Raw genomic sequence first — 144,179 nt, 5'->3', positions numbered from 1 at the left:
AAAATGTATGATTGTATGCCATATTTCATTCTTTGCCATGCTTTGGTAGAGTGGCATTTGATGCCTTAGGTTCGGTCCCTTGCATTGGACATGTTTACATGAGTGTTCATGCCTTTAATTATATCATGTTTGGCCACCGATTTGAGTGTGGCTGAGGCCCATTCATTTTAGTTTAAGTCCATCTTGCATTGTGTATGCCATGTCCATGTTGTCGCATGCTTGATCGTCGCATTGTGTATGCCTTGTTCATGTCTCCGTGCATGTCCATCTTCGTATGTGCATTGCGTATGCCATATAGTTCATGTGCATTAAGTATGCCATTCTTAGTTCATAGCATTATGTATGCTAGTTGCATGTTTGCATATCATCCCTTACATGCTAGCATGATTAGGTTGCATTGCGTTTAGGGTTACATGCTAGTCGTATTGTGTATGTCATGTATATTGCATTGTGTTTGGAATAGGGTTTAGTCCAAACACGGGAAACGAGGGACGTTTCGTACTCCAAGTGACGAAACGTGCCTTGATTCTCGGTCGCCGACACTCCGGATTATCCATGATGGAGTTTAGGCCTTGTTGTGTTTATATGTGCATTCATTTTACATCGAGTCGTGCAATCTGACTCCTCGGCCATCATGCATCGAGATGCGTGATTGGTGGCACGAGGATAGAGGACTACACTCGCTGGAGTTTGTGCAATGATGGGGAGAGTGGTCATGCACACATATGTTGAAAATACTTTGCCATGCCCCTTTCTCGCTCTCTGTTGCAGAAAACCGAAAACCAGCAGCAAAAACTGGTCAGCAGCCTTCTGGAGCTTTGTACAGTGTTCTGGGACCAGTTGTAAACAGAAGCAAATCGGGGCATCGCAATGGATTTCCCGACAAGGCGACTTGAGCATGCATGCATCCCTATCATTCGGAACAGAGCTGAGGCAGCCCATTTTGTTTAATTTGCATGCTAGTTTCCTTCCTTACTTAGTTAATTCGTTAATTAATTAATGTTGTGTAATAATTAGTTTAATTAGCTTAAATTAGCTAGTTTATTCTGTACTATTCATTCGGACCCTCCGAGGAGGGCAATGTTGTAATAAGTGTGCGTGTGCGTCGCATGTCTTTCAACCCCACGTCTTTCTCCCTTTTATTTACCAACTTATGATGGTTAGTTTAGGGCACGTTTCAATTAACATACTTATGCTCGCATGTTTGCATTCATTTATCTGTCTTGCATGCACCGGGCTCGGCGCATCATACTAACTGCATTGTATTTCAATTCTGAGTTGAATACGTGTATCAGTTGTTGCATTTCATATGCCATTTTAGAATAACTGAGCCTATCTTAGTTGCATTTTTGCATGTGTTGCATTAGGCATTTCAGCATAGTTAGGATTCATGCATGATTTCTAATTAGCTCCTTTCTTTGGCTTGGAGCACTCGGTAAGTATTTATGCTTTAGCATCCTTGCATGCGTGTGAGTGACTGCCATGATAACATGCTTACCATGAGGCTATTTGCTTATGTGATATAACTGCCTGAATGCCTGTAGGTGAAGGTTGGGTTATTTGAATTGGAACAATTCACCAATTGAGAGTTTTAAGCCCACTTGAGAGTGGCAAAATTATGTTTTCTTAAGCCCACTTGAGGGTGCCAAATCCACGTCTTAGCCTACTTGCGAGTAGCACCATCAAACCATCTTTCAAATAAACAAACATGAAATGTTTTGTTCCAACTCAAACGATCTAGTCTATACTTGTATATTGTGTGCATCACATAGTAATTCTAGGCTAATAACCGGAATAAGAGCACATAATATTTTCAAAACTCGATATCATGGTTAGTAGAGGCCGATCTTTGATCGGGCAAGCGGGGGTGCTCACGAAGTGACCTTCCCCAATCGTACCCAAGTTTCTAAGCCGAGGCAACTTTGGTGATGGCGGACACGTGGCCTTAAGCACGAGTCATTATTTCCTAAATTCCCTAAAATAAAATATTTAGGTGGCGACTCTATATCTAGCAAAACAGTCCATGTTTGGCACTTCTTTCTAAAAATCAATTTTTCAAAATGATTTGCTAGATTTGGACTCTTTGATGATTCATCGGTCTTGCATTGCACTCTGCGAGATTAGATACAGGACCGTGACATTGAGTCTAAACTGTAGTAAGCCCAATGAACAAAACGGGATTTCTCCCGGGGCGTTCGGGAACGTCTACAGTCGGGGACGGGAAGTTTGTAGCTTCGGGGATCGGGGACGGGGAGGGTGATCCCCGGCCCCACCCCGCCCCATTGCCATTCCTACCCAAGACACATGGAAGTGTCGAGGTAGGGATGCCAATGCCGCGACTTGCTTACGAACTAGTAGATAAAGTATTAGCAAGGTTACAGAGCTCGCCGTTCGTTCTGGCAATAGAGAACGCACCATTACCTTCGGGCTTCCATCTGCCCAAATTCACTATTTATGAAGGGAAGTCGGACCCCTACATACACTTAAGCCACTTTCGCCAGGTTATGGCAATATACCAGCGAAACGAGGCTCTAATGTGCATGTTGTTCCCATCCAGCCTTCGTAACCTAGGTCTAACCTAATTTGAAAGGCTGCCTGAAGGCAGCATCGCCTCATGGGCACAATTGGCAGAAGCGTTCATGACCAGATTCAAGACGAATACCAAAACACCAGTGGAGATCGATCAGCTACTCTCCATTGACATGGGCGAAAAGGAGACATTGAGGTCTTACAACAGTCGCTATTGGGAGACCTTCAACCAAATTGGGAATTGCCCTACAAATCTCGCCATTGTGCAATACAAACGAGGTTTACCAGTCGGCAACAAACTGAGGAACTCAATAACAATGATGCCACCCCTCACGATGGAGGCCCTAATGGAGAGGGTGCATCAACATATCCGAGTAGAGAAAGACAGTTTCCGTGCTAAAGTAAAATCTGGCACAACAACATTGCCAGATAAAAAGACTACAGCGAAAGTTAACACGGTAGAACAACTTAGTAGGAATAGGCGAGGCAGGCGAGCCAACAAAGAAAACCTAGAAAAAAGGAAGTTAAGAGTCCGCACTACCATCACTACCGTGTTCAATAAGCCTATCTATCGGATTCTCAGCGAGATACGTAATGAACCTTTCATTCGGTGGCCAGCCAAGCTGGGGGAAGCACAAAGGGGCTATGATGAAAGGTTCCGTTGCACCTTCCATGACGAAAAGGGGCAGCGAATTGAGAACTGCATGCCCCTGAGGCAACATCTAGAAGAGTTAGTGGCTGCTGGACACTTAGACCAGTATATTGAAGGAGGAACACCACCAGCCCCACAGGACCCCAACAAACCCAACAGAATGCCGGTCGACGGTCCACCCTAAGGCGTAATCAATGTTATACATGGGATCATCGAACCCGAGCGGGTGTATGAGCTCAGGGGAATGATTAAAAAGGCTGAGCACTTGAGAGAGGCGTTAAGTGCACAACCTACTGTCAAAAAGGAGAGAACAAAGGCCATGAACGTCATATCCTTTTCAGATAGAGACTTAGCAAGGCTACATTGCCCTCACAATGACGCATTGTTGGTCACGTTACATGTCAAGAATTTTGATATCAAGCGGATTTTGATTGACCAAGGAAGCTCATGCGAGATCATGTACTACGAAACCTTCAAACAACTGAAATTTGAGGACAAAGACTTGGCTCTTACGACATCTCCACTCGTCGGTTTCAACTCAATGCCAGAATGACCAGTGGTGTAATGACCCCGACCTCCGATTAATGCTAATTCATGATTAATTATGCTTAATAGTAATTTAGGAAGGATTTGGGATTTATTTACATGTGTATTGTATTATTTATGTGTTTCTATCTGTTGGTGATAAAATGACCTGTTCATGTCTTTGACTTTAAATTGCGAATTAAAAGCTTTATCGGCGTCCGAATCAGAAATCGACTTGATTTATGTGCTAGTTAGGATTTATAGAATTTTATGGTAGGTTTAATTAAAATTCAGTTCGGAGCAATTAAATTAGATTAAATAACGTTAAATTACATTAGCTTAATTATTTACGACATTGTCATTAGTGGGCCACTTAGGTACCATTGCTTGGAACTCATTCGCATACACTCCATAACATTTCCTCAGCCATTTTTGTGACCAAAAACATAGGAAGGAGTGAGAGAAGAGAAAACTTAGCTTCAACAAGAGATTTGGCTTAGAGACTTGAGGAATTGGTAGAAGATTTGCAAAATTGAGCTTCCTCACCTATAATCCAAGACTTAAGGTAGGAGACTCATCTTCTCACTTATGTATTTGAGTTGTTCTAGCATGGTCCATGGTGATAGTAGTGATAGAAGTCTAGTTGTGGCTTAAAATGTTGAATTTAGAGCTAAATCATGCATACATGTGCATATCTTGAAGTTTAAAGTCGTTTTCATGAAAATTCTTGCATGCATGTTTACATTTTGGTTGAAGTCTATGATTTCATCTTGTTTTTGAAAGAATTGACTCTTAGGAGCATGAATTGGAAGCCTTTAGGTTGATTAAATTCTTGCATGTTACATATTCTTCATGTTCTTGAAGTTTATTTGAAAATTGTGTTTAATTGAACTACCTTTGGGCTTTGATTTCTCAAATTGATCTTTGAAACATGTCATATTATGAGTTTACAAGTGTTTTCCAGAAAATTAGCCCAAAGGATCGAATTTGATGCATTGTAGTTGAGTTTTGAGCTTGAGGTTTGAATTTGGAAATTCCAGATTTTGGACTCACGCTCGAGCGGAAAACTCCACGCTCGAGCGTACATACTGGGTTTATGCAGTACGCTCGAGCGGGTAAAATGACGCTCGAGCGGGAATTTTGTGTATCCAATACTTTGCCTGTGTTTACAGTCCGCTCGAGCGAGGACTTGTGTCTCACGCTCGAGCGAGTATCGAGCGCCCATCGAGCGTGAATTTCATACATCCAGCACTTTTACTGTAGCTTGCAGTACGCTCGAGCGGAGTAATCCACGCTCGAGCGGATTCCTTTTGTCTACATGTCCGCTCTAACGTAAAAGGCCACGCTCTATTTCAGTAAAATTTTGAAAAGTGTTTTAAAGCGCATCTTTGCATCCTCATTCTATCCTAGGCATTCCTAGGCCATGTTTTAGACTCTATAATGAGGATAAGAGATTAGAAACACACTAAGAGCCAACGAAATAAGTTTTGTACAATTAGAACGTGTGTTTCAAGTGTGTATCTGTTATGTGTCGTGTAGGTCACGTACCATGTCCTGTCTGATCGATCTGCTCTGTCTATCTGTCTCCGAGCCCACTGTGAGTAATAACTCTGTAAAGTTATGTTTAACCTAAGTATCTTCTGACTGGTATGTTATAATCTGTTTTCTAAAATGCTATCTTACTAATGATGAATGAATGTCCAATTTTTTGAAAAGTAATTGTGGCACCCTTAGTTCACGTGGCCCTCGCCCGAGGGTAACAATACCATGGCCAATCTGCATGTGGCCCTTGCCCGGGGGTAACAATACCGCGGCCAATCTGCACGTGGCCCCTGCCTGGGAATAACAATACCATGGCTACTTGCACGCAAGTTATGGACCTTTGTGGTCGTTGGTACCAACTATGTATGTGGGTCTCCGGACCAATCTGTTCTGATAGCTAATGGGTGTACCACGTATGATCTTATGCAAAATCTGAATATGAAAGTGTATATGAATCTGTTTCTGTTTTGAAGTCTGATTATGCTCTGATTTAAATGCTGGATTCTAACTTGTGCTGGACAGCATTCATATAACCCCTTTACCCTGTTATTATTCACTGGGCTTTCGCTCACAATTTATATTATGTATGTAGGTGAGCCGGCACACGACCAGGGCCAGTGTTGACGCCCTTTTGTACTATTTTTGGTCAGCCAACCGTTGTGCCTCCCGAGGAGGTTCCGTCCGAAGTCTAACGCCAGGGCTGTTTTTATTTTCATGCTAGTCTTTGTGTAAGCACTGTATAGTCAGATCTTGGGAAGTTCACTTCTGTAAATATTTTGTAAATACCGTGTATCTATATAAGTAAGTTTTGAAATGTTCTGTCTCATGTACGTTATCACAGCTCATTGGACCTTGTCTATCTTGTATTATTGCTTCCGCAGCCCCTTATTATTTGTTAATCTGTTCAGAGGCCTTTGGTAATCCACGGATTACTGGCCGGTTACGGTGCTAAACCCATAGGGGCAAGTTTGGGTCGTGACAGAGTGGTATCAGAGCACGTGTTCTACCGCAAACACAGGTCCGTATGATCTTAGGATGTCCTAGTAAGAGTTAGGGGCATTCCATCCGCATGTGTGAGTGTGTGGTAATTCAACTGAATATGAAAACTGAATGTACATTTGAATCAAATAACTTGAAGGAAACAAATAAGATTATGCCTGTGTTTATTATCATTTGATGTCTGTATAGTAAGATGGACAATGCAAGGGGAAGTGGTGAAAATGAATCTTCGGAGGCCCGCATGGGCCGAATGGAACAGACAGCGTTGGCTGAAGCCTGGACACAACAACAGAGACAACAACCTTTGCCCCCTTCGCCTCCACCGGCATAAGCTGAGGTAGATAATGCTGACATCATCAATCTGACACAGAAATTTATGAAAATGAAACCACCAACGTTCTATGGTGGAATTGAACCTTTGAAAGCAGAGACATGGCTACGTGAAATGGAGAAATTATATGAAGTGTTCCCTTGTACTGAAACTCAGAAAGTCCTCCTAGCCACCTACACTTTGAAAGATGAAGCTCTCAGGTGGTGGTTACTGATACAAAATGGCAATGGGAATATGACATGGGCACAGTTTAATGTTATCTTCTACGACAAGTACTTTCGCCAATGTTTCAGGGATCAGAAAGTGTCGGAATTTCAAGAACTTAACACAGTGAAGAATGGTCGTAGCAGAATACGAAGCCAAATTCACCGAGTTGGCACGTTTTGCTCCATATATGGTGGATACTAATTACAAGAAAGCACGGAAGTTTGAGGGAGGGCTGGACCTAGAAATATTTGACCAAGTGGGTGTCCTAAAATTACCTACTTATGTGGAGGTACTTGATAGGGCATTGATGGCAGAAGCCACCATAGCAGCTAAGAAACAAACTACAACACCAACAACAAAATGGAGAGGAAAGAGGACTGGACCCAGTTTCAAGAAAGGCCGGTCATTTTCGAAAAGGCAATATACAGGATCCTCCGGCAACTCTAGCCAAAGTAACGAATCTACTCCAAACTTCCCCGACTGCGAAAAGAAGCACAGGGGTGCCTATTTTCGAGCATCAGGTGCGTGTTTTCGCTGTGGCAAGACTGGCCACATGGTGAGGGATTGCCCGATGAGATCCAATGAGGTTAACCGTCCTATGACAAGTTCCACCGGGTCTGTTTCTACAGCAAGACCAAATGCAAGGGCCGATGTTAGAGGGAATGCAAACAATGAAACATTAAGGCAAGGAAGACTGTTCGCCTTAGTGCCTGGTGACGTACCCAACACCTATACTGTGGTGTCAGGTACACTTTCTATATGTTATCAAAATGCATGTGTACTGATAGATTCTGTTTCTACACATTTCTTTGTATCGCATGCTTTCTCTCAAAAATTGACTAGACCACTAGAACAAATGACATATGTGTTATCTGTATCCACATCGTCTAGGGATTCTATGATGTGCACTCATGTTTATCCGGCATGTGATATTATGATTGGCGATATGATATTATATGTGGGCTTATTACCCTTGGACATTAGTCATTTTGATTGTATTTTGGGAATGGACTGGTTGACTAAATACTGTGCTACCATTGACTATGCAAATATAACTGTTGTATTTAGACCACCGGGTATGCCTGAAATTACTTTTATTGGGAATGGAGTAGTTCCTCCCCCATATTTGATTTCGGCTATGAAAGCTGTAAAACTCCTTAGGAAGGGATGTAAGGGTTACTTGTGTTGTATACTGACTGCACCATCTGACAGTACTGCTGTAGAAACAATCCCTGTTATTTGTGAATTTTTCGATGTGTTTCCCACTGACTTGCCTGGGGACTTAGTTGATAGGGAGATTGAATTCACTATTGAAGTGCTTCCAGGGACACAACCTATTTCTAAGACTCCCTATAGAATGTCTACCTCTGAACTGAAAGAATTGAAAACCCAACTTCAGGAACTGTTAGACAAGAAATTTATCCGTCCGAGTACTTCACCTTGGGGTGCTCCAATCTTGTTTGTCAAAAAGAATGATGGATCTTTGAGACTGTGTATAGACTACCGGGAACTGAATAAAGTGACTATCAAGAACAAATACCCTTTGCCCCGAATAGATGACCTGTTTGATCAACTTCAGGGTGCCCAAGTGTTTTCCAAAATTGACCTCAGGTCCGGGTATCATCAACTAAAGGTTAGAGCTGAGGACATAGAGAAAACTACATTCCGAACTAGATATGGACATTACGAATTTTTAGTGATGCCGTTTGGGATGACCAATGCACCTGCAGCCTTCATGGACCTAATGAATAGGGTGTTTAAATCATATCTGGATGATTTCATTGTTGTATTTATTGATGACATTTTGGTTTATTCTAAAGACAGGGAAGAACATGAGAACCATCTAAGAACCACCTTGTAGATTTTGAGAGAAAAGAAATTGTATGCTAAATTATCCAAGTGTGAATTCTGGCTTGACAGTGTGGCATTTTTGAGACATGTAATCAACAAGGATGGAGTTTCTGTTGACCCTCAGAAAATTGAAGCCGTTGTGGATTGGCCTAGACCAACAAATGTGACAGAAGTCTGAAGGTTTTTGGGACTTGCAGGTTACTACAGGAGGTTTGTGAAAAACTTTTCCAAGCTTGCCCTGTCATTGACTCAATTAACTCAGAAAAATGTGTCATTTGACTGGAATGAACAAAGGGAGGCAGTTTTCCAAGAGTTGAAAACCAGGTTAGTGACTGCACCAATCTTAACTTTGCCTAATGGTACAGATGGGTTTCAAGTGTACAGTGATGCTTCTTATAAAGGCTTGGGGTGTGTACTAATGCAAAACGGAATGGTGATTGCCTATGTTTCTAGACAACTTCGACCTCACGAAAAGAATTACCCAACACATGACCTTGAATTAGCGGTTGTGGTGTTTGCTCTGAAAATATGGCACCACTATTTGTATGGGGTAACTTGCGAGGTGTACACAGACCATAAGAGCTTGAAATACTTCTTCACCCAAAAGGAATTGAATATGAGACAGAGGCGATGGTTAGAACTAATCAAGGATTATGACTTGCAAATCTTGTATCATCCAGGAAAGGCTAATACCATAGCAGATGCCTTGAGCTGAAAATCCGGTGCAAGTTTGTCATGTTTGTTGTCCAACCGAAAAGAATTGCCAAATGACCTAGAACAAGATGGGTTGTTATCTGCTACTTCTGCTCAACCTGCTATTCTTAATGAGATCAAACAAAAACAATGTGAAGATGAATACTTGAAAAAGATCATAGAGGAATTTAATTCGAAGGCAAGGCCAGGATTTGTGTTTGAGAATGATGTGCTGAAATTTCAGAACCGTCTTTGTGTACTCGATTGGGATGATTTAAGGAAACGGGTTATGACCGAAACTCACAGTAGTAAGTTTGCTATGCATCCGGGGAACACGAAGATGTATCATAATTTGAAACAAAATTTTTGGTGGCCTGGAATAAAAAAGAGTATTGCAGACTTTGTGGCTAGATGTCTACATTGCCAACAGGTAAAAGCTAAACATCAACGACCCACTGGTTTGTTACAACCACTCCCAATACCGGAATGGAAATGGGAGCACATCACTATGGACTTCATTGTGGGATTGCCTCGTTCTTCTCGAGGTATGGACTCTATCTGGGTTATAGTTGACCGTTTAACTAAGTCTCCTCATTTTCTGCCTGTCAAAACTATTTATAACGCTGATAAATTAGCCAATATCTATATGACTGAAATTGTGAGATTGCATGGAGTGCCAGTATCTATTGTTTCTGACAAAGACTCAAAGTTTGTATCGAGATTTTGGCAGAGTTTGCAACAGGCTTTGGGGACTGAATTGAAACTGAGTAGTGCCTCTCACCCATAGACAGATGGCCAAACTGAACGAACGAACCAAACTTTGGAGGATATGCTCAGAATGTATGTGTCAGACTTCCAAGTGAATTGGAAGACCTACTTGCCATTAGCTAAATTTGTGTACAACAACAGTTACCATTCAAGCATTGGAATGGCACCTTACGAAGCTTTGTATGGAAGACAATGTCGATCTCCGCTGTGTTGGGCTGAAGTAGGTGATAGACCTTTGTTGGGACCGGAACTTGTGCAAGAAACAACTGAGAAAGTGAAACTGATCCAACAACGCCTAAAAACTGCACAGAGTCGGCAGAAAAGCTCTGCCGATGTCCGAAGAAGAGATAGGGAATATGAAGTTGGGGACCACGTGTTCATAAAGGTGACCCCGATGAAAGGTCAAACTCGGTTTGGTGTTAAGGGAAAATTGGCGCCAAGATATGTTGGCCCTTATAAAGTCCTCGAAAAGATTAATCCGGTATCGTATCGGGTAGCATTGCCTCCAGTAATGGAACATATGCATAGCGTCTTTCATGTATTGATGCTTCGAGAATATTTGAGAGATCCACTTCATGTCATTGAGCCAACACACGCACTCTTGAAAGATAATTACACCTACGAGGAAAGACCTATCCAGATTGTGAATCGCCGGATCAAAAGGTTGAGAAATAAAGAAATACCGTTAGTAAAAGTTGATTGGCAAAAGCACGGAGGAACCTATGCAACCTGGGAAACCGAGGAAGACATGATGAAGAGATATCCAGAATTGTTCCCATTGGACCCAATGTTGACTCAGAATGAAGGTAATTCGAGTTTAGAGGACAAACTCTTTTAAGGGGGGAAGACTGTAATGACCCCGACCTCTGATTAAGGCTAATTCATGATTAATTATGCTTAATAATAATTTAGGAAGGATTTGGGATTTATTTGCATGTGTATTGCATTATTTATGTGTTTCTATCTGTTGGTGATAAAATGACCTGTTCATGTTTTTTACTTTAAATTACGAATTGAAAGCCTTATCGGCATCCGAATTAGAAATCGACTAGATTTATGTGCTAATTAGGATTTATATAATTTTATGGTAGGTTTAATTAAAATTCGGTTCGAAACGATTAAATTAGATTAAATAACATTAAATTACGTTAGCTCAATTATTTACGACATTATCATTAGTGGGCCACTTAGGTACCATTGCTTGGAACTCATTTGCATACACTCTATAACATTTCCTCAGCCATTTTTGTGACCAAAAACGTAGGAAGGAGTGAGAGAAGAGAAAACTTAGCTTCAACAAGAGATTTGGCTTAGAGACTTGAGGAATTGGTAGAAGATTTGCAAAATTGAGCTTCCCCACCTATAATCCAAGACTTAAGGTAGGAGACTCATCCTCTCACTTATGTATTTGAGTTGTTCTAGCATGGTCCATGGTGATAGTAGTGATAGAAGTCTAGTTGTGGCTTAAAATGTTGAATTTAGAGCTAAATCATGCATGCATGTGCATATCTTGAAGTTTAAAGTTGTTTTCATGGAAATTCTTGCATGCATGTTTACATTTTGGTTGAAGTCCATGATTTCATCTTGTTTTTGAAAGAATTGACTCTTAGGAGCATGAATTGGAAGCCTTGAGGTTGATTAAATTCTTGCATGTTACATATTCTTCATGTTCTTGAAGTTTATTTGAAAATTGTGTTTAATTGAACTACCTTTGGGCTTTGATTTCTCAAATTGATCTTTGAAACATGTCATATTATGAGTTTACAAGTGTTTTTCAGAAAATTAGCCCAAAAGGATCGAATTTGATGCATTGTAGTTGAGTTTTGAGCTTGAGGTTCGAATCTGGAAATTCCAGATTTTGGACTCATGCTCGAGTGGAAAACTCAACGCTCGAGCGTACATACTGGGTTCATGCAGTACGCTCGAGCGGGTAAAATGACGCTCGAGCGGGAATTTTGTGTATCCAGTACTTTGCCTGTGTTTACAGTCTGCTCGAGCGAGATAATGCACGCTCGAGCGAGGACTTGTGTCTCACGCTCGAACGAGTATCGAGCGCCCATCGAGCATGAATTTCATGCATCCAGCACTTTTACTGTAGCTTGCAGTACGCTCGAGCGGAGTAATCCGCACTCGAGCGGATTCCTTTTGTCTGCATGTCCGCTCGAGCGTAAACGGCCACGCTCGAGCGAGACCCCTGTTTCAGCAAAATTTTGAAAAGTGTTTTAAAGCGCATCTTTGCATCCTCATTCCATCCTAGGCATTCCTAGGCCATGTTTTAGACTCTATAATGAGGATAAGAGATTAGAAACACACTAAGAGCCAATGAAATAAGTTTTGTACAATTAGAACATGTGTTTCAAGTGTGTATATGTTATGTGTCGTGTAGGTCACGTGCCACGTCCTATCTGATCGATCTGCTCTGTCTATCTGTCTTCGAGCCCACTGTGAGTAATAACTCTGTAAAGTTATGTTTAACCTAAGTATCTTCTGACTGGTATGTTATAATCTGTTTTCTGAAATGCTATCTTACTAATGATGAATGAATGTCCAATTTTCTGAAAAGTAATTGCGGCACCCTTAGTTCACGTGGCCCTCACCCAGGGGTAACAATACCGCGGCCAATCTACACGCGGCCCCTGCGTGGGGGTAACAATACCATGGCTACTTGCGCGTAAGTTATGGACCTTTGTGGTTGTTGGTACCAACTATGTATGTGGGTCTCTGGACCAATCTGTTCTGATAGCTAATGGGTGTACCACATATGATCTTATGCAAAATCTGAATATGAAAGTGTATATGAATCTGTTTCTATTTTGAAGTCTGATTATGCTCTAATTTAAATGCGGGATTCTAACTTGTGCTGGACAGCATTCATATAACCCCTTTACCCTGTTATTATTCACTAGGCTTTCGCTCACAGTTTATATTATGTATGTAGGTGAGCTAGCACACGACTAGGGACAGAGTTGACGCCCTTTTGTACTGTTTTTGGTCAGCCAACCGTTATGCCTCCCGAGGAGGTTCCTCCGAAGTCTAATGCCAGGGCTGTTTTTATTTTCATGCTAGTCTTTGTGTAAGCACTGTATAGTCAGATCTTGGGAAGTTCACTTCTGTAAATATTTTGTAAATACCGTGTATCTAGACTGGCATGTTTATATATATATATATATATATAAGTAAGCTTTGAAATGTTCTGTCCCATGTACGTTATCACAGCTCATTAGACCTTGTCTATTTTGTATTATTGCTTCCGCAGCCCCTTATTATTTGTTAATCTGTTCAGAGGCCTTTGATAATCCACGGATTACTGGCTGGTTACAGTGCTAATCCTATAGGGGCGGGTTTGGGTCGTGACAAGTGTGCAAGATAATCCTTCCAGTCAAGGCAGGAACTGTGACGAAGCAAATGGAATTCTGGGTATTGAAGGTCCCTTCCACTTACAACAAAATCCTAGGGAGAACATACTTGTACATTATGTGATCGGTAGCGTCAACCTACCATCAAGCATTGCGGTTTCCCAACGAAGCCGGAGTAATTAAAGAAGTCTTGGGAGACCAAATTATGTCGAAACAGTGCTTCGTCACAGTAAATGGCAGTTGGGCTGCAAAAGGATATATACAGATGGTGGAAGAGCCAGAAAGTAATGAACTATTTGTGGACGTGGGCAAAGTAGCAGAGCAGAAGGTAGTGAAGGACTTGGTTGAGGTAATGATAGATGAAAAGGACCCAGAAAAGTTCTTTTTGCTAGGTTCATCTTTGTCCAGCACTGAAAGAACTGAGATAATGGAATTCTTAATCTCAAACATCGAAGTGTTCGCCTGGACGCCATATAACATGCCTAGCATAGACCCTAAGTTCATCTGCCACCAACTTAATGTCCACCCAAACGCTAGACCAATCACACAGCGCACTCGCAGATCGGCACTCCACCACGCAGAGATAGGGTCAGAGGAAGTGGGAAACTTACTGGAGGCAGGAGCCATCAGAGAAGTGCACTATCCCAGGTGGATCTCCAATACTGTAGTAGTGCCAAAGAAGAACAAAACATGGCGTGTCTGCATGGATTACAAAACAGTCAACAAGGCATGCCCAAATGACAATTTTCCCTTACCACGGATAAACCAACTGGTGGACCTAACGGCAGGACATAGCCGACTTAGTTTTCTTGATGCGTATAGAGGTTACCATCAGATCGCTATGTTTGGGCCAGACCAGGAGGTCACATCTTTTACGACGCCTAGAGGATTGTACTGTTACAAGGTCATACCCTTTGGCCTAAAGAACATAGGGGCAACTTTTTAACGGATGATCACCAAAATGTTTGAACCATTGCTAGGCAGAACGATGGAAGCTTACATAGATGACATGGTGGTCAAAAGCAAGGATGAGAAGAATCACCTCAGGGACCTAGATGAAATGTTCCAAATCCTGAAGAAGAACAAGTTACGCCTGAACGCATCCAAGTGTGCATTCGATATAGGATCAGGCAAATTCCTAGGCTTCCTGGTAACCAACCGAGGTATAGAAGCTGACCCTTCTCAGATCAAAGCAATCTAGGAACTTGAGAGGCCCAACACAGTCAAAGAGGTACAACATCTCACTGGCCTAGCAGCCGCACTCAACCGGCTCATAAGTCGATCGTTAGACAGATATCGACCATTCTTCCAAGCTTCGAAAGCTAAATTTGAATGGGATGAAAAATGCGACCGTGCCCTAGAGAGCCTGAAAGAGTACATGACCTCTCCTCTATTATTAGTAACCCCAGTACCAAGAGAAGAGCTCTTCTTGTACTTGGTGGTTTCACAGCATGCAGCCAGCGCAGTGTTGGTCAGAGCGGAAAGAATCCAACACTTGTTTATCTTTTATGTTAGCAAAACCTTGCTGGACGCTGAAACAAGGTACCTACCATTGGAAAAGCTGGCCTTAGCTTTGATGATGGCCTCAAGGAAATTGGCGCATTATTTCCATGCCCACACCATAAACGTCTTAACAGTTTTCCCATTAAAGGCCTTGTTCACGAGGGCGGACTTTTCTGGACGAATCTTGAAATGGGCAGTAGAGCTGGGACAGCTCGATATCATGTTTCAACCTAGAACCGTAATAAAGCCCAAGCTTTGGCAAACTTTGTGGCTGAGTTCACACTAAGAAGTCATCACATCTGCCCAGTTGATTTGACCGATACAACAGAAATAGGGATGGAAAGTGCCGCAGGAACTGCGCAACCCCCAAAACAAGATGCCCAGCTACATTCTAAGCCATACAGGATTGAAGATAGGAAAAAAAGGGCAAACCACCCTACTCCTAGCGAGGACTCATCAACAAGTAAAAACTTAGGGCAGACAGATAGTGAAGAGTAAACCCTAACAGCAGGCATAGACTTGGAAGAAAACATCAGCAACACACATGACCCTAAGACATCATCCGACCCCTCTACTTGCTGGAAACTATTCGTCGGAGAGATGTGGAAGCTCTTCGTGGATGGAGCATCCAATAGGCACGGCGCAGGACTTGGCATAGTCCTCATCTCACCAGATGGCCTAGTAGTGGAACAGACAGTCAACCTTGGCTTCCCAGCATCTAACAATGAGGCGAAGTATGAAGCACTGTTAGCAGGCCTAAAATCAGTACTTTTCATGAAGGTCACCGAACTAATAGTTTACAGCGACTTGCAGCTAGTAGTAAACCAGATTTCAGGTGACTACGAGGCGAAAGACGAAAGGATGGCTAAGTACCAAGAGTTGGTCAGAAAGGAGATTATGAAGTTCAAAGTAGTTTGGATAGAGCAAATCGGCCGAGAAGAGAACAGTAGAGCAGACGAGCTAGCAGGTTTTGCTTCAATGGAAGCTACATTTATCCCACACCCATTACTCATCGACTTTCTACCCAGACCAAGCCTTAAAGAACCCAAAATAGCAGAAGTATGTTGTATCGAACTAGGCCTTTCATGGATGGGCCCCATTATAGTATTCTTAAAAGACAGTATCTTGCCTGAAGAAAAGAAAGAGGCCAACAAAATAAGAGTAAAGTCACAGCAATTTTGGCTCTCTCCATCATTGGCGTTATACAAAAAATCCTTCACAGGACCTTACTTGAAGTGTGTCTATCCTAACAAGGTCAAGGCATTTTTGTTCGAGATACATGAAGGCGTATGCGGAAGCCACCAAGGGGGAAGATCATTGGCCTACGGAGCAATTTCACAAGGATATTGGTGGCCATACATACAAGCAGATTCTGAAAAGTATGTCAAGAGGTGTGAAAAATGTCAGAAGTTCGCACACCAGATACACCAACCTGCCAAGGAACTTCTACCATTAACAAGCCCATGGCCCTTCGCAATGTGGGGCCTGGACATAGTAGGACCACTTCCAACAGCTCCCGGCAACAGAAATTTCTTTCTCACAACAATAGACTACTTCACAAAGTGAGTGGAGGCTGAAGCACTTGTATCAATAAAGAAGAAAGATGTAAAAAGGTTCTTCTGGCAGAATATCATAACCCGATTCGGCATACCCAAGGCTTTAATATCGAACGATGGCATTCAGTTCGATGGCAAAATCTTCAAGGGCTTTTGTGAGGAATACAAGATAGAATTCTATAACTCTACACCGGCATACCCTTAAGCAAATGGCCAGGCAGAAGCTTCAAACAAAGTCGTCTTAGATGGCTTAAAGAAAAGGTTGGAAAAAGCGAAGGGAAAATGGGCTGAGGAGCTTCCTCATGTTTTATGGGCTTACCGTACCACACCTCGGCGGTCTACTAGAGAAACACATTTTTCCTTGGCCTATGGCATGGAGGTTGTAATCCCACTGGAAGTAGGCCTCCCTACTATCAGAAGTGAAAATTTCGACCCAGACTTGAACAAAGAAGCCATAGCCTTGGAACTCGACCTTGCAGAAGAAAGAAGGGAAAGAGCTCTAGTTCACATTACCTCATACCAGCAGGAGTTATCTAGAAAGTATAACAAAACAGTGCATCCCAGGCAATTCAAGATTAGGGATTGGGTATTACGCAAAGTAATGGGCAACACTTTGGTACCCGGAGATGGCAAGCTAGGACCTAACTTTGAAGGACCATACAAAGTGGTTGGTTCAGCAGGAAAATGGGCATATCACTTGGAGGATGGAGACAGCAAGGCTATTCCCATGCCTTGGAACACTGTCAATCTCAAGTTATTTTATTTTTAGCTTTCTCTTAGAATATTTGTAATTTTTTTCCCTTTTTTCAAATAAAACAAGTAGCTTATCTTTTCAGCATAAATCTTTCTATTGTAAAAAGTTGTTCTCAATCATTACCAACAAGGCGCAATCAGAAAGTTTGGCCGGAATAACCAAACATTGAGCTCTCTTCAGCCGAGATCAGGATCTAGGCTAAAAAACGTTGGCCGGAATAACCAACATTGAGCTCTCTTCAACCGAGATCAGGATCTAGGCTAAAGAAAGTTGGCAGGAATAACCAGCATTTATCTCTCTTCAGCCGAGATTAGGATCTAGGTTGAAGAGGTTGGCAGGAAAAACTAACATTTAGCTCTCTTCAGCCGAGATCAGGATCTAAGCTGAAGAGGTTGGCCGAAATAACCAACATTTATCTCTCTTCAGCCGAGATAAGGATCTAGGCTGAAGAGGTTCGTAGGAAAAACCAACATTTATCTCTTTTCAGCCGAGATTAGGATATAGGCTGAAAAGGTTGGCAGGAATAACCAAAACTTAGCTCTCTTTGGTCGAGATCAGCATCTAGGCTGAAGAAGGTTGGCAGGAATAACCAACACTTAACTCTCTTCAGCCGAGATAAGGATCAACGCTAAAGTAAAGATTATTGGGCTCATTGGACCGAGATGGGTGTCATGGTCTGAAAAAGTTAAAACACAAAAAGCAAGCAAAGAGTTGAGCTCTCATACAATTAAAGTTGAAAAATAAAATACAAGTATGGAGTAAACCGAACAAAAAGATGGGCAAAATACTAGATTCCATTCAAAAATAAAAACTACATTACAAGAGGTGGGGCTTCAGCCCGGTTACAAATACTTCTAGAAAATGGTATCAAAAGAAGAAAATACAAGATCAAGCAAATAGATCGTCCAGATCTACATCCAGGTCAACTCGAGCTTCACCAACCAATAGCCCGGTCTCAGCAGGTAGGTCAGTCACATCTCCAACCATACTGGGCGCCGGTGGCTCCACCCGAGTTGATTGAGTAGTTTGGAGACCGTGATCATTGGTAGTAGTTGGGGCATTGTTGGGCTCTGGGGATGCCTCATCTTCCTCCCCTACTTGGAGAAATTTTTGTTGAATGGCGTTGACGTAGTCCGCCATGTAACTCGGAATGAAGTGGAGAGGAGGATTCTGGAACACCTTGGTTTCTTGGCCATAACTGAGCTTTGACAAAGCTATCTTCCATCCGCATTTGAAAAATATATCCTTTGCAGCTTCACATTACAGGATGTAGGTGGCCTCCCCTTCTTTGTAGCCGCAGTCCTCAGCATCGTTCGTGCTCTTTTTCAGCTCGGCAATCTCGGCATCTTTTTTCTTTTCAAGCTTGGCTAGTTCGCTCAAATAGCGGTCTTTTAGTGCGGCCTGAGCTTTCGGTTTGTCTGCCTCCACCGTGTTAACTAGCGCAGTAAGACGGGAAATGTTAGATTCAAGCTCGGTTGTTTTTTGCTTGGCCACGTTCAGCTCGGCCGTCTTGGCATTGGCATCTGCAACAGCCAGCCGCGCTGTCTTACGCAGCTCAAGCATGCACTTGTGAGCAATGTGGTTCTTCTACATGGCCTGCAAGAGGAAAGAAAGCAATTATGATCAAAACCAAGCAAACAGACGTGTGAAATGGAGAACAAATGAAGGGGGCACTTACCAGCACCATCGACTTGGTTGCCGAGCGTATAGCCTTTAGCTCGATTAGGTAATCATGATGCTCTATGTCGATTGGCAGACACACGCCTTTTGCAAGATTAAAAGCAAGCGTGTGGTCTTTGTCTGCAACCACTGAGTCAATGTTTGAAATAGCCCGATTCTTATATGTCAGTTTTGGAGCCCATTCTAAAGCGCTAGCTCGGCCAGTATGGACAGGGTCAGGGCTCGGTGGTGTTGTTTCAGAAAGCGCGCGGTCCTCTTCATCGATCAACTGCTGTTGCTCGATTGAGGAGGTACGGGCGCGCTTATTCGACCGAGATAACGAAGCCTGGGCTGTTGGGAGGGCTACCACGGCCTCCTATGTTTGGCCAGCTTGTGATATCACGGTTTGATCCCCGCTGGCTAGAGCTGTTGTTTCGGTTATCAAGGCACGAACAGCTCGGCGCTTGGCCATTTCTTACTCTTCGGTTAGAGGAATGAGATTGATTTGTGGCAAGTTTGGGTCTGGCTTTGGAGATGGTTCCAGAAGAAAGTCAGTTACCCTGACCTTCCTCCTTCCACAGAGAACGTCTAGGTTAGGATATTGGTATTGCAACTTTAGCTGGTTCAAGTCTGCATAAGGAGGACAACGGTTAGCGCGGTGTAAAAGTTATAAATAGCAAAGTCAAAAAATAGACAAATTAAGTCGAGGTATTCATATCAACTGTTCCTTTATTCCAGTTAATACCGTATCCCAGTATCTGGGCTTCCTAATTTTCAAAATTGTCCGAAACCCAGAAAAAGTCGTCGTCATTAACGTCTTTGTCCGGGGTATTTTTTATTGTTTTCTCTCAGCATCTTCTTATTCTTAAATAATACACCCAACCGTCTTCATTTTGGCCAAGTGAATATTGATGAAATAGCTCAGCTAAACCGAGGTTGAGGCCAAGTCAGCGGTTTAGCTCGGTGATGCCATTTATTATCCTATAGGAGTTTGTGGAGAGTTGAGTGGGGTAAAGCCTTGTCTGCCTGAGGAATTCACAAATGAGTGGCTAAACGGGAAATCGAAGACTGGCTTCTACAATGAATATTATGATAAATGGTACAAAACCCGGCTTTCCCCAAGGCGTGGTATCTAGTTCGACTAGTGAAAGGTGGACATCATCAAGAATGTTGTAGTCCTTGCGGAATTTGGCGATGGCCCCTGGGGAGTCTACTAAGAAACGGTATTTACCCATTTAACTTAAATTATGTATAAGTTAGCACGGTAGCTTATCTCGATGGTGAGATCACGTTGAAAATCTTGGTTGAGCGTGCAAAGGTGTGCCTGGCCAACCTAGTCAAAGTCTGCAAAGGAGAGATAAAAAGTGTTATGCCCAGATAACTAAACCGGGCTAAAGAAAGAAATATAAAAAAATATAAACTCTAGATCGACTAAGTGGGTTACAACCCTTAGCTCGGTCGTAGCGCGAGTTTTTAGCCCGGTTATTGAGCATTAAGGATCTAAGGTTGGTCAAAACATGGGTTTTTAGCTCGGTTATCGGGTAGAGTTTTCTAGTTCGGTCGGGGGTGCACTTATTACAAAACTGGCTCCAAGTCTTAGCTCGGTCCTTGAGTAAGGCTTCTAGTTCGGTCAAATACGCATCTATGGCAAACAAGTTCCTATCATGGTCATAGTATTATTTTGGATCAAAAGCATCATTTTACAGATTGTGAATTTAGTGAATGACCTATTACATGGTTTCTAGGACCAGGTGGTGTAGACCGCGCCCCGAGGACTCCCGAGCTCCGCGCGCGAGGGCGCGAAATTCGCTTGTTCTCTAGCTACTACAGTTCGGACTTAATGTCATGGTTCTGAATCTAATCTCGCAAAGTGCAATGTAAGACTGATAGATCACCAAAGAGTCCAAATCCGTCAAATCGTTTTGGAAAACTGATTTTTATAAAGAAGTGCCAAACATGATCTGCTTTGCCAGATACAGAGTCGCCACCTAAATATTTTATTTTGGGGGAATTTAGAAAATCCTGACTCGTGCCTAAGGCCACGTGTCCATCATCACCAAAGTTGCCTCGGCTTGGAAACTTAGGTACGAGAGGGCAAGGTCATGCAATGAGCACCCCCGCTCGCCCAATCAAAGATCGGCCTGTACTAAGTATGATATTTTATTTTTGAAAACACATGTGTTCTTATTCCGGTTATTTAACCTAGAATTACTATGTGATGCGCACAGCATACAAGTATAGACTAGATCGCCTAAGTTGGAACAAAACATTGCATGTTTGTTTATTTAAAAACGATTTGAAGTTTGCTACTCGCAAGTAGGCTAAATTGCGGATTTCAATGAATTGTTCCAATTCAAGCAATCCAACCTTCACCCACAGGCATTCAGGCAGTTATATCAAATAAGTAGTTAGCCTCATGGCAAGAATGCTTTCATGGCAGTCAATAACACACATGCAGTATGCTAAAGCGTAAACACTCACAGTGTACTCCGATCCAAAACAGAGAACTAGTTAGAAATCATGCATGATCCTAGTTCATGTTAAGATGGCTAATGCAACACATGCAAAATGCAGTTAAAATAGGCTCGGCTATTCTAAAATGGCATGTGATATGCAACTCGATAACATGCTGTTGAATACGTATTCAAGTAAGTATATTGAAAATACAATGCAGTTAGTATGATGCGCCGAGCCTGGTGCATGCAATACAGATGAATGGATGCACGCATGCAAGCATAAGGTATGCTAATCAAAATATGCCCTAAAACTAACCATCGTAAGCAGTTAAGTAAAAAGGATAAAGAAATGGGGATTGGAAGACATGCATCATACACACGCACGCTTATTACAACAATACACCCTCTCGCAGGAGGGTTCGAATAAGAAGCTAACTAGCTAATCTAAGCTAATTAAACTAATTATTACATCACCAAACTAATTAACTAATCCTAGTTAACTGATTAAGCTATTACAACACGAATAAGCAGCTAAACACATTAACTACTTAAATTACATAACCAAAGCAAAAACTAGCAAAGTAAAGCAGTAAAGCAAGGTCCTCAGAGAGAGAAGAGTGCATGCATGCCCGGTCGCCTCGTTCAGAAATCCATTGCGATGCCCCAATTTGCCTCTATTTTCATTTGTTCTCAGAAACTTGCACCAAGCTCCAAAAAGCTTAAACTCTACCTTGGGAACCTATGGGAGGGTGGCCGACCAGTTGTTGCTCTCTCCAGCCACCTGCCGATCACTTTTTGCTACTGCAAACCAGAAAAAGTGGTCGGCCAGCCAGTTTTTCTGGCTGGCCGACCAGTTGTTGCTGCATTTGTCCACTTTGCTGCAACAGAGAGCAAGAAAGGGCATGGCAATGTATTCGCAAGATATGTGTGCACAACCACCTTCCCTATCATTTCATGAGCTCAAGGGAGTGTAGTTCTCGACCCTTGGGCCACCAATCGTGCATTTCAATGCATGATGGCCGAAAGCCAAAGTTGCACAATTCAATATGAAAATGAATGCACACATAAACACATAAGGCCTAAAACTCTATCATGTATGATCAAGAGCATCGGCGACCGAGAATTGAGGCATGTTTCATCACTTTAAGTATGAAATGTCTCTCGTTTCCCGTGTTTAGACTAACACCTATTCCAAACACAATGCAACAACAAGCATGGCATACACAATGCGACTCAAGCATGCAAACATGCAATGCAATTAGAGCATACAAACATGCAATACGATGAAACAAGCATGTGAACAATATGCAAGGGACAAGCATGCAAACATGCAATGCAATATGAACAACCTAACAAGGCTAATGGCATGCACAATGCACAATGCACAATGCTATGTAATATAAGCATACACAATGCAAATGACAACTAGCATACACAATGCAAATGAACATGGCATACACAAATGCAATGAACAATATGGCATACTCAATGCAATGTGACCTAAGCATGCAAACAACATGACATACACAATGCTATGAACTACATGGCATATACAATGCGAAATCAATCATGCAAACAACATGGCATACTCAATGCGATGAATCTCATGGCATACACAATGCTCAATGGACTTAAACCAAAATAGATAGACCTCAGTCATGCCCAAATTAGTGGCCATAACACCAAAACAAAAGCACCAAAAGACAAGACATGCATGCACAATGCATTGGCCAACCAACTAGGCCTAAGAGTACAACTCTCAAGAGGGCTCAATGAGTGATAAACATGGAAGTGTGACAACACTAAATGCACTGAAATAAGGTATGAAATGATGCCAAATCATTCAAACGACACAAGCATAACATGCAAAGGTCCTTAAAGCATGAAAGCTAATAAAGAGGACTACAAATGAGGCATGCAATACATGAAAAATATGCATGAACCAACCATGGACAGAGCTTAATTAGGTCTAAACAAAGACCAAAACATGTTAAGATGAAGGCTCAAGTACCTAGGCAAGATGACATACATGCTAGGCCACAAACTAGGTAACAAAGCACAACACTTAAAGGCATTCAAAGCATGAAAGAAATGGGAACATGGCAATGCTATAAGCTCTGAAATGAATTATTAAATGACGCCAAATCATCTAAATAGCTCAAAGATGGCATGCATGAGTCAACAAAACACAAAACTAACAAGGCCAATTGCACTACAGCTATACAAAGCATGAAGGATATGGCAAAGGCAACCCAAAACAGTCCTAGAACATGTCAAAATGATACTAAAACATGTATGAAAGAAAGCCAAAACAAGCTAGCATGAAGGGCATAAGGCATTATGCATACAAGGCAAATAAGGTGGATTATACTACACCTATTAAGACCAAGTATGGGATGACTTAACCAAAAAAAATTAAAGTTATTTCATGGTAAGATAACCTCAAAAGCACATTGAAATGATGGCCCGCAAGCTAAGGCATGAAGGTATACACAATGATTCATGTTAAGGCATAAAGGGAAAAACCCTCTAACGCATTGAATGAGTGACAAATGCAAGTGTATGACCATGAAACATGGACTGAAATCACATATGGAATGATACCAAATCATTCAAATAGTCCAAGTAAAGCATGCTAATGGACTTGATGCACAAAGCTAACAAGCTAGATTGAACTATAGCTATACAAACCAAGTCATGCATGGCCAAAACAACCAAAATCAGAGCTAGAGCATGATAAAACATGGACAAAAGCTTCTTGAAGTTAAGCCAAAAGCATGCTAGAATGACATGTTAAAGCATGATGCATGTTAGGCTAATTCATGGAATTGCACTACAAGTGCATGAGGCATGCAAGAGGTGGCCAAACCAAACCCTAACAAAGGTATGTCATGGAAAAACATCACCAAAAATATGCTGAAATGGACACAAAACAAGGTAGAATGGCATGCTACTTCATGAAGCATACAAAGTTAGTTTATGAGATTTACACTGCAAGTATATTAGGTATGCATGGAGTGACAAAACCAAGTAAAAAAAGTGGCATGCCATGCTAAAATAAGCCCAAATACAAGCTAAGATATGGCCAACATAAGCTTAACAAACATGCTCACACATGAGGCATTCAAGACAAGTATTGAAGACACAAGAAGAGGGGATGGCCCTCTCCTTTTTGGGACCTCAAAACACCACTTCCACCACTAAAATTCCTCTGAGTTTCAGTGGTGAGAAGGTCAAAACAAGGCGGTCTCAAAGCTCACAAAGAAGACACAAAAACAAGGCCAAACAAAGCCTAAGAGGAGGTAAACAACTCCAAATACAAGAGTGATCTAAACAAAGATCTTAAGCACCAAAATTCAGAACTTTTTGCAGTAGGAAGTTAAGCTCAAAACAACATGCAAATAAGGCTAAAAGCTTAAGCAAAAATGGGAGTTTTAAGGATTAGAAACTCACCCTTGAAGACCACCTTTAAAGCTGCAACTCCAGCAAGTTTTTCAAGCTCAAACCAACGCAAGAACACCAAAACCAGCTCCTAAGAACCTCAGCAACAAAAGGATGGTGTTTGAGTGTGTGTTTGTGTGTTAAAGTAGGACAAAACTACACTTTAAGGCACAAAATAAGAACAAACAAAGAGATATAGATACAAGAGTATATGTACATCTCAAACCTCCAATTTCTGAACCTAGAGGAGGGAGGATGTGGTTCTCTCTTATAGAGAACCAAAAGCTAAAGCTTCTAGGAGAAGCTAAGGTTCAAGACCATCCCTCCATACACGTGTATGGAAGATGGTCCTGGTGCCCTCTAGCTGTAGCTGGAGGAAAATATCTCCAAAAAGGTAACAAAAAGCAGCTGACCACTTAAAGTGGTCGGCCAGCTACTTAAAGTGGTCAACCGACCACTTTAAGCGGTCTCCCAAGACAACAACTGGTCGGCCATGGTGGGAAAAGGTCTAGAGTATGAAAACAATGTAATGGTGTGGTGGCCAACCAAAAAAGATGGCCCAAAGACCAAGGAGACCAATTGTCAAACCAGAAAACTAGCTGGCCGGAGAAAAAGTGGTCTCCAAGGGGACATACTGGTCTCCCACCCTTCTACCACCTTCCAAACAAGGAAAACAAGGTTTGTATCAAAAACAAACCAAAACGGATGCAAGACGAAAGCTCGGGAGGCAAAGCGCACAGCCGGAAGCCTCGAAAACTAGTCTACAAGCACCAAAAATGGTCTGCGACCACAAAAGTGGTCTCCCGGACGACAGTGTCTCTCTAGGCAGAGGAAACAAGGTGTGGTTCAAAAATCACGTCAAACGGAGAACGTTAAGCGGTCCCGAAACAAGGGGCGCGGCCTAAGGCTCCGAAAATCGAAAACTAGTCTCCAAACGGGAAAAGTGACCTACGATCGCAAAAAGTGGTCTACAACCACAAAAAGGGGGTTTACAAGACCTCTCATTCTCTCAGGAAAGGAAAACAAGGCTTGGTCCACAAACCGAGCCGAAACACAAAGAGTTTAGAGGCCCGGAGGCAAGGCACTTGGCCAAAACTCCGAAACTTTGAAACGAGCATAACATGCACTATCACCGAGTGCTCAATCGATGATGTCTGAGTCTTAAGATTGGTTAAAAATGGGATGTCTACAAGTGGTTCTTTCCCATTGTTATGAAAATTATACAGGTATATGTTTTGAAAAACATATATATACTATGCTATGTATTACTATACTATACAAAATAAACGAAAAGAAAAAAGACTAGAGCCACCTACAGCTTTGAGATGAAGGAATGGAGATCAAAACCGTAGGAATGGCAGTGAAAACGCAAGCTTTACCGGAGTTACGGTCTTCAAAATGGAGGTTCAGAGGACAAGTGCAAAAAGATGAACAATGGTGTATTTGGTTCGAAAAATAGGGTTTTTTGTATAAAGCATGGATTTAGGCGGGACTGTTCAAAATTCTCGAAGTACGAAGACAGTTGTGACAGTTGTATTGGACCAACGAGGGCAAGCCACGTGTCCAAAAGGAATAGATAATGATTCGGATGTACTTGAGAGGCGGAACGACGTGCCGAGCTAATTGACAAGACATTTCTGAAACCGGGTGAATGGGTAGTCCGGTAGAGAATGAGCTCGGCCGCATTCCTTGTTTTAGTTCAGTCAGATTGGGCGTTTTAGCTCGGCCGGAGAAGAATAATCCCAAATCATGCGCTGCAGATGAAATTAAAGGGCAATTGAGAGGGAGATTTAATGTGAGCTAGGGCCGAGCTAGGCCCAGATATTGTAATAAACCGATCTGTGGGCCGTAGTGAAAAAGGCTTCCCAACTAGACCTTGCGTCTGTGAGCTCGGTCCGGAGTGGTGGCAATTAGCCCGGTCTATGTATTTTGAACTGAGGTATGGGCTTCGCGTAGCATGGTCCCATGTTATATGAGGGCTGGGCAGAGGTACTTTAAACCGAGCTACCTAAATAAGTGGGCTTAGTGGTTAGCCGAGGTATTGATAAGAGAGGATGCCAGGCTTGGTATAGCTTGGCCGAGTGCTATCCACGTTATTGCTTGAGTGTATGACCAAGATAATATAGCTCGGTTAGGCCGTGGCTGCCTAAACAAAGGAGGTAACCATCTTACTTGGTTGGCGGAAAACAGAGTGTTGCGAAAGACGTTCTTCATTTGGGCTTGAGACTCTTAGGAGGACTCTACTGAGGAGAGTAGAGTCCTACTAGGATTGTGTGAACCATCTCACTTGGTTGGTAGTGAGTAAGGTGTGTGGTTCCTAGGAGGATTCTTATAAGGAGAGTTAGAATCCTGCTAGGATTGTGCCAGGCAGAATCTATAAAAGCTCATGACAGACCTATGTACATGTATTACAATTTTAACTCTCAGAAACATAGAACTTTTTGTCTATTGTCTATTTGCTGACTTAGGCATCGGAGAGGTATCTGACACACACCCGCCGGCTAGCTCACGTTTGTGTTTTCAGGCAGTAAAACGACGACGTTTGGAGGAGCGCAAACTTGATCAACATGATTATACGAGAAGATTATTTCATGCTCGTACACTTAACAACCAATAACTCCTGTAATTAATCTAATGAATTCAATAGTTTTATTTGTATGAAAGTGACAGTATAATCGTACAGTTTGCACTTGTAAATACTATTTAATAAATAAATGACCGAAATCCTTACAATTTTGAAAATACATATTTGCCCAAAGCTTGCTAAGAGATTTTTTTTTTTTTTAAATACTCATTTTGGATTGTTTGAAAAATCTCACATTTCAAGTCATTTCAAATCAAAACTCCATTGTTTAAAATTACATATTTATTCAAAACTTACTAATGAATTTTTGTATTCCATTTAAAATGTTTAAAGAATTCACATTTTAAGTCATTTCAAATCAGAACTCTACAATTTGAAATTACACATTTAACCAAAGCTTATTAAGAAATTTTTGTACTCCTTCTGAAATGTTTGAAAAATACTACATTTTAAGTCATTCCAAATCAAAATCTCACAATTTGAAATTACACATCTATCAAAAGCTTACTAAGCGATTTTTGGAAAATTTTACATTTCAAGCTATTTTTATACTTCTTTTGGAATATTTGAGGAATTTCACATTTTAAGACATTTCAAATAAAAAAGATTCACGTATCAAAATCCACCCCGAATTTAATTCACATATATTGTGTATCTTACCTTTCCAGCACAAAATAAGTAAAAAATAAAAATAAAAATAAAAAACCATAATAGAAATAATGATATAATCGTAAATTCAATTTTCAAATAATATATTAAATTCACCTTTACAAAATTAATGGACTAATTGGTTTATAAGAAAACCTTTGGGACTACCATTCCTCAAGATACAATTTATGAATAAATTTTTCTAAAATCTATGGTCATATTTTATAAAGGATTACTTGTTAATAATGCATTAAATATGAGTAATTAACCTGGCTATCATGGAAGGAAACAAAGATTATAAATGCATTATATTAAATAATATGTTTTTACCTAATGTGACTAAAATACCATTTTATACATTTCTTTTTATTATTATTATTATTATTATTATTATTATTAATCCATTCATTTCCCACCCAAGTTTTTTTTTTTCCAAATTATTGAACCAAATAAATGTTTAATATCAGTTAATGATGTAATAGATATGCAAACATCATTTATAATTTTTAAATATTTTATTTTCATCTAAAATTAATCATTTTTTTCAAAAATGATTTAACCCAAAATCTATGATTGTGATAAAAAAGAACAAAAAAATCTAAGATTTTCAATCCTAAAATGAAAGTTATGAATTATAATAGTTATGTCATGAAAAATTTTGTAAAAATTTAACAAACATTTGTAATGAGAAATATTATGAATCATTTTGATGAGTAATGTAAATAAAATATTAATTTTTAGATGAAAATAAAATATTTAAAAATTATATATGATATTTGAATATCAAAAGAGCTCACTTTTTATTTATTTTTTATTTTTTTTACTTTTCCTATGTCAAAATTGTTGGTGTACTGTACGATTAAGGCACCGTTTGGGAAGGAAATGTTGGGCTATTTTAGCCAAGTGAGGACAAAACAGGCTAATTACCCAAGTGAGGACAAAAAGTTGTTTTGGTGCTGGGCAACAATCAAGGGCAACGTAAATTTACGAAATTACCCCACATGAATTATGGGCAATGCCTCAACACATGAAAAGTAAAAAAAAAAAGCTTTTTTCCAAAAAAATCCTTTTCCCAGAAAAAACAAAGAAAGTTGAAAAAAAAATAATTAAAAACATTTTCTTGTTTTTTGTTAAAATATTTTCTAAAAATAAATTCAAACTCTATTCATAAAAATATTTTTAAATATTTTAATTTTTTTGTTATGTATTTGGTTATGATTTGAGTGTAGAGTTGTGAAAGTAGTATGGAGTTTCGAGTTATGTGTTTGGTTATGAGTTTTAAAAATAATTTATTAATTGAGTTTTATTTTATGTGTTTGGTTACGATTTGAGTGTAGAGTTGTTTTCAAATTAAAAATATTAACATTTTAAATTATTTAAATTTTTTGAATATTTAAATTATTTAAATTTTTATGATTTAAATTTTTTGAATATTTATTTTAAATTTTTGCCAAGGTAAATTTTTTAGATTATTTATATTATTTAAATATTTAAAATAAAATTAAAATTAAAAATTAATTAAGTTTTGTTTTATGTGTTTGGTTACGATTTGAGTGTAGAGTTGTTTTCAAATTAAAAATATTAACATTTTAAATTATTAAAATTTTTTGAATATTTAAATATGTAAAATAAAATTGAATAAAATTAAAATTAAATTATTTACAATACACAGGACAATTATTTAAAACCTCACTTTTTATCATTGTACAGAAAATGAAAAACAAAAATAAAAATAAAAATAAAAAACACATGAAAAAACCATTTGCAAAAAAAAAAAAAAGACCTTAAAATACACAGGACAATTATTTAAAACTTCACTTTTTATCATTTTACAGAAAATTAAAAAAAATTAAAATCAACATAAAAAAACACATGAAAAAACCAAGACCAAAAAAAAAACAAAACAAAACCAAATTAATGTAATAAAAAAAACAAATATTAAAATGACCAAAAAAAACCATTTGGGTCAACAATTCCATAGCACAGCCGCCGAAATAAAAATAAAATTTAAAAAAAAAAAAAAGGGAAAGTGAGTGGTGACGTCACAGTTGGACAAAATTAGTTGCAGGGGCAGTTTAGTAATATTACATATGGACACCTCACCAAAAGTCAAAAAGTTAAAAAGTCAAAAAAATCAAAAAGTCCTTCCCAAACCAGACTTTTTAGCCCCAGACTAAAATAACTAAAAAAATTAAAAAATCAAAAAGTAAACCCACTTCCCAAACGGAGGCTAACTGATATTGATTATTTATTTGGTCTAGTAATTCAGAAAAGAATACTCGGCGGGAGGTGAATGGATTAATAATAATAATAAAAGAAAAAATAAAGAGAAATGTATAAAAGGGCATTTTAGTCATATTAAAAAAAATATTGTTTAATACGATACATTTAAAAAATATTGTTTAATACAGTTTACACTTCTATGATATGTGTGTTTGATTTTGTTGTGAATTACGAGAGAAATATTTTTGGATTAATTATATATTAAGATGTCCTCAATTATTATCAATAAATAGTATTATTTTACCCCTCTCATTTATAAACTCATCAACCATAGAACCTGTACAAATACCTTACTTTTAGGGGTGTTCCGAAAAAATAAAAATAATGATATATTTTTATAGTTAAAATTATTAAAATATATAGGTAATGAGAAGTAAGATAATATTTGTTAATAGTTTAGAGAAACATGAAACAAAAGTTGATGGGGGTTGCTTCTCTAATCGAATGGAATAAGAATAATATTACATATACCAATTGATATACTAACTAGTGTATAAATTAACAATATGATATAATTTAAGAAATTTTTAGAATTTGTAATGTGATTAATAAGTGGAGTTAATGGTAATGTCATAACTAATGTTAGTATACTAATTAGTATACTAATTGGTGCATATAGCACCACCGATAGAATAATACTATGAACCAATTAGTGTACTAACTAGTAAACTAATTGATGATGTGAAATAATTTAAGTAATTTTTGGAATTTATAATATAATTAATGAGTGGAGCCAATAATAATCTCATAACTAATGTTGGTACACTAATTAGTATATTAATTGATGAATGTAGCACCACCGAATTAAATAACTAGCACTAAAAATCGTATTCAGATTCGATGATTTGGTATTTTGATAATCCTTGCTTCATTAATTGCAATTTTTATATTTATTATCACCTTTATTGTTGCAATTCTGCTACGTAGCTCGAAAATGGCCCAAAATCCTAAAATGATGTCGTTTTGAGATTTTTTTTTCATGATTGGGAGAAGAAGAAGAAAGAGGAGAGGAGAGGAGAGGAGAGGAGAGGAGAGAGAAAAATCAAAACCTTAAGCACATTCAAATGTGAGCAGCTTAGCCTCCGTTTGGGAAGTGGATGGGTTTTTTGGCTTTTTTATTTTTTTGGCTATTTTAACTTGGGCTAAAAAGTTTGGTTTGGGAAGGGCTTTTTGACTTTTTTTAGCTTTTTTTGTGAGAGAAGAATGTAATAATTATGAGTTAGATGTGATATTTTATTTTTTATGGCTAAAATAGTCTATTTTATCTTTTGTGACTAAAATAACAAAAAAAAAATTCCGTTTAACTCTTGCCAAACGGAGTCTTAGTAGCATCTGGAATTTTAAAAGAAATTATAATGAGAAAGCAAATCATTCATGTCCAACCACAAACTTTGGAATCTATTACGTTTCAACTTTCTTCGCAAAAAACTACCACCTATACAACTTCTCTGTTTTTATTCTCCCCCACTACTAGTTATGACATTATTTTTGACCCACTCATTAATAACATTACATATATCAAAAATTTTTTAAATTATGTCACATATATTAGTTAGTACACTAATTGATACATATAATATTATTTTTATAAATATTTAAAACTTTTAAAATTATTCTAATTACTACACTAAGGCCTCGTTTGGAAACATGCTAATTAAGTAACTTTTTGACTATTTAGCTAAAATATGAACTAAAAAAAACTAGTATTAAAAAGTTAACAACTTATATCAAAAAGTCCAAAAATTTCTTTTTCTTTTTCTTTTTTACACATCTTTTCGTAAAAAGCTAAAAAGTCATCCCAACATATTAATTTTTCTGGGTTAATTACACTAATAGTCCCTATAGTTTGAGACTTGTGTCACTTTAGTCCCTGACTTTTCAACTGTGACACATTTAACCCTGAATTTTGAATCTTATTCTAAATAAGGACAATTGAAAATATCATTAGATTTTTTAAGGGTAAAATCGTCAATTTGATAAAACATAAACTAATTTGACAAAAATAAATGTCAAAAAAATATTTTTTATTTTTTTAAAATTATTTTTATCCACCAATGATAAAATTATGTAAAATTAATAAAAATTACATGATTAATTTTTTTAAATTAATTTTATATGATCATCATCCAAGCGCATAATAAAATTTAATTTGGTAAAAAAATAAATAAATGTCTAAAAGATTTATCAATTTTACATAATTTTATTTTTAGTAAGTAAAAATAATTTTTAAAAATTCAAAAATATTTATTTGACATTTATTTTTGTCAAATTAGTTTATATTTTATCAAATTGACAATTTTACCCTTGAAAAATCTAATGATATCTTCAATTGTCCTTATTTGAAACAAGATTCAAAATTCAGGATCAAATGTATCACAGTTGAAAAGTCAGGGACTAAAGTGACACAAGTCTCAAACTATAGGGATTATTTATGTAATTTGTCCTAATTTTTTTTACCTCATATTTTAATAAAAAAATCAAAAAATTACTAAAATAATTTGTTCCCAAACGAGACCTAACTTTTGAAACAAGTTTAAATTTAATTTGTTTACATAACAAATCAAATTTTCGGTAAAGTAAAAGATGAAGCAAATTCAAGGGTGTGAAACTTCAAATAAATTAGAAATTAATTTGGAAATGCTCAACTCCACTCGAGGCGAATAATCTTTATATTAACTCAAAAAATAAAAAGCACATCAAGCTATTATTGGTATACTTAAAAATCAATTTATTTAAATTTAAAAATAATAAAACCCATGCTATTTATTATATAAATCCATGTGGAAAACTAAACTATTAAAATCTAGGGGAAGAATTAATAAATCTCATTTTCATATTTTAGTAACCAATAACTCCTGTAATTAATCTAATGAACTCAATAGTTCTATTTGTATGAAAATAACAATATAACTGTACAGTTTACACTTGTAAATGCTATTTAATATATAAATGACAGAAATCCTTACAATTTTGAAAATACATATTTGCCTAAAGCTTACTAAGCTTCCGTTTGGCAATGGCTTTTTCAGGCTTTTTTGGCTATTTTAGCCACAAAAAATAAAATAAGCTATTTTAGTCATAACAAACAAAACATCACATCCAAGCCATAATCATTACATTCTTCTCTCACAAAAAAAGTCAAAAAAGCCAAAAAGCCCTTCCCAAACCAAACTTTTTAGCCCAGGCTAAAATAGCCAAAAAAGCCAAAAAGTCAAAAAGCCAACCCACTTCCCAAACGGAGGCTAAGGGATTTTTTTTTTTTTTAATACTCATTTTAGATTGTTTGACAAATCTCACATTTTAAGTTATTTCAAATCAAAAGTTCACATTTTAAAATTACACATTTATTCAAAACTTACTAAGGAATTTTTATATTTCATTTGAAATATTTGAAGAATTCACATTTCAAGTCATTTCAAATCAAAACTCTACAATTTGAAATTACACATTTAACCAAAACTTATTAAAGAAATCTTTGTACTCCTTCTGAAATGTTTGAAGAATCCTACATTTTAAGCCATTTAAATCAAAATCTCACAATTTGAAATTACACATTTATCCAAAGCTTACTAGGAGATTTTTGGAGAATTTCACATTGCAAGCCATTTTTATACTTCTTTTGAAAATTTGAAGAATTTCACATTTCAAGACATTTCAAATAAAAAAGATTCACATGTAAAAATACATCCCAAATTTAATTCACATATGTTGTGTATCTTATTTTTCTAGCACAAAAGAAGTATATTTAAAAAAAAATTAAAAAAAACAATAGAAATAAGAGTGTAACAGCAAATTTAATTTTCAAATAATATATTAAATTTATCTTTACAAAGTCAATGGACTAATTGGTCTATAAGAAAATCTTTTGAACCACCATTCCTACAGATATGATTTATGGATAAATTTTTCTAAAATCTATAGTCATATTATATAAAGGGTTACTTGTTAATAATGCATTAAATATGAGTAATTAATCTCGCTATCATAGAAGGAAACAAAGATTATAAATACATTATATTAAATAATATGTTTTTGAATAGTGCTATATACTAACAGATGATGTGACATAATTTTAGAGGTTTTTGATATTTATAATTTGTATAATAAGTGGGGTCAGTAATAATATTATAACACTAATTCTTATACTAGTTAGTACACTAATTGGTGCATATAGCACCACCGTATATTTTTTCCTAATGTGACTGAAATACCATTTTATACATTTCTTCTTCTTATTATTATTAATCCATTCATTTCCCACCCAAGTTTTTTTTTTCCAAATTACTTAACCAAATAAACGTTTAATATCAGTTAATGAAGTAATAGATATGCAAACATCATTTATAATTTTTAAATATTTTATTTTCATCTAAAATTATTTATTTTTAAAAAAAATGATTTAACCCAAAATCTATGATTGTGGTACAAAAGAAAAAAAAAAAATCTAGGATTTTCAATCCTAAAATGAAAGTTATGAATTATAATAGTTATGTTATGAAAAAATTTGTAAAAATTTAAGGAACATTTGTAATGAGAAATATTATGAATCATTTTGATGAGTAATGTAAATAAAATATTAATTTTTAGGTGAAAATAAAATATTTAAAAATTATAAATGATATTTGAATATCAAAAGAGCTCACTTTTTATTTATTTGTTTATTTATTTTTACTTTTCCTATGTCAAATAGTGATGAAGATTGTTGGTGTACTGTACGATTAACTGATATTGATTATTTGTTTGGTCTAGTAATTCAGAAAAGAAGACTCGGGTGGGAGGTGAATGGATTATAAATAGTAAAAAGTTAATTTTTTAGTTTTTTTTTTTTAACTTTTTTAGTCAAAAGAAATTACAAAAAAAAAAATCACAAAAAAAAGTTAGTTTTTTACCCAAAAAAAACTATAAAAATCCAAAAAAACTAAAAAGTCAATTTTTCAGAACACCCCAAAATAAAGCGAAATGTATAAAAAGGTATTTTAGTCATATTAAAAAAAATATTGTTTAATACAATACATTTATAATATTTGCTTCTCTCTATGATAGTGGGGTAATTACTTGTATTTAATGCATGCTTAACATAACTCTTATATAAAAAGTATATCCTCTCTTCTATCTATCTCCATACTTTTCTTGGAAATTTTAATCTAAACCCGCGTTGGTAATTTAAATCGTCTATCCCCATATTAAAAGTTATCTATGCAAAAAATCAATTTCATTAAAAAATTATAAATACAAAAATAAATTATATATATTTTTATAAATGAATGGTAAATATAATTAAATTTAAACTATTTATTTTACAAAATAAAATGTGATTTGTTCCCACGTTTACAGTTGTTCGATGAAACTAATTTTTTGCATAGATGACTTTCATTGTGAGACATATGAGATAGACGGTTCGGATTATCAATACGAATCCGAATTAAAACCCATAAAAAGAGTATGAAGAGATATGAAGAGATGAGCTATGGAGGGAAACTTATCCTTATATAAAAGGAAAAAATACTAATAAGTCTTATTTTTTATTTTTAAGATTATTATTTAATCCTATCAAGTTTCAATAACTAAATTCCATTTGTCATAAAATATTCTCAAAAAGTCCATTCTTCCATAATGGTATATCTTATTCCAATTTTACGATTTTCATTTAATATGAATAACAATTTTATAAATAATTTTAACTCAATTAAAATTTAAAATTTTAATTGTAAAAATTATTAATATTATATTAAAAAAATTATAAATAACAATTGGATCAAAACAATCATTTTTTGTTATTTCAAATTATGATTTTTTTTTTAACGTAAACAATCTAAAATGGCTAATTCTATTAAAATTCTAAAGAGTTATGAAAAATAATCTTATGATAAATTTATGTCAATGCATGAAATAGTTAATGGATCGTATACTTATGAAAATTCATTTAATTTCAATGATTAAAAATATTTTTATTATAAAATAAATTAGTTATGAAATTTTTGTTTCATATTTTAATGATAAAAATAAAATTAAAGTAAAATATAGAATTATGAATAATTGAATTTTTTTTAACAATTTATAAATTAAAAAATAAAATAAGACTTATTTGTTAATATTGAAATTTGATATAATTCAATAGTAATTTTCAAAAGGGAAAATTAGTGTAGAGTCCCCCTCCCACTTTTCGTAATAGAAGAGATCCAAAAAATTATTTTTTGATGTCTAAGGTCCCTCAACTTTCACACCCATATATCCCAGAGAAATTTCATTAAAATCAAACCTCAGCTTCCCACTTATCTCTCTCTCTCTCTCTCTCTAGAATACATACACTAATATATATATATATATATATATATATATATATAGCTTCAATGGTGGTGAGTTTTGAACTGGACTGGCCACACTCAGTTCCGCCGTGGATCGCCTTGTGCTCCGTCGTCCACAGGAATGGCTCGTCGATTCACATCATGGAGGCAATGCATGCGCCGGTGCCGTCGAGCAGGTCATCGGCCTCTGTTTGTTGGTGAAACCGAGCTTCATCACCTGTATCAAATTTTTAGGTGCTACATGACTTGCAAATGCATTTGTTTGTGTGCGTATATATCATTTTTATTTTTTATTTTTCTACTGCAATCCTATTCCAATTTATGTTCACTTTCTTTTTATTGAAGTATTACGGGGACACCAAACGAAAGAACATGGCCTGGAGTGAGTTCACTACCGTATTACCACCGCACTAAATTGTGCATGTGTAATCCTAAGGTAATATTAGATTTGCTTCAGTTAATTTATTTTGCAATTGAAAGTTATAAATTTGTAATCCCCCCCCTCTCACGAAAAAAAAAAAATGCAGAACCTGTTTGAAGTTGTTCCTGATCTTGAACCAGCTGGAATTTTTTCTGATTTCAATTTTCTCTGGTATAAGATTTTAATTTTTTCTGGTAAAGGATTTGAATTTTCTCTGGTTTGTGGAGTCTAGAGAAATTCTTTTGGGTTGAAAGAATTTCTCTGGAAATATTTTTCTGGGAATTTTCTCTGGGTTGTGGAGTCCAGAGAAATTCTCTGGGTGAGAGAATCTCTGAAAATGTTTGTCTGAGAATTTAATACAGAAATAGAATAAAAATATACTTCAAATCCAAATTCAACGAATAAATAAAATAATAAAAAAAATTATACTCAATTCTCTTAATTATCAAATCCACACTATGCCCAACTACCTCCTGAACTTCCTTTATATGTCATTCTGTTACTCACAGTTTATAGAGAAACAAACAGAAGAAGAATAAAGCTTGAGCAAGAAGTGTTGATCATGGCAGAAGGTGAAGACGAAGCTCCAGATATCAAGTCAACTGAAAATTCAAAGGTCAGAGAAATTTTCAAAATTTTTATAAAAAGTCCAGAGAAATTCTTCCCAAAATTTCTCTGGACCAATTTTCTCTGTGACGTGAATTTTCTCTGGACTAATTTTCTTTAGACCAATTTTCTCTGGATCAACTTGAAAGACCTTAGGTATTATGAAAATATTAGATGTCCTTTATGCTATAAAATCTTCATACAAGAGACCTTAAAAAAAAGGGGTATTTTTTTTAAGGTCCCTGATATTATGATTTTATAGTATAAAGGACATCAAATATTTTCATGATGTCTAAGGTCCCTCAACATCAATCCAGAGAAATTTCAGTCCCAGAGAAATTCTCTCTAGAGAAAATTGAACTTCTCTCCAGAGAAATTCTCTAGATTCAAACCAGAGAAAATTAAAATTTCTCTGAGTACTAAAAAAATTTTGAGAAAATTATGGTGAGAAAATTTGTGTATCTATTCCTCGAATTCCTACTTGCACCGGTCACATTGTCATCTTCAATTTCCTGACCTTGTCACTTTTTTATTACACTGTCTATCTCCAATCATCAATGGGCAAACTGTGTAGCAGAACGTATTTGTCTTGATGAATGATATGGATGCCTTCACTGTAACCTAGTCTGGCTTATCTGATCTTCCCAAGCCTTCGTCCTTGATCTGAGACACAGTTTTACAAATCTCATTCTTTGGTCCTCCAGGCATGTCTCTAAAGATGGATTGAGAAGTAATATTTTTGCCCCGTTCATCAAACCAAACTCTCAAGCTTTAGGCCTCTGGAGACCTTAGAGAAATTTGAATTTTCTCTGGGTTGAATCCAGAGAAATTTGATAAATTCAATCGTCGCGATCAAATCCCCAGAGGATTCAAATCCAGCGCCCAGCTTGTCGATGAAATTAGGATCGGCGATGACGAAGCAATCGGGGCACTCCCACTGGACACGAGTTTGCATTCTCTCCACAGAGCAAAGGCATGTTGGTACAGGTGAGATGCATCATGGTCTCTACACACACCATGTTCTGCATTCTGTTGGATATTTCGAGAGTGAGATCTGCAGTAGATCCACCAGCTCCCCATGTGATGTCGCAGAATGATGGGTTATGAATCACCATTCTCTCCATCCTCTTGAACAGATTGTCCACTTCATCTTCTGTCTTCGAAGGAAAGAACTCGAACGAGAACACTACTCTATCTCCTCCTTCTGCCTCTCTGATCTTCTCTATCACCTAAAATTTTTCGATCTACGTACCACTACCACTATCAGACTCAAAACAAATAGCTCCACCAAACCAGATCGATCTCGATCTCCTCGAGATTGATAATTAATTGCACAAATAATTGTTGTTTGCTGGTTGCCTTGGATCTGGAAGACAGTGGGTGAGAGGAGAAGAGAGAGAGAGAGAGAAGAGCAGAGACAAAGAGTCAAATTTCTCTGATATATGCTTAGGGACCTTAGACATCAAAAAAATAATTTTGTGGATCTCTTCCATTACGAAAAGTGGAAGAGGGACCCTAAACCAATTTTCACTAAAAAAAAAACCCCTTTTCAAAACAAAATAAAACTTATTGGTAATTTTTTTATTGTGATTTATGATTTTTTTAATACAATATCATAATTTTTACAATTAAAAATATAATTTTACTTGGATTAAAATATTGACATTGTTGTTCATATTAAATAAGAGGTAAAAATAGGATAAAATATCTCATTATGGAAGAATGAATGTTTTTGGAAATATTTTATGACAAATATGACTTAATTATCCATATTGAAATTTGATAGAATTCAATAATAAATTTAAAAACAAAATAGGACTTATTAATATTTTTCCTTCTATAAAACTCATCTCCATATATATAGAGAAAAATTATTTTAGTAACAAGTAAAAGAAAAGTTATACATATTTATAATAAAAAAAATTTACAAAATTAAAAAAAGGAAAGATTCACAAAATTTTCAATATTTTATTTTTTTCTATTTTGCCCTAAAATCATATTTTTTTTCAATCTATATATATATATATATATGCCTGTTCAACGGCCAACACATACAAGTAGGCTTTTTAGCTGAATATACAAAACATTTGAGAGAGAGAGAGAGAGAGAGAGATGGATAGGGTGTTTTCAGTGGACGACATGGCCGACCAGTTTTGGTCGCCGGCGCCTGTACGTTTACCGATGACGGCGGAGGAAGAAACGACGTCGTCGTCTTCGAAGGTACATCCGACTATGATGAATCGGAGCGAATCTGAGTGGGCCTTCCAGAGATTCCTTCAAGAGGCCCGGAATAACACCACCCACAGCGAATCCGAATCCTCCCCTTCTGCCTCCGCCGTAGCTTCTTCGTCGGCGATACCCGAAAACGACGTCGTCGAGATCAAGGACCAGCCTCAGCCTCAGCCTCAGCCTCAGCCTCAGCCTCGGGCTCAACATCGTCAATCGACGAATCAACAAACGGCGTCGTTTAATTCGGTTGCGCCTCCGAACGTTCCGGTGGATTCGGAGGAGTATCAAGCCTTCCTCAAGAGCCGTCTCAATCTGGCTTGCGCTGCTGTTGCTTTGACTCGGGTATGTTTTCTGTTTGGTTCCCGAGAAATTTAGGTCAAAACTATCCGAATTTGTTTCCAATTGTGATTTTTTTCTCTCTCTTTTTTTTTGGTTAGTGATGTCATGAATCTGAAATCCAGGGTTGTCTGATTTCCCTTTTCTTTGCCTTTACATATATTTTTTTTCTTGATTGGGTGGTAGATTCGTTTGTTTTCTGTTTGGTTCCAGAGAAAATTTAGGTCAAAACGAAAGAAAATTTTGGTTAATGATGTCATGGTGTCGCATCTGCGGCTCCGAATCTGAAATCCGAAGTTGTTTGATTTCCCTTTTTTCTTTGTCTTTTTTCTTTTATTTTTTATTATTATTAATTTTTTTTCCCCCTCAGCTGTCAAACAAAGCATTACACTTTTTCTTGATTAGATGGTTGATTTCCTTGCTTCCATATCCATCCATCTTTTGGCTTTTATTTTTCCTCTTTTTGTAATATTTTTTTCCAAACTGGTGGATTTTGCTAAAAATAAAAAATGCTATGTTTTTTTGGTTAATTGAACTGAATTTATTCATTCTTTCAATCATCTGGACTCTCTCTGTATGTATATACAAATATATTATATATACACTTGTCTGTATGTGTGCGTCTACGTATATGTGTCTGTATACATACTTGTGAGTATAGAAAATTGTTAGAAGTTTTTATTTGTTAGTATTCTGTGTATATGTTTTCCAATTTCAATGCAATTGCTTCAGTTCTTTTCCACCACCAATTGTTTAGATTGTTTTGGTTTCTAAAGTGATATTTGAACAAATTGAGGGTATTATTAAAGGTTAAAAAATGAGGGCTTTTGGGTACCATACCCAAAACCCATTCCCAACCATTATCCAGATTAGGAAAAATCCAATCATTGATTGATAACTATGAAGCACCGACACTTCAAAATAAGTGCCTCATACTTGTCAAACACATGGACACTTCAGGATACGTATGGTACACAGTATATGGTGTATCTCTTTATTTAATTAATTTATTTCAGAGGACGCACTGGGGACACACTAGGGACGTACTAAGATTTTTTTTATTTTTTTTTCATTTTATTTAGTAATTTTCATGTATGTTGAATGTTTATTATTTTTTTTAAATTCAAATACTTAGTAGATCATCCATAAAAAAAAGATATAAACTGTAAATATTAACTTAAAAGTATTTTTTTTAAATAAAAAAAATATAATTAGAATTAATTTTTGTTTATATTGATTGTTTGTGGATGTAATATTAATCTAGGTAGCAAACAAAAATATATGAAAACATATTTTATTACCGTGTCCTAGCCGTGTCTGTGTCTTTATTTTTTTGAAATTACCGTGTCTTGTGTCTATATCCGTGTCCGTGCTTCTTAGATTGATAACAAGTAAAATCAGATACAAAAAAATTAAGTGATTTTTTGTAGTACTCCTATTGAAACTAACCCTCAACTTATCACACAATAGGACAATCTACTGGAATCCAACCCTACTTACCACTAGAATTGGCTCTACTTACCATATGACCATAGTTACGTACTATTTTAGGTATGGACCATATGGGTACTAAAACCACTAGTTTTGTATCATAAAATTCCACTTAATTTTAATGCAGAATCACTCTCTTTGATCTGATGTAAACATATGATGTGCCATCTTACCATTCTACTCTACGGTCTTCTATTGTGGAGTTTTGGTATGTGCTATTGGGTAGCTGGGTTGAGTGTGCTGGGGCAAACATAAAGGCATTATTCAACTCAACTTAGGAATGACAGGTTTATATTCCAACATCCTCGTATGCAGTCCCTCTGAATGTACTGGATAACGTTGATATTTTAGCTGCCCAAAAAACTTCGAACCTTTGACAAGGTTGATGAGCAGAGTCACAAGAGTTGAAAAGAGAAGTGGAAAAATCTTAACTAAGAAGCTATCGGGGGCATGGAGATTCTTCGTTATAAGATATTTCCTGTGCATTTTTCATGTAACTAGGATTGTCCCCTCAAGCTTTGGTTAACAGTAACTAGGATTGTTCTCTTACCAAATGATGAGCTTTTGATTTCTTTACTAGTGTTGCAAGGCATCTTTTTTAAAGCCACAGTGGAATGAAGGGACTAAAACAATCTCAATTGGTAATATTTCCTTGTGAATGCTAAATCTTTAGATTAGGTTTAGGATAGTAAAGAAGAATCTCCTTGCCAGATCCTTTTTCACCAAAGGGTTGTTTCTCAAACTTGGCTCACTTTTTTTGGGGATAAGCATAAAATATCATTAATTGAGCACCAAAATGACAAGACAAGGGCTCAAGCTTTGCACAACGTATATGAGAGAAACCCCATAACCCTATGTAATAACAGCAATGTACAACTCTCCCAAAAAATCTACAAAAAATAAAAAAGAAATGAACAAGGATGCCTCCTTGAGTTAAAACCAGTAGGTAACAAGAAGCATCCCGTTCAAACTAGGAATCAGAAGCTCCACATTTCTCTCACACCATTAGCACCACGTCACACATAAAGTAGTGGCCTCCCAAGCCCTCCTCTCTCCCTTCCCTCAAGGCAACCCCTACTCCAAGAAGCAATAAGATCTCTCATATTGCGAGGGATCACCCTCTCAACCTCGAAGATGGGCATCACCAAGCACCATAACACCCTAGCCACCTTCTGGTAATGGTTTCCTTCAAGGCCATAGTTGATTTTTTCTCCTCCTCCTTTCTATTCCTTTTCTTCCTTCCTCTCCTCGTCCCCTGTGCCTTTTCTAACAAGTGAAAATATAACTTATGCGCCAGCTCCTAACCTTGAATTGTTTCCCTGATATTGAAGCTCTATGCTCAATTTCAGCCTCCAAACAAGGTCTGCTATCCTGGCTTGAATAAAGTGGACCGTGAATATTTGGAAATTCAAAGCTTTTAGGAAACATCCTTGTAGTGAATATTTGGCCCAAAAGAAACCTGTTTTCTATTCCCTATCCATATATGTTGTTTCATAATTTCTAAATGCCTGTAATTTGGTTACTTTCAATTACCTAAATTGTGTGTGGAAAATTTTATTGATGTGCTATGTTTAGAAAGTAGGTACTACTATAACTGCCATTTAGTGGGGATGAGCCATATGTGCATTAGCTCATTTGATTCACATTTCAATCAATTTAGATGCTGGTATATGAATGATAACCTTATATACCTGACATGCAAATTGGCTCACACTTTCTTTTGGATTCGGTAGTTATGTCTTATTTTGGGAGAAAGGAAAAAGAAAATCATAATTGTGGCTCTAGTCTTTAATTCAGCACATCTACCATTTTTTGAACTGCTTTAAATTTTCCCCTGTTCTACAAGATGGAAACTCTATTTAAACATCATAATTCATGTCAATAGGCATCTTTTGTAAAATCTCAAGAATCTCCTATTGTAGCGGACAATGGATCACAGGCGTCCAGTACCGGACAATTGGGAATGCAAGCTCTTGGTGAAGGTTAGTATCTCCTACTGTTTAAATGTTTTATTTATTATTGTTATTATTCTATGCTTTGAGCATATGCATAAATGTCGGGTGTGTTTGTAACTCCTAATCTTTTCCATGGTCAAACATTATTTAATAATTTTCATGTTCACTTTCTTAATATATTCCATCCATGTAGCAAGAATCAAAGGGATTTGGATTGCTTCTGGTAGAGCAAGAGTAATAATGTTCTTTTCAATATCATTTTAACATCAATTTACACCTAATAATTAGATTGTCTATGCATGCATAAACAAACATGTGAGTATGATTTGCATACAAGATATTTTGGTTAATAGAGGATTGGAAGCGTCTACTTCATGTGGTAAGGATTTCTTTGGTTTGATTTTTGTAGTCCCATTTATCAATTTACCGGACTAAAGCAAGTTATATGGAGTCTTATGTTGATGATCAACATAGTGTTAGACTCCACTTTCAGCTTTTATAGTTAGCTGAGCTAAAGCTGCTAGCAGTCTGAATTTGTTGTAAACAGTAGACTAGGAAGGCTAATCAAGATTTGCATTGTGGATAGGAAAGAAGGAATTGACAATGATTGGTGGCAATGAAGATAATGATTGTTAATTTGTTATGATGACATTTGAATTATAAGTCTATTTTCTTTTTGATCACCTTTTAGCCAAGTCTTTATTCATGTGTACATTCTCTTTGCTTCTCTTCCTGGAATACTCTTTATAGGTTGCAGTTATGTCATTGGATAGCATAGAAAGTATTGAATGTTGTCATCCAATTTTGATTTTGTCACTTTTGTAGGATCTGGGTATGGTCTACCAAAGGGACAAGATAAGGATGTTATTGGACCCCTTGGAATTCCTTCCTTGCCAGCCATGGAAAAGAAATCTGTGGTCCAGGTGAAGTCAACGACGAGTGGATCATCAAGAGAACAGTCAGATGATGATGAAGCTGAAGGAGAAACAGAAACGAATAACACAGACCCTACTGATGCAAAACGTGTCAGGAGGTAATTGTGTTGTTAGCTACTAATGGTTAAAATTTATCTGGAAATTTGATTGTTGCAGATGTGTGACTATCCTGTTTTATATCTTTGTGAGGATGTGCACATATCATTTGTAGTTGGTAGGTATAGATAAATTCCACTTATCCTATTTTATATCAAATAATTAAAGGTGATTTTCTCTGGCAATATATATATATATTTTTTTGCGCCGATGTAATTCATGCTATATACATAAAAGATCAGGAAAATTGCTTACAAATTTTTTGAATAGAAATTCCCTTTAATAATTGATGGAAAGACAACTTGCTACTTAAAAGTTGTCTGACCTGTCAATCTTATTTGTGAGAGATTTAGTCTGTTCAACAGCATAGACCACTGAAACATGAATTGTTAGCCTTAAAATGACTGTTTCAAATGAATAGTGTAAGTAACTTATTTATTGAATATGTTTTTCTTAATTTATGAAAAAGATATATATCTTTGTTCATGTTGTTAGCAGAAATTTCAGTGAGATGAACCTCCTCCGCAATGGATGCCCAAAAGAGTGGGGTAGGCCTCAATGCCTATTTGAGGTCCACAAGAAAATGACAGGCCTCCATGAATGATTACAGTTGTCTTCTATGAGAAGAGGAAGCATCCATCTATTTTTTCATTTTAGGTAACGAGGGATGGCCTCTTTTTGATTTCCTAGAAGGTTGAGAAATTGAAAGAGACTATCTTTGACCAAAAGGGATTGCTGCACAATTAGAGGATGAAGCATTGATCAGTCTTGTGGTCTCGACTTTGCTTGCTTAATTTTATACCAACATGTGTATGAAATGTAGTGGCTGTTAGATGTTCATTGCCATGCATTTAAAACGCTTACTGTAACTATGATTCTGTCCATCTTTTCCACGAACGGATCATTTTTTTCATGCCTTCTATACACATTGTTACCATATTCAATTTTCTTCAATTAATTTGTTGTGTGTTTTTCAGAATGCTTTCTAATAGAGAATCAGCTAGACGCTCTAGAAGAAGAAAACAAGCCCATTTGACTGAGCTAGAAACACAGGTTTTGTCCTTTATCTTGCCCCGTACCTTTGTTTTTCTAGCTTAATTCAATTTTCTAATGAAACATCGTGGTTCATCCTAGGTTTCTCAATTGCGGGTTGAAAACTCTTCCTTACTGAAGAGGCTTTCTGACATAAGCCAAAAGTACAATGAATCAGCTGTTGACAACAGAGTTTTAAAAGCTGATGTGGAGACATTAAGAGCTAAGGTATGTGTTTCATTGAAGGAGCATTCGAAATTAGTTACTCGACCCTTTTTGTTCTCAAAAACCATTCATCTCTACTAACCAGTATAAAATTCATATCTTAACCTACAAAATATTTTTCTTTTTTTGATTACTCGGTATCCGGCCCATAAGACCAACTAATCTGAGGGACCAATCTCACCATCTACTTGTGAGGGTCCAATTAAAGCCAGGGCAAAAGTACTGTATAGACTGGCCCCAAGAAATTGTTTGCAGCTAGCAGGTTTCGAACTTGAGACCTTAAGCACATCTCCATGTCCCAAGCCTTGACCACCAAGCCAACCCCTTGGGGCTACAAAATATTTTTCTTGGCATGCCTTTCTTGTGAGCTCAGTTTTTTACTTTTCTTTTCTTGTAGAACATTATCGGTTGCTACCTATTCTTGTAAGAAAATAGCTACTGTATGTGCAGTGGCGGAGTCAGGAATTTAATGTAGGGGGGGCACCAATTAATTATAATCTCAAAATTTGGTCTCGATCATTAGTATTATAGTCCATAATCCGAGGTCGTAGTCCTAGATTTGCAGGAAGGTCTACTAAGGATGATCTAAATAAGTACATTTTTTGACTTTTGTATGAAATGTGGGTTGGATTTGAGTTGGGTTTGAAGTGATGTGTTAGAAAGGTGGTGTGACTTAAATAAGATGATGTGACTTAAATAGAATAGCGACTTTTTAACTTTTTAACTTTTTTGAAACTTGCCAAACCAGCCCTAAGTTAATTTATATGCGACTTTGTTTTGTGGAAAAATAATTATAATCTTCTTCTTAAGGAAGAGATGATTCTAACTTTGATTTTCTTTTGAAATATTGCTCCATGACTGTTTTAAAAAATAAAAATCAAAATAAAAATTCATAATCAAAATCACAAACCCCCACAAATCAAAATCTCCAATTTTAATATAAATCAAAAAATTTAAAATTAGCACAAATCACAACAAAGAAAATTTCTAATATACTAATATTATAACAAATAAAAGTCCCTAATTTAAATAACAAATACTATAAATTAATATTTTTAATTGTAGAACAAATCAAATCCCTAATTTTAGCACAAACAACAACAAATCAAAATCCCTTACTTTTAATATAAATCACCACCAATTAAGATTCATAATTTTAACATATCAAAATCTCTTATTTTAACATAAATAATAACAAATTTAAATTTTCTACAAATAAAAACTTAACAAATAACTATAAATTGATACTCATAATTTTTATTTAAAAATAAAAAATTATAAATAAAGTTACATGTAAACAATGAAGAGAAGATAACAAGGTTATAGTGTGATCCCAAATCTGTATTGCGTGATCCTAATCTGGTGAATCGCTAGTTGATAAATTACAAAGTAACAAAGAGAGATAAAAAAAAAAAGTATATATATATATATATTGCTACTGTTTTTCCATGAATCAAAAAAAAAAATAATAATAATTGAATTGAATTGAAGATGTGTCAGTGTGTTTGGGTGCATGTGTTAGTGTGTTTGGAAATTTGGTGCATGTGTGCGTGTGTTCAAGTGGGCTGCTGTGTATTATGTGGCACTGCATGTAAGCTCAAACAAAACCAAAAAAAAAAAAAAAAAAATTTGAAAAGTCAGGGGGGGCACGTGACCCCCCCGGTCCCCACATCCCTCCGCCCGTGTATGTGTGTATGTCTACTGGAGGTGGGTGCATACACAATGCCTTCGCAATTGTACATTAAACTATTGGAAGGTTTGATGAATGAGAATATGGGATGAATTTGAAAACTATTTGGCAATTCTCTATCATTATAACCATTTAGTAGTGATTATATAATAGAATAGATGCATTTATGATTTAAATATCGTGTTAGGACAAAACAAGAAGTTGCAAACTGAGATTTCTGTTGTCTCATTCGAGTGAAGCTTTTATTTTCAGGTGAAGATGGCTGAAGAGACAGTTAAAAGAGTGACCGGATTGAACCCTCTGTTCCAAGCCATGTCTGATATGTCCACAATGTCCATGCCATCATTTGCCGATAGCCCTTCTGACACATCGGCAGATGCTGCAGTTCCCGTGCAAGACGTCCCAAACCAGCAACACTTTTATCAATCTGCTGCAAATAATAATCATATGTCAAGAATTGAAAACGATTTCGTAGACATTCCTTCAGCAGAAAACGAGCAGCAGAGTCCGGGGAATAAGATGGGTAGAACAGCTTCCATGCAGCGAGTGGCAAGCTTGGAGCATCTGCAGAAGCGGATTCGTGGAGATGCGAGCCCGTGTGGGACTCAGTGTAACGGAAAGCAGTAGCGATGACAACAGAAAAGCCCCAACTGCATTAGAGGTTATTAAAAGATTATTCTAGTTCAATACATCTTATCAGTTTCTGTTGCAAGGTTTTTCTATTCTTTTTGTTCTAAATACATTATGGGGAAGAACCCAATTTGATACCTTTGATTAATTATGTGCTGCTGAATGAAACAGCTCGACTTTCACATGAATGGACATAATGATTATTTTATCTCCTCTCCCTCTCTTGTAATATCTTTTTTTTTTGGTTTTGTTTTGTTTTAACAGAGATTTGCAATGAATGAATCTTGATTCTTCATAATTTCTTGTATTCTCATGAGACCTGATTATTGTTGCTGGCTTATTAAAGATCTAGTGGCTATGGCTATGCAGGTGTGAGGGAGAAGAGAGAAAAAAGGGGTTGGGGAGGGAGGGAGCAAGAAATGAAAGGGTGTTGGGCCTATTTGGTTAAAAAGAATAGGAAAGCTATTTTTTTTTTTTTTTAAATTTTTTGAATGGTATTTTGCTATTTCATTGCAAATTTTAATTGTATTTTTGTCATTTTATAACAAATAAAGTCAAATTAATGAAGGGGAGGTTGGTATATATTTCAAGGCAAAATAGGGTTTTGACAATGCGATACTTATAACTTAAGACAAGTTTCTTGTAATTATCTCTACTGATACCCCTCCTCCCAACTTCCTATTGCTCCCCCACCTCTCCACTCCCCATTCCCCTAACATCCCCCAAACCCTTTCCTTCACAACCTGCCTTTACCCGTAGCAACAAAACATCTTTCCTTTACAGCCTCATATCCTTTACCCGTTGCAACAAAACATATTGGGTGCAAGTGCAAAAAACGTAAGTTTCACTTGCACTTAATATAATTATCAGCAGCAAGGTGGAGGTGCCAAGAGGGTTTGGGGTTTGGCGAGGGGGGATGGGAAGGAGGTTGCAGGTGAACGAGGAAGATAAGGGTGAACTTTCATTTGGTTTGGTACTAGTGAAAAACATGTCCCAGTATAAGTGAATACTGTGAAAGTTTTTACAATTTTCAATTCCACCCAACATAAGCATGGTGAGGGATCACAAAGAGAGAAGGGCCATGAGTGTTGGGGTGGCTGCAGTTACTAGAGTTGATGAAGAAAGAATTACTGTATAGGGAAGGAAAAGAAGGGGCTTATAGTATTGGTGGAGTGACAAAGGGTGGTGGAGATGGTGGTGGCAATGGCAGGAAAAATGATAGGAAAGGGGCCAAGTGTGACAAGGTAGAGGGGGAGAGGGTTTTGGAATGGTGGTCAGATGGTGAAGTAGCATACAGAAGAAGATGGAAACAAGGAATTGGAGGGAAACAACGAAGGTTGGCCCCTTGAAATTCGGCTCTAATCTTGTTCTATAGTCCAAAAACATGAAATTCAACATTGTAAGGGCCATGAGAAGTGAAAAGAACTCACCAAATTACCATTTTCACACAAAACTTGCAAGGCTGACTGATGAATCACATGACCCAACTCACCATCACCACCACCACCACCACCACCACCACAATATTTGACAACACCAAACAAAAACAAAAACAAAAAATTTAAATATCAAAAGATAAACACACAATACTAGCACTTCATGATACTGTAGCTTAAAGCGCCCAGGGAAAAAGCTTTCCTGATGACCAAAACAACCGGTAATCCCAGTACATTCCACTAATAAACTATTTACCTACAAAATCCAAGTAATATTTTCCTTGACATATGATTGAAGTAATTTACATCAGAATCCAAAAATAAAAGGTACAAACTACAAAGTTGTAAACTAGAGTTTTTGGCATATTTTGTTAAGTGTCCAGAGGGGGTTGTACAACAACTCCAAGCAGCTAAATAAATTTTGTACAATCACATTGAGAACAATCAGTAGGGTGACCTGTACAAGAAAAACCCACCGTCCCTGACTCTAATTTAACAAACACAAAACACCCTTCCTGCTCCCCATCAAAAACATTATTCTACACCCTGTTTCCCAAAATCTAGGTCAGCCAACTATATATATTAGAAAATCAAAAAAAGGCCACCGGTACATTGTCAACTCCCTTGCAAACCACCAAGCTAGCAGCATTGTTTGCAGACGGTTTCTCAAATTTGGCAGTTCTTAAATTTGGTTTCCCTTATCATTTTCACCGCTGTAATTTTCTCCTGCAACAATATACCAATGCAACAGAGATGAAAATTGAGAAGATAATACAATATAGCCAAACACATCTTGTAGCTCAAACAGGAAACAAAATCAAGACCTAGACCAAAAAATATTCCACAATCCGAGAGACAAGGTCTCAAGCTGAGAGGCTAGACAGTGCTAAGTTTTGGCTTGACTTTCTTGATTTGAAGGAAAATTTTGAAATGTTTTTATGTCCAGCCAACTTCAATGAGTTGACTTTCTTGTTCCCTTCTTGACAACTAGTAAACATTTTCTGGTGAAAGGAGTGAGAGCCTGGGTGATTGGGCCTCTATACTCCCACACCTTAGGACGATGGTTCAAACCACACCTCTCACCTTCCCTCTTACCCCAGACTAGGTTAGATTAGGCATTTCCAATGTTCAACCCTATTTGGTTTCGTTTTCAAAATCTGTTCTGTTTTTTTTTTTTTTCCTTTCAAAAATCTAAAAATTAGTTTGGTGAATAAAATAAAATAAAAAACACGTCATTTTCATATGGTTAGCTTTTTGGTGCAAAAATAATTTTTTTTTAAATTTAAAAATATGTTGTGTTTATTTTTGTCATACAAGTTTCTATTCTGCAAACAAAACCAAACAGGGTGATCATTTTCTCCCAAATCCAGAAAATTCAAAAATATGATGTGAACCGACTTACTTATCACGTTGCTCCAGAACTTGTGGTAACCCCACTGCCATCCCTTAAGCCTACAAGGCACATATTCAATGTTCTCTGTGCACTGTCTGCAACCAATCTCAACCTCCCTTGACTAACATCGCCAGCCGAACCTCCATTCACTTCCACGGTTCTAGCCACCCTCTGTTTACATTTCTCCCAGTCATCGAGCTGCAACCAGCAGGCTCGGCCCCCGTGGCTTCCTTCCATTCCGAGAAATGAGACGTTAGGGTTTTCACAGAATGAATATCTCAATCTCACCGAAACACAGTAGGGCAACCAAGCAGCACCACCGGCAGCATTTATGGAAGGTATGTGACTAGAATCAAGAACCACAGTCAGTGCAAAATCGACACAGTTATGGGGTCGGTCATAATGAATATTGCTTTTTGACGCAGATGAATTATCAGAGTTTCCATCTGCATTCAATCCGGCATGATTTTCAAGACATAATTCAATACGAGGTTTTTGTGCAGGGGCGGTATCTCCACCTTGCGCCTGAGCTAATCCTTTTTTCCACGCTATAAGTTTCAAGAATTCTCTTAAAACTGAAATTGGTAAAGTAAGAAGAGTAATAAATGATGCAACCCGTGAAGCGTCATAGGGTTCTGATGCAACACGTCGGCTGAAATAGTCACATATCTCGCCTATTTCAGATTGTGTTAGCTCCTCTTGAGCAGTGGCTGCGTTTTGCTGCTGCTGTTGCTGCTGTGAATGATGAAAGCGTTTCACGCTAAGGACTTGGAGAAGAAGTTGAACCCTGTGCACACTTACAGCAAATACATAACCCCTGCAAACAGGATTCCATAATCAGAACCCAGGATACAAGTTACTCAAGATATTAAAGTGTAAAGCACCCTTAGAGAGTATAATGGTGCGGGCGTGATTTCAAGCATACATGAGTTCTTTCATGCATAACAATCTTTGACTTTAATCATTTATCAAATTGCAGAAAATCAAATCAAATAAACAGAAAAACACACATTCTTAGGAGAAAAATGAGCATTTGTGAGATTTCTCTCATAATCATAAAATAAAGCAAAACATAAAGATATTATGACAAATGCACTAACAAACATTATTGTTATTATTGGCTTATTGTCTCCACTTTCAATCCTTACAAATATCAGTATGTCAGGAAAAACTACTAATAAAACTCATTAGAACATACCACAATTTACTTATTTCTTTCTACTGAATAAATCGGATGAGCAATCATCGAGTTCTTACCCCCCTATTCTATACATGTTTCAAGGTTACGTAAAAATCAGACCAACTAGAATTGTTCCTTGGTTTTTTTTCCTCCCCCTTTTGGGTTGGTAAATTGAATTGAACATCATACCATTAGTTCCACAAAGCTGTTTAGAATAACAATTCCCAATAGCGGGGGAAAAAAAACTGATAAGAAAAGAATAACTAAAACTGTTCAAAGTACCCACCAAGAAGTTTAGAGAAATACATAATTATTCTACAAGCCTACCCACTAGCATGTCACCATACTCCCAATCCTTCCAATAGCATAAAGAGAAAAAAAAGCAGAGTGAATAACTGGATGATAAAATTTCTTGGAATCTAATGTTGTTGTGTTAAGCATTTGCATGCTGCTCCCAATCTGACGAGAGAGAGGAAGAATGATTTCTTGCACAAAATAGTATCTGTTCCTAATGAGTGATTTCTTGCATCCAAATGCGTGTGAGTAACCCCCGCATGTGCAGTAGTGCATTCATTCTCTCATGTGATCCCAGTGAACATCAATTTAGAAATATCACCCAAACCTAAGCATCACACATCATTCAAGCAATACCAAGAACAGAAAAGAATAAGAGAAATATAAGACATGATTAGATATATTTTGACAAAAGCATAAAACCAAAACTGTATGTTTCTTACCCTACAAAGAAGCGCAAGGCTGGCTGCTCCTGGTCTAAGTTTAACAGTGCACCTTCATTGTCCTTTAAAATTGACCCTAGGATGTCTTTCAAAAGATCAGGTAACTGTGCGAATAACCATAGCACTCCAAGGTACTTGAGAATACCTCTAAGAACTTTCTTAAGTGCAACAAGTGGAACCCATCCACCACCATAACCTCCATCATCCCCAAGTCCAATAATTGCTGTATTCAGTTCCCCTCTCACATGAGCAGGGACACCTGCACCAGGTGATCTACGTATAGGCAAGCCCGCACTTACAACTGGTAAATTTGGGGATGCTGAAAGAGCGTTACCCATACGGTTGAGACCAGTAACTTGATTTCCTGACCTGGCCATTCCACCAGGATTTGAGAGGTTGACTCTGTTTCCACCGGAAGTTGACAACTGTGAAACCGAACTTGGATTTGGACCGTTTGCATTTGCCATCCCAACTGTCTGTTGACCACCAGTAAAATTAGGCTCCAAACCGTTCAATTCCTGAGCCACGTGCTCCATAATGAAAGGACGAAACTGTGGGCATGGTAATGATCCTCCAACTGAGGGGCCACCTTTTGGGGGTGTTGCTGGTTGCAACCAAACCTGATCTCCAGCAAAGCAGCGCATGTCGACTGCAAAGAATTTACGATATATTATCCGAATCCAGTAGGGCCCACGAAGGACAACAGAGACATCTATGGGCAACAGTGAGCTAGGAACAATGCCGGGGCCACCTCGCCCAGCAGCAGCAAGCATCGCAGCCCCGTGAAGGCTGTGATTCCCAAGAGAGCCGGCATTGGTGGAGGTAACGGGATTCCCTCCAGGGCCAGATGTCACCTGACTAGCATTTGTGGTTGAACTAATTTGCAAGTGTCCCTGGGGTTGTAGGTACCCACTCTGTTTTGAAATAGAAGAGATGTGCGCTGTAACACCAGGGACCCCAGAAGCAGGACCAGCCCGTGCAGGGCGTGTTGCTGCTGCAAGGGCATGCAAGGGTCCAGCAGTGAGGCGAATGCAATCCAGAAGAGATGCAACTTCAGCACCATTTATAAAGTCTTCTAGAAACTGGAGAGAAGACAAGCATGAAGTACTAATATTTAATATAAGAGAACAAAATGAAAGTGCAAGAAATTTGCAAAAGCAGAACTAAATAGATTTTTAACGAGTTTGAACAAGTCCAAACTCGAATAGTATGAAGCTAAAAACTGGAAACTTCGAATATAAAAATAAAATAAAATGAACCGGGGATCAAAAAAAATAAATGTTCTTTAGGGTGAACCAATTTGATATCATAGCGCTGGCCAAAATTGATTTTCACTTTAAGTAGAAGTTCTAGACAAAAAACATACTGTTTTTGTAATGGATGACCGGATCCTCCAATATGGATCAATCAACCAATATGCAGCAATTAGCATTTATATGTTATTGGACACAAAAGGCTGAAAGTTAAACCATACAAAAGATTACCAAAAAGGTATTATACAAGACTTTGACCAATAAAAATAAAGAGGAAAAAAACATACCATTCAAAATTCAATATATAATTGTGTATATATAATGCTCATGTAACGTCAAGTATCTTACCTGTTTAATTGGTTAACAAATTTTTTGGTTTCTCAGCATTTATGATATACGCATTAATTGGTTAGTCAAACTATTTCCATGAGTGAGCCGTTAGACTGACTGTTTAACCAATTCACCCAATCAAGTGTTTTAGAAAATTTTACTCCACTTCGGGAAAAGTCAGCTCGTCGATGTATTATTATACAACAAATTCATTACCAAATCTTATCAAATCAAATGAAAAAAGGGATCCAACTTTACTACTACCTCTTCTGACTTGCCAATATATACTAACGCATATTAATTGATTGGACTCTGCTCAAATTAAATGTAATATGTTGTAAAATCTCTAAAACTTCAACTACATAAACTAACAGCCAGAATACCCTTATTGGATGTTTATGGACTTAATGTGGCACATGCTGCTTGTTTGCTCCCCACCTCATCACATCATTACTCCCACATGTTTCAGTCATGGTTGGTTAGATCCCACTTGCAAAGTGAACGGTTAGTGGGGGCAGCGAAAGATTTGCCACAAGTTGAATTATGTGCAATGCATTATTTTAGATTGATTTTTATTTTTATTTTTATTTTTTTTAGAAAGAACATGGACATCTAAGGTTGGATAGATAAAACATCCCAAAATCTAACAAAACAAAGGATGAAGAAGAAAGAAAGAAAGAAAGAAAAAGAGTTAGCTTTATACATTGTTGGAGGCACTAGGAAACTGTGTAACGTGGCATTCCAATTAAAATTTATGTCATGAATAATTGCCTACTTATGTATTTAGGAAAGTTGCATGAACATAAATGTTAACGGCGGTATCCTTGAATTTCTGGAAAACCACTAATGCTTATGTTATCATTCACACATGTTCCTTATGAAAGTTAGTAACCACACATAAAGTTCACAGGAGCGCTTCCTTTCCAATAACGATTGGCTTGATATCTTGAACACTCCCAGAAAAGGAAGTAATGCACGACCTAAGAAGCACAGACATGGACACGGACCTATGTTACCAGAAAATACTAATATCCTAGCGAATCATGTATTAGTACACACATTCCGAAACATGGTACACTTCCATTTCTAAACAATAAATTTAGTGATCCAAAACAATCCCAAATTTTATTTTAATTTTTCAATATATGTCCGTCCTTAAATGTTACCTTAGGAGGAAAAAGAATCAAATATAATGAACTAAAATATAAGGTGAGTTAAGTTTTAACAAGACAAAAATATCAAAAAATGGGTCATAATGCTCATAGAAAATATTACATTTTATAGGATGTCTAATAGTTTTTTAAAAAACATTACTCTAGAAGTACCTTAAATTCCTAAGTATAATATATACAGGTCTACTCCTATCGTACCACATTTTAGAGCATGTGGCATACCACGTTCCCAGTCCACGTACTAGAATGATCTACGTTCCAAGTAACATAGACACAACAAAGACTCACAAATTTCCAAAAATGTAGGACAATACATCAGGAATACGTGCAAAACATTTATTGTATATAATTATTATGTCTTATGTTTTAATATTCTATATTTATTCTATGTCAAAAATTTGTTCTCATCAAATTCATCAACCTTGTTATGCTATTCTGGTGAAAAAAAATATATAAAAAATAAATTTTAAAAATGGGTCCCAGCATGTCCAACCCTAGCATGCAACCTTTGGAGAGGTGTCTGTGCTTCATAGTGCATAACTATGCAGTGTGGACTGCAACCAAGAACAAAGACAGAAATTTTATTTAGACAAGACCAAAATAAGTTTAACAAGAACAATTAAATAAATATAGTAACAAAAATAAAAAAAAGTTAGCTTTCGATATAAATAATTTCTTCCATAAGAGATGTAAAAAGTCTCATAAGGAAATTCAATAAATTTGTATTAGTCATTTTTTAATACTTATTTCATATAGATTGTGAGCTACATATTTAGATCTTAGTGTATAATTGATTAGACTGTCATTTTAAGACAGTTTATTGGCCGAAATAGTTTATATGAATGAAAAGAATCTACCTCTATGATTTTTATATTTAAAAAAAAAATCCTTTCACATATTATATTTTTATTTTTTTTTGGGTGCCAAAGTACATACTGATGCTATTATATAATATCAATATGTGAATAGTCATCCCATATACACTGTAAAAATACTCATGAAATATAGGAAAACCAAAAGAATTTTGGAAAAATTTTGGGACCATGTCATATACATTATAGAAATACTCCAAAATAGAGGGTTAGATGAATTTTGGAGACCTTGGGTGGTGGTGGGGGGGTGGGCATGGCCCCCCTTGGCCCATAACTAGCTTCCTCATTGACAATGACTGCAACTGTCTTAACCTGTAGCTAACATGTAGCTACTGTGAAGCATATCACAAGTTTAACCCTACCTTATAACAAACTTGCAGTGCATATATACAATAATACTTCTGTAACATTTCAAAAAACAAAAAAGGAAAATAATTGAAGCAGCTCTGCCCATCTGGGATGGCCAAGCTCCAGGGAAGTATTTGGTTCTGGGGTTGGAGATTAAGTCAAATCCGAACAATGGAAACACAATAAAGATAGAAAATAAAACAGGCAAACCTTGGTATGAGGCCAAAGCTGGTCGGGAGAAACATGCATCGTGCATCCCTCTTTACCAGACTCCCACTCGACAACAAAGCGAGCAAGTACCCCCGAACCAAAACTAAACCACAAACTCATGAGCCCAACTGCCTCAATGCGAAAAGCCCTCCTCATCTGTTCCGAAAATTTGTCAGATGCCTCTAGAGCATTTTTTGCTCCAGCTGCCGCTTTACCATCGGAGTTTGCACTGCCTTCTTCTAGTTTCTCATCTGGTCTTACTCCAAGCAGTTTTCGCATTCCAAGTGCAAACATTCTAGCATTGGAGAGCCTTTGGATATCTGCCACTAACTTCTTGATGCTATCTGCCTCCACAGATTGATAACTCAAAACAACACCTTCCGGATCATAACGGATATGAGAATCTACATCAGACGTATTGGCAATACGAACACCAGAACCCCATGGAGTACTATTGCTTCCCTTCTGAAGTTCCCACAAGTCCCTGAAGTGCTGGTCATTTATTTTGACATCCCAATACATGCTTCCAGGTCGACCAAGTCGCAGACATATGTGTTGCCATGTATCGCCTCTCGCAAATGGGAGTCGGAACCATAAATTTGAGGATGCATTTCTTAGACCCACTTCTTCAACATATGGAATGTCAAGTGCATCCATCTGGCTAGATAGTCGAGCATGCTTGATACAAAGTGAGCAGTGCCTGACCACATGAAGAAGAGCTGAAAAATATATGCTAGAGGGTGCATTTCCTTTATTTGCTTCAGCAATTAGACTTGCATAACTGTAACCTTCAGTTTTGCCAATCATCTCCGATGAAATGAGTGCCTGTGGTGAAGTCTGATGATTGAATCCTGAATCCATGATTTTTCTTCTCTTACTAAATCCTGACTGGTGCTCTAAACATTGAAGTGATGGAATCAAATTCAACATATCTGAAACTGTACGCTTTCTTGATCTTTTATCATGTCTAGTAACAGCATCAAGATTTGAGCTAGGACCAACTGCAAAATCTGGTGCTTCAGCTGAAAGGAACGCATTTATCACAAATACACTTAACTGTAAAACTACTATTTAATTGAAATTTATAAGTCGCAGCTTATACAGATAAAATCAAAGTAACTTACATATGGTAGTTGTAGCCCAAGGGCTAGATCCAGAAACTTTAAAAGATCCAATTGCCGAGGTTCTAGGCCCGTTAGGTTTTACATTTGGTGCAGAAACTCGGGGGCCAGTCAGTCTTGGTGGGGAAGCCAAATCCACTGTGGCACAAGAATCAGCAGAATGTGGAGATCTAAGAGAAGCCAAATCCTGGTCAGATTTTGAAGCAGACAGTTTCTTCAAAGTTGTGCTCCTTCCTAAACCAGAAGATGGTGAACTCACAGAGCTAGACTGCATGATGCCCTTCAAATTGCTTGTTGAATAAATCGAGCCATTATTATAATGGGGAGATCCACCAGAAACTTTAGGAGCATTATTGATCTGTGCTATCTGTGTTCCTCCCTCCCACTTAGGTGAGGAGGTTCCAACTTTCATACTCTGAAAATTCATTGGAACAGAGCCATAATGCGCTGCAGCAGATGCATTAAATGATGAAGAGAGACTCTGACTAGAAAAAGAAGGTGCAGATGACCCTCTCTCAAGCTCAAACACTTCATCAACAATAGAAGAGAAACTTGATAGCAGATTTCCAGAACCAAGCATAGAACCATCGACGTTGAGCTCAGAGAGAAGACCATGTTCAGAAGTCTGATTAGCACCCATAGCATTGGGTGAAAGTGAAAGTAGTTTTCCACAATCAATAAGGCTCAAATTAAGTACATCTTCAATCATCTGAATCTGATCAATGTCTACATTTTTTACACGGGTGACATTATTTAAGTCACCAAAAGAATGAGTTTTTCCTGATGGATCGGGCTGAGTCTCAAGCAATTTAAAAAGGGGTTTAAAATCTTTATCAAGTTGCATTAGCAAAAAATATGAGCTGCCACAGTCTGGAAAGCTCATTAACAATGAACTTGGACCATTCAAAATGTTCTTGGGCACTTTCACTGCAGCAAAACCATGTTCATTAACCTGCAAGCATCAAACAATACTAAACGACTTGAGCATATATTGCAAAATATAACAAATGATCTATCATATCTACATAGTCAAATCCCAAAACTAGGTTTCTCTAAATCGAAAGACCTAGTCACAAAAGCTGCTCGGGGGAAATTGAGCTAAAGTGAGAAACTTTACTGTAGTCAATAACTTGGGCTAAATATAGAGAACCAGCATTAGCAATACAAGTCCTTTGTTATCAATGACAGAGATGTATATGAAGCCTCATCATACTTCCAATTATGGCTGAAAAAGTTTTCTAGACTGAAGATGTAACAAAAGAGAGTGAAACTTCTGTGAACATCTATGTTACAATTTAACTTACATGGACTAATCTAAAATTTGTGAAGTACCCTTCACGGTCAATTCTTGGTTCTGATATGCCTAGTTAAACATGCACCAAACATATGTATAAATAGTTGAATTTACTATTTAGTCATGCATAAGACTCTCATTTTATATATAGAATGTTCTATGTTATGAAATCTAGTAGTGTCGTGGTGTCCTTGGACATGATAATTACATGAATCCAACACTTTGATGCATACCCACACCCGACATCCATACCCAAACACACATAACATAGGTCACCTTCCAAAAATTGAAAAACATTCCAAATAAATAAATAAACAAATAGGGACAACGCCATCTCTGTAAACTTCGTCATAAAGAACCCCATGTGATTTTCACATTTTCCACGTAGTTGACACCTACAAATGTTGATTCTTCTCAACACACAAGATAGCAGTCACAAAGACATAGTGTTATATGATAATATCTACCCTATTTGGTGACATGTAGTAAGTGCAGTGGGACACAAACTAGACATTTTAAAACTCATTAAATGATTCACAAATACAACATCGATTAAGCCCCCGGCGGTGCTCCACGCACCAATTAGTGTACACATTAGTGTACCAATTAGTGTTATGATATTATTATTGATCACATTTACTATACAAATTACAAATACCCAAAACCATACAAATGATGCCACACCATCTGTTGGTACACCAGTGTGTACATTAATTGGTGCATATAGTATTATTCTTAAGTCCCACATGAGTAATGATTAAAAAATAACTTTCATGCAGTACTTATGGGCAGCATACTGTCAGATGTTCATAAACACATATTTAGGTGGCAATCCAAACTTCAATGCCTTAAAACTTCCCATCTGTGATTTAGGCACATTCTATCTCTGCTACGCATGGGGAGGGAACAGAGGGGTTTGAATGAGACAATAAAAAAAAATAAGAAGAAAGGATGAAAATGATTACCTCCAGGCCTATAAACCTGCCAATACATGCAAATAAGTGCAAAATACTTTTGCTTCTCAAGCTTATAAAAACTTCAGCAGCGGTCATACTACTCTGGTTTAGAGCTTCTTCATATTCTACCAATGCCGAAGGGGACAGAATATTCTTCGATGACTGGAGAAGAAAACGCCCATTCCTGCAAGTCAAAAAAATTGAAACTACGATTTCTAAAAAAGATCATAAAAATCAGTAGGCAAACACCAAAGACAATTCTCAACATCCTATTTAATAAGTGTTTGTAAAAGAAAATAATGAGTGTCAGAAGATGAGTTTAGAACAAATACAAACAGCAGAAGCACATTTAAAATGCAATGTTAGCAATAAATGCATTTTTCAGGAACACCAAAGCTATCACCAAGACAAAATCCAAGGAAGCCTGATTTATGAAACTGATGTCAAGCAGAATATTCCAAAAGGACCGGAATACAATCCACATACTCATACTGTATATGAATCATCCTTTCCATGTACTAACACAATTACATGGCCATAATTTTTGTATCTCCATTTTAGACACCACTTTAGTGATTTTTAAAAAATATATACTGGACCAAAATATCCTAGGTATGTCTAAGAATGAGCTGTAATGGATCTCAATATGGGGTGCCATCATTACTACGAGAATAATCCAAGGTACAAGTCCAATATTAAAAATATTTTTAAATTCAAATGATTAACTGATACATATTTACATGCCACAAGCATTGAGATGTTCATGGTCACTATCACATAAGTGCAAGTTAAAAACATGAAAATGACTTTAACTAGTTGGACCATTTCATAAATAAAAAGTGAGCTATAATGCCCGTAATCAAGCCAAATCAGGCTGCAATTTTCAGACAACATAAGCCTTGCTTACTAGTTGATAACAAAGTTGTCAAATCATGAATTGAAATTGTCCTTTTCCGAATCACAAATCATAAAAATTCAATCATAATTTCTAATTTACAAAGAAAAATACATCTATGCATTTAGATATAAAATATATTATATTATATGTATGAAACAGTTAGACTTAAATCAATGAAAATATTGTTTTGAATGATGATCATATGGCCGATTATGATATTATTTATGATAATGCGCATCATACATGTACATATATGAATTAAAAGGAAACAAGAATTCAAGATTCATCATAAAATAAGTTAATTCAAGATTCATCAACTAAAGCAACTCCTTCATTTATGTGGTTTATGAGGCAAAATATATTACTTGGCTTCATTTTGGACTTGCCTCTGTCTTTTAAGAGGATCTCTTTATTTTTTATTACTAGTTATTGGAAAGACAAAGTCGTATGTAGCTTGTGACGTCTTTTGTATTTTCTTTTAGCTTTTTGAGGACTTCCTGTCGCCCCGTACTTTTTTGTAACTTTTATTCTTTTTATTAACAAATTTTTTCTCGTCTCTATAACCAACCCAAAGCAAATTAAGTATTATGTCCCAATCAAGTAAGAATTGGCTACATGAGTCCCATTTTCCCATTCTGCCCTTTCAAGGACCATATGCCCAATTAAATTAAATAAATTCATACCTTCAGTGTCAATCAAAAAAATATATATATCAAAAAATGGCAAAAAGCCATCTCAACATTAATTAAATTGATTTAGTTCATTTTTGCACAGTTAAAGGTAGAAAACCTTATATTCATGCCAAGGGTGAAAAATGATGAGCCATAAGCACGAACACGTAGTACTTCCTGCCCTTCACATTGCCTGGCACTACATTTGCTATCCTTCTGAAGCTAAAAATTCAGCACCAAAAAAAGAAGATATTATTAGGCAAATGCATGAAATGGCATAAATAGGTTCCTAACACTCTAAAATACACTAAAATATAAATAAAATAAAATAAATTCACAAGGAGGCTATGATAAACTTTATGAACTAATTATCTTTAAGAAAATTTAAGAATATGTTACTCTATGCAACACGGATACTTCTAGAAGAGAGTCCTATCCATATCATCCTCGTATTAAATACTAGTACTCCTCATATACTCATGAATATGTATCTGATGCTTCCTAAGCATATCCATAATTTTCTTTAATTTAGAAAAATATCGAATACTTTTCAAATAGTCTAGGTCAAGTATCCAAACTATTGTAAAATTGAGACTAAAAGATGAGCTATTCAAAACAACTGTATAATAAAAAACGGTTTTGTGTGAAACTTCCAAAACAAAACCCCCCCAAAAAAAAAGAAACTATTCCTACCCATCTTTCCAAAAACTGGGGTGCCAACTTTCATAGCCTTCCTTTCAACTTGTATTTTTCAGGTTTCTTCATTCCCTTTTTGTCATCTTTTTAATCTTTAGATGATCCTAAGCTCTCTATCTGAACCTGGAGTAGCCCTCATCCATGCACTCAAGCATAGGATAAATAATCCTGTAACTATGCCGTATTTTAATCTTTATGGCATAAGTCCAAGATTTATTCTTCCCACACGAGTTCAGGTTGTAATAACAGACAATCACATACACAAACCAAAACCAAGAGAAATTTAGAAATCACATCACGTAATGTAGTTTTGAATTAGGATTTAGGTATTTCAAAGGTTTGAGATTCCAATTTAATAAAAGATGAGTTAGTTGCGCTGTGCATTAAACTAAAAAATAGAAACTAAATAAAAATAGATTTTTGTCCATTCAACCAACCTTTTTATAGTCAGCATCAGGTTCATCTGCGTGGCACTGAAGAATAACATCACCTGTAGCTCTATAGATCTGACCATTTTTCACCAGCTCTTTATAAATTTCAAGCAAACGAGTATATCTATTGCAACATATAGCTCTTAGCAGCAACTTCTCAACATCAATGCGACTCTGGTCAAGGAAAAATTCTGCCTCCTTACCAGTTAGAGGATCTATAACAAATGAACCATGAAGACATTTTATCTGCATATCTGGTCCTGGTTCAATTTTTATAAATGGGCATGACCCTGAGTCAGATGTACCAGAAGTCTTATCCAAATCTAACCAATATAAAATTTTTAATCCAGGAGTTCTTTGACCAGCCGAATCAGTTTCCCCTTCTTGACTCATTTGCATGGAAGCTGCACTCCCACCTTGTCCTGTGCTACCATCAGATACAAGCTCAAACCGGATAGCATCTTTCCATCTGCCTTGGCGAAGAGAATGCACTTGTCTTATGACAGTGTCCATAACAAGCGCAACACAAAGCTCGTGGAGAACAGAGTATAAAGTTATAAATGGATTTTCCGCAGCTGCCATTCTCCGCTCTAAATCATCTCCAAGAGCATGCCTTCGCGATTCTTCCAGCTTCACAAGCCCACTTCTCTCACCAACAAGCAGCTCCAAATGCAATATCCTCCACATTGATAGATGCCCACGATAACCAAGAGTAACTAAAACTTTAAATTCCCCATCCACACGAAGCATTGCAGTACCATCAGAAACTTTGACTTCAGAAAATTCTTTAGGAAGAGTAACTTCAAGCAACTTTGACCGTACAAGTGTGTCTAACTTCTTCAAAGCTGGCTTCTGCTGATCTTCTGTTAATGTGCTCTGAATACCTACATCTTCTACACATTTTGGTAAACGCTGGTAATTTCCTGTAAGGAGGACTTCGATAGCAGAGGGAACATCGTAGATAGGAGCGCGAGCTTGCTGTAGGCCTTCATGCATGAAAAAAAGGGAATCTGCCGTTTGGGTGAAACACATATCATGATTTGATACAGTTGATGCTAGTTGTTGACAATACTGTATTAAAGGAACCTGCAAATCAAACAGTAGGGATTTACAGGAGAATACATAATTATAAATTGCTTAATGCCCTCAATAAAAAATGTTCTATAGAAATTAGCACAGGATCAATGGGCAACTGTTACTTCAAATTCAAGAATCTCAAAGAAAACTCACAAATTCAGTCCAACTAGCAAGTAGAATGAGAACAGTTATTTGCAAATTTCAACTAAAATAAAATACGATCAGATCTTGGTGACCAAACAAATTTTGTGGTTACTATAAATCAAGTTGCAGAGATGCCTGCCGATGAAGTTAGTTCAACACAAACTAAAATTCACAAGACCATTTTTTTTTTTCCCCTTAATATGCCAATAATTTTTTTTTTTAAAGGTGGGTTAGGGGGAAGAAAATGGAGGGGAATATATGATAACATGTACTAAACATGAAGAAAAAAAAAAGAAGGGAAAATTACGCAACAGTGCTAATTCCATAAAATTATTACATAATCATGAAAAAATCTATAATTTTAATTATCAATATTTATATAATTTTTCAAAATGTCCCAATGAACTGAAATTTCCCCCCAAAAAAACCCAGGCAGATTCTAGCAGATAAAGTAATTCAGGCCCCTCTGCATATCCGTGTTCATAATTCTGTAGTTTTTTCCAACATTCAATATTGGAAGGTTCAATTTTCCTTTCTTTTCCACCAGTTCAATTTTCCCAGATAGCAAAAAACAGCGATGCTAGGAACACTAGACACAGATGTGAGAAAAATGTACAAGACGTGGAAGATGAGGTTCCACATGTAATGAACTCAAGTAAACGCCAGCAACCTAATTCTCAAGCAGGAACAATAAATAAATTTTAAAAATCCAGAATTAACCCAAATTCACGTTGATTCCTAAAATCAAAACTTGGCTCGCCATCGAATTCAAGAATCAGGAGATAGCTAGACACACAGATATAGATATGGGGAGATAGAACTCGAATTATACCTGCTGACACCACTTGGCAAGAACATTGAGTCGGAGCATCCGTTGCTGAGTCTTGACGAGGAACTTGAGGAGGTTAATCTTCTTCTCAGAATCGGACTGTTCGGAGGACCTCGATTTCTCGACCAATTCCTTGAGAGAGATGTAAGATTCATCGGCGGCACGACTCACCAAGGTGGAGAACTGGACCGTTTGTTGCCCTAGTTCAGCCATTGACGCCCCTCTTTGAATACTCGATCTACAATACCAGGTGCATGGAAACTAGGGTCCGGAGTGCAGAAACCCTAGAGAGAGAAAGTTGAGAGATTCAGAGAGAGAGAGAGAATGAATACAAAAAATATTTAACAAGGACAAGCTGTGTATGTAATTCAACTCGCTCCCGCTATATTTGGCTAGTTTGTTCTGAAATCGGTTCCGATACCCCCGGCCCGGGTAGAGAGGCGGCTAGTCTGAATACATTTATCACTCTCGGTTAAGGCCCCGTTTGGGGTGTTGGCAAAAAAAGTCAAAACACCTGATTACACCTTCGTTTGGCATGGCAGCCTTTTTGAGCTTTGTTTGGTTTGATTTTGGAAGAGTCATTTTTGAAAAAAAATTTCTAAAATTATGTTTGGTTTGTGATTTTTTTCAAAAAAAAATTAAAATTATTTTTTCTTTTTTACATATCAATCAATTATTTTTTCTTTTTTTATCTCTCATTCTCAATCACTTTGGGTTCGTTTGGTTTGTATTTCTGAAAAATTTTGGGAAATTTTTTCTACAAATAAGTTTTTAAAAGTAATCAAACCAAACAAATTTTTCCAAAAAAATTTCTCAAAACTTGTAAACCAAACAAGTTTTCCAAACAAATCTCTCTCTCACACACATCAAATCAATCACTTTTTTCAAAACTCTCTCTCAAAATAATTTTTCAAAACATCTTTTAAAAAAAACCAAACCAAACAACTTTTCGTACTTTTTATCTCTAAAACACATCTCTCAAACACAAACCAAACATACCTTTTATCTCTCACACACATCTATGCAATTACAACAAACTATCAAATCATTCCAAACTCCTAAACTCTAAAACTATTTTCAAAATATACAACTAAACAAACTCAAAAAATTTATAAGCTCTCTCCTCAAATTTTTTTTTTTTTTGAAAATCACTCTCTCACAAGCAAACCAAACATACCATTTGCCTTTTTGACTATTTTACTCGCAAAAAGATAAAGAGTTGGTTTGCGAAGTGGGTTGGCTTTTTTACCTATTTTAGACTGGGCTAAAAAACTTGGTTTGGGAAGGACTTTTTGATTTTTTTGACTTTTTTTTTTTGTGAGAGAAGAGTGTAATGATTATGGGTTGGATGTGATGTTTTATTTATTATGATTAAAATAGCCTATTTTGTCTTTTGTGACTATTTTAGCCACAAACCATCTTGCCAAACAAACCCAAAATGGACTTTTTAGCTCAATAAGACAAAATATCACATCAAACTTATAATCATTTCGTTTTTTCTATCACAAAAGTTAAAAAAATCAAAAAAATTATCTCAAACAAGACTTTTTAACTCCAAGATAAAATAGTTAAAAAACCAACTCACGTCTTAAATGAATCAATTTCTATTTTTTTAAATATCTTTCCATAAAAAAAAATAAAAATAATCACCTCTAATTTTGTTGTTTTGTTTTTTTTAGTAATGACCAATTTTATGTTTTGCTTATAATACTATTTTAATTACTATAATTCATAAGATTTAAGGTTGGTGTTGGCCCGCGCGCTCACTCAGCGCAGCTATATTTTTTTAGGGCTTGAGAATATTATGGGTAAATTACACTTTACACACTTACATTTTATATAAAATCTCACTTTAGTTCTTACACATCAAATTGTGACACTCAGCCCCCTGTACTTTTGGTCAAGTGTCACGTTGACCCTTCTGTTAATAGTGAGGCTAACAAAAGTTATCATTTAGGGAGCTAAGTATTACAATTTTGATGTATAGGGATTAAAGTAGGATTTTGTATAAAGTGCAGGGGTGCAAAGTATAATTTATCCTCACTTGTTTTTCATGTGACTAACTTCTATTAACAATGAGTATAGCGATCCCGGGTTTACCCTTGTTGTACAGTGATCCGGACATGTGTCCGTGGATGTTGGTTGTTGTTTATTATCGTGTTTGCATCCTTTGTACTTTGTATATTGAGTTATGGGATGTGTTGGGCAGGTTTGTTACAGGTTGGTTGTGTTTGGGAGCCTAGTGTTGCTGCCCAGATTTTTGGTCCTTCGCTCGAGCGAGGAGTTGTCGCTCAAGCGAGAGTAGTGTTGCGTCTGGTTCTGGACCTGAGAGATGTATTTCCTAGCTCGAGCGAGCTTTTCGTGGCTCGAGCAGTCTGGATTTTTCTTCGCTCGATCGAGAACTTTTTGGCTTGAGCGAGAGTTTTCTGTGTCTGGTCGCTCGAGCGACCAAGCCTTCGCTCGAGCGAGCGTGTTTTATATCAGCGGACAGCAGTGTCTTAAACATCACTTTTTCAGTCCCTTTCTTTGATTAAACCCTAAATCCGACACCCTCTCTCTCTAAACTTGCACTCTCTCTAAGATTTGATCTCCCTGGGGTGTGAATCTAGCCTATGGCCTTTGTTAAAAAGATAGAGGGCGTTGAGAGCTTCGATTTAATCTGAAAAAGTTTGGATTTGGAGCACGTTGATCTTCGAGTCTTCATCTCCTTTGTGGCTTAAACTTCGAGGTAGGGATATCCTACTCCTCTCTATGGGTTTTGTCTTTAAATTTTGGTATTTTGAGATGTTGGGCTTGGTTTGGTAATTTTGTGAAAGTTTGGGGCTTTTGTGTGATTTTTACAAAAGTTGGGGTTTTATTCATAATAAACCTAGATGCATGTTTGGCATAGAGAAATGGAATGATTGTTGAATCGTTGATGAAAATGGGACCTAAGGGTTGAAATGTTAATTATGGGAATTGACCCAATTACATGTTTAATTAATTGGGATAATTAATTGAGAAAAATGAAGAAATGAAATGTTGATTGAATATCCATTGTGCATTTATTTTCTGTTTAGAAATAACTGCTTGGGGCTATCGGTGGAGGATAGTCGTGATTGTTGTAGACAATGCATGATGATTAGGCAAACTGAAACTAATCAATGAAATGTGTCATGGAACTTGACGGTTGATAGAATACATTAATTGTATGTATTGGGTGATTGTATATAGAACCAATGTGTTTATATACGTTATGTGTAGAGGAGGAGATAGGGGATGTACTCCGCGGTTTAGGGGAAGATAGGGGATGTACCTCTAAACCGGTTAGTGTTGGGAGAAGATAGGGGATGAACTCCGTAGATACAGCTCATATGCTTGTCTAAAGAAGTGAAGATAGAGCTTATATGCTTATCTTTGTGATGTGTGGATATAGTCTTTATGCTTATCTGTGGATATTGTTGTTATACATATCTGTTATAGAATGTGGATATAGCTATTTGCTTATCTGAGAATGTGGATATTGTTGTTATACATATCTGTTGAGCATGTGGGTAGTGCTTATATGCCTATCTGTTGAAAAAGGGGAAATGAAAAGTAATTGGGATTTGTAAGTCGTTTGACATAAATATGTAATTTATGTGATTGTATCAGTGTTGGCCATCTATCAATTGCTAATATTTTAGTCATTGTTCATGGTTGGTTTAGTGTATTTCTACTAGGCTGTGGCTCACCCTATATGGGAATATCATTTTCAGGTGCAGGAAGCATGCCACCTCCAAGGACTTAGCTGGGTGGCTAGAGGCGGACATACTTTTGTCGTTTAACTTTTGATGTATTACATGTAACTTCAAGCCTAGGGCTTAATGTGTTAACGAGTTAGTGCTCTTTTGTTGTAACCAAGTATTAACTTGGAAAGCTGTAAGCCTGTAAGGCATTTTGTTTTGATGTTAACATGTAATACTTATGTAATGAAACTCTAATGAATAAAAGAATGTGGTTAGTTTATATGTAAATGCATGTCTTATCTGATGGGTTTATTGTTATTATTTTGAGGGCGTTACAATGAGGCTAACAGAAGGGTCAAAGTGACACTTGACCAAAAGTGCGGAGGGGTTTAGTGTCACAATTTGATATGTAAAGGCCAAAATTAGATTTGATGTAAAGTGCAAGAATGTAAAGTATAATTTACCTGAATATTATTTTAACTCATAGTGTTAGGTTGGGTTGATTTTTAGTCTAATTGATTAACAAGGTTGGATTAGGGCTCAGCCCGACCCACTATATACTTAATTTAATTAATTAATTAATTTATCTAATATATTAAAAATATACATACCTTTTTATTGTTGGCCACGCAATTTATAAGATATTCAAGTAGTCATTATTTTGCTGAAGATATTCACACAAAAAAATGTTTGAAGAAATTTGAAATTTATATTGTGATTTATATTTTTATTTTTTTTAGTTTTATGCATTACTAACAGTTTAGTTTTAAAAAATTTGAACTTTTGGAATTATGGGTGTGTTTGGTTTAAAAAAACTTGTAATTTTTAATTAATATGGTATTAATTGCTTTATAGCCGTTTGTCTATTTATAAAAAAAAAATAACAATGTTTAATTTTTTTTATAGCTTATGCTTATGACCCGATGAACAGACTTGAGAATTATAATTTATTTAGGGCCAGACTTGGATTAATTATATAGGCCCGATATTTGGGCCCAAGCAAGTTTGGATAAACACAAAGTCTCTTATTAGGTAGTATCAGGCCGGCCCGATAAATGACCACCATTTATGCCTCATGTAGTATTTAGTTATGATTTTTTTTTTTAATTATGACTCACAAAATATACAGTTATGCCATTTTATTCTTTACTTATAAGGTGCATCTGATACACAACTTTTTGAGGGGTGTGACCATAATCTTTCTCTAAAAAAATCCAATTTATTTGATTAAACCAATATATACTATATACTAACTAATATATTCGATATTATCAATTTAGTTGTTATAAAAATTTACAAAATTTTAAATAATTGTTCTACTTTTCTTTTGAGTTTTAAAAATTATTTTTTAAACTTTTTTTAGTGATTTTTTTTTGCTATATTAGTCAATTGCCAAACACACCTGAAGTGGGTCTAAAGAATAAAAAGAATAATATATTACAAAATTTACTATAAAAAAATAATTAGAAACTTAAAATTCTTTCTTTTTATTTTATTTTTCCTCTTTTATTTATCCCCACAAATTTAATATTCAACGTAATATTATTGGGAAAGATTCTATTTCCGCCGCAAATTTAACTATTTACATTAATTTTCTGATTAACTCACCTAAAAATTAAGTTTTTTAATTTTATCTCTTTACATACTCATAATTCCAAACATATAGACCATACATTATCTTTACATCCTCATAATTTCAAACATATACCATACCTTATCTTTACACCTATCTCTTTCCCTCTGTTTTTTCTCTCCCATTCTCTCCTTTTTCATATGTTCTACCACCTTATATGAGGATGACAATTGGGTCAAAATAATGAGTTGAGGGGTGGCAGCTCTCAAGGGTGGGAAAGGGAAGTGGTTTCATCATTAAATCCCCGTTTTTCTTATCTTCTTTGGTGCTATTTGATACAGCTTGTTATAAGTTAAAAATTAATAATTAGAAAATAGAAATCAAAGCACCCATTTCTCAACTTTTAAATAATTAATTTTTCTTAACTTCTTTAATTTTTTTCTATCTAAAAAGCTGTAAGGAGAAATTACACCAAATAATGTGATACAAATTCTCAAATTAAAATAAACTATAATCATCCACTATAATTCACACCAAACACCACCTTTTACCACCACTATTTCAAACCACCTTTCACATCAAATTCTCTTCCGCAACAAATTTATCCATCCATGATCTTCCCATCCAATTGAATTATTGATCTCTATCTTTTTCTCATAATTAATCTCACCCTCTCTTTCTATCAATAACCCTAATCATCATTGGCCAACCATGATTAAAAGAAGGATTAAGGTGGTTGGGTAAAGGCAAATAAGGTGGTGATAGTGGTAAGGACGGGTTCGTAGTGGCCGAAGAAAATAGGGGAGGTGCTACAGTTGGGAAGTGTTGGAGGTCACCCCATGTGAAAGAGGTGATCCTCATTTCATGCAAAACCATACATGCAGAGTCAAGGATGGTGGCATAGGAAGACCTCCACTGGAAATAAAAGTTTGAATTGGACATCTGTAAGACCCGCCCTTCTCTTCATGTTGTTGATGTTTGTTGATTTTCACCATTCACTATTAAAGAGGGTAGACATTTTTTGGTGGGTTGGTATCTCTCTCTTCCTCTCTTTGTGTATAAATAGAGATGGGAAGGAGATGATGTATTGTATCGAAATTTTGAGAGAGAGAGCTATGAGTTGAGTGAGAAGAGTTGTTCTCCTCCTCTATTTTCTATTTTGCTCCATTTTAGTGAAAAATTCACATTTCTGTCCATGGATGTAGGCATTGGGCCGAACCACGTAAATATTGTCTTCTATGTGTGCGTGAGATAATTTTTCTGGGTGTGTTTGATCCTAACAAAATGGTATCAGAGCGCTGGTTGAGTCTTTTTCAGAAAAATAGGGTGCATTTTTCAGAAATGCCCATAAATAAAAGTCGTCGAAATCCACTTTTGATCAGACGAAGTTGAAGCCCTCGAAGAGACGAGCACAGAGGTGAAAACCGCGTCGAAAAAGGAGATCAGACGGCCCCTTACGCGCCACACGCGCTCTGTGACGCCATTCATACGCGCGCCCACCCTCACACGCGCCTCACGTGCTTCTAGAGGAAGAGGACGCGTGATTTCACGCGCAGACACGCGCCACACGCTCTCGCCAGATGACGTCATATGCTAACGTCATTCAAGCCGAGCCGCCAGCCAACGCTGAGCCGCCAAACCGAGCCGAAGCCGTTGACCAGCAGCACCGCTAACCAAGTTGTTGACTGAGCCGCTGATGTCAGCCTGATGCCAGCAGAACCGGAGAAATAATTTGGTGCTTCTCAGGCGCACCAGATTCTTCCGATCTGAACCATTCAATCTGTTTTAGCTTGTCCTAAGCCATTTGAGGCCCGATTTGGGTGATCTAATAGTGCTTTCCAACTATTTGGAATATTTTGGACACATCTGTATGGTCAGATTTTGCAAATCAGCTTTCAAAAATTTAAAATTTTTGTTTTGGCAATCCGAAGTGCTTTTTCGGCTAATTTGATCAGTCCAGACTTAACGGCGTAGTCGATGGAGGAATCCACATCAGTTTCAGGGCCGATGATTCGGTTGAATGCTTCAAATTATGCGATATGGAAGCCGCGGATGGAGGACATCATGTATTGTAGAGACTTGTTTGACCCTATAGTACTAAAGGGGGTTAAACCAGATGGAGACAAGGATGAGGACTAGATAAAAACCAACCGGAAGACTGTCAGTCAAATCAAACAGTGGGTTGATCACAGTGTGTTCCACCATGTTGCCCAAGAAACGGACGCCTATGCCTTATAGATGAAATTGGAGGGCATGTACCAGTCCAAGACCGCACGGAACAAAGCTTTGATAATAAGAAGGCTTATAAACCTGAAATTGAAGAGTGGTGTGTCTGTTGCTGAACACACCAGTGAATTCCATAGCCCTGTGAACCAACTTGCATCAGTCAAACTGGAGTTGGATGATGAGATGCAAGCATTATTATTACTCAGTTCCTTACCAGACAGTTGGGAAACGTTGGTGGTTTCTCTCAGTAATTCTGTACCCGAAGGGAAGCTAACCATGGGGATAGTCATAGACGCCTTATTCAACGAGGAGGCAAGAAAAAGAGACATGAGAGGAGAGCAATCCTAAGCCCTTGTCACAGAAAGTAGAGGCAGAGATAGAGAAAGGGACAGAGGTAGAGGAATAAGTAAAAGCAGAGGGCGTTCACAGTCTAGACAGGGCAACATGAGGAGGTTCTTTTACTGTGATCAAGAGGATCACGTAATAAGAGATTGCCCAGAGAAAAAGGCTGATAGACAAGCCAAAGATAAGGCCAAGGGACGCAGAGGTCCCTCAACTACAACAGTTGCAGTGAATTCCTTTGACGATGAAGATGTGATGCTTACAGTCTCGTTAGAGTTTGAGACACCTGGCTGGATTTTGGATTCAGGGTGTACGTTCCACATATGTGCGGATAGGAAGCTTTTCTCCACTTACCGAAGAGTCAGCGGTAGCATTATCCGGATGGCCAACAACACAATGAACAAAGTTGTTGGCATAGGACAGTGCGCTTCCTTACTAAGGATGGAAGAAAAGTGGTTTTATCTGAGGTCCGACATGTGCTAGGAGTACAGAGGAATCTAATCTCCCTGAGTATGCTAGATCTAAAAGGAAATTATTTCTCATCTAGTGGCAGGGTTCTTTATGTACACAGAGGGGTGATAGAGAAATGTTGCAAGGCAAGTTGTGCAACAAACTGCACAGACTGGAAATAGAAGTTTTGACAAAGATGAGTGTTGTCAAACGCCAATCGAAGGGTACAAAGAGAGAACATACGCAACCAAAGCGTATGACTAAACAAAGCTTTCATCAGGAATAGCGAAAAAAGTGCACGGGAACGCAATGAGGCAGTTCGAAGGTGCATAGATCTAAATCAGTAAAGCCAATCTCGAAGGACGTTCAGAGCAAAGAAACCAAGTCGATAAAGATTGTGCTAGTGAAGAAGAGAGTTTCTTTTGCTCTCGTGTTAGAGACATCTTGCAACATCTCAAAAGATGCATGGAAGGGAGGGATGCAATCTCGAGTCGCAAAGTGAGCTTTGCACGGCACCCCAATAAGGGGGTGTGAGCACTATGCACGGAGTTGCATAGTGGTAGCTTGTACAGATCGGTGGAAGCTGTCTTGGCAAAAGAGCTAACTGTCAAACATCAGTACGGACGTACAAGTGAGACAGAACTGAACATCAGGGATTGCAGCACAGACAACGGGCGTATGAGATCACTGGGAAGTTGTTCTGAAGTGCAAAAAGCAAAGGCTGGTTGTTCAGAAATAAGCTCTAAGCAAGGAAAATTGAGGATGTTGATGTGTCAAACTCTGAAGTTTTCTAGTTGCTCCCGTGTTCATCATGTAAGGAGTTGTACGACAATTGTAACGACCCAGAACCGTATACGATGATTACCAGTAATTAATTATGTGTTAGTATGATTTAATTGAAGATTATCTGTTGAACTTAGAAAATACCTGTTGAGATTACGACTTCAGGACCGAAATTGATGACCGTAATGGGTTCAGAAAACGAAATTGAGCATGCCTATGTGATACCGGGAATTTTTAGAGCCATTTGGGAAAATAAATTGAGAACTGAATTTCGTCTGATTCGTTAGGCCATGTTTGGCTCAAAGTTTGGCACAATTGTTTATAAATGATATATAGATAAGTATAAGGGCCTTTATTGACTCTTTGACTCAAAAACAAAAGAGAAGAAAAAAATCTGGAAATGAGAGAGAGAGAGAATTCATGAGAAAGGGGAAGAAGAGGAGGAAAGAGAGAGTCAAGCTAAATCTTCTACAATTAAGTGATTAAGGTAAGGATTCCTCTCTAATTTCCTGAAATAAGGTTGATACATCAATGATCTCGTGTTAAATAAGAGGATTGAAAGGGGAAATATGTTTAATTTGAGCATGCATGGCATGAATAGATGATTTATGGTTATATTTGTCATATTTTGAGGAAGAACCTCCATGGATTTAAGAATGAAGCTTTTATGCTCAAGTTTATGGTTTTCTATTTTACTTCAAGATTTGAACTTCTATTGTTCCATATGGGTTTTGATTTGAAGTTTTGATGTTGATTTAAGATGGGTTTTAAGTGTTTTGGGTCTTGGATTTCATAAATGTGGAAAGTGATTTTGTAAAGAGGAGAATGAAGCTTGGAAGAAGAACCAGAATTCGGATTTTTGCTCTGTACGCTCGAGCGGAGGGAAGCCCGCTCGAGCGGTGAAAACAGCCTCCCAGCAGTTTTGGGACTTTTTACAGTACGCTCGAGCGGCCAAAGTGGCGCTCGAGCGGGAAGGCCTTTTTCAAGAAAATTTTGGGGAAGTTGCAGACTTGATTTTAACATGTTAATTGCATCATTTATCATCTTATGAACATGAAATGAGTATGAATCAAAGTAAAGAAAGATTAGAATGAACATGAAATGAAGTATAGGAAAGAATGAAGTGCATGAATTACAGGATTTAACGATAACGTGTATTGAGAAATGTGTGATATGTTGATATTTGCAGGTCAAGATTTGAAGACCGTGCATTCGGTTTCGGAAACCCTCTGTGAGTAACATTTCTGTAAAGATATGTTATTATGAACTATGTTTTAAATGTATTACGTTATGCTATGCTTTGAAATGAGAATGTTTTCCGTGAATAAATGTCCTGATTTGCGAATCTAGTATGGCATCCATAGATAGTTGGGTCATGGGGGCGGGAACATGCAGGCCCATGCGTCATGAGTCATGGGGAACGGCATGGAAGGACAAGCCCATGACTAGTTACGAGATCTCGTAGACTGTTGACTGATAGACTGTTATGAAAGGTTCGGTGGAGTATGCCATTACGTATGTTCTTATGATGACTGATGACTGATATATGTTTATGATTGATTTATTGTGGGTTTATGAAAATGTCGGACTTCGTTCACTAACCTCTTTACTGTTATGTTACTTGCTGAGCTCTAGCTCATTGTTTGTAATTATGTATTATAGGTGAGCATTCTGGAAGTCAAGCCTAGGCGGGTTCTCGAGCCGAGCCGCTGTTTTGAAGCCTACCCGGTGTTTTGGTGCCTCCGAGTTGGGGCTAGGCCTAGGAAGGCCGTTAGGAAGCTTAGTTTTGGTTGTGCATATGGCGTGAGCCTATGTTTTGTACATGAATTTTGATTATATGTGATGTAATGTAGTGGGTAAATTAACATTTTTGGCATGTAATGTATGTTCATATGATGCACAGCTCTTTGGACTATTAGTGGTTATTGTTTTCGCTTCCGCGAGCCCCTTTTATTTATGTTTTGTATAGCAAGGCCTGTGGTAATCTAGGATTACTGGCCGGTCTCGTTGCCAAACTTCTAGGGGCGAGTTTGGGGCGTGACAACAATGCAGGGTATCCCAAGCAGGGGGTGCATGTCATCCAATCAGGGGGTGCTTGATACCTTGGTAGCAAGTTTTGTGGTGGATCACCTCACATGGACTGAGGGGGTGATTGTTGGAGGTCACCCTATGTGAAAGAGGTGATCCTCATTTCATGAAAAACCATACATGCAGAGTCAAGGATGATTGCATAGGAAGACCTCCACTAGAAATGAAAGTTTGAATTGGGCATCTGCAAGACCTGCCCTTCTCTTCACGTTGTTGATGTTTGTTGATTTTCACTATGCACCATTAAAGATGGTAGACATTTTTTGGTGGGTTGGTATCTCTCTCTCCCTCTCTTTGTGTATAAATAGAGATGGAAGGGAGATGATGTATTGTATCAGAAATTTGAGAGAGAGAGCTGTGAGTTGAGTGAGAAGAGTTGTTCTCCTCCTCTGTTTTCTATTTTGCTTCATTTTAGTGAAAATTTCTCATTGGGTTGAATCACGTAAATATTGTCTTCTCTGTATGTGTGAGATAATTTTTCTGGGTGTGTTTGATCCTAACAGTTTGATCCTAACAGGGAGAGTGATAATGGGTTTGTATGGACTTACAATCACGTCTAATGGTAATAACAATAGTGGATGTAGCATTAAGGTTAAGGTTTTGAAAGTTGGAGAAAACAATAATGTAAAATTTTATTATTATTTAAAAACTAATAGGGTAAATTGAAAAATAAATAAATAAATAATTACAAGTTAAGTGTGATATAAAGTAAATAAGTGATGTTAATTGGAGGAATCTCTGTAGTGTGCAAATCTAAACTCGCCAACCATATGCTCTTCAACCGTAAAAATATCCCACTTATATTTCACAATGAAAAATTATATTCATACATAAAATTATACCAAAATCTCAACAAGAATGATATGATAATATCATTTTTATAAATATATTTATTTTTATGGGTGTATTATTTTAAAGTGAAATGCTCACATTCACATGAACACATTCTCAACACGCATATCAAAAAACAAAAAATCTCAGCGGCAGTGGTAGGTAGCTCGAAACTGAGCGGCTCGAAATGGCTCGAATTCAAAAACGGCCTCGTTTTTGAGATGAAGGTGAAGCAGAACCAGAAGCAGGGGAGGGAGGAGGAGGAGGAGGAGGAGGAAGAGGAAGAGGAAGGAAGAAGGAGGAGGGACTGGAGGGGGAGAAGGAGGAGGGACTGGAGGGGGCCCAACATTTGGGGCTGGAAGCGGGGGCCGGGGGGCGGAGGCGAGGCAGAGCCGGCGATCGTTGGTGCTGCGACGATCGGCGGCAGCGAGGCGACGGTGGTGGCGGTGGCGAGGTGAGCAGCGACGATCCTCTCTTCCTCTTTCTCCTCTGTTCTTCCTCCTCTCTTCTCTCCCTCTTTCTCCTCTACTTCTTCCTCCTCTCTTCTCTTCCTCTTTCGAGCCAATTCGAGCCAATTCGAGCCATTGGATTCGAGTTACGGCTCATTTCCGAAATCTCAGTATAGATCTCTTTATTCCAATATCACTCTCATCTTCAATTTTAAAATCCTAATTTTTCTTCCATCCACCTCTCATTCATCATCATTGCCGCCACTCTCAGCCATCCATCGCCACTCCTAATTCATCTCCTTTTATCTTAGATCTTTACGGTCAGCCTCGAGTGAATAATTTGCAGGAAAAAAAAAATTTGTAGGAGTGTATGGTTCATGACAGAAAGTGGTCATGAGGAAAGGGAAAAGGAGAAGACGACAAATAAGGGAGATGGCACTTGCAGTGATGGATAGTTGTGATATTTTAGAATCAAGGTTTTGGTGGAAGAAGATAAGGGTATTATGCTATTTTTATTATAAGACAAAATTGCATAAATAAAAAATTTAATTAGATGTGTGAACTGAAAGGATTTGGCGTATGAAAATCATATATAAATTTTATGTTTGTATATAATTACTACTATTTTACTCACAAATTGCATATGGAAAATAAAACTATATTCGGAGGGAAATTCCGTTACTACCTCATTTCGCGCTACAAATAAAACAGAGTTTATTTCCCAACCCAACTACGAACAGAGCCATATAGACTCCACAGTTTCATCAAGTAATCTCTCTCTCTCTCTCTCTCTCTCTCTCTCTTTGCTTCTTCAAATCTGAAACTACCGTAGACAGAGATTGCCAAAGACATTATTGACTCTGCTTTTCATCTATATATGTGTAGAGTTCTTGATTTTCACAGTGTTTTTCACTTCCATACATATTTCTGAGTGTATATATATAATTCTCTTCAAGAAGAGCAGGTTCGGGTCAGGGTGTGCTTCTTTAAATTTCGATTATCATTAATTGACATTTTGGAAGTTAGGGATATGTTCCAAAAGAATCGAGTCTGTCCCCAAGATCTCATCATGCAATCCTCTCTCTCTCTCTCTCTCTCTAGAATTGTTCTGACTGAGAATTGAATTTGGTTGAATTGTATGAGAGAAGCTGATACTCCTTACTTGAATATTGTTGACTCTATTTCTTGATTGATGTTTTCTGCATAAATCTTGAGTTCTTGTACCTTAGGTTAGGTTGTGCTTGGATCATGGATTTAGACAGAGATTTGGTAAAGGAAAGAGAAAAAATAGATGAAATGTAACTATATTTCATTCACATTTTACTTACATTTTATCTTTCTCTTTCTAAATCTTTACTCAAATCCATGATCCAAACACAACCTTAATGTTTTCAATATCCTTGTTTTTAAGTTCTTGATTGATGAATATCAATAAATACATAGAGTTTTTCTGACTACCATAAATATGTTATATACATTGTTACTGTGAGATTACTGCTCAATGGCTTCTCTTCCTCATTTGTTGACACACAATTTTGGGTTTCGGCCATTCAACAAATGTCATGTAAAATTGTGTTTTTCTGAAAATTATGTTAGTAAATGCAATAAAGTGTTTGAACAACTATCTCAAAATCTTGAGCAATTATGTTTTGATCAATTTATATCACAATCCTGGGCTCTTTCTCTCATTTAGTGCCCATTTGTGAACTTGGATTTTTTTAGTTGCTTTTTGCTTTTTTTATGAGGTGGAAAAAGTTGATGTGTTTGACAATGAATTTTGTAGCGATTGACTGATGTGTTTGATGTGACCCTTTGCTAATGGGGTTGATTTTTTTTGTTTTTTTTGCTTTTTTTGTGTCACCCCAAATGTGGCCTGGATTTTTTTTCTTCTCTTTCATTTTATTTTTTAGTTTTCTATCTTTCTTTTCATTACAGATGGCAAATCTTCAAGCTGCATAAGTTATATTTGTAATTAATTGATGCTCTCGAGTTTAAATTTTTTGATGATATTTTTTAATTATTGAATGAACGTAATCCTAAATTTTTTGTCCCGATTCAAATTTATAGATCACATCTTTGGATTATCCTTAAGTAGATTTGAGCCAATCAGATGGCAAAGGTAAAGAATCTGTGTTGTTGCTGCTTATGTAGTTCAATATCATCATCTCATCAATTTATGTTGTGTTTGTCGATAAATTAAAGCTAGCTGGTGAATTGGCAGTATAAGAAGGTTGAGGTTATTGGACGCGGAGCCGATGGTGTTGTTTATAAAGGTCTTGATCGCGAGACTAATCAGACTGTAGCTATAAAGAAGCTACATTATATACACTGCTACAATGGTGTCCCAGATATAACAATCCGAGAAATCTCTCTGCTAGGACAGATGGACCACAACAACATAGTCAAGTAAGTTATTTCCTCGGAGTTCTGATTACACAAAAAATAAATAAATAAAAAAATCTGATCAATGTTTCTATGCTTTTACGTGTGTTTCTCTCTCTCTCTCTCTCTTTTTTTTTTTTTTTTCCTTTCTTTTTTCTCTCTCATATATAGATTGTATCCTTGGTGCTCAATACAAATCATTATATTTCCTTAACAAAACCTTGGTTAACAGGTTGCTGGATGTAGCATGCGATGATTACAACAAATGTCATTTGATTTTTGAATATCTGGACCTTGATCTGAAGAAATTCATGGAGAATAATCCGTTGGCATGTTTGAATAAACAAAGGATAAAGGTGGTTGATAAGTCTTTTCCATATATTTTTTTTATATATTTCTTCTTGCAGTAGCTGGGAATTCACTAACCCCCCCCCCCCCCCCCCCCCTTTGCAGAATTTTTTGCATCAAATTCTTTTGGGTGTTGCGTACTGTCATAAGCGTGGAGTTATGCACCGAGACTTGAAGCCTGCGAATTTGCTGCTAGATCTCAATGCCTCTGTAGTGAAGATTGCGGACTTTGGATTGGCCAGGACTTTTCAGATTCCTATTAGGGAATATAGTCCCGAGGTATTTCTTGTAGCCTTTTAAGTTCATTTCGACTGAATGTAGCCTATAAATTGTCTGTTTCTAATCAACAATTGCCTTAAAATGAAGTTGATAGGATACATGAGTTAACTTTGTTTTGTATGTTCGATTGCTGTTTAAGAATGTAATGAAATTGGTAATTTTCTTCATCAGGTAGTAACTCTATGGTACAGACCACCCGAAATACTCCTTGGCTCCCGGGTATACTCCACCCCTGTCGATGTGTGGTCCGTAGGCTGTATATTTGCTGAGATGGTTATGCATCAGCCTCTGTTTGATGGTCACTCCAAGATTAGTCATCTGCATCAAATTTTTAGGTGTTACAAACTACTAATACATTTGTTATTTATTTATTTATTTTAAAATTTTCCACAACAATCATATTTATGTTCGGTTTCTTTTATGATAAAGGATTATGGGGACACCAGACGAGACAACATGGCCCGGAGTGACCTCACTACCAAATTACAGCCTTGACTTTCCCAAGCACAATCCTGAGGTAATATCGGCTTTCCTTCAGTTTAATTTATTTATTTTTTGCAAGTTAATTTGTAAATTTTTAATAATTTTTTTCACTTTCTTCCATGCAGAACCTGAAAGATTATTTTCCTCAACTCAAACCAGCTGCACTTGATCTTCTTTCTGTAAGTTGTTGCTTTCTACTGTATTTTGAGAATCGAGTGATTTGAAGGAATGGAAATAGGGCCTATTGAATCTTCATTTATGGATAACTAACAATGAATCATTGCTCAGTACCTTTCCATCTTTCACTATTTAGTTGAACTGCCCTCTCTTGTTTATAAAGTTCTTTTAATTTTATCTTTCTTTCTTTTCTTTATTTTTTTCCTTTTTCCTTTTTTTCGCTAACACTCCATATGTTTCGATTGAAATGCTAACGTTGTTCATATTGTTGGAATTAGAAAATATAGTTATTTGGATGAAAATGTTTTCCACTTTTAAAAGGTAGAAAATGTTTTGCAGACTAAAATTATACCGTCACCACCACATCACCACCACCACCATCCCACCACCTTTGCTGCCACCCCACCAACACCACCATCACTTGCATATTAGTTTCAAGGTCCCAACCAAACATAAGAAAACATTTCCTACGGAGAAAAATGTTATTTGTTGGGAAATATTTTTCACTTAAACAAACATAACAATACTTTGTTTACTTTCTTTGTTTCTTTACTTTATTTCTATACTTCATTTCAAGGAAAATGTTTATGCTATTTTCTTTCTTCGTAAGAAAATGTTTTCTACCAAAAGATCTTTCCTTTTTTCCCTCACTCTTTTTGACCGTGTAGTTTATGTTAATTTTTGCACATTTTCGTCCAGGAAATGCTCTGCATGGATCCATCTAGAAGAATTTCAGCTCCTTGTGCGCTTGAGCATGCATACTTCAAGGAAGAAGAAGAAGAAGACGAGGATGATGATGATGATGACGATGACGATGATTTTTGATTCCATGTCCATAACTTTTCTCTGCTGTTTTGTTATGTTTACGGACTATCTCTGGGTGATCTTTGTTTCATTCATTGTAAATTTTCTCCCAACTCGAAAGCTTTTGTTGCAACCAATTTTGTGCTAGGAACCAGATTTTATGCAATTAGATTGTAATTAGGTTTTATAAACTCAGATCTCAATCTAACTCAACTCAACAAATTTGTCTACATCCCAATCCATTTGATTTGGTTTCAAAGAAACATTTTGTGGTCCTTAAACTGCGTGTTTGGCATCATTTTTTATTTTTTATTTTTTGAGAAACATGTAATCTTGTTTGATTACTTGTTCCTAAAACCATTTTCGATTTTTTTTTGTTTGACCCTTCAAATTTTAGTTAAAAAGTGGATTCCATTAGGCCGCTTTTCAACCATCGAAAGGATAGAAGCCATGCATTGGACACAACTATTAATTCAATGCATGTATTAGGAAATATGATGAATGAATGAAGGGAAATCAACAAGTGAAAAAATAAAACAAAGAAACCATGACAGCATACAACCTTTTATTACTACGAGTTACAGATAAAAGCTTAAGAATTTAGCCCAGCAACAAGGTGTATGTATGCTACAAGTAAAAGGAATAGAATAAAATGTATCTCAGCCTTGACAAGTGGTTAGTTCAGTGATCCTTTATGAACAACAGATTTGATAGCCTGAAGATGCCCAAAAGAACCTAAAAGGCTAAAACCCAACAGCAGTTTGCATTCGTGGAAACGAAAAAATATGCATAGAAAGAAATGAGCATATATAGGGGAAAAAAACATTGGCAACATAAAATTGATCCTTAAACTACGTATCGTTAACCAATACTAACTTTAGTCAACATGTAGGAATTCTACATATGCCATAATGCCGAAATCAGTAAATATCCAGAACCAGTCCCTGCAAAGAAAGGGAGGTCTAGAAAAGGCAATGAAACAAACAAACCCATCACCAAATGAAGCCAACATTTTGGCCTCAATGATCTCTCTGTGAGAATATATTGTATATATGGCAGGATTGTGTATATATGGCATGATTGTGTATCGTAGGAATTAGGAAAGATTGTGGTATTGTATATATGGCAGGATTGTATATATATGGCATGATTGTGTATCGTAGGAATTAGGAAAGATTGTGGTGTAAATAGGAACTTTTTATTTCCTTTTTTCAGATATAGATTTAAGGCTATATAATCTGGTGAACTCTTTGTAAACAAATATAATTGAATATACAGCAACATTCAGAAATCTTACACTCTCAACCCTCTCCGACCCCGATTGTGCCACCATTGGAGGATTCAGCGGGGAAAGAGAACCATGAGAGCCTCTCACAACCTTACTCTGCCAAGAAAACTAAGAAAGCGGGGACAAAAGCAAAACAACAGCAAAATCAATCTTTCGAGAAAGAGTTGCAAGAAATGCAAGAAAAGCTTCAACAACTGAGGATCAAGAAGGAGCAAACTGGGAGCTATTGAAGGCCCAAGAGGAGACTTGGAAGATTAAGGAGGAGGAGCTTTTCTAAAAAAATACTCTTGATTATTTCTCTCCAATTTGTATGCATTCTTTTAAACTACAGAACTTGTTTGATTTGATTTTCAATTTTTTTAATTTTAAATGCACCTAAAAAGTATATATTAAAAAAACTAGTTAAAGACCAAAAGAAAACCAATGTGCAAACATTTTTTATGTAGATATTTATTCACATAAATACATTTAGATTAAGTAAAAAAATTGCCTAAAATAGAAATTTTTTAACTAATAGGGGGAACAAAAACTATAAAACAGTTTTTTGAAAACAAAACAATCATGTTTGGAGGGAAATTCTGTTTCATCTCATTTGGTGCTCCAACTAACATCCCCTCTCTCTCGTTGTATATACAATACATACTTTAAAACTCAACTACAAACAGAGCCAGGGAAGCAATTTCATCAAGTAAGCTCCCCTCTCTCTCTCTCTGTGCTTATAACAGTTGGGTTTCACTGCTTCTTCAAATCTGAAACTATTGTATTCAATTTCGTGATGTGTTGTCATAAATACTTGATGGAGATATATGTTCCTTGGCTCCTCTGTATTACTGAATTCAATTATTGAATAATTTTCTTCAAGGAGAGCAAGTTTGGCGTTAAAATTCAATCTCTTTCTGTCTATGTCTGTCTGTCTCTCTCTATAATTGTTCAGACTCTGAATAGCTTTCTTGATAGAACAGTATCGAAATTGGTTGAAATGCATGAGAGAAAAAAGGGCACTGCTGATAGTGCTTAAATGAAGATTGATGATTCTCTGTTTCTTGAACTGCTTTTTCTGCAGAATTCCTGATTTCTTGTTCCTGAATGTTTTTCGCAATCTTGGAAGGCGAAGCTCTGTGCATTCTGGAATCAATCTCTCATATATTTACCAAAATTTTTTTTTCCTTTTCATTTCTCTTTTGAATGACTCTGCTTCTTGAAGTTTTCTGCAGAATTCTTAATTTCTTGTTCCTGAATGGTTTCATTTTCCTTAATTATATATATATATATATATATTTTCAGTTCTTGATAGATGAATATCAATGGATATACAAATTTATACATTTATGAAGTTAGTCTGAGATTATCATCAATGACATATTTTCTTCTTTTGATAAGCATAATTTCTGGGTTTGGCTTATCTGAGATTATCATCAATAACATATTTTCTTCTTTTGATAAGCATGATTTCTGGGTTTGGCTTATGTTTTCTGAATATCATGTTACTATCTCCCATTCTTAGAAGGTGAAGCTTTGTGCATCCTGGGATCAATCTATCATATATATATTTAGTGTTTTTTCTCTATTTCTGTTCTTTACATATGGGTGACTTGTTTAATTTATTTTTTTTGTCTTGTTGTTTTTCTCATGTGTAATTAAAGTTTGATTGAGTTAGCATTTTTAATGATCTTTTTTCACTAGTACAAAATAAGCACAATAATTTTAAAATTCTGGTCTAATTGAAAATTTCTAGATCACAGCATCTTTGCATTATCCTACAGTGGCTTTGATCCAACCAAATGGAAAAGGTATAGAATCTATGTAACTGTGTTGGGATTATGCAGTTCAATATCATCATCGTCGATTTATGTTGTGTTTGTCAATAAATACCTGTGAATTGGCAGTATGAGATGAAAGATGTTATTGGAAAAGGAGGGTATGGTGTTGTTTACAAAGGTCATGATCTCGAGACTGATCAGATTGTAGCTATAAAGAAGATGTATGCTTCGGACTTGAACAACAGTGCAACAATGCAAGAAATCTCTCTGCTGAAAGAGATGGAACATGCCAACATTGTCAAGTATGTCATCTCCTTGGAATTCTGATTACAAAAAAAGCACTAAAAATCTGATCAATGTTTCTATGATACCTTTGTGAGCGTGTTGGCGCATAGACACACAAATTTGAGATTTTTTGGATAATTAACACTGCCTTTTTTTATGATCGGGGTGACAAACAATTAAATAGGTACTTTAACCTGTGGTATCACCAATTAGATAATGTCTTCATATCACTTCTGACAAGAAAAACATCTTAATTTGCTTGTATTTTTGTTGAAACTTGAAAGAGCCAACTATTTGGCATCCTTTTGTACTGAAAAAATCTAAGAGACTGAACACACCCGTTGATAAATAGGATTCATTTACATCTTTTTATTGTTTTTTATTATTATATGTATAGATAGATTGAATCCTTAGTGCTTCATATATTTCACTTATATACTTAATAGGACCTCGGTTAACAGGTTGCTGGAAGCAAAACCTAATACTGACAAAGGAAGCTACTTGATTTTTGAATATCTGGACTATGATCTGGAGAAATTCATGAAGAAATTTCCTGAAATATCTAAGAATAAACAAAGAATAAAGGTGGGTCGATAGATCTTTTCCATATTATGTTCCATGCATTGCTTGTTTGCATCCTCATGATGTGTTGCTTAACTTCTTCTTCTTCATTTTCTTCTCCCCCTTTGCAGAATTTTATGCGTCAAATTCTTTCGGGTCTTGCGTACTGTCATAAGCTCAAAATTATTCACCGTGATTTGAGGCCTGACAATTTGCTGGTAGATCGCGAAGGCTCCGTGGTGAAGATTGCAGACTTTGGATTGGCCAGGAAATTTGGAAGTCCTCTTGGGGAATATTGTCAGGAGGTATTTCTTGTATCCTTTAAGTTCATTTTTTGCCTGAATGTGGCCTTTAAATTGTCTGTTTTATTGCTGTTCCTAATCCACGATGCTTTCATCTGGTTTTTTGCATTTTTGCCTTGGCAATTGTAAGAATCCGACTTTCACCTTAGATGATGTTCACATATGATTTTTCTTCAATTTTTTTCTTTTTTTTTTCTTTTTAAAGTTTTTGGTTGGGTTCACTTGCTGGCTGTCTAATACAACAATTGCTTTAAAATGAAGTTGATAGTGTAGAAATTTAATGTATAAAGAGAAATAGAGAGAATTAATTATGTATAGAGAAATAGAGAGAATTGTATTATTGATTGATATATTGTTGTGTAAATTACAGATGGTGAGGTACTAATTATATAGGAGAGGATTGAGTGTGGTAGTGGAGTGTAGTAGGTGAAGTGGAGGTGGTAGTGGAGTGTAGTAGGTGAAGTGGAGTGTAGTAGGTAAGGTAAATTCTAACAGCCCCCCGCAAACTCAAGGAGGATAGGAACTAACCAACTTGAGTTTGGAGAGAGTGACAAAACAAGAAAATACATAAAAATAAAAAAGGATAGGAGACACTGTATGGTCGTGTCAGACCGTTGGTGAAGACAGTTTATGGGGTCATGTCGGACCGTTGTAGAAGACAGTTTATGGGGTCATGTCGGACCGTTGTAGAAGACACTGTGTGGTCGTGTCAGACCGATGTAGAAGACAGTTTATGGGGTCATGTCGGACCGTTGGAGCAGACAGTTTACGGGGTCATGTCGGACCGTTGTTGAAGACAGTTTACGGGGTCATGTCGGACCGTTGGAGAAGACAGTTTACGGGGTCATGTCGGACCGATGTAGCAGGACAGTTTACGGGGTCATGTCGGACCGTTGTAGAAGACAGTTTACGGGGTCATGTCGGACCGATGTAGCAGGACAGTTTACGGGGTCATGTCGGACCGTTGTAGCAGACACTGTGTGGTCGTGTCAGACCGATGTAGAAGACAGTTTACAGAGTCTTGTCGGACCCATAAAGGAGCTAACCGGAATCAATGTCGGGACAGTTTACAGAGTCTTGTCGGACCCATAAAAAATCGCATCCTCAAAAGGTGCGCCCAATTTTTCAAAAGGCGTGCCATCAAAAGGCGTGCCCAATCCATAAAAAGGTGTGCCGGACATGATGGCGAGGCACGTGGGCGCCTTGGCTTGCGTGCCCGTTTGTCGGCTGGTGGCAAGAGGCGCGCGATGCGCGTGGCTGCCTCGGCTATTTAACCATGACAGAGCCTGAGGCCGAGGCAGAAGCAAAAAAACTGCGAAATCCTCTGTAAAACTCTTCGTTGTGCTGAGAGAGAGAGGCTGTAACACTGTTGTGCTGAGAGAGAAACTCTGTAATACGCTGTAACACTCTGGTGCCCAGAAAAATGGCCTCGTCCTCGTCTTCCCGTGGACTGCTCACCCTCTTTCCCGACCTCAACGAGTCAACGAGAGAAAGAACTGGTGTGGTGGCACTGGAACCTCAACCAAGCGCCCCGGAGTTTGCCCCGTTGAACTTTCCGATGCGGTCGGTGGAGCAAAGAATGGCGGTGCAGTCAGATGTGGAGGCCAACCAGTATACTTTGAAGACATGTGTGGAAAGCATGACGGCGGTCACCAATTTGTCGAACCGGCTGCAGAGTAGGACAAATGAGGTGCAGCATTTAAACTCCCAGCTGGCTCTGCTCCAACGCATGTATAAGGATGCGCGAGCAGAGATAAGCGTGCTAAGGGCAGAAAACAAGGAGCTGAAGAGGAAGGCCACCGTGATGTTCCGATTTGGAGGTCCGCCATATGCTGCAGTGGAGGAGTATGGGGGAGTGAACGTGCTCGGTGGACAAGGAAACACGGAGACCGGATTGGCACGGGACACCCAAGATAAAAGTAAGAAGAAGAGACCTGCAGTAGAATAGAGAAGGGAAAAGAAAAATCCCACTGTGGGTGTGGTTGTTGTGTTTTTTTTTTTTTTTTTTTTTTTTATGTAAAATGGTGATCAGGGTGAGGCCCGATATGAATAAAATGAGTTTGCAGTTCGTCTTCTTCCTCGTTGTTTTTTTTGTTTTTTTTTTTTTTTTGTTTTTGTTTGTTTTTTTTTGTTTTTTTTTTTTAAATAAAATAAAAGAAAGGAAAAGAAGGGAACAAAGCAAGTTGCGTGCCGTGTTGTTTTTGTTCAAATGAGGAAGTAAAATAATAATAAAAAAAAAACTGAGTGGAAAGAATTAAAAAAAAAAAAAAAAAAATTAAAAAAAAACAAACACAACACGTGAAACTCTGCTCCCCCACCTTCTTTCCACACAGTTACACTACTCCAATCCAACCATTACTCTCTCTCTCTTCAGAAGTACACAGAAACAACTGAGGGAGTGAGGACAGGAGTAACATGAGGAACATCGCAGTTTTAGAGGTAGAAACCTCAACAACCTTGCAAGGACGGTTTTTGATGACGATGTAACCGTTCTTGCGGATGGTACCGGCTTGTTGGGGATAGGTTTTGGAGGCTCCAGCATCGGCCTTGGACTCGAAGTGATGCTCTTCGTCCGACATGGTTTTCGACTTTCTAGGGTTTCCGCTCTTTCGCTCTCTAGAAATTTACAGAAAGCTCTCACAGCAGCGGCAGCCAAAGGACGCAAGAGAGAGGCGGTCGATCTGTACGATCGAGACCAGAACGGTTTGATTTCCGCGACCGAGTTGCACTCGGTGATGAAGAGATTGGGAGAGAAGTGCTCGATCAAGGACTATACGCGAATGATCGGCTCTGTTGATGTGGATGGCGATGGATGCAAAGTGAGGAGACTGACGGCAAGCGAGCCCCCAATAAAGGCAATGTTCTTGATCTGGATAACTACTCTTGGGTTCAAACCTTGCAAGAAGTTACAATTAATATTCCAGTCCCTCCTGGAACAAAATCGAGGGAGATTGCATGAAGAAGAACCATCTGAAAGTTGGACTTAAGGGTCAACCTCCAATAATTGATGGTGAACTGTTTCAGTCTATCAAGGTTGAAGACTGCTTCTGGAGCTTAGAGGATCAGAAATCCATCTCTGTACTTCTGACCAAACAGAACCAAATGAAATGGTGGAAAAGTTTGGTAAAAGGTGATCCTGAAGTTGATACTCAAAAGGTGAGGAGGTCAGAGAAGAGGTCAGCTATGACTTTCTGGCAGAGGAGTGAAGGTATGTGTAGAGGTCCGGCGGGCGGCCAAGGCAAGGCTGCCGCCCGCCGGTGAAGCAGGATGATCAGGTTCTTAACCCTGCTCTGATACCATGTAGAAATTTAATGTATAAAGAGAAATAGAGAGAATTAATTATGTATAGAGAAATAGAGAGAATTGTATTATTGATTGATATATTGTTGTGTAAATTACAGATGGTGAGGTACTAATTATATAGGAGAGGATTGAGTGTGGTAGTGGAGTGTAGTAGGTGAAGTGGAGGTGGTAGTGGAGTGTAGTAGGTGAAGTGGAGTGTAGTAGGTAAGGTAAATTCTAACAGATAGGATACCTGAGTTGAACTTTGTTAATTTTGTATTTCGATCTTGAAATTTCATTTGTTTTTTTTTTATGAATCTAATATAACGGGTAGTTTTCTTCATCAGGTAGTAAATTTACGTTACATGCCACCAGAAATCCTCCTTGGATCCCATTTATACTCCACCCATGTTGATGTGTGGTCTGTAGGCTGTATATTTGCTGAGATGATTGATCATCAGCCTCTGTTTAATGAATTCTTCGAGAAAGATCGTCTGCAGACTGTGCATAAAATTTTTAGGTGTGCTTGTGTGCACATGCATCATTTTTTATTTATTTATATTTTTCCACTACAAGAATATTTATGTTCAGTTTTTTTTATTGCAGCATTATGGGGACACCAGATGCAACAACATGGCCTGGAGTGACCTCACTACCGGATTACATACCTGATGACTTTCCCAAGCAAGATCCTAAGGTAACATCAATTTTTGATTCATTATTTATTTATTTTGCAAGTCATCGAGTTGTAAAATTTGTTGTCGCTTTCCCTTTCTTTGATGCAGAACCTAGCAGAATACGTTCCTAATCTTGAACCCGCTGGAGTTGATCTTCTTTCTGTAAGTTGTTTGTAATGTGTTTTTGAGAATATTGATCTGAATGAACATTTTTCTATAACGTGACAGTTTTGCTTTTGATAGCAATGAAAATAGAGCCTAATGAATCTTCATCTTTGGATGTTTGGATTGCAATGCTCCTTTAGTTTAAGTACCCTCTCTAGTTTATAATGTTCTTTTTATTTTATTTTTCCTTTTTTCCTTTTCTCTTTCTTTCACTTATGCTCAACATAAAACATTTTTGGCATTTTTTGGCGTTTGACACAACAGATAAAACGAAAGTTAACAAAATGTTTTGTGGTCAACGGAAAATCGGCTTATTTGGGTGGAAAATATTTTTCTACTTTTTAAATCGAGAAAATGTTTTCAGGACAAAAGTCTTAACAATGCCACTATACACCACCAGCGCCCTACCCCACCACTACCACTGCTGAATGCTACCACTACTCCACTGCTAGCACTTTAGTTTTAAGATCCCAACCAAACACAAGAAAAACTTTCTACGAAAAATACTTTATGAAAAAATGTTCTTCATAGGAAAATATTTTCCACCGAAAATATACTTTGTTTACTCTCTTTCTTCCTTAATTTTCTTTCAAGGAAATGTTTATGTAACTTTATATCTTTCTACAAAATGTTTACTGTCATTTTTCATAGGAAAATGTTTTCCGACAAAAAAATCCTTCTTTCTTCGTCTTCCTGTTTTTTTCTTTCTTTCTCTCTCACTCTCGTAGACCATCTAGTTTATGATAAATTTGCCTATTTTCATGCAGGAAATGCTCTGCTTGAATCCAGCTAGAAGAATATCAGCTCTTGATGCACTTGCGCATGCATTCTTCAAGAATGATGATGCTGCTGCTGCTGCTGCTGCTGCTGCTGAAGAAGAAGAAGATAAAGATAATGTTGGCGGTGATGATGATGATCCTTGATTCCAAGTCCATAACTTTTCTTTGCTATTGTTGTTATGTTGATAGACTATCTCTAGGTGATCTTTCTTTCAGTCACTGTAAATTTTCTCCCAACTCAAAAGCTTTTGTTGCAACCAATTTGTGCTAGGAACTGGGTTTTATGCAATTACATTGTAATTAGGTTTTATAAACTCAGATCTCAATCTAACTCAACTCGACAAATTTGTCTACATCCCAATCCATTGGATTCGGTTTCAAAGAAATATTTTGTTGCCCTTAAATTGCTTGTTTGGCATCATTTTTGTTTTTTGTTTTTATTTTTTAAGAAACATGTAATCTTGCTTGATGACTTGCTCCTAAAACTATTTTCGTAATTTTTTCCCCTTCAAATTTTAGTTAAAAAATAGATTCCATTAGGCCACTTTTCAACCATCTTCCTAAAAAATATTCTCGATTATTTCTCTCACAATTTGAATGCGTTCTTTTAAACTATGTAACTTGTTTGATTCGATTTTCAATTTTTTTTAATTTTATTTTATTTTTTTAATTTTAGATGCACTTAAAAAGTATATGTGAAACATATATATTAAAAAACTAATTAAAGACACAAAACAAAATGAATTTGCAAATGTTTTTTATTTTAGATATTTATTTATATATACTTTACTTTTTAAATACATTTAGATTGCCCTTATTTGAAGACTGGTTAATATAACATAAAAAACTAAAAAGTTATTACAAATTGTCATATCGTTCTCACTATTTTTCTGCACATATTCACAAAGGGCATGATTGTTTGGACGGAATGGATAAGGGGGATTGTAATTCATCGGACTGTTAGTCCTGAGATACATTGTTCCTGAACTATTTGGTTGGATTGGATTGGATTGGATTTGTATTCTATGTTTGTTTAGTCATGGGATTAGATGTCTGGATTGGACTATTTTTAGTGAATCTAACGTTTGGTTGGACGGACTGGATAAAGATAAATGTTCAAAAGATTATTTTACCCTTATAATTTATAATTTATATTTTTTATTTAATATATAATTTTAAATTTGTAATCTATAATTTATAATTTAACAAAATTAAAAAAATTTAATTTATAAGGCCACAATTTTTAATTAAATTAAATTTATAATTTATATTTTTTAGTTAATATGTAATTTTAAATTAACAGCACTAAAATAATAATTTTATTTAATATATAAATTTAATTTTTTAACAACACTAAAAAAAATTAATTTATAAGGCCATAATTTATAATTTATTATTTTTAATTAAATTAAATTTATAATTTATATTTTTTATTTAACATAGAATTTTAAATTAACAACACTAAAAAAAGATATTAAATACAAGATGGTCAAAAATGTAATATCATAAGCTAATCTCATGGGATGAGTTATCCCGTGATTTCTATCCCATCCCATATGGGATACAACAATCCAACAAATACGGGATTAGTAGTCTGGAACAAAAATTGACTACCGAACAACAGGCTAATACTCCAATTCCATGCCCCAATCCTTCAAAACAAACATTACCAAAAAGTCAAAAATTTAACTAAAATAGCTAATTCCGCTCAAGTTAAAAAAATTGCCTAAATTATAAATTTTTTTAATAATGAGAAAAAAGAAGAAGAAAAAAAAACTATAAAACAGTTTTTTGAAACAAAAACAAACATATTTGGAGGGAAATGCCGTTTCATCTCATTTGGTGCTCCAACCAACATCCTCTCTCTCTATATATATTACATAATTTGAAACTCAACTACGAACAGAGATAGAGAAGCAATTTCATCAAGTAAGCTCCTCTCTCTCTCTCTCTGTGCCTGTACAGTTGCGTTTCACTGCTTCAAATTTAAAACTATTGTTTTCAATTTTTTTTGATGTTTTTAATAAATCCTTAATGGACATATATGCACATTTCGATACATATATGTTTCTTGGCACCTCTCTCTCTCTCTCTCTCTCTCTGGAATTGAAACTGGCTGAAATGTATGAGAGAAAAAAGAGCACTGCTGATACTGCTTAATTGAATATTCATTGATGACTCTCTGTTCTTGAATTCTGGCGTTTTCTGTAGAATTCTTGATTTCTTGTTCCTAAATGTTTCTCAATTTCCTTATTTTTTAAAGTCCTTGATGGGTGAATTTCAATACATATATATAAAATTCTCTGCATACACATTGTTAGTATGAGATTATCACTCAATAATTTATGGGTTTGGGAATTTAACAAACGCCGAGTTTAAATTGTGTTTTCTCACAATCTTGGAAGGCGAAGCTCTGTGCATTCTCGAATCAATCTATCATATATTTACTGAATAGTTTCCCCGTGAATATTCATCACTCTGCTTCTTTAAGTTTTCTTCAGAATTCTTGATTTCTTGTTCCAGAGTTTTTTTAATTTTCCTTAATTATATATATATATATATATATATTTTCAGTTCTTGATAGATGAATATCAATAAATATACAAATTTCTACATTTACACACATATGTTATTTAAGATGTTATGTTTTCTGAATATCAAGTTACTATCTCCCATTCTCGGGAGGCGAAGCTTTGTGCATCTTGGGATCAATCTATCATATAATTAGAGGATTTTTCCGTGTTTCTGTTCTTTGCATATGAGCAACTTATTTGCAGTTTTTTTTTTTTTTTTCGTCTTGTTGATTTTTTCATGTGTAAAGTTTGATTGAGTTAACATTTTTAATGATCCTTTTCACTATTACAAAATAAGCATAATAATCTTAAAATTCTGGTCTAATTGAAAATTTCTAGATCACAGCATCTTTGGATTATCCTCCGGTGGCTTTGATCCAACCAAATGGAAAAGGTATAGGATGTGTGTAACTGTGTTATGCTTATGTAGTTCAATATCATCATCATCGATTTATTTTGTGTTGTCAATAAATCTAGCTGGTGAATTGGCAGTATGAGATGGGTGAGGTTATTGGATCCGGCGCCTTTGGTGTTGTTAACAAAGGTCTTCTTCTCGAGACTAAACAGACTGTAGTTATTGTTGGAAATGGTTATAAAATTCTGGATAAAACCATAATTTTTTCCTAAGTTCGGTCTATTTTTTAGGTGGGCCCCGAGTGTCGATTTACTTGGGTCAAAGTGGTAACGCGTTCTATGCCGCGTTGTGATTCACGTGGTATATTTGGTTGCTCAAAACCATTACCGAGTGAATGGGAAATTGAAGCCAAAGTGTGCTCCATGGAAATGGAGTTTTGGTGGAAATTCCTTAAGGTTGTAAATTGGCTTATCCCACATTGATTTGGTGGGAAGTTTTGAAAGGGTTTATAAGGCTTAGGGTGAGATACTTGGGGTGTGCCCCAAGGGGTACCCAAGTGTTTTAGAGGGAGAGGTTATGGGCAAAATGGGCTAGACCCATTGGACCCAAAAATCACCACGCACGCACCGCCGTCCATCCGGTCGGGCGCGGGTGTGTGCTTCTAATCTTTTTGGGCCAAAAACATTTGAATTTTATTTTATTTTTAATTAAAATAAAATTCAGAATTCAATAAACTGGTTTGGATTTATTGTTTATCCAAACAGGGCCCTTCCCGTTTTCAAACAGAATTAAACTGTTTTGGATTTAGTGCTCATCCAAACAGAGCCCTTCCCGTTTTCAAACAGAATTAAACAGTTTTGGATTTATTGTTCATCCAAACAGGGCCCTTCCCGTTTCTATCTGTTTGAATAAACAGATTCAAATCTGTTTAAATTTGAATCTAACAGGTTTCATACCTGTTCAATTCAAAACGAAAAGCCACCTTAACATCTATAAATAGACTAACCTCCCATTTGGATTTTACTCAGATTTTTCGTACTCCATCCTCTGCAAATTATATTCTTCATCTTGCTGCATTTTATTTCCGAAAGAAAGAGTGTAAACACTTAGTGTGTTCGTAAGACAAACAATTTGTAGTGCTGCTATTGTTTGTGGTAAGATCATTTCATCCTGGGAGATAGACGTCCAAATTCTGAAAGCACCGTGGAGAGGACGAATCTGTCTTAAGGACACAGTGTTAAACACTGGACTTGATCAGAAAAGTTATTCAAATAAATTAACCAAGTAAGTTGTTTAATTTTATTCTGTCTTTATTTGTTTTTATCAGATTTTAATTTTGTTTTTGTAACAAAATAAAATCTGTAGTTTTATTTATTTATTTTTATTTCGAGTTTGATTTTTGTAATCAAACAAAGTCTCTCATTTTATCTATTTCATTTATTCTTGTTGTTGTTTTGTACACAACAGAATTTAATCTATTTAAATACAGTGAAGATTGTCCTACAATCTTAAGACAGATTCCTTTTTGGGTATCTTCATTGTATTTAATTTTCTGTGTTTTCAAGTTAATATTCTGGTTGGAAAAACAAATAGTGATTTATGCTATTTGACAGATAGTAGTAATATATTGTCTCTTTTCTTTGACAACAACTAGTAGTACGATACTGGTGTCATTAACAATTCAGAATATTATTTGGTATTACAGAAAATTCTTGGTATTTTATTTTTCTAGTTTTAGTAACAAGGAAAATAAAATTATATTATTTTCTAGTTTTAGTAACAAAGAAAATAAAATTATTTTGTGTTTTAATTTATTTTCTGGTTTTGGTAACTAGAAAATTATTTTGTGTTTGTTCTGATTTTTGTAATCAGATAGTTTTGTGGTATTTTATTTTCTAGTTTTAGTAACAAGAAAAATAAAATGATTTTGTGTTATAATTTATTTTCTGGTTTAAGTAACTAGAAAATTAATTTTTGGTTTGGTTTTCTGATTTTTGTAATCAGATATTATTTCGGTATTTTATTTTACTAGTTTTAGTAACAAGGAAAATAAAATTATTTTGTATTGTAATTTATTTTCTGGTTTTAGTAACTAGAAAATTAATTTTGTTAATCAATCATGTAACTCTGTGACTCGGTCACAATCTGTTATTTTTGTAAGTAACTTATGGTTTCGTTTGGTAGACCACTTATTTTTGAACCCTTTGTGAAAAGGTGTTAATTATTTTAACTTTATCATAGTTCATCGTGAGTACACATGGAAGAATTTGTTTCTAGAATAAAATTTTAGTTTATTACAATGTGGATTCATAGTCTTGAATTGTTTCTGCACTTGAGTCGAAAAATATATATATATATATATATATATTCAGAAGAACATTTTAATGCATATTTAATTTGTTTATTTATGTACAAATCAAACTGATTAAATGAAGGTATGTTTTCTCATTTTGAAGTTTAAAGTTTAAATGCGTTGGATTTTATTTATGATTTGAGAATCCTTTTATTTCATGATGCAAGTGATAGGATCGTGCATGATTAATTTATTTTGTTAATTCATTATTTTTAGTTGATGCGTTTGATATGCATGTATGATATCAACTCAAGTTATTTCTTAACAATAATTTCAAGTGATTTGGAATGATAAATTGTTATGTCGACTTTGGACATAAGCAGGTTAATTTGAATATTTCTAATCAATTTTGAATGGGTGTTTAAACACCAAAGAAATTTAAACATGAAGATGTATGTAATTATATCGGTCTGTTTAATTGGGAAGTAATTTAAGAAATTTTTATGTTGATTATTGAATTATGTGACATGAGATGTCATTAATAATTATTTTACTTGCGTAGTAGAATTTGTTAAACCATGAACCATTTTATTAATATGGGGGTGTATCTCTTGCATTAGTTGAGATAATTTAATCTTCTTCTGTCACAAATATTTTTATGACAGTGACATTTATTTGTTATTGAGTTGCAAGAATGTATACAATCAAATGGGTTTTTGAATTGTTTGATTCTTAGGCAAAATTTTTTATGAAGATATGATTTTGTCAAAACATTAATTATGACTTGAGTAGTCATAATTATTTTGGTTTTTTCTTGAATTTGTTTTAAAATTCATTGATTTATATTAGAAGTGATAGGGGTGGTGAATATGATGCACCATTAAATGAATTTTGTGCACAACATGGCATTATTCACCAAACTACAGCCCCTTATTCTCCACAGCAAAATGGAATTGCTGAAAGGAAGAATAGAACCCTAAAAGAAATGATGAATGCCATGTTACTAAGTTCAGGCTTACCACAGAACTTGTGGGGGGAAGCAATATTGTCTGCTAATTATGTTCTTAATAGAATACCTCACAAGAAAACCAAAAGTATTCCTTATGAATTGTGGAAAGGTCGACCACCTTCCTACAAATACTTAAAAGTGTGGGGGTGTTTGGCAAAAGTTGAAGTACCTGTTCCTAAAAAGACTAAGATTGGACCAAAAACAGTAGATTGTGTGTTTATTGGTTATGCTCAGAATAGTAGTGCATATCGGTTTCTGACTTATAAATCAGATATACCTGATATAAATGTGAACACTATTATAGAGTCAAGGAATGCTGTGTTTTTTGAACATGTCTTTCCTTACAAGAAAGGACAGGAATTAAGTTCACAGAAAAGAACTTATGATTGTACACAAAGTCAAGAGACTAATGACAATCAAACACAAGAGACTAGTAATAGTCTCGACCAACAGGATTTAACTAATGATGAACCAAGACGAAGTAAGAGAGCAAAAACATCAAAATCCTTTGGTCCAGATTTTCTGACATACTTGTTAGAAAATGAACCTCAAAGCTTTAAGGCAGCAATGACAGGTCCTGAAGCACCTTTGTGGAAAGAGGCTGTTAATAATGAAATTGAATCCATTATGCAAAATCATACTTGGGAATTGGTGGATCTTCCACCAGGTTCTAAACCTCTTGGATATAAATGGATATTCAAGAGAAAAATGAAAGCAGATGGTTCAATTGATAAGTATAAAGCAAGACTTGTTGTTAAAGGTTATAGACAAAAGGAAGGTCTGGACTATTTTGACACATATTCCCCTGTGACAAGAATAACATCCATTCGCATGCTTATTTCTATAGCAGCGTTGTTTAATTTAGAAATACATCAAATGGATGTTAAGACAGCTGTCTTAAACGGTGATCTAAATGAAGAGATCTATATGGAACAACCCGAAGGGTTTGTAGTATCAGGGCAAGAAAAGAAAGTTTGTCGACTTGTAAAATCCCTTTATGGATTAAAACAAGCACCTAAGCAATGGCATGAAAAATTTGATCATGCAATGCTTACTAATGGGTTTAAGATAAACGAATGTGACAAATGCGTCTATGTTAAAAACACTGACCAATGATATGTCATAGTTTGTCTTTATGTGGATGACATGCTTATCATCGGAAGCAGTCAAAACATGATCAAATCAACTAAGCAGATGCTTAACAAAAGATTTGATATGAAAGATATGGGGGTCGCAGATGTTATATTAGGAATGAAAATTACTAAAACATCTGACGGATATGCATTATCTCAATCTCATTATATTGAGAAAATTCTTGATAAATTTATCAAGGATGATTTGAATTTAGCTAGAACACCTGTAGACATCAGTCTTTATTTATCAAAAAATAAAGGTGATGCAGTGTCTCAGTTAAAATACTCCCAAATCATTGGAAGCCTAATGTACCTAATGAATTGTACTCGTCCTGATATAGCTTATGCTATCAGTAAATTGAGTAGGTACACTAGTAAACCTGGAGCAGACCATTGGAAAGCGATCATTCGAGTTCTTAGATATCTAAGATTTACTCGTGATCATGGTTTGAACGTTACTCGATATCCAGCAGTACTCGAAGGTTATTGTGATGCCAATTGGATATCGGATACTAAAGATTCAAAATCCACTAGTGGATATGTCTTTACTCTAGGCAGCGCTGCTGTTTCTTGGAAGTCCACGAAACAAACTTGCATCGCACGATCCACAATGGAATCCGAGTTCATTACTTTGGACAAAGCAGGAGAAGAAGCAGAATGGCTTCGTCACTTCTTAGAAGACATTCCAATGTGGCCAAAACCTGTGCCAGCTATTTGCATTCATTGTGATAGTCAATCTGCAATAGGCAGGGCACATAATCATATGTATAATGGTAAGTCACGACATATTCGTCGTCGACATAATACCGTAAGGCAATTGTTGTCAAACGGAATAATCTCAATAGATTATATAAAATCTAAAGAGAATATTGCGGATCCGTTAACAAAAGGTTTGACAAAAGAGCTAGTGTATAGTTCATCGAAGGGGATGGGATTAAAGCCTATTACATAAGAGTCGTCATAATGGTAACCCTACTTATATGACTGGAGATCCCAAGAACTAAGTTCAAAGGGACAACTAAGTTATGTATGGCTCACCAGAAATCACCAAGGGATTAAAAATTCTCTACTCATTCCTATGGTGAGAGTGATATCTGCAACATATGTTGTATGCAGGGGTATAAGGATAAGCTTTGCTTTTAATGATTACTTATATCTTGATTAAGGTATAAAATCAAGACGAGTATAAGGAGATACTCACAATAAGTATCACCTATATGAGTGTTGAACTGGGGCCGGTTCTATGAGAATGAAGAGGCTAAATTCTCTAGAAACACTTATGAAAACCAGGCGCGTTCAAGGCCAAAATGAACACAACAGTGAGAACCACGATGTGTTAGAAGATATTTTGTGTGAAATCTATTGTCTTGGCTTACACAAACGGCTGAACAATTCAAGGCATCGCGTCCATTGGTTAGCCAGTAAGTCCGATAGGTTATCACTAGGGAAGGTTCAAAGCCGAAAACTACCTATCCTGATGCAAGATATTTTCGACTTATACTCTTTCGTTAAAGTCTGCATATTGTTGCGTTTCCGTTGTCATCAAATTCCATTCATGTGGGGGATTGTTGGAAATGGTTATAAAATTCTGGATAAAACCAGAATTTTTTCCTAAGTTCGGTCTATTTTTTAGGTGGGCCCCAAGTGTCGATTTACTTGGGTCAAAGTGGTAACGCGTTCTATGCCGCGTTGTGATTCACGTGGTATATTTGGTTGCTCAAAACCATTACCGAGTGAATGGGAAATTGAAGCCAAAGTGTGCTCCATGGAAATGGAGTTTTGGTGGAAATTCCTTAAGGTTGTAAATTGGCTTATCCCACATTGATTTGGTGGGAAGTTTTGAAAGGGTTTATAAGGCTTAGGGTGAGATACTTGGGGTGTGCCCCAAGGGGTACCCAAGTGTTTTAGAGGGAGAGGTTATGGGCAAAATGGGCTAGACCCATTGGACCCAAAAATCACCCCACACGCGCGCGCCGCCGCCGCCGTCCGTCCGTCCGGTCGGGCGGGCTGGGCTTGGGCGCGGGTGTGTGGCTTCTAATCTTTTTGGGCCAAAAACATTTGAATTTTATTTTATTTTTAATTAAAATAAAATTCAGAATTCAATAAACTGGTTTGGATTTATTGTTTATCCAAACAGGGCCCTTCCCGTTTTCAAACAGAATTAAACTGTTTTGGATTTAGTGCTCATCCAAACAGAGCCCTTCCCGTTTTCAAACAGAATTAAACAGTTTTGGATTTATTGTTCATCCAAACAGGGCCCTTCCCGTTTCTATCTGTTTGAATAAACAGATTCAAATCTGTTTAAATTTGAATCTAACAGGTTTCATACCTGTTCAATTCAAAACGAAAAGCCACCTTAACATCTATAAATAGACTAGCCTCCCATTTGGATTTTACTCAGATTTTTCGTACTCCATCCTCTGCAAATTATATTCTTCATCTTGCTGCATTTTATTTCCGAAAGAAAGAGTGTAAACACTTAGTGTGTTCGTAAGGCAAACAATTTGTAGTGCTGCTATTGTTTGTGGTAAGATCATTTCATCCTGGGAGATAGACGTCCAAATTCTGAAAGCACCGTGGAGAGGACGAATCTGTCTTAAGGACACAGTGTTAAACACTGGACTTGATCAGAAAAGTTATTCAAATAAATTAACCAAGTAAGTTGTTTAATTTTGTTCTGTCTTTATTTGTTTTTATCAGATTTTAATTTTGTTTTTGTAACAAAATAAAATCTGTAGTTTTATTTATTTATTTTTATTTCGAGTTTGATTTTTGTAATCAAACAAATTCTCTCCTTTTATCTATTTCTTTTATTCTTGTTGTTGTTTTGTACACAACAGAATTTAATCTATTTAAATACAGTGAAGATTGTCCTACAGCTATAAAGACGGTGTATGCTTCGGAGGACTTGCACAGCAGTGTCCCAAGTACAATAATGCAAGAAATCTATCTGCTGAAAGAGATGGAACATGCCAACATTGTCAAGTAAGTCATCTCCTTGGAATTCTGATTACGAAAAATCCATTAAAAATCTGATCGATGTTTCTATGCTTTTGTGTGTGAGCACGTTGGCACATAGACACACAGGTTTTTTGGATAATTAACACTAGCTTTGCGATGATCACGCGTACAAACAATTAAATAGGCACTTTAACCTGTGATATCACCAATTAGATAATGTTTTCATATCACGTCTGACAAGAAAAAACGTCCTAATTTGCTTGTATTTTTGTTGAAACTTGAAAGAGGGGACTATGTGGCATCCTTTAATTCCGAAAAAATCTAAGAGACTGAACACACCCTTTGATAAATAGGTCTCATTTTCATATTTTTATTGTTTTTGTTTTATTATTATTATAGATAGATAGATTGAATCATTAGTACTTTATATATTTCACTTATATACTTAACAGGACCTCGGTTAACAGGTTGCTGGAAGCAATACCCATCACTGACAAAGAAGACTACATGATTTTTGAATATCTGGACTATGATCTGGAGAAATTCATGAAGAAATTTCCCAAGAAATCTAAGAATAAACAAAGAATAAAGGTGGATCAATAGATCTTTTCCATATTATGTTCTATGCGCTGATTGTTTGTAACCTCACGATGTGTCGCTTAACTTCTTCCTCTTCTGGGTTTTTTTTTTTTTTTTTTCCCCTTTTGCAGAATTTTCTGCGTCAAATTCTTTCAGGTCTTGCGTACTGTCATGAGCTCAAAATTATGCACCGTGATTTGAGGCCTGACAATTTGCTGGTAGATCACGAAGGCTCCGTGGTGAAGATTGCGGACTTTGGATTGGCCAGGAAATTTGGTAGTCCTCTTGGGGAATATTGTCCGGAGGTATTTCCTGTATCCTCTAAGTTCATTTTGCCTGACTGAGACCTTTAAATTGCCTTTTTTTTTTTTTTTTATTGCTGTTCCTGATCCAGGATGCCTTCATCTGATTTTTGCATTGCTGCCTTGGCAATTGTAAGAATCCGACTTTCACCTTAGATGATGTTCACGTATGATTTTTGTGAGAACCCGAATATAAAAATTAAGTAAATAATTAAATAATAATATTACAATCTCAAATATTTTTGTGGTGAATTCTAAGGTGCAAATTAAATATTATTGGAGGATGTTTTAATTAATGATTTATTATAAAAAATATATATATAGAGAGGAGGGTGTGACTTGAACTCTAGACCACAAGGTTAATATATAAGACTCCTACCATTTGAGTTACATATAACTTATACATATATTTTGTATATTTATTTATTTATTTGACCTATGTGTGCCCACTACTAGTATAAAATAAAATAAACACAAACCCTACTCTATTATTTGTTCACCACATAGGGCAACAACACAGCAGCCACGGGAGAAGGTTTGAGAGAAGGAAAAAAGAAGAAGAAGATGTTGCAATCAAAGAACTTTTGGGTGTGTTGTGTTGTGTGTGATCATCAAAGGTTAGCCCTCTTAGGTTTTCTTCTCTTCTTTCTTTGTTCTATCCTTATTCTATAATTATTTTATTCATTCATGGAGAGGTTGTAGGTTTATGTATTGTGTATAGGGTGATGCTATGGTACATTTTGGTGTACCATACATTTAGTTATGAACTTATATGATTTTATATCATAACCTATACCATATTAGTCATAACTATCACCATATTAACTCATAACTTAGTTATATTTAATTATTTATTTATACCATATTAGTTCATAACCAGGTCATAACTAAGTTATTAAATAATTTTTCTCTTAAGTTAGGCAACCGATGTAACAGGTTACCAAACCCAACAGAGCAAAGTCAGAAGCCCAACAGTCCCGAAGCCAGTTCTCTGGGCTCTTGCTCTTGCTCTTCTCTTCTCCTCCCTCCTCTCTTCCACCATAGCTGGAGCTTCAGCCATTGCTGAAGACCACCAGCCCCGTTGGCGTCGGGACCACCACTCTCTCAGTCGTGTACCAGGTTACCAAACCCAACAGAGCAAAGTCAGAAGTCCAACAGTCCCGAAGCCAGTTGGCCTCCCTCTCTGGGTCGTGCTCTTGCTCTTGCTCTTCTCTTCTCCTCCCTCCTCTCTTCCACCATAGCTGGAGCTTCAGCCATTGCCGAAGACCACCAGCCCCGTTGGCGTCGGGACCACCACTCTTTCAGTCGTGTACCAGGTTACCAAACCCAACAGAGCAAAGTCAGAAGTCCAACAGTCCTGAAGCCAGTTGGCCTCCCTCTCTGGGTCGTGCTCTTGCTCTTGCTCTTCTCTTCTCCTCCCTCCTCTCTTCCACCATAGCTGGAGCTTCAGCCATTGCCGAAGACCACCAGCCCCGTTGGCGTCGGGACCACCACTCTCTCAGTGTAACATCTGTCTTCCTTGCTCTGTTTTTGTGTTTTTGAGTTATATGGTTTGAGTTATGCAGATTTTATTATGGTGTGCAGATTTTAGTGTGTGCAGATTTTATTTTTGAGTTATTATGGTGTGTGCAGATTTGAGTTATGATGGATACATTTTTAGAAGTGTTTAAGAAGTGTTAGTCCCCATTACATGTCTGATATGAACATGGCTTCCCTCCATGTCCATGCTACTTAGTTTGATTGAATTAAATTTACAACCCTCATACCCCTATGGTCCTGGTAATGACCTTAAACTGCCCATCACAGTTTGTCTAGTAAAGATCTTCAAAGGTACAGAAAGATTATGCTATTGCACTAACTTTTTCATAACATGTTTTAATGCAAAGAGAAAATCTTTTCAGTAATTTGACAGGTTCTAGCGAAAATCGAACCAAAACCAATTGTGTGATTGGATTGATGTGAGGATGGAGAAGAAATTGAAAATAAAATGAGAATCTAACAATGTGATCTATTATATTGGTTTTGGTGAGGACTCCCAAAGGCTAAAAGTACATGCACATAGTGATTAGTGGCAGTATGTGGGCATGCATATGTGGTTAGATTTCCATTTTGCTCTATTGGCACATGCCATCACCAACTAATGATACAATTACATATGGATAGTAAACCCCACTTTTAAGATATTACATCTTTCATACTAATTTAGTAACCGCAACATATACACGGTGCTCTAGACGGTAACATGTCATCGGATGGTGATACTAAGTGTTTATCACCGTTGCATTGAATATGTTTCCTCTCTCTCACAATATCCACACAATAGCCATTAAAGTAACACTAAAAATGATGCATCATTATCACAGTTCAGCAATGTACTGTTTCAAAATGTACCCATCTGGTTACACTCTAATTCGAATTGTGACTTGTCTCTATGTTTGACAGAAATTGTGAAGAGTATAGAAATCTAGGTAAAAGTAGTTATCTCTAAACAATCAAAAATCACCAACGATTATGTTTCACAAATAGTTCGCTGCAAATAATTAACCATGTTTGAGTCTTAAAATGAAAGTAATCACTACACACGTTGGCGTCGGGACCACCACTCTCTCAGTGTAACATCTGTCTTCCTTGCTCTGTTTTTGTGTTTTTGAGTTATATGGTTTGAGTTATGCAGATTTTATTATGGTGTGCAGATTTTAGTGTGTGCAGATTTATTTTTGAGTTATTATGGTGTGTGCAGATTTGAGTTATGATGGTTTGTGCAGATTTTATTGGATCTTGAATGCTTATTGAGTTATACGGTTTGCAAATTTTATGGTGTTTTATGGGTTGGGGTTTTCAATTTTCCTTTCTTTTGTATTTTCCTCTGCTTTCTCGTTAGCCACACACACACACAGAAGATGTGCGTGAGTGTGTTGAAATCAAAGGTATGATGGAAGAGTCTGACAATAAATAAATAAATTAATTAAAAAATATTATTGTCAATTTTAAAATTTCGACAATATTGAAGTTTTTTTGGCAGTCATGGCAAATCTTTTGTGCATGCTTTAGTTATCTCTTTGGGGTCTTTGTGTATTTTGGACTATTTTTGGATTTTGAATTTGTGAAGCAATTTGTTGAGAGAAAATAATAAGGAAGAGATTTTTGTGAAAAAATTCATTCTCTATTTCATTCACAAATCCCTTTTTTTTTCTTTTTTTTTTGTGAAGATTTTTTTTTTTCTTTTCATTTACAAATCTTTGCACAAATCCTTTTATTTCTTGCAAATTCATGGTATGTTTATGTATGCCTCATATATACTTACATTTACATCACTGTTGCTTTCTTGTTGGTGCAACCCAATTGAATTTGTTGTAGAATCTGCAATGGTTTGTAATTAATGTCCATGAAAAACAAATCATAACATTTTAATATATAATAATAACATACATTTTCGTTCTAATTTTAAAAACGTTACTAATGCATGATGGATAGACACTCGCATGTTTGTGGCTCCCATTTTGTGTGAGATCCATAAACATGTGAGTATTTGTATATCATTATGTGATTTATTTTATATCAGTAGTATTTCTTAGTCCTTAATCTTTTGAATAATTTCGTAAAAATCTCAAAACACAAGAATCTTGAAAATTGTTGTGTAGTGAAAAAATAAAAAAGTGAAATGCCAATTAAATATAAGTTTTAAATTTCTTTTCTCTTTTCTATTCTCTTCTCAAATCTTTTCAAAATTTAAAATTCAAACACAACTTAAAAAAAATTAAATTCGCAACAAATGATAGAGAAGGCAGAGAAACAAGGACCTATTTGGGTTGTGGTTGGGAGAGAGCAATTAATGCTTCCTTTCTAATCAGTGGGACAGTCACAGACATCATTCTCAACCAAACATGCACCTCCATGGAAACAGAAAATGTCACCACATGGTGCCCCTGCAAGCTCACAGTGCTCTCCACTATGCCCTGTTTGGCACTGGCATTTATAACTCTCACCCTGAACTATCTCCTCGCAAGTCCCTCCATTTCCACACCAAAATGAGTTAGTCCCATCACACATTGTCATTTCCTCATCACAAAACCTCCCCCTGTTAATCAAAACAATAGAACACAAGAAGTTCCATGATGTTTCAATTCCATGAATCTAATCAACTAAAAAACAATGAGCATCAAGTATAGAGACAAAATTCTTTCTTTAAAAAAAAAAACTAATAAAATACAACAACACTACATTTATTTTGGATAGAGTCACATTCTATCAAAATAAATGCAATATTAATACTGATAGTATGACATTTATTTTGAAAGGAGTCACACTCTATTAGAATGAATGTGATATAGGCCGCATTTTTTCAATATAATTTTGTATGACAAATTTATGTTTATAACATTATTAATTATATATCATACCAAAAAAGTGCTTGTTGAAGAATTTCAAGATTTTCTTATATTGGTGTTTGGTACATTAATGATTCAAGTTGGTATGAAAACTTCCATTGAAAATCATATGGTTATAAATTGAGAAATAGTTTCAAAAATTGCACAAAATATAGTGTTGGCAGCACTGCATTCATTCTAGATGAAATTATACTAGAATAAACGTAATGTTGGCAATACTACATGTTGTACATTTTTCTTCTTCTTCCATTTATTTATTTATTTTTTTAAATCTTGCTAAAGAATTTCAATATTTTCTTATAATGGTGTCTAGCACAAGAATGATTTAAGTGTTGTATGAAAACTTCCATTGAAAACCATATATATATATATATATGAGTTTGAATGAATCAGGCAAGTTAGATTTACCCTTGGAAAGGTTGATCACCATCTAAAATGGTGGAAGGGTCTGGAAGATTGCAAATACAGTAGCCAGTGCTGTTGCATGATCCAGTTTTGCATCTGTCGTCATCACACGGTAGAGCAGCAGCAACTTTCACAATATTGGTTGATCCAAGAAACAGAGATAGTATAATTAGATACACAACTCCCATGCCAATTGACATTTCAAGAATATGAGAGAGAGAGAGAGAGAGAGAGAGAGATTGTGATTGCTTCATCTCATTTTTTGAGATTTGTGTGTAATGAATGTGATAGTCTTTGGATTTAAGCAAGGTGTCAAGAGATAGAGGAAATGGGATTTTTATTTTTTTATTTTTTGGAACCTTACCAAGTAGTAAATCTTATATACCGGTAATTACCTACAAATTACACGTATCAATTAAGACGGATAGAACGCCAAAAGAAGTCAAACTTTAAATGTTTCAATTTTCCAGTTCGTCCTAAGATAAGCCTTTTATTATTTAGTAATACTACATGTTTATTATATTTATAAATATCAAAATGTTGTCTATATTCATTCTATGCAAGGACTCACAATACGACAATTCAATCTCAACCCTTCCTTTATAATCCGAGCAACTCTCTTACCACAATTTCTGAGATAGGAAAATCACCTATTGTTTCAATGCAGAAACTGAGGCTGAGCTTCTAAGTACATGCACTTTGTTTCTTTTCTTTTCTTTTCTTTTACTTGAATTCAAACATAAAATAAGCTAAACTTCTTGAATTTTTTAACGTCTGCACAAACCAATCTATAGATATATGGAAAAGTATTATTAACTTCTTCTTGAATTTTTTTTTTCCTCTCTCAGCTTTTGCCTTCATCAGAGCTCCCGTGGATCACTCTGACCACTCTTACCGTTGTTCACTTCGGCTGCGACATCACTTCGGCTGCTCGACATCCTGCTCGGTTAGTTTAGAAAATATTCAACACACTACTATACTTCTATAATTAGTTCTCTATACTGGTATAAGACAGTATATAATCCTTGAAGCTAAGCTTCTATATAATTCTTGAAGCATATTGATATTAACTACCCCTGTTTGGCTCCCATTTTTTTCTTCGGTTTTTAATTTTAGTAAATTTTATATGCAAATATATATATAGGTTGCTAATATAACAGGTATGGATCCAAATTCATTAAATCTACATTTCAAGCTCCTACTGTATCATCCCAAATAGATAGATAAAAGATGTATATTCTACATTTATATCTGGAGGGATTGTAAGCACTTTGTACAAACTTCATTTCCTTCCACCATCAATCTACTTAGTGACAAGTAACAAAGGGTGTAATAGAGATTACATTTTCCCCTCCCCTTATCAGACTACATTTTCATGTCCTAAATACACTAGAAAATTGGCATTTCAAAAAAATCAAAATCAGTTCTCAATTCAATTTCCAATAAAACTGCATAAAATTGGGTATCTTATATGATTTCACAATTCTTATTTTTCTTTTCAATCATCTTCTTAACAACAAACAAATCATTTTTTGTAACGCCCTCAAAATAAGACAAGCATTTACATATAAACTAACCACATTCCTTTATTTCATTGAGTTTCATTACATAAGTATTACATGTTAACATCAAAACAAAATGCCCTACGGGCTTACAGCTTTCCAAGTTAACACTTGGTTTCAACAAAAGAGTACTAACTCGTTTACACATTAAGCCCTTGGCTTGAAGTTACATGTAATACATCAAAAGTAAAACAACTACACTATGTCCGCCTCTAGCCTTCCAAGCTATGTCCTTGGAGGTGGCATGCTTCCTGTACCTGAAAATGATATTCCCATATAGGGTGAGCCACAGCCCAGTAGAAATACACTAAACCAACCATGGACAATGACTAAAACATTAGCAATTGATAGTTAGTTAACACTGATACAATCACATAAATTACATATTTATGTCAACGACTTACAAGTCCCAATTACTTTTCATTTTCCCTTTTTCAACAGATAAGCATGCTAGCTCTATCATCATTTCCACAGATATGTATAAAAACTATATCTCACATTCAGATAAGCATAAAAGCTATATCCACATTCTCAACAGATATGTATATCAACAATATCCACAGATAAGCATACAAGCTGTATCCACATTCTACAACAGATATGTATATCAACAATATCCACAGATAAGCACACAAGCTGTATCCACATTCTACAACAGATATGTATATCAACAATATCCACAGATAAGCACACAAGCTGTATCCACATTCTACAACAGATATGTATATCAACAATATCCACAGATAAGCACACAAGCTGTATCCACACTTCACAAAGATAAGCATATGAGCTCTATCTTCACTTCTCTAGACAAGCATATGAGCTCTGTCTACGGAGTTCATCCCCTATCTCCTCCCAATACCTATCCGGTTTAGAGGTACATCCCCTATCTTCCCCTAAACCGCGGAGTACATCCCCTATCTCCTCCTCTACACATAACGTATATAAACACATTGGTTCTATATACAATCACACAATACACACAATTAATGTATTCTATCAACCGTCAAGTTCCATGACACTTTCCATTGATTAGTTTCAGTTTACCTAATCATCATGCATTGTCTACAACAATCACGACTATCCTCCACCGATAGCCCAAGCAGTTATTTCTAAACAGAAAATAAATGCACAAATGGATATTCAATCAACATTTCATTTCCTCATTTCTCACCAATTAATTATCCCAATTAATTAAACAATGTAATTAGGCCATTTTCCATAATTACCATTTCAACCCTTAGGTTCCATTTTCATCAATGATTCAACAATCATTCCATTTTTCTATGCCAAACATGCATCTAGGTTTATTATGAATAAAACCCCAACTTTTGTAAAAATTACACAAAAGCCCCAAACTTTCACAAAATTACTAAACCAAGCCCAACATCTCAAAATACCAAAATTTAAAGACAAAACCCATAGAGAGGAGTAGGTTATCCCTACCTCAAATTCGGAGCTCCAAGGGAGAAGAAGACAAAACTCAACGTGCTCCAAAACCCGAGATTTTCAGATTAAAATGAAGCCCTCGACGATCAACAACTTTTTTGTAAAGGCCAAAGGTGAGTAAATCACTCCTACTAGATCAAAACCTAGAGAGAAGGTAGAGTCTAGAGTGAGAGGCTCAACAATGGTGATTTTGGAAAAGTAAGAGAGAGAAGAGAAAGTGAAAAAGTGATTTGGAAAGTCACAACTTCGGGATTTAAACCCAGTCTTCCGCTCGAGCGTAAAACACCCCGCTCGAGCGGCCACTCACAGAATTCCGCTCGAGCGGCCAACCTCCCGCTCGAGCGCAGAATGCACTCGCCCAGCACTTTTGCAGAACCAGGCCTCCGCTCGAGCTCCCAACCCTACGCTCGAGCTCACAACACTGCACAACAAGATACTGGATGGATGTAATCTACGCTCGAGCGCCAACACCTCCGCTCGAGCGTACAGGCCAAAAATCTGGGCAACTAGTTTTGGTTTCTAAACTCAACCAACCTGAAACAAAACCGCTCAACACATCCTATAACTCAAATACAAAGTAAGAAAGGATGTAAACAAGATAATAAACAACTACCAACATCCACGGACACATGTCCGGCTCACTATACAACAAGGGTAAACCTGGGATCGCTATATTTTTTGTATTGTAAAACAAAATGGTAAATGAAGGACCAACCTCAAAATGAACCAACCAATTGTTAATTCCTGCTCCAAACCCCTTATCAAGATGGTAAGCCGGGGGAGACCCATCCAAACAAACTGCACAATATCAGAATCCCAACAAATTGCTTTCCTAAACATTTATAATTTTCAATTGCTTTATGTGGTTCAAGCCATCCCCAAACCCATGCAGAGAATAAAAAAAAAATTAGCAAGATAAAATATGGGAAAGTGAACCACAACATAGCTAAAACCAAAGCAAGTAAAACCAGTTAATAAAGATATTCAACCTTCTGACTGTATACCTAAAGTGAGACTTGAAGGAGCAAAGGAGCTATACATAACCATGACATCGTTTTTTATTTTTTTTCTACAATAGTCCCAAAAATAAAATAAAAAACAATGTCGTTTTTATTATCAATTCGTATGGTGCCAAAATATTTGGCTCCTTTTTGCGACAAAAAAATTTCCTTACCAAATTACAAATTTTGTCCAAAAAAATTAACTTCTTTAATCTATTTTTTATGCTAATGTGACCTAAGCTACTGGGGTATCATTTTTTGTTTATGATTAGAATTTTTTTTAGTGTCTTTCCTTTTTACATTGGAAACATAGTCTTTGTTAACTACATTATTATAAAACAAATCCATTCATGTATGCATGTCGTGCATTTGATGAATGTACTATAACCTTTAAGATTTTTGTTTGTTTGTTTTTTTTCCTAATCAAAGATATTATGAGTTTATTTTTCTTGTCTTTCTTTACAAGGAATTCTGATTGAAGCCTAATGGATAAGCCGACTGATCCTCCAAAGCGCCCGATCACTCCATTCATTTTCTTTTGGTATTTCGTTAATATCTATTTGTATGTAGTTATATATTTTCCATTATACGAATTCTTATATTCATTTTCATATGTTTATAGCCAAGAACAATCAATGGAGTTAAAAAAAACCCAAATGAAAGTAGACGTGAAGGTAAGTGCAACGTATTCTTGTTGTTTGTAGTATTCCTTTTGTACTTGTAAGCTTGTATGTAATTGTTCATATGATTTTATGCATGTAATGTAGGATATTGGGGACAAATGGAATCAACTTCCTGAAGAAGAAAAAAATAAGTATATACAAATGGGAAAGCTGCAATCTGAACAATATGCCCAATTAAAAACTGTGGTCCAACAAAAGCCTCCAAAAGTAAAAATTCAAACCCGAATTGAGCTTACATCAATTTGTAAGATTATTAGAAGGTTGGACAAAGCACAACAACAAGCAGTGAGTGATATGGGGTTTCATGGCATCCTAAGCCTTAGGTGCACGTACATAGATCATGACTTGTGTCATTGGTTAGTTCAGAACTTTGATCCTTCAACTCATTCATTGAATGTCCACGGTCTTCGAATGCTTCTCACCGTAGAAGATGTTCATGAGTTGATGGGATTACCTTCCAATGGTCTACCCGTGAAGTTAACAGAGTCCGTAAATGAAATTACAAACCTATGTGATGAAATTGCGATGAAGAATAAATTTGTTCCGCTCACATCTTTGAAATCTTATCTGCTTGAAACAAAAGATGCTGGAATTGAATTTAAAAGGAAATTTGTCTTATACATCATTGGAGCCCTCTTGTGCCCCACCACAAAGGCAGGCGTACACCAATCATTCATTAAAATGGTTAAAAATGTTGAGTCCATCAGTCAATTCAATTGGGCAAAGCACACCCTTGATTTTCTTGTCGACCGCATTGCCATTGCCAAGGTCAAAGAGCGGTCTGCTATGTGCGGCTGTTTGCTTCTTCTAATGGTACTTCCCCTTGATGTGTAATTATTTCATCTATTATTTTTTATTGTATATTGTCTAACACACATTAAAATGACTTCTTTTTTTGATTTTTTTTCCCATGTAGTTATTTTACTTGGAACAATTTGCTCGCAAAAGGGAGTTGGTGGCTACTTCCAACTCCATTCCTCGCTTATCCTATTGGGGCAATTCAGAAATTAAGCAGGGTTTGAATCAAATTAAAGCTTTGGGAGGATATTTAAATGTTGAGGTAAATATTTACAACACATGACTTTTTATAATTATAGCTCAATTTACATTACACCTGTGACATTAACAAGTTATTGTATATCTGTGAATAGGTGGCTTTGCCTAACATTGGTGAAAAGTCCAATGCAGTAACTCTTAGCCAGGGAAGAATTGACAAGAATGATGACTCCCGATTGGCTAAAGTTGAGAAACAAGTCATTGAAATTCATGCCCTTTTGGTCCAAGGCCACAAGGACACAAGGCAAGATGAGGATGACAAACGTCTAACCAAAGTGGAGAATCAAGTTGAAAAAATTCTTGAGTTGTTAGAAAAACACATGCCAGTTGATGGAGAACAAGTTAAAACACCACCAACCAAACTACTTGCGGAGCAGCGACTGGTCAAAATGGAGAACCAAGTTGGTCAAATTCTTGAGTTGTTAGAACGATGCATTCCAGTTGATGGTGGAAATGTTAAAACACCACCAAGCAAACTACATGAGGAGCATCGAATTGACATTGAAATGGTTGGTCTCGATGATAGTGGTATCGAAAAGGTTGCAGCCAATTCCCCGAAGTTTGTAGATGAGGATGAGATAAGGAATATGAATGACAAAAAACCAATGGAAACTTTGCATTTGAGAAAAACAAAACCAATCCTCACACCACCAAATGCAAAGGCAGTTGCAAAGAAACGAGCCAAATTAGTTGGTGGGAAAGCATTAAATAATGAACAACTTTCTATTCCACAAAAGGGGAGATTGCGCGCAAAAAAGAGCGATACAAAGGCAGTCGAAATGAATGCTGTAACAATGTCATCATCATGTAGTGTTGTTCGTGGTCCTCAGACTCGAGGGACCCAGAATTGCAAAGCCAGTCAGTGGTTGCGTACACCTTTTGTGAAATTTGATGTAAAGAAGAAAAGACCACAGTTGAAGCCATCGTCAACTGACAACAACATTGACAATAATATTCATGACAATCTCGATGAAGTAAACTAAATGATTGTGTCTCAAAACATATTTGATATATGTGTAACAAATAGTGCTTGTTTCTTACTTTTCTTTTACTTGTATCAGCTATTTGATAATTTACTTGATCAACTTGGGGGTAATGTTGTTCCTGAAATCCCAAAGGTTTGGAACTAACTATTATAGTATTTTTTGTATATGTGGTTATTTTGCGCTAACATACACTAACCATCTTCATGAACATACACTAACCAAGCTTGATTTGTTTTATGCACTATTCTTCTCAATACCTTTACAAGTCATCCGTGCCTTTGCCAGACCCATTAAATGACTATGACAGTCTCGTTCTACGATATGCATTTGATGAATCTCTTTCAGAAGGGTACAATTTGACTACCTTTAACTTGTTATGTATGAAGTACTATACCTTTTAACTCACATAGTTATCCATGTGCTAGGGAATATCTTGTACGAATGAAACTGCACTACGTGGAAGTACAATCTGCCACACAGAAGGAATTGTGGTCCTTGAAACCATATCAGTGGATATCCTCGTGTGTAAGACTTTTCTCCTTCTCCTATTTTATTTGCTACCATTCCATCATCCAAGTCACTTTACTTTGCCTATTCATAAATTTCATATATTTTGCACTGCAGATTATAAATCTCATTGTTGTGAAATTGACAAATAAACAAAGGAAAAAGTTTCCAAATAAGGATCACAAGGTTTGGTACTTTCCGACCCATGTATCGGTAAGTATTAGCCATACCTAAAGACTTTTTTTTATTTAGGCACAAGTTATTTATATGTTAAAATTGAATATGCAGCAAAAGATTTTGTGTCAACCTTCTGATGACACAATGAAAGATATAGTAGAAGATTATTTTGGAATTTACAGATACACTGGCCCCCTTCATACTTGTGAGGAGGTAACATGATAAAATACTACTATTACCCAATTTCCAAATTTACCATGCACAATAACATTTGATCCATGTTATGTATTTATTTATTTTTTGCATGTACATTCGACGTTATATTTTTAGATTTACATGCCCTTCAACCATAGAGAAAACCACTGGTTGTGCTTGAATGTAAACATGGAAAAACGGGTTGCCTATCTATTCGACTCCAGCAGATGTATTGGCACCGATGAGGATCGAAAAAATCAAGCTACATTATTGGTAATAGAATAACCATTATGATACCCCACTTGTATCCACTTTTTTGTTTCTTGATCATGTACCTTACTACCTACCACCAACAGGTACAATCATTGCATAAGCTGCTTCAATATGCGCATGGAGAAGATTACGTTCAAGATGTTAGTTCGTTTGCATTTCAATGGTTGGAAGACATGCCACGCCAAGACAACAAGTAATACACTACATTATCGTTCTTGATTTTTAAATAAGCATTAATGTTATAATCTCTAAGTTCGTTGACTCTATTGTTACAACTACACTCATTCCTATAGCTATGATTGTGGTCTTTTCGTCATCAAATATATGCAAGGGAAACCTTTGCCTTCAGGTGTAATCAAGGTACTTACATTTATACCCAACTGTCCACTTATCAGTATCTTATGTTTTATGAAGACTAATTTTATAATGTGTGATGTTTTTACGTACTCACTACTTTTGGCATGTAGTTTGACTATTTGCATAGGGCTCGCTTGTTACTTGATCTTGTGATATACAAGCATAATTCAGCTCCTATTGTTGGTGATATCGCACAATATAAAGCTGGTGATGCTCTATTCTTTTTTATTTTTCATAAGTTCGTACAATCAATGACGTTATCGCATTTCTTAAACTCGTGAACTTTGAGTTTATAACTCAACCTTTGTTATAAAATTATATTCTCAAGTGTGCTACCTTGTGCAGAACTCAGAGCTAGGGGTGAATTGAAATGGAAGTAGAGGCTATACGACTTTTGTGATCCTGAAAGAAGGAAAGATAGTGGATAAGGTTGTGGGAGCGAACAAAGACGACTTTGATTTTAATTGATGTATTTAAAATTTGAACATGAATTGTTTCTATTCTTGGGTATGCAATGCATTTTTTTTTTTAATTTTTAATTTGAACATGAATTTTGCTTTCAAGCTTTAGTTTATTTATTAATTTAATATACATCAATTATTAGTTCTTAATAATCGTTTATGACAGGTATAAATATCTATCGCTATATTTAAATGTCAAGCTTAGCACAATTAAAAAGAAAAGAAAAGGCTATGGCAGCGTTTTTTAGACGTCCCTATATCCCAGCCCCAACGGTTGGATTTTTAAAATGTATAAATATCTATGACGGCGTTTCAAAAGCGTCGCTAAATATCATAGTGACGTCATAGTACCGTTAGGGTAGGACATTGGGCGGCGTTTATTTTTCATGATTTCAAAAATAAAACTAATCATTTTTACTATTATGCAAAAACAGTTTTGAAAATTTCAAATAACAACATTAAAGTTTCTTATAAAAAGTATACTTCAAAAAATAAAAAAATGTTGTTCGTTTTCGTTTTTTCTATTTTCAAGAATACAAAACATTAAAATAAAACAATACCAAAGTGTTTTAGCTTGTGTCTATTCATTTTTCTCTAGGAACCATGCAAGAAAAATAATGTTTTGAAAAATTCCTATGCATTCTTCCTTGAAACCCAACTAGGTTGAAAACGAACCGAATCAAAATTTTCAATGTTTAAGCTCGTTTATTAAGAATTAGTCGAACTCGAGCTTGAGCAAGTTTTAGTCGAGCTTCAAAAATCGAACACAAGCTCAGCTCGTCAAATATTTGTTGAACTCGAGCTCGCTCAATTACATAAACGAGCCAAGTTCAAACTCGAACTTAAAAATGAATTAAATTTAAATTAATTTACTTATTAAAATTAAAAAAATACAAAATTATTATTAAAATATATAATAATACTTATATTAATAATAAATTTCAATTCGTTAGCAACCCTAAACCCAGCCCAACCAAACCCCAGTAAGAAATTTTTGCTTCTCATTTATTTTTTTTAAAATTAACTTTTTCCTTTCCTTAACAAATTCAAGAACCAAAAAAGATATCACAATTCAGGCTTCTCTAATTTTCCGTGGCTATATTATCTCAATCACTTCACAAAATAATTATATGTATCCCATACCTAAAATAAACGTAAAAGAGATAAAATATGGATAACAAAAACACATTTAAAAAATTCCCAGTCAAGAGTAAATTCAGATACTTCGCAAAATCTGCTGTCAAGAATGGCAGAGGCAGCTACTTCTATAAATTAGAACAATACAGTGTGTGATACCAAATGACAGTTTGGCCATTTTCAAGAGAATATTTTATGGGAAAAAACGATCAAATAATGACCTTCAATTTTCTATATGCACTTGCTGTTGTGCATTTGCTTCGAAAATGAGCAAAAACACTAAACAAAATGGCTTTATAGCCTTTGCTAGTGCAACTGTGGTCTAAAATTTATATTAAAACCTTACACATATATACATCTTAAAGAATTCATCCATCAACGATATTAAAACCACACACATATATACATCTTGAAGTGTCTTTTGATGAACCTGGACGGAAGATCAACAATATTGAAAAGCAAGTTACTATTGCAAGGCAGTGTAGGATTTCTTACAACCTCATTTGGTGAATGATAATTCCTTACAAAATTCTTTCTTCAAGGAAAAAAGGAAGTGTGCATACAAAATATGAACTTCCATACAGCAAAACAAATATCCATCAACCATCATTTAAGAGTATTTATACAAAATACTAACAGATTTAAGTCCTCAAAAAAAAAATTAAAAAAAATCTTAGTTTAGCTTCCAATATCACCCGCTCGATCATATCAACTATTACCCACAGCAACACCTGCAGAAACAAATTATATTGTCATTAAGGTTTGTTCACTTGAAATCTATGATTCAAATCATAACAAATTGAATTTTGATATATTGGTCATTACACACTCTTTTGTCATTTTCTGTTCGTAAATTATTTATTTCCATAATCAAGTTGTAAACATCATAATCAGTTATGACATCTAAATGTTCTAGCTAAAATCTATCTTGGCATATCAACAAATTAGAATTAAGCAGCCACACATAAAATTTGCAAAGCAAATGTAAACAAAATGAACATAATTTGAACTGAAAAGATGCCATAAAAGTAATTACCTAGAGACGTATCCGCATCAGTGAACGCTGAATTTTGGACAACTTGTGCATCGCAACTACGCAAGTCATTAACATCCTTGCTCAACTGCACTGGAGACGTATCCACATTAGTGACAAAAAGTCGTCTCTTCACAGGGTGAATCTTACATGGCCTCATATTATTCCTGGGACGCTTCGGTGTAAAAGGGGTGGGAGTACCAATTGGATCATAATCATCATATTCCTCAAACAAATTTCTACCCACTTGTCCCGTTTTATGATTGTTTTGGGGGCAAGTTCTCCTCGTGTGGCCGACGACCCTACATTGTCAAGTAAATCACCAATCATTAAAGAGAACAAAAATGCCAAAACTACCTCACAACAAAAAAATTAAGACACAAAGCACAATATAATGTATACCTGCAACATTGGCATCGCCTTGGCTTTCGAGGTTTAGCCATGTAGGATCCCGCAGTATTCCCCTTCGTGTTCACTACTTTCGGATCCCCAACCCCAAATGGCGGTAGTGAACTTTTTCCTTCATCAACATTAGTTCCCTTGGCCATGCAAAGCTGCTTCATCCGACATGTCATAGTGAAAAATGCATTCCTAGCCTCTTCAAATCCTTCAGATGTTTGTGAGGCATAGTAACACATTTCAGTAAAAAAGGAGCAAAGAACCCCAAAGCGTGTCTCCTGTGTGAGAGTGCTAGAGAATTGGGCTTGGCAATGTTGTTCACCAACCTTTCTTGCTTGCTTTGTCCAACGATGCATCACACAACCTGGGGGAATTTCAGTCATGTGTTCACATTTCATCACAGAAATCATATGGCTGCAAGGAAGTCCAAAGAACTCAAACTTTTTGCAACTACATTTCATTATGCTAGTTGCGGGATGGTATGACACTTCCCATGTGGAACCAAATTCAGTGTACTTTGAAAATTTGTATATGCGATGATCGAACTCCTCTTTCCTTCCATCAAAAATCAACAATGCTTCCTCAATTATTTCATTACGGAACATTAAGAACAAACGTCTGGTAAAGATGGTTGCTGCATGTTTCTCTAGAGGCTGAAGTGCTGTGGTAAGACAAGGATCACTGTTGTCAGTTTTTGCCTCGGCATCCGCTTCTTTGTTCCGTAACCGATAAAGGGCCATGTCAAAACATCTAACAAATTCGAATAGTTTCAGTTTTCGTTTGAGGCGCTCATTGAAAAAAGCATGCATACCCTCACAACGCTGACTGCTCTTCATTCCAGCAAAAAAATGACCACGCAAATATGACTGAGCCCACATGCCTTTGTTGTTGTAGGTGTCTGATACCCACTTGTTATTTTGAAGGCCATATTTTCTAACCATCTTACTCCAAGCTTCCTCAAATACAACCTCATTCGCATCAAGATCCATGAGATGCTTGAAATGTCCCTCGAATCCATCAACTCGAACATTTCGCTTGGCATTTCTGTGCATATGCCAATTACATAGACGATGCTTGGCACTCGGGAAGACTTTTTGTATTGCCTCACGCATGGCCATATCCCCATCTGTCAACACTGACACCGGTCTTTTGTTATCCATGGCCTCTAACAACTTCTGCAAAACCCATGTGTATGTTGCAATTGTCTCATCAACAAGCAAGCTGCATGCAAATATGGTGGTTTCAAAATGGTTATTGACCCCGGCGAAAATAACAAAAGGTTTGTTATATGCATTCGTTTTATAAGTTGTATCGAAGACCAACACGTCACCAAATGCAGCATAGTCTAGGCGAGACCTTGAATCTGCCCAAAACAATTTGTCAAGCCGATTCTCTTGATCCTTGTCATACTTGTAAAAGAAGTAAGGGTCAGCATCAGCTTTTGCACATAAGTAAGCCAAAGCACACTCCGCATCACCATTCTTCATTTCTACTTTGCGCTCGGCTTGAATATAATTGTGCAAATCCTTGTGAATAAAGCCCACGTTCGCGAAAGACCCAGATTGTTGCACCAACAAATCCATTATCTGGCTTGTCTTGACACCAACATCGTGCAAAGTCTTTACTTGAGCTTTGTCGGGGATCTTTACAAACCTATGCGACCGAAGAAATGGCACACATGGTGATGTTGCCAATGGATGGTTATGTTCCATGTTAAAGTGAGTGACAATGTATTTGCCTACATCCAGATTGTACTTTATGCGGAAATGAGCATCACAACCAACTCTAGTCAATGCCCTGGCAGCTCTTTTTCGATCAATACGGGCCAAGTGTTGCTTTGCTCTTTGGCCTTGCCTTGAGCATACCCATTTTCTACTAAGAACCTTTGTTGCCTGCATTGTTCGCGTGTCTTTCCTAATGCTAAATCCCACAACTTTAGCATATTGATTATAGAAATCATTGGCATCCTCTTCTGAATTGAATTGCATTTCAAGAACATCATTCTTGGTTAAACTTTGAATAGGGTCATTTGCATGGGAACCTAATTCTTTTTTATTCCCACAAACTTCGTCATCTTCAAGCTTGCGCTCAAATTTGGTACATCCAAAAGGATCCATGATAACTACATCAAAAACAATACGAAAAGAATAACATTATCTTATAAAATGAATGAAAATTCCTAAAATCACATAAGAGAATTTTATAAAAGAGCAAATAACAGACAAAAACAATAGTAGAATAATGTACATAGATTTAATGACATAGTTATTGAAAACATTCAATAACTTGCCATTAATGACATAGTTATTGAAAATCAAAATAAATAGAGAATGATTCTGTAATCTATTCTTCAATATCACGGAACGTCTTTTTTTCTTAAGACTTCAATAAAAGATTATTTTGGAAAACAAGGAATAATTCATTATGAATTAAGACCCATTTTCTACTAAGAACCTTTGTTGCCTGCATTGTTCGCGTGTCTTTCCTAATGCTAAATCCCACAACTTTGACTTATGCTCCTTGTATAAGTTAAGATCTATTCTTCAATATCACGGAATGTCTTTTTGTCTTAAGACTTCAATAAAAGATTGTTTTGGAAAACAAGGAATAATTCATTGTGAATTAAGACCTAAGAAACTTCGGAATTCTGGACTAAATCAATGGAAAAACTGGTTAAAAGGTCATTATCAATACCATTTATCTCAAATTAGATGGTCTAGATTAATAGCAGGAAAATGGAAAAATAGAATCAATCAATGTCGTACAATTCAAAATCAATATTTAAACAAAGAGAATTCATAAAAAAAAGACCTATTAATTCATTACAAAAAACAAAACGACTACGAAGTATATTCATTACCAAATCAAAATGAGAATTTTCAAAAATACTATAGATATAATCTTTCATCTTATAGATCTATTAATTATGAAAATAAGAGGGACCCATATATTTATGGATCACCATTCCAAGTAAATAAGAATCAAGAGAGTTCTTATAATTACAACACACATAAACATAGGGGCAAATTTTTTGATCACCATTCCAAGTAAATAACAAATTTTAAAATTCGCCAAAGTTATCAAAGCAAGTTATAACAATCAACTGTTCAGCTTGTGATGTATTTGCCCTAGAGTTCTTTCTTTTCAAACATGTACATTTCTCTGCTCCCTCAAAATTATGTTTATTTTTGTCGTGGGTGGGAAGCAAAAGTATCAATTCAGAATTTCCAGACATTTACATGTCATTCAACAAATTTGAGTTCAACCAAAAATGAATTCAATCTCTCTCTTGTGACATCATCTCCCTCTAAAAAAAAGACAGTACACTCGCAAGTATCCTACTATCAATTAAAATAAACAAACAAAATAAAAGCACACCTGCCAGTGCCCTACTATCAATTAAAATAAACAAATAAATAAAAAAGACAACACAAATAAATAAAATAGCACACCCGCCAGTGCCCTGCTATCAATTAAAATAAACAAATAAATAAAAAAACACGGCACAAATAAATAAAATAGCACACCCGCCAGTGCCCTGCTATCAATTAAAAGAAACAAATAAATAAAAAAAGACAGCATAAATAAATAAAGTAGCACACCCGCCAGTGCCCTGCTATCAATTAAAATAAACAAATAAATAAAAAATACGGCACAAATAAATAAAATAGCACACCCGCCAGTGCCCTGCTATCAATTAAAATAAACAAATAAATAAAAAAGACAGCACAAATAAATAAAATAGCACACCCGCCAGTGCCCTGCTATCAATTAAAATAAACAAATAAATAAAAAAAGACAGCATAAATAAATAAAATAGCACACCCGCCAGTGCCCTGCTATTAATTAAAAGCAAATAAATTAAAAAACACACCTGCTAATGCAACCGCTAGAGACGAAGGGATGGAGGAGGTATAGCTTTACTTCTACGTTAAGATGGAGAAATTGAGGACCTATAACAAACAAAAACAGAACATTGAAATAGAGTTAGTAAAAAAGACAATACGTAACAAAATTAATGATTGTGGGGAGAAAAGAAAGAATCTAGGTACGAAAAATATTATTTTGCACATCTTTTGACATTAACAAACTGCATAAACAATAACAAAGATGAAAGTCTACTACCTTTGTTCAAAGTCTCAATAACCATTACATAAATAAACACTTAAACAAATGTACCACAACCAACCGTTTGACCACTTCAACAAAAAATTAAATAAAAATATACACAAAAAAAAATTAAATAAACAAATGTTCTTATAATTACATTCAACACACATTTTCCCTTTCCATTTCCAAATCCCTAGCTAAATCTATGATCCAAACATAACATTAAGGAAATATGATGGTTTCTAGGGGTGGGCGCGGATCGGTTGCGGCCACGAAACCTCCAATCCGCCATCCGTCCGCCAAATTGGCGGATTGGAGAAAATCCATCCGCATCCGTCCGCCAATGCGGCGGATGCAGATTGAGCGGATTGGCGGATTGGCGGATGGATGCGATCGGTTTGGCGGTTTAAAATTTTACAAATTTTTGACATAATTTAACATGTACACTTTCAAAAAAAATTACTAAATTAATGTGCACTTAATTCCTCAACCACCACCTATGTGCAATGCATACATGAACACTGCAGCTAGGTTGTTTATGTGTGCATGAGCAGGGCTCAACTATTGTAAGTTACATGTTAAATTGAGAGTAACCTGCTCATGCTCATTTGTAATAACCTAAGAAAAGAGACAAATTCAAAAGAACCTAAGAAAATCATATAAAATAGGTGAGCAAAGGAGCACCTGGAAACAACACCTTACAAAAAAATAAAAATAAATAAAAAGGTAGAAACAACTGTATGCAGTTCTAAGAAATAAAAAATCAGCTGAAACTGTGAAGCTTCTAGCTGCACATTCCCTACCAATTAATCTGACACACAACACTAGCAGCACAAAAGTAAACATTACTTCAACTCTAAAGCCACAAACCTTAACTAGATGCATTCACATTTCTCTGATTTGTGCATTTGAGGAATGTTAAAAGCCAACCCGGCTGCACAGCATCACCGGAGGAAACAAACAGAGCTATCTGCATCACAGAGCAAAAACCAAAACCAATTAAAGCCTGAGCTAATGTCATAACGTGTAATGCAAAGTTGATTGCTCCAGCCCATTATACCAATCTGATGCACACACTTTTGAGACTAATAGCAAAAGAATTGCATGTTAAACTGCACAAGGTTGTCGAACAGTGGTGGAGATGTTTTCATCACTCTCACTTTGCTTTAAACACCTCAAGCTCACATTATTGACTTCAAGGGAAATTAACAAATACTCATTTTTAAACTATGCAAAGCACATTAATATGCACATGAGTATGTTTAAAAAAGCTATCAATATTGGACCAAGAGCCAACAATAAGTAAAAAGGTAATACAATACTGAGATGCTGTGCTGCCATGAACACACAATACACAAATTGGTTTGCTGCTGAAGCAGAATCAACAACTTGACATATGATAGCCTCAATACACGTAAGATTTCAAATCACTGACTGAAATCATTACTGGAAAAAAAAAATATCCCAAATGATTTACCAATAATAAACAATGAATTTGGTCAAGCTTAGTTATACTTTTGTGACTTAACCAAAACAAATACTACATTATAAATTTAATCAGAAAGTGGAAAAAAATAGAGGACAAAGTTGAAAAACAAGCAAGTTAAAAAAAAACCAATCACAAGAAACCAATGAGGAGGTCCCTTATTAGAGGTAATAGGAATTATTTTTAATTGTTTGGATAAGAGGAGAAAATTTAAAAAGATTTCGATGGAAAATTGATGAAAGGATTGGAGTAGTTAATATCAAATCAAACTTTTTACTCAAATTTGGAACCAAATTAGATGAAAAAATTGGTGAAGGGCTGAAAATGATCTTAAGCAAACACTAATCTAAGAGCTAAATGGGTCTCAAGATAAGTAAAACAGAGTCCAAGTACAAACATTTGCATAACCAGATCACTTCAATATTACGCTACTATATATATAACATCACAAAAATAATTAAAACCTTTAATCAAAAAAAAAAATCTTTCAATAGATGAAATGAGAAGATTACCTTGGTTTACAAAACGTGAAATGAAAAAAAAAAGAGGCAACACAGGGGGGGAAAAGGGGGAAAATAAGAGGGCGGGCAGGTCGGGTGAACAGATAGAATTGGCGGATTATCCGTGACCCGACCCGAACCAGAGAAAATGAAAACAAATAGACCCGCATCCGTCCGCCACAGGTCACGCATCCACCCAAAGCTCGTCGGGTCGGGTCCGTGTGGCGGGTCAGGCCATCCGCTGCACACCCCTAATGGTTTCAACATTATAGAAAGCAAAGCACATTCACCCCTAATGGTGTCAGCTCTGTTTGATGAATCTAAAACTACCAAACTACTTCAAGTCGGCTTGAGAAAAACTCATTTGATATCGACTCGAAAATTTAACGAACCAAAGTTGAAGAAATTTTGCCCTAGAGTTCTTTCTTTTCAAACATGTACATTTCTCTAGTCCCTCAAAATTATGTTTATTTTTGTCGTGGGTGGGAAGCAAAAGTATCAGTTCAGAATTTCCCTGCTATCAATTAAAATAAACAAACAAATAAAAAAAGACAACACAAATAAATAAAATAGCACACTCGCCAGTGCCCTGCTATCAATTAAAATAAACAAATAAATAAAAAAAGACAGCACAAATAAATAAAATAGCACACCCGCCAGTGCCCTGCTATCAATTAAAATAAACAAATAAATAAAAAAAGACAGCACAAATAAATAACGTAGCACACCCGCCAGTGCCCTGCTATCAATTAAAAGAAACAAATAAATAAAAAAAGACAACACAAATAAATAAAATAGCACATCCGCCAGTGCCCTGCTATCAATTAAAATAAACAAATAAATAAAAAAAGACAGCACAAATAAATAAAATAGCACACCCGCCAGTGCCCTGCTATTAATTAAAAGCAAATAAATTAAAAAACACACCTGCTAATGCAACCGCTAGAGACGAAGAGATGGAGGAGGTATAGCTTTACTTGTACGTTAAGATGGAGAAATTGAGGACCTATAACAAACAAAAACAGAACATTGAAATAGAGTTAGAAAAGAAGACAATACGTAAAGAAATTAATGATTGTGGGGAGAAAAGAAAGAATATATGTACGAAAAAATATTATTTTGCACATCTTTTGACATTAACAAACTGCATAAACAATAACAAAGATGAAAGTCTACTACCTTTGTTCAAAGTCTCAATAACCATTACATAAATAAACACTTAAACAAATGTACCACAACCAACCGTTTGACCACTTCAACAAAAAATTAAATAAAAATATATACAAAAAAAAAAATTAAATAAACAAATGTTCTTATAATTACATTCAACACACATTTTCCCTTTCCCTTTCCATTTCCAAATCCCTAGCTAAATCTATGATCCAAACATAACATTAAGGAAATATGATGGTTTCAACGTTATAGAAAGCAAAGCACATTCATATAATTTTCTTCTTCTTTTGTGTAGGACCTACTAAAAAAGCATAAAGTGGTTGGCCATTGGCTCAAAAATGGTTTGAGTTTATATATAATACAATACTAAAAATTATATATATATTTTACGAATGTATGTTGGTTGTACCCGTATCCTAATTTTTAGGTCTTTTCTCTATTTTTCATTTCTTAGTTTAGAAGAAAATCTATTTCACTAAGACAAACAATTCATGAAGAAAAAATTGTTAAAAGAATGACAAAACTTTTTAAATGGTGAGTTTCACCTTTTTGTGTCACATCGTAAAAGGATGCTTGTGATTGGAACATTGCATTGAAGAGAAAATTAAGGAGAAAACCAAAAAGAATGAGATTGCTAAAGGTAATACATCAACCAAAAAAAAAAAAAAAAAAGAAGGAAAAAAACAGAAAAGAAAAGAGAAAAAAGAGTCCAGTCATATATTGAGATATGACAATGATCTCAAAACCATTTTCCAAGACCTCCTAAGAAGCTTCATGGTGCTCCACCAAAATGGCCAACCACCCATATTGATTGTTAGCATTGATATCGTAACATAGTCGAAAATGCATACTTTCCAACATTAATGAGTATAGGCACAATAGTCATGATGTTGTGCACAATCATTCAACATACCCTATACCAATCAACCTAACATGGCATTATATTTTGCCTGCACACATCAATGGCATATAACAGTTCTTGTAGGACAAATATCAGATAAATGAAAATCGAAAAAATAATTACATACTAATAGAGTATAGATATGTATTCGGTGCAAATGAAAATTAAATTTTGAAATTTGCAATTACTTTATCTATTTCTTATTTATCTGATAGTCTCTCATTCTTGTAAGAGACATAAGGGATCTAGACCCTAAAATGAGGTTGCCTTTTCATGAAAAGCATTGGATTCCATTTTAAAGACCAAATCAGAGTCATCAATTCCCCTTTTCTATCTTTGCCTGTTCCTATCAAATGCCTGACAAAAGCTGTCCTGTAGAATTCACCATCCTAGAAAAGACTTTTGTTTATCTGAAATTTTGTTAGAAATTAACCTAAACTGATATTACTATTGAAAAAGGTACCCTACATTACTTGCCATTCAATGGAAAGAACAACAAAAATTAACGTTGAATCCTAACTTCCCAATAGATTGACCTTCCAACTTGGAGCTAATTTGAATAACAATGTGGTCCCAAATTCCAAAATAATGAACAATACCACATTTTCTATGCCCCATTTTATTGATCTATTAACCAATGGGTCACTATCCCAAACATTGCTAACTCTTTCACCAAAGCTAGAAACCATCCAACCAAGGCTGGTCCTGAGGCAAGGAGGGCAAGGCCGCCTCGGGCTCTGGAATTCTATCTAAAAAATAGGGACCCCAAATAATTTTAGCCCTTATGTTATGTTTGGTTCATTGCAATGAAGTGGATGAAATAATCATTCCACATAATGTCCATTCTCACGTTTGGTTCACTAAAAAAATTATAAAAAATATATTACAAATAAAATCATCTCTTATTATTATGAGAGAATAATCATTCTATAGAGAGAGGCTAAGGAATAACTATTCCTTTCTATTTAATTTCATTCCAGTGAACCAATCATTACGCTGTAGTATTAGTAGTATAAAAATAAAGTTTTACAGAAAAAATTTAAAAAACATTGAAGTGGTAAAAGTACTAGATGGATGTTTACGAAATGTATGGACTGTTAATAAATAACTATACGAGTTATATTGCCTCTAGATAAATAAATTTTATGCTGAAGTTGATCAATTTTACATTCAATTGCCTATGTCAAATTTTTTTTGAATAAATTAATAATGTTACCCATCGAGTCCAAAATCTATCTCAAAAATTATGATTTATGTGTATCTTAAGAACTATGATTTATGTCAACTATAAAAGTCATATGGAAATTACTCACAAAATACAATATTATAATTATTATGAAAAACAAATTATAATAGATTCACTCACTAATATAATATTTTCAAATTGGATTTATCACTTAATACTTTAAGTGATTTCTGTGTATGGAATGGTTAAAAAACTAGTAATTTTCGTGTTTATATATGCTAGCAAATTTGTGTAGGTAAATATATATATATATATATATTGGGATGACTTTGCAGACAACCAACCTTTTCTTGTTGGTGATAGAGAGAGCTTACTAGACTAGACTAGACTAGACTAGACTAATCACATTTTGTTTTGTTTAGAACAGTCACTAAAATATCTTGAGTACATATTATTTAATATCCACTAATTGATGACAAAACATGGAAGTCTCTTATAAATTGGTAGATCCATGAACATTTGATCTTATGCACACAAACATAGATGCACCGTACACCTCATGTAAGAGCTATAGATCACAAAATGTTAGAGAACCTTCTAATTAACAAGAAAACGCCAAAAAAAAATGAAAAAATGTTTGAAATCAGTCTCCTTGAATCAACTACAGCCATTATATGCAGAAAGCAAAAGGTAAATAATAATAATTGGGCCTGTGAATAGAAGTAAGAACACAAGTAAAATGATGATAGCCGAATCAATAAAACAAGCAACCTGTTTGGAGATAAACATAACAAAGCAGAACGAGAAATGTCTCAAAAAGAAGATAATATGTAAAGAAAATATGTATTCAACATTTTTTACATCTCAAAAAGAAGATAATCACATATGACAGTGCCAGATTAATGACATAGGTGAGCTCACAAATTGCCCAACATATTTATTACTTCGATTCTTGTATAGTTCTCTACAATTCCCTCAAAAACCAAAAAAAATAGATAATTCTAACCAATCCCAAAAGAGAACATGCTAAAAATTTAAAGAAGGTCGAGATTATGAACACTACACCGAAGGTCCAACAAATTTATGGCCTGGATTATGGAGGCCTAACCATTTAGATGAACTATCTTAAATGGGTTTGGTTCTTAGTCAAATCAGGGTTGAGAAGGCAGAATTTAAACAATCAATCCAACAGAAAAGAGTCATAGACAACTCAAAATGCAAGGTGAGGGGGGAAGAAAGAAAAGAAAGGAAAAGTAGCCCTAAACTAAAAGGTATATATCTCATGGACCTATTTTAGAAATCTCTCAACTGATTATAGCACAAACACTTCTTTTGTTTAACAAATTATTTGAATTAATAGTAATCTATGTTCCTAGTAAGGTGCCTCAAATCATGATTCTTCAGAGTTGGGTTGCAGAACAAAAGTCCAATAAGCAAATAGGGTATGTTGAATGGATTGTTAGAAATCTGTTGCAGAACAAAAGTCCAATAAGCAAATGTCCAAAATCAAGCCACCACAAGAGTAATTGTTAGAAAAATAAACAGATTTCAATAAGCAAATAAAAAATTAGTCTCATATCAGTTACATGGTTACAAAATTCAATTACCAACACATCAGATTTCACACAAGCCAAATTTCAAGTGTATATATATATATATATATATGGAATCAACACAACTAACAAACATAAAAAACCTAAACCTATTCAAATCATATTTTCCTAATTTTATAAAACCCAGTGAGTTCACGTGAAAGGGGCAGTTTCGAAGAAGGGGATTTCGGTCTAGGGTTTCATAGAATGGAGATGGAGAAAGGGACAGAAACAAGTAGCAGAGCGAGAAAGAGAGACATACATTGAGGCATGTAGCTTGCTAAAACGAGGAGGAAAAGAAAAAGGCAGAATAAACTCACTCTTCGGTGCTTGGCGAGAAGGAGCTCCGGCGAGATCCTATACAGATCTTTGTCAACAGCTTTGGGAGCTTTTCTCCGTGGTAGATGATGCGGCGGCGCAGGTCTCGGCCGTGGCAAGGGCAGAGAGAGAGAGAGAGAGTAATTTTTGAAGACGTTTGGGATGAAGAAAGGGTCTGAGGGAGAGGAGGGAATTTTGATTTTCACTGGAAATTTGGATGTCTGTTCAAATTTTTGGCCGAAATTATTTGGGGGAATTATGTAATAATCATAATAAAAAAAATTAAAATAATTAGAGTCTTATAATAAAATAAATTATTAATTTATAATTTTATCAATTAATACTCAATTTTTTTTTTGTTTTTAATATAAATTCTTATATATTTTTATTAAGTAAAATTAATAAAAAAAATATTTTACTCATCAATTACAAAATGTATAATCACACTATAAATTGGCATAAACATAATAGACAAAATTTCAGAAACTATAAGGTAGTGTTTGGTAATATTTACGTTTTTAGTTTATGTTTACAAAAATTTTATAAATTGGTTTCTGTTTATTTTTAGAAAAACATAAATTACAAACGCGTTTGGTTTGAACAAATGTTTACAAAATTTTAAAAATATAAACTAAAAAATATATTTGTTCAGGCCTAAAATATTTATATTTATTTTTATTATTTATAACAATGGGATCACACACATTATAATTGAAAAAAGTTAATTAAAAAAATAATTGAAAAAAAAAATTAATTGGGAAAAAAATAATTAATTGAAAAAATAATTGAAAAAAAAATTATTTGAAAAAAAAAAGTTAATTGAAAAAAAAAATTAATTGAAAAATAATAATTAAAAAAATATTTATTTGAAAAAAAAAATTATTTCAAAAAAAATCATTTGAAAAATTAATTGAAAAAAAAAATTGAAAACTGAAAACGTAAACTCATTTTTTTAGTTTACGTTTTTTCTTCAAATTTTTAAACTAAGACAATCATTTAGGTTGTGTTTGGTAACGTTTACGTTTTCAGTTTATGTTTACAAAAATTTTATAAACTGGTTTTTATTTATTTTTAGAAAAACATAAACTACAAACGTGTTTGGTAATTGACAAAATGTTTAAAAAATTTTAAAAATATAAAAAAGAGTGAGAAATGGCAAGTGGTGGCAAGTGGCGGCGGAAGACGGTGGTGGAAAGTGGTGACGGTGGATGGGTGGGTGACGGTGGCGGGTGATGGGTGGTAGCGAGTGGGTGGTAGTGGTGGTAGTAGCAGGTGGTGGTAGGTGGGTGGCGGATGGTGGGTGGTAGCGGGTGGGTGATGGTAGCGGGTGGTGGGCAGTAGCAGGTGGGTGATAGTGGTAGTGGTAGTGGTGGTGGTGGTGGTGGTGGGTGGTGGGTGGTGGCAAGTGGATGGCGGGTGATGGTGGGTGGTGATGGTGGGTGGGTGGGTGACGGTGGCGGGTGGCGGGTGGTAGCGAGTGGGTGGTGGTGGTGGTGGCAAGTGGGTGGCGGATAGCGGGTAGGTGGTGGGTGGTGGTGGTGGTGGGTGGGTGGGTGACGGTGGCGGGTGGTAGGTGGTAGCGAGTGGTGGTGGTGGTGGATGGTGGGTAGTTGTGGCAGGTGGGTGGCGGGTGGGTGGTGGTGGGGGGTGGTAATGGGTGGTGGTAGCGGGTGGGTGGGTGGTAGGTGGCTGGTAGTGGTGGGTAGTTGGTGGTGTCAGGTGGTGGATGGTGGTGGCAGGTAAGTAATGAGTGGTGGTGGCAAGTAGGTGGTGGTGGTGGTGGTGAGTGGGTGACAGGTCGGTGGTGGCTGGTGGGTGATGGTAGCGGGTGGTGGGTGGTGGTGGCAGGTGGTGGTAGGGGGTGGGTGGTGGTGGCGGAAGACGGTAGTGGAAAATGGTGGCGGGTGGTGGGTAATGGGCTCTACAAACCTAAAAGGAAATGAAAAAAAATGGGGGAAAGACGGGGGAAATTGAGGTTTTTAGGTTTAGATTTTCGGAATATTTTTAATATTCTTAATATTTAATTTTTTAATTTTTTAAATATTTTAAATATTTTTAATGTTTATACATGCTTAAAAAATTAATTGACAAAAAAATTAATTGACATAAAAGTTGTTTGAAAAAAAAAAAATTCAAAAAAATTACTTAAAAACAATTAATTGAAAAAAAAAACATTTTTTTATTTGAGTATTTTAAAAATAGTTTGGTTATGACTGTTGATCAAAAATACGGATATCGAGTTATGAGTTATGTATTTGATTATCAATTATATATTGAATTAAGTTTTGAAAACTATTTTGAAAACTCATCACCAAACAAATTTTTTTATTTCACATGTCACATCAAACTTTCAAAACTCAATTCCACATACAATTCAAAACTCAATTCAACACTCTATTAAAAAACCATAATCAAACAAATTTTTTGTAGTAGAGGAAAGGGAGCGACAATAGTGGTGAAAGTGATGGATAAGAGGTGGTGGTGGTGGTGGTGGTGATGGCGAAGGAGATTAGTGATGAAGTTGTGGTAGTGGTATGGGAGATGGGAGATGGAGTGGCGGCGGTGGATGAGAGGTAATAGTAGTAGTAGTAGTGGTGGTGGTAGTGGAGTGGTGGCAATGGTAGTAGTCATGGTAGTCGTAGAGGTGAAGTGGCGACAGTGGAAGTAGTGGTGGTGGTGGAATGGCGTTTGCAGTAGTGGTGAAGGTGGTAGAGGAGATGGGTGGTGAGAGAGAGATGAATGAGAGACAGATAAAGGAGAGAGAGAGAGAGAGAGAGAAAGAGAGACAGAGTGATGAGCGAGAGAGAGACAAAGTGGTCGCTAAAAGTGCATTTTCTTGTAGTGGATCGATAAATCGAGAGGGAGCTCAGTAAATAGAGAAGACGGGAGGGAGAGAGTGAGCAACGCAAATATAGTGGTAGAAGAGAGAGGGAGAAAAAGAGAAAGAGAAAGAAATAGAGATAGAGATAGAGAGTGAGAGACAGAAAAGAGACAGAGAGAAGAGAGATACACGAGAGAGACAAAGAGAGATAGAGAGAAGAGAGATGAACGAGAGAGACAATGAGAAAGATAGAGAGACAGAGAGAAAGATAGAGAGATGAGCGAGAGAGACAGAGAAAGATGAGAGATGAGAGAGATTAAGAGAAGAGAGATGGGCAAGAGAGATAAAGAGAAGAGAGATGAACGAAAGAGACAGAAAGAGAAGAAATGAGAGAAGAAATAGATGAGTGAGAGACACAGAGAGAGAGAGAGACAAATAGAGAGAGAAGAGTGATGAGTAAGAGAGACAGAGAGAGAAAGAGAAGAGAGAGATGGAGATGAAAAAATGGATGAAAAGGTATAGACAAAGAGAGAGATAGAGAGAGAGAGAGAGAGAGAGAGAGAGAGAGAGAGAGAAAAGAGCGAAAAGAGATAAACGAGAGAAAAACAGAGAGAGATAAGTGAGAGAGGTAAAGAGAAGAGAGATGAGAGAGATAAAGAAAAGAAAGTGCCGTCTCAAAAAGTCACATTTTTTGGCGACAGCAAGTTATGCCGTCTCAAAAAGTCACATTTTTTGCTTGAGACGGCAAGTTGTGCCGTCGCAAAAAAGTTCCGTCTCATAAGCCCACTTTTCTTGTAGTGAATCGTAGATAAAAATTTTCAACACATTTTTTATTAAAATTTAGTCAAATTATTTATATGTATGTCTATGTGTATATAAATATTTTAAAATGTATATTGTTTGTATATTACCCTTTTTATTGTATTTAGTAAGTAAATCTAAAATAGAGATATGTGGTTAGTGGTTTTGAGTTGGTTATGATCAAAGTTAGGGGTTATTGGTGAAAATGATGTTAGTTATAAGATGTGGTTATGAGATATGTGATGGTGGTTATGATCAAAATGGTATGGTTACGAGCCAAAAGGTATTGGTTATGAGATGTGGTTATGAGATATGTGATTAGTGGTTATGAGTAAAGTGGTGTGGTTATGAGCCAAAGAATGTTGGTTATGAGATATGTGATTAGTGGTTATGAGTAAAGTGGTGTGGTTATGAGTCAAAGAATGTTGGTTATGAGGTATGTGATTAGTGGTTATAAGTAAAGTGGTGTGGTTATGAGCCAAAGAATGTTGGTTATGAGATATGTGATTAGTGGTTATGAGTAAAGTGGTGTGGTTATGAGCCAAAGAATGTTGATTATGAGTATGTGATTAGTGGTTATGAGTAAAGTGGTGTGGTTATGAGTCAAAGAATGTTGGTTATGAGATATGTGCTTAGTGGTTATAAGTAAAGTGATGTGGTTATGAGCCAAAGAATGTTGGTTATGAGATATGTGATTAGTGATTATAAGTAAAGTGGTATGGTTATGAGCCAAAGAGTATTGATTATGAGATATATGACTAATGGTTATGAGATATGTGATGTTAATTATGATCAAAGTGGTATGACTATGAGCCAAAGGGTGTTATGAGATATGTGATTAGTAGTTATGATATATGTGATGTTAGTTATGAGCCAAAGAGTGTTGGTTATGAGATATGTGGGTAATGGTTATGAGATATATGATTGTTGATTACGAGATATGTGATTTTGGTTATGAGCAAAGTGATGTAGTTATGAGTCAAAAGGGTGTTTGGTTATGAGATATGTGGTTATTAGTTATAAGATATGTGATATTGGTTATGATCAAAGTGATGTGGTTATGAGCAAAAGGGTGTTGATTATGAGATATGTAATGTTGGTTATGAGTCAAAGGGGGATTGGTTATAAGATATGTGATTAGTGGTTATGAGTAAAGTGGTGTGGTTATGAGTCAAAGAATGTTGGTTATGAGGTATGTGATTAGTGGTTATAAGTAAAGTGGTGTGGTTATGAGCCAAAGAATGTTGGTTATGAGATATGTGATTAGTGGTTATGAGTAAAGTGGTGTGGTTATGAGCCAAAGAATGTTGATTATGAGTATGTGATTAGTGGTTATGAGTAAAGTGGTGTGGTTATGAGTCAAAGAATGTTGGTTATGAGATATATGATTAGTGGTTATAAGTAAAGTGATGTGGTTATGAGCCAAAGAATGTTGGTTATGAGATATGTGATTAGTGATTATAAGTAAAGTGGTATGGTTATGAGCCAAAGAGTATTGATTATGAGATATATGACTAATGGTTATGAGATATGTGATGTTAATTATGATCAAAGTGGTGTGACTATGAGCCAAAGGGTGTTATGAGATATGTGATTAGTAGTTATGATATATGTGATGTTAGTTATGAGCCAAAGAGTGTTGGTTATGAGATATGTGGGTAATGGTTATGAGATATATGATTGTTGATTATGAGATATGTGATTTTGGTTATGAGCAAAGTGATGTAGTTATGAGTCAAAAGGGTGTTTGGTTATGAGATATGTGGTTATTAGTTATAAGATATGTGATATTGGTTATGATCAAAGTGATGTGGTTATGAGCAAAAGGGTGTTGATTATGAGATATGTAATGTTGGTTATGAGTCAAAGGGGGATTGGTTATGAGATATGTGATTAGTGGTTATGAGTAAAGTGGTGTGGTTATGAGTCAAAGAATGTTGGTTATGAGGTATGTGATTAGTGGTTATAAGTAAAGTGGTGTGGTTATGAGCCAAAGAATGTTGGTTATGAGATATGTGATTAGTGGTTATGAGTAAAGTGGTGTTGTTATGAGCCAAAGAATGTTGATTATGAGTATGTGATTAGTGGTTATGAGTAAAGTGGTGTGGTTATGAGTCAAAGAATGTTGGTTATGAGATATGTGATTAGTGGTTATAAGTAAAGTGATGTGGTTATGAGCCAAAGAATGTTGGTTATGAGATATGTGATTAGTGATTATAAGTAAAGTGGTATGGTTATGAGCCAAAGAGTATTGATTATGAGATATATGACTAATGGTTATGAGATATGTGATGTTAATTATGATCAAAGTGGTGTGACTATGAGCCAAAGGGTGTTATGAGATATGTGATTAGTAGTTATGATATATGTGATGTTAGTTATGAGCCAAAGAGTGTTGGTTATGAGATATGTGGGTAATGGTTATGAGATATATGATTGTTGATTATGAGATATGTGATTTTGGTTATGAGCAAAGTGATGTAGTTATGAGTCAAAAGGGTGTTTGGTTATGAGATATGTGGTTATTAGTTATAAGATATGTGATATTGGTTATGATCAAAGTGATGTGGTTATGAGCAAAAGGGTGTTGATTATGAGATATGTAATGTTGGTTATGAGTCAAAGGGGGATTGGTTATAAGATGTGGTTATGAGCTATATGAGTAGTAGTTATAAGATATGTGATTAATAGTTATGAGATATGTGATAGTGGTTATGATCAGAGTGTTGTGATTATGAGCTAAAGGATATTGGTTATGAGATGTAGTTATGAGATATGTGATTGTAGTTATGAAATATATGATATTGGTTATCAACAAAATGGTGCTGGTTATGAGATATGGTTATGAGATAAGTGATGAGAGCTCATAACTAAGTTATGATTAATTTGATTATAGTTATGAACAAATATGATTTTAGCTCATAACTATAAAAAGTGACCTGCTTACCAGGTCACTTTTAATGATGTGGCTCAATCTGAGCCATTGATTTTCGATGTACCATACATTTTTTAAACAAAATGTACTATAGACTTTCCCTTGTGTATATAGATATCCTATTAAGAAACTTGAGGAGCTAAATTTATGTGTAAAGATTGGGTGTAATTTTCAGTCCAAAAAAATTCTGCACAGAATCGCAAACTTTAAAAATCAAGAAACCATATCAAACGGATGAATTTTAATCTGAAATTTTTACAGTAGATCAATTACATATTGAATTGCATATCTGAATTTTTTCATAATTTTTGGGAGTCAAAATCCGTATAAATTGAGGTATTCAAATCTGTCCAGGAAACCAGTCCGAAACGGTAAATTCGGGATTGTTGTTCTCTTTGGGTATAAATCCAAAAATTATCAAATTAGTGTCATTAGAACCGGTTACGAGTCTAGTTTCGTACGTTTTTGGCCTTGCATTGATTGCTCGTTTATATTAAGAGAACCGTCAATTTCTTTAAAGTGCTGCAGAAAACAACCTGTTTGGATATAATAAATTGTAGATAATTATTTTGATAAGCAAATCAAGTGAAACCAATTGGGTTTGAAACTTAGGATATATTAGATCATATCTGGAGGTTATTGGAATTTTTCGAATAGCGTGGAGCGAGTTTTGTAATTTTCAAAGTTAGCAAATAGATTGAGAAAACTTGTTTAAAACACTGTTTTATCTTAAAGTTATTTTTAGTTAAGTTTCGATCAGAATCTATGTCTTGGGTGATTTTAGACCTTGAAGAATATGAACTTAGGTAATATTTAAGAGTAACGGTGAGTTGGGTTGAGCCGTGTTAGTGCGCTTTAGTTTGAGGTTACTTAGTTCCTATTTTTTTTAGTATTTTTTAAATTAGTTGTGACGCGTAGTTTTTATACTTGGTTCAGGTCACTAGTTGGACTTTTACACTCTATTCGAGGATTATATTATTGCGTTTCAGGTGAGTAGTTTCATGCTACATATTTTTATAAATGTTCCCCTACCCTGAATTGTTGGAAAAATTAAATTGTTGTTTCATGATTAAACTGTTTTGATTAAACTGTTTTGATAAATTATTATATTATCGATTGAATCAAATTATTTCTGAAACATGTGTGAACTTGGCATACTGTAAACTATTTGTTTTGGTCTCATGTTTATAATGATGAACTACCATGTTTTGCGAAACTGATGTGTATTGATTATTGGGACCATGAGTGTATTTAGTCCAGGGAAATTATTCCACTGTGTGTGGTGACTCTGGCCACTAGGGAACAGATCCGGGTTGGGCCGTGATGATTCTAGTGCTCAACGATTGTAAGGAACAGACCTTTAAAAACAACTAGGTGACCTTCAATCGGATCGTCTTTGAGAAAAGGCCCAGGTGCCACCCTGAGGATGACTCTTAGTTCGGTATTGGATCCAACGGGGCTTATAGCCTGAGAAATGTGTGGCAGATTATTTGTTTTTATTGGTACCCAGAAAATTACTGGTGTTCATGTTATAATCTGTTTTAAGTGAAAAATGTCGTTTATCATGTTCTTGCGAGACATGAGTATTTTAAGTGTTGAATTGTGGAACCTTCTTTTTGAAACAGATTGTATTTACCAAACTGTATGTCAATCTAGTTTCTGTGATATATATCTTATTTTGAAATTGAACCCTGTTTTCAAAACTGTATTTACTATCCATGTTGCTACTCACTGAGCTATCAGCTGACTTAGTTTTTATCACTTCCAGGTGTTAGAAGGACTTAGAGTGGACTCATGGCGTAGTGGGGACTCAATTGCATGGACCTCTAGGGCATTCCTTTAGTTTAGAGTGTTATGTCAAGTTGTGCATATTTATATTTATTCTTATCGAAGTTCATTTAGGATTATTTTTGATATGTGGGTTGTTTATATCCCATAAGTTTGGATGGTTTTTGATTACGGTTGATTTTGCCGTTTATAATTGTGACATGTCTGGATTGAGTTTTGGTTATTTATTATTGGACTATTGTTCAGTTGTTCAATGTAATTGGATTCGTGTTTAGGCTTACGTGTGCCTTGGGCTAAGTCCCTGTGGGCCACGGCCGGTCATGCCCGGATTTGGGGTGTGACAATTTTTCTTCAAATATTGTTATTATTATTATTTTTGTTAAAAAGTTTTTGGTTGCGTTCATTTGCTAGCTGTCTAATATAACAATTGCTTAAAAATGAAGTTGATAGGAAGGATACCTGAGTCGAACTTTGTTAATTTCGTATTTCGATCTTTAAATTTCAATTTTTTTTTTTATGAATCTAGTATAATGGGTAGTTTTCTTCATCAGGTAGTAAATTTATATTACATGCCACCAGAAATCCTCCTTGGCTCCCACTTATACTCCACCCATGTCGATGTGTGGTCTCTAGGCTGTATTTTTGCTGAGATGATTAACCATCAGCGTCTGTTTAAGAAATTCTTCGAGAAAGATCGTCTACATAAAATTTTTAGGTGTGCTTGTGTGCACACACATCATTTTTTATTTATTTATATTTTTCCACTAAAGGCATATTTATATTCAGTTTATTTTTATTGCAGCATTATGGGTACACCAGATGCAACAACATGGCCTGGAGTGACCTCACTACCGGATTACATACCTGATGACTTTCCCAAGCAAGATCCTAAGGTAACATCGATTTTTGATTCAATATTTATTTATTTTGCAAGTCATCAAGTTGTAAAATTTGTTTTCACTTTCTCTTTCTTCGATGCAGAACCTGGCAGAATACGTTCCTGATCTTGAACCAGCCGGAGTTGATCTTCTTTCTGTAAGTTGTTGTTTGTTTGTAATGTCTTTTTGAGAATGTTTATCTGAATGAACATTTTCCTAGATGTGACAGTTTTGTTTGTTTAACTACCCTCTCTAGTTTATAATGTTATTTTCATTTTCTCTTTCCTTTTTTCTTTCTTTCACTTATGCTGAACATAAATTTTTTTTGGCATTTCTTGGTGTTTGGTATAACGGATAAAAACCAAAGTCAATGGAAAATAGGCTTATTTGGGTGGAAAATATTTCATTTTAAGGCCACAACCAATATGAAAAAGTTTTCTACAAAAAAATATTTTATGAAAAAATGTTCTTCACTGGCAAATATTTTCCACCGAAACAAAGCGTGTCATTACTTTTTTCTCTCTCTTTCTTCCTTCCTTTACTTTCTTTCTAGGCAAATGTTTATGTTACTTTATTTCTTTCTACAAAATGTTTACTTTCATTCTTCGTAGGAAAATGTTTTCGACAAAAGATCCTTCTTTTTTTTTTTTTTTTTTTTTTTTTTCTCTCTATCACTCTCTTAGACCATCTTGTTTATGTTAAATTTGCGCATTTTCATCCAGGAAATGCTCTGCATAAATCCAGCTAGAAGAATTTCAAATCTTGATGCGCTCGCACATGCATACTTCAAGAATGATGATGGTGATGAAGAAGAAGAAGAAGATTATGATGGTGATGATGCTGCTACTGCAGAAAAATAAGAGGATTATGTTGGTGATGATGATCCTTGATTCCATGTCCTTAACTTTTCTTTGCTGTTGTTGTTGTCAGTTCACAGAGTATCTGTTGGTGGTCTTTCTTTCATTCTGTAAGATAAATTGATAAAGAGAGAGAGCAAGTGAATAAATGAGATGTGTATATAATTTGTTAATTTACAAAGGGAGCCTAGCTCTCTTCTTATAGCCTGTGATGTACATTGGATGCGAGGCACCGAAAGTATAAAGCTGAAAACATAAAGCTAAAGTGGTGTACACTAACAAATGTCTAGGCTAATGGGTCGTGACTGTACATAATGGGAGGACAACTGGTTGCTATGAATAATTCATTAAATTATCACTACACTAAATTAACACTAACAGCCCCCCTCAAACTCAAGGAGGATAGGCACAAACCAGCTTGAGTTTGGAAAGAGTAATAAAACAGGAAAATAAACTAATACATAAAATAAAATAGGATAAGAAACACTGTATGGTCGTGTCAGACCGTTGGTGAAGACATTGTATGGTCGTGTCGGACCGTTGTAGCACCTAATCGGAATCAATGTCGAGACAGTTTACGGGGTCATGCCGGACCGATGTAGCAGACACTGTGTAGTTGTGTCAGACCGTTGTTGTAGAAGCTAACCGGAATCAATGTCGGGACAGTTTACGGGGTCATGCCGGACCGTTGTAAAAGCTGACCGGAATCAATGTCGGGACAGTTTACGAGGTCATGCCGGACCGATGTAGAAGCTGACCGGAATCAATGTTGGGACAGTTTACGGGGTCATGCCAGACCGTTGTAGAAGAATTTGGTGGTGCACCAAGGGGACGACTTAGGGAGTGCGCCATGGGGTGGCTTGAGTGGTTCCCATGGTGTATAACCATGCTCATCAGCTTGGGTGGTTCGCATGGTGTGTAACCATGCTCACCATGATATATGTATAACCCCCCCTCAAACTCAAATAGGTGTAAAGATAGAAACCTATTTGAGGTTGAAACAAAGGGATTGATAAAGAAGAGCAAAACAGCTCAACACAGTGGAGATGGTAAAAAAAAAAAAGGTTTTTTTTTTTTTTTTTTTGAAATAAAATCAGCCATCATTCAGTAATGCAGTGGTGAAAGAGAAATAAAAGAGAGTGGTGGAAAGAAAAGTTGAAAAGAAATGATGGGAAAGAAAAATAAATGTGGGTATTTGAAAGAGTGTAAAAGTAGTTTGGAGAAAACAAATCAAAATAATTGATTTTGAAATCAAACGTGATAGGAGGAGAGAGAGGGGACAAGCCTATGTGAGAAAGTAGAGAGAGAGAGCTGGGTATGCATATGAGCATGTTTTGTGCTGGTGGAACTGGTTTTGATACATGGAGGTAGTGGAGAATTATTTTATTGGAGAGGGGAAGGAAGTGGGAATAAAGAGAATAAAAAAAAAAAAAGAGAGGGTGAGCATGATGAGGCACTGATCTGGACAAAGAGATACACACATGGGCAGCTCTTGAGGCTGCGTTAAAAATTGGAGTAGCGGGGAACAGAAACAGTGTGCAACGCATTGTGCACCATCCCACTTCACAGAACAGAAATAGTGTTTGGTAAAGGGTCTAAAAGACCCACAGATGATAAAGAAAGAAATAAAAAAAAAGGAAAAGAAGAATGGGTTTGTGGAGGAGCTGTAAGCGGCGATGAGTCCAATGCCTTGGTTGTTTTGTAAACCGATGAAAGCAAGGAAGAGTCCGATTCCAGCGGTGGAAGAGATTCGGACTGGTTTTGAAATAACTTGAGCAAGTGTTGTGCGCAACCCAATTGATGAAATGAAGAGGAAGATCAACCCTTCGGTGAACACAACCCTTCGATGAACACGGCTGCAAGAGAGTGGGGACGTTGCAGGTGAAGAACGCGAAGCAAGCCGCGCGAGCTAGATGGTCACACGCACAAAGTGGAACTTCGGTTGGCTGTCGGGTGGGCCGACGGGATGCTCGACGACGTCGGTAAAATCTATGCGTGTGATAGGAGAGAGAGAGGTGCCGAGAGGGAAAAACATGCATGCCCTTGTGTGTGTCCTCCGTGTCTCATCAGTGATAGAGAGAGTTGTTGCCATCAGTGATCTGCGTAGAGCAGAGAGAGAGAGACAACTTCCTTTTGGAGAGAGAGAGTAAGAGAGTTGAGTTGCAGACATGGTGTTCGACGAAATGTCCCAGAGGGATTTTGGGTTTGCTCCGGCGAGGTGGTGTTTTAATGGATAGAGTGATGGACTCTGTGGTGGCAATTGAGAAAAGGACAGCTGAGTCACATTCGGATGCCCATTCATGGCTCAGAAGTGTTCTCACCAACCATGTTATTTGCCTAGACGGGTTAACCGGATTGGCCCGGTCTATGATGGAGCCTGAGCTCGAAGACATGGTGGTAAGATCTAGGGCTTCTCTATCCATGGTGGTTGCAATATCACCACCGGAGGATGATGATGTAACAACCCTCATACTGTTTACTGATTAATGACTGATTGATTACCGATAACCATCGATTACCGTTAAACTGAATTGATTATGACTGATAATTGGAATTAAGTGACTGAGTCTATCTGTTGAATTGTGTATCTATCTGTTTGATTGATTATTTGATCTGCTCGTGTTTTACGTTTAAACTGCTAATTGAAGGCCTTGTCGGCGGCCGAACCGGGAATTGATTGATGTTTTAGGATCATCATAATTAATGTGATTTTATGGTATAATTATCTAAAAACTGATTAGGTATGATTAAATTAGATTAATGGTGCTAAATTACATGAACTGGACTTATTACCAAATTGCCACCCTTAGTGGCCCACTCAATATAACACATTGGAGCCCTTGCATGCTTGAATCAAAACATTTCATTAGTTCTCCTTGTTCAACCGGCCTTAGAGAGAGAGGAAGGGAGAGAGTTGAATTGTTCTAGTGAATTGGCTTGAATTGCTTGGAATTGAAGTGCAAATTGTCAAATTGGACACCTAAACCTTGAACACAAGACGAAGGTAGGACATTCCTCTTCTTGTTGTTGTCATAGACTTGATTCTTGCATGATCCATGCTTCATTTGTAGAGTTAAGCCATGTTTTAGTTCATACATGTAGGATTAGAACATAACTCATGCATGCATGTTAGTGTTATTGGAGTTTGAGTTGAGTTCATGGCAAAATATTGCATGCATGTTCACAATTATGTTCAAGTCCATGATTTCATCATGTTTTGGAAACAATTGGCTCCTTAGAGCATCAATTTGGAACTTCAAAATGATTTGAATTCATGCATGTGTGCATGTTCATATTGTTCTTGAAAAATTGGGTTGAAATTGAGGTTGAATTAAACACCCTTGGGCCTTGATTTCTCAAAATTGAGTTTTGAACTATGATATTCTATGTGTTTATAAATGTTTTCCAGAAAATGGGCCCAAGAGGATTGGTTTTGATGCATTTGACTGTGAGTTTGAGCTTGGGGGTGCAATATGGAATTCCCAGATTCTGCACTTCCGCTCGAGCGGGGGGAAGTGCCGCTCGAGCGTGGAATCCGAGCATCCAGTATCTCTGCACTGTTTTACAGTCTGCTCGAGCAGAGGATTGGGCGCTCGAGCGGAGTCATGTCTCAAGCTCGAGCGGGCGTCGAGCGGAGATTTCACCCATCCAGTACTTTTACAGTACGCTCGAGCAGGAAAGTTGACGCTCAAGCGTGTACCTTTGTTGCATGACCGCTCGAGCGGGAAAACCTGAGCTCGAGCGGGACTCTGTTTTTCTGAAAATCCTGAAACAGTCTTCTGATCACATCTTTGCATCCTCATTCCATTCTAGGCATTCTTAGGCCTAGTTTAAGACATCTCGTTGAGGATAGATGTAGAACACACCGAGGCATTAGGGATTAAGTTGTTATCTTTCCCAGCTGTATAGCTTAGTGTGTGTTCAATCTGTTAACTGTGTAGGATTGGCGACTGGGGAGACGCGCTCTAGCTTACTGTAGCCCAAACTCTGTGAGTAACATTTGTGTAAAGATATGTTCAAAAATGATTATTTTCTGAACGACTGAATTGTACTGTTTCTGAATTGAATACTATTAATTGAATGAATGTATGTCCTATATTCTGAACTGTATTGTGGCATCCTTAGCACCTACTGTTTACTATTACTGTTACAGAGATCTCTGTCGGTTCCCTCGTTGAAACCACTACTGTTACTGACTGATG

The 144,179-nt window shown here is 36.1% G+C and overlaps 8 protein-coding genes and 3 long non-coding RNA genes across 16 annotated transcripts; 8 read left to right on the top strand and 3 right to left on the bottom strand.

The window, feature by feature from the left end:
* The first annotated feature begins 39,694 nt into the window (after nt 1–39,694).
* LOC114298416 (light-inducible protein CPRF2) lies at nt 39,695–48,496 on the top strand. Its single transcript, XM_028242985.2, has 6 exons — nt 39,695–40,240; nt 43,611–43,707; nt 44,506–44,713; nt 45,689–45,764; nt 45,846–45,971; nt 47,911–48,496. Exons 1-6 carry the CDS (start codon nt 39,782–39,784, stop codon nt 48,283–48,285), a joined length of 1,341 nt encoding a protein of 446 aa, XP_028098786.2. The 5' UTR covers nt 39,695–39,781; the 3' UTR covers nt 48,286–48,496.
* A 1,479-nt stretch (nt 48,497–49,975) lies between these two features.
* SWP (RNA polymerase II transcription mediator) lies at nt 49,976–65,911 on the bottom strand. 5 transcript variants are annotated; one of them, XM_028242982.2, is made up of 10 exons: nt 65,710–65,911; nt 65,340–65,620; nt 63,293–64,372; nt 62,278–62,381; nt 60,600–60,774; nt 58,344–59,292; nt 57,220–58,241; nt 53,035–54,116; nt 51,127–51,934; nt 49,976–50,450 (listed from the first exon to the last, which is right to left on the bottom strand). In XM_028242982.2, exons 2-9 carry the CDS (start codon nt 65,547–65,549, stop codon nt 51,130–51,132), a joined length of 5,427 nt encoding a protein of 1,808 aa, XP_028098783.1. In that variant the 5' UTR covers nt 65,550–65,620; nt 65,710–65,911; the 3' UTR covers nt 49,976–50,450; nt 51,127–51,129. The 5 variants fall into 5 exon arrangements, with proteins under 5 accessions (XP_028098783.1, XP_082726051.1, XP_082726050.1 ...); XM_082869925.1 differs by having other exon boundaries at nt 57,220–58,220; nt 62,278–62,375; nt 65,710–65,864; XM_082869924.1 differs by having other exon boundaries at nt 62,278–62,375; nt 65,710–65,856.
* Nucleotides 65,912–78,283: 12,372 nt separating this feature from the next.
* LOC114298417 (cell division control protein 2 homolog 2) lies at nt 78,284–82,540 on the top strand. 2 transcript variants are annotated; one of them, XM_028242986.2, is made up of 9 exons: nt 78,284–78,553; nt 79,853–79,904; nt 80,007–80,191; nt 80,400–80,523; nt 80,621–80,794; nt 80,966–81,129; nt 81,224–81,311; nt 81,403–81,456; nt 82,154–82,540. In XM_028242986.2, the coding sequence occupies exons 2-9, from the start codon at nt 79,896–79,898 to the stop codon at nt 82,277–82,279; spliced, it is 924 nt and encodes a 307-aa protein (XP_028098787.1). In that variant the 5' UTR covers nt 78,284–78,553; nt 79,853–79,895; the 3' UTR covers nt 82,280–82,540. The 2 variants fall into 2 exon arrangements, with proteins under 2 accessions (XP_028098787.1, XP_082726049.1); XM_082869923.1 differs by lacking the exon at nt 79,853–79,904 and having other exon boundaries at nt 78,288–78,553.
* Nucleotides 82,541–85,327: 2,787 nt separating this feature from the next.
* LOC114298427 (cell division control protein 2 homolog 1) lies at nt 85,328–86,713 on the top strand. The gene is made up of 5 exons (XM_082872164.1): nt 85,328–85,336; nt 85,433–85,608; nt 86,038–86,176; nt 86,284–86,457; nt 86,660–86,713. The coding sequence occupies exons 1-5, from the start codon at nt 85,328–85,330 to the stop codon at nt 86,711–86,713; spliced, it is 552 nt and encodes a 183-aa protein (XP_082728290.1).
* A 3,099-nt stretch (nt 86,714–89,812) lies between these two features.
* LOC145790890 (cell division control protein 2 homolog) lies at nt 89,813–91,761 on the top strand. Its single transcript, XM_082869922.1, has 4 exons — nt 89,813–90,256; nt 90,343–90,433; nt 90,522–90,575; nt 91,346–91,761. The coding sequence occupies exons 1-4, from the start codon at nt 90,102–90,104 to the stop codon at nt 91,499–91,501; spliced, it is 456 nt and encodes a 151-aa protein (XP_082726048.1). The 5' UTR covers nt 89,813–90,101; the 3' UTR covers nt 91,502–91,761.
* A 9,894-nt stretch (nt 91,762–101,655) lies between these two features.
* On the top strand, nt 101,656–103,803 carry LOC114298428 (cell division control protein 2 homolog 1-like). The gene is made up of 4 exons (XM_082872163.1): nt 101,656–101,705; nt 102,134–102,272; nt 102,392–102,565; nt 103,483–103,803. The coding sequence occupies exons 1-4, from the start codon at nt 101,656–101,658 to the stop codon at nt 103,801–103,803; spliced, it is 684 nt and encodes a 227-aa protein (XP_082728289.1).
* Nucleotides 103,804–111,742: 7,939 nt separating this feature from the next.
* On the top strand, nt 111,743–112,371 carry LOC145790889 (uncharacterized). Its single transcript, XR_014330232.1, has 3 exons — nt 111,743–111,908; nt 111,990–112,041; nt 112,135–112,371. It is a non-coding gene; the product is annotated as an uncharacterized LOC145790889 (long non-coding RNA).
* Nucleotides 112,372–114,571: 2,200 nt separating this feature from the next.
* LOC145790888 (uncharacterized) lies at nt 114,572–114,977 on the top strand. The gene is made up of 3 exons (XR_014330231.1): nt 114,572–114,617; nt 114,717–114,812; nt 114,888–114,977. It is a non-coding gene; the product is annotated as an uncharacterized LOC145790888 (long non-coding RNA).
* A 45-nt stretch (nt 114,978–115,022) lies between these two features.
* LOC145790886 (ubiquitin-like-specific protease ESD4) lies at nt 115,023–116,236 on the top strand. The gene is made up of 5 exons (XM_082869921.1): nt 115,023–115,244; nt 115,328–115,437; nt 115,538–115,604; nt 115,712–115,808; nt 115,947–116,236. The coding sequence occupies exons 1-5, from the start codon at nt 115,113–115,115 to the stop codon at nt 115,979–115,981; spliced, it is 441 nt and encodes a 146-aa protein (XP_082726047.1). The 5' UTR covers nt 115,023–115,112; the 3' UTR covers nt 115,982–116,236.
* A 1,429-nt stretch (nt 116,237–117,665) lies between these two features.
* Nucleotides 117,666–120,118, bottom strand: LOC145791737 (protein FAR1-RELATED SEQUENCE 5-like). Its single transcript, XM_082872162.1, has 3 exons — nt 118,635–120,118; nt 118,236–118,534; nt 117,666–117,930 (listed from the first exon to the last, which is right to left on the bottom strand). Exons 1-3 carry the CDS (start codon nt 120,116–120,118, stop codon nt 117,908–117,910), a joined length of 1,806 nt encoding a protein of 601 aa, XP_082728288.1. The 3' UTR covers nt 117,666–117,907.
* On the bottom strand, nt 120,119–130,089 carry LOC145790887 (uncharacterized). Its single transcript, XR_014330230.1, has 4 exons — nt 129,900–130,089; nt 123,612–123,711; nt 122,506–122,584; nt 120,119–120,753 (listed from the first exon to the last, which is right to left on the bottom strand). It is a non-coding gene; the product is annotated as an uncharacterized LOC145790887 (long non-coding RNA).
* Between the last annotated feature and the right edge of the window lie 14,090 nt (nt 130,090–144,179).

The sequence above is a fragment of the Camellia sinensis genome, chromosome 5, assembly GCF_055761805.1.
Source record: "Camellia sinensis isolate YWXY chromosome 5, ASM5576180v1, whole genome shotgun sequence".
Taxonomy (NCBI): Eukaryota; Viridiplantae; Streptophyta; class Magnoliopsida; order Ericales; family Theaceae; genus Camellia; species Camellia sinensis.
This window is presented reverse-complemented; position numbering and strand designations above follow the sequence as displayed.

Excerpts from the sequence above, each read along its gene's own strand:
- LOC114298427 (XM_082872164.1), top strand. Across the intron at positions 86,177-86,283 it reads AGAATAAACAAAGAATAAAG|AATTTTATGCGTCAAATTCT; the intron begins GTGGGTCGATAG and ends CCCCCTTTGCAG. Across the intron at positions 86,458-86,659 it reads TTGGGGAATATTGTCAGGAG|TTTTTGGTTGGGTTCACTTG; the intron begins GTATTTCTTGTA and ends TTCTTTTTAAAG.
- LOC145791737 (XM_082872162.1), bottom strand. The coding sequence starts at position 120,118 with ATGAAGAATGGTGATGCGGAGTGTGCTTTGGCTTACTTATGTGCAAAA. Across the intron at positions 118,535-118,634 it reads AGGCGATGCCAATGTTGCAG|GGTCGTCGGCCACACGAGGA; the intron begins GTATACATTATA and ends TTGACAATGTAG. Across the intron at positions 117,931-118,235 it reads TGATGCGGATACGTCTCTAG|GTGTTGCTGTGGGTAATAGT; the intron begins GTAATTACTTTT and ends TTGTTTCTGCAG.
- LOC114298416 (XM_028242985.2), top strand. The coding sequence starts at position 39,782 with ATGGATAGGGTGTTTTCAGTGGACGACATGGCCGACCAGTTTTGGTCG. Across the intron at positions 40,241-43,610 it reads CTGCTGTTGCTTTGACTCGG|GCATCTTTTGTAAAATCTCA; the intron begins GTATGTTTTCTG and ends TCATGTCAATAG. Across the intron at positions 43,708-44,505 it reads AATGCAAGCTCTTGGTGAAG|GATCTGGGTATGGTCTACCA; the intron begins GTTAGTATCTCC and ends TCACTTTTGTAG.
- LOC145790886 (XM_082869921.1), top strand. The coding sequence starts at position 115,113 with ATGCCCTTCAACCATAGAGAAAACCACTGGTTGTGCTTGAATGTAAAC. Across the intron at positions 115,245-115,327 it reads AAAATCAAGCTACATTATTG|GTACAATCATTGCATAAGCT; the intron begins GTAATAGAATAA and ends TACCACCAACAG. Across the intron at positions 115,605-115,711 it reads TGCCTTCAGGTGTAATCAAG|TTTGACTATTTGCATAGGGC; the intron begins GTACTTACATTT and ends TTTGGCATGTAG.
- LOC114298428 (XM_082872163.1), top strand. The coding sequence starts at position 101,656 with ATGCAAGAAATCTATCTGCTGAAAGAGATGGAACATGCCAACATTGTC. Across the intron at positions 101,706-102,133 it reads GAACATGCCAACATTGTCAA|GACCTCGGTTAACAGGTTGC; the intron begins GTAAGTCATCTC and ends TATACTTAACAG. Across the intron at positions 102,273-102,391 it reads AGAATAAACAAAGAATAAAG|AATTTTCTGCGTCAAATTCT; the intron begins GTGGATCAATAG and ends CCCCTTTTGCAG.
- LOC114298417 (XM_028242986.2), top strand. Across the intron at positions 80,192-80,399 it reads GACCACAACAACATAGTCAA|GTTGCTGGATGTAGCATGCG; the intron begins GTAAGTTATTTC and ends CTTGGTTAACAG. Across the intron at positions 81,457-82,153 it reads CTGCACTTGATCTTCTTTCT|GAAATGCTCTGCATGGATCC; the intron begins GTAAGTTGTTGC and ends ATTTTCGTCCAG.
- SWP (XM_028242982.2), bottom strand. The coding sequence starts at position 65,549 with ATGGCTGAACTAGGGCAACAAACGGTCCAGTTCTCCACCTTGGTGAGT. Across the intron at positions 62,382-63,292 it reads CTGATGCTGACTATAAAAAG|CTTCAGAAGGATAGCAAATG; the intron begins GTTGGTTGAATG and ends CTGAATTTTTAG. Across the intron at positions 59,293-60,599 it reads GCAGGTTTATAGGCCTGGAG|GTTAATGAACATGGTTTTGC; the intron begins GTAATCATTTTC and ends TGATGCTTGCAG.
- LOC145790890 (XM_082869922.1), top strand. The coding sequence starts at position 90,102 with ATGCCACCAGAAATCCTCCTTGGATCCCATTTATACTCCACCCATGTT. Across the intron at positions 90,257-90,342 it reads ACTGTGCATAAAATTTTTAG|CATTATGGGGACACCAGATG; the intron begins GTGTGCTTGTGT and ends TTTTTATTGCAG. Across the intron at positions 90,576-91,345 it reads CTGGAGTTGATCTTCTTTCT|GAAATGCTCTGCTTGAATCC; the intron begins GTAAGTTGTTTG and ends ATTTTCATGCAG.